The following is a 144,179-nucleotide window of genomic DNA, read 5'->3' on the forward strand; positions in this document are numbered from 1 at the left end:
CTTACAACTAGAATAGGCTATGGGATGATTGTCTTGCATAAGTACAGCTCCTATTCCTAATCCACTAGCATCGGTCACTACTAGAAAGAATGGTCTATTAAAGTCAAGCAACTGTAGAACAGGGGCATGGTTTAATGCATATTTCAGTAAGTCAAAGGATTTCTGTTGATTTTCGGTCCAATGATAAACAATACCTTTCTTCAGAAGTTTGGTTAATGGTAAAGCAAGTAATGAAAAATTATGTACAAACTTCCTATAGAAACTAGCAAGACCAAGGAATGAGCGTAACTCATGCACGTTTTTAGGTACAAGCCAATTCAATATTGCATCAATTTTCTTAGGATCAACTTTAATTCCATCAGATGATACAATATGACCTAAATACCCAATTTCTGTTTTAAAGAATTCACTCTTTTCAGGATTTGCATACAGTTGATTTTCTTTCAATAACTGAAAAACCAATGACAAATGCTCATAATGTTCTTTCTCATTTTAACTAAACACCAAAATATCATCAAAGAAAACAATTACACAATACTGATATTTTAGAAATATACGGTTCATCATTCTACTAAAGGTAGCAGGTGCATTAGTCAATCCAAATGGCATGAGTAAAAATTCATAATGACCAAACTGTGTTCTAAATGCAGTCTTGAATATGTCAGAATTATCTAGTCTCACCTGATGATAACCAGACTTAAGGTCAATTTTACTAAATATAGCAGATCCTTGCAGTTTGTCCATAAGGTCATCAACTCTAGGAATGGGATACCTATTCTTTACAATGATTTTATTTAAAGCTCGATAGTCAATGCACATACGATAGGTATTATTCTTTTTCTTGACTAACAGAACAGGTGCACCGAATGGAGAACTGCTAGGTCTAATCAATCCTCTATTCAGTAATTCCTCAACTTGACTCTGGATTTCTTTTTGCTCTATCTGGTTATGCCTATATGGTGCTTTGCAAGGTGGTCGTGTGCCAGGGATCAAGTCTATCTTATGGTCTTCTGGACGTGAAGGAGGTAAACCCGGTGGTAGGTCTTCTGCAAAACAGTCCTTAAAATATGCAAGAAATTCTTTATGCCTAGGATACATATGATTTTCCTTTACTTGCAATTCATTTACCCAAATGAGATAAGATTTACTACTCTTGCGTAATGCACGTTTAGCTTGAGTATGCGAAAGCAGTGGAAAGACATTAGATGCATGCATACCATATAATATAATAGATTTTCCTTGAAAATTAATATTCATTGTGTGTGTGGAATAATCTATATCTGGGTTATGCTGGTGACGCCAAGGCATACCTAAAATAATGTCACTCGACTGTAATGGAATAACTAAGAAATTTCTTCTTTCTGTGTATTGACCAATTTGAATCTCTAAGTCTTGCACTTCCTGTGTACCATTATACCTAGTGCCTAAAAATGCAGCTTTTATGCGATAATGCGTAGGTATAGTCTGTAATTTCAATTTTTTTACTAATTTTGCTGAAATAAAATCATGAGTACTACCGTCATCATGCAAAATAGTCTTTTCCTTTCCATGCACAAAACATTTCATAGTCAATAAAGAATGTGGAGTAGGCATACCTGGTAAAGTATCGGAAGTAGTAGTAGTGTCATCCTCATCTTCAGTGAAATCAGGCATATCTTCATGTTCGTCTTCGTCCATGGCTCCAAGGTAGTTGATATGAGCTGGTGGCTTCTTTGAATGACAATTTGCTGCTAGATGTCCAGGCTGGTGGCATTTATAGCATACTATTGGCTTGGTTTTGGTTACATTGTTTGCAATGGCGGGAAGTCTAGGTACATTTGGATTTGGCTGTGGAATAGGCTTAGGGTTTTGATTGACATTGGATGGTAATGCAGGTGGTTTTACCCAATTCTTGCGGAAATATGATGAAGAGAAAGGACCTGGATTAAATCTTCTAAAATTGGAATTGAATTGTTTAGATCCATAATTACCATTGGCTTGGAATTGTTGTGGTCGTCTGTCTCTATCTCGTAGCTTATCTTCAGTGTCGTGAGCTAGTGAAATAGCATCTTCAAGAGTAGCACGCTTGAACATGTTAAACTCAGCGTAGTAATGTCCAAGAAGTCCAAACATATACTTGCGCTTATGTATCCTCTCTGGTACGTCTTCAAGCATGCGTAGCTAGAGGAGTGCATTCCAAAAACGCTCTGTATATTGAGGTATAGGCTCATGATCCCGTTGCTGGAGAATATCCCATTGCTTAATAGATTTCTCATGAAATTGCGGTGGAAGGAAATTCTGCATGAACTTCTTCTTGAAATCTTCCCAAGTAGCAGGACATTCTATGCTCTTGCGTACTACAGTCCACCAAAGTGATACTCTATCTACTAACTGATTAGTAACACACTTGATTTTATCTTTTTCTGCATAGGTTTCCTTATGGAAATAGTCATCAAACTGACTATTGAATGCTAGAACAGTTTTTCCTTCTCGTATGCCATTGAAAGTACGGAATTTGAAACTTCGTTTACTTATCTTTGATTCCTTGCGAATGGTTTGAGCTTCAAGAGTGGCGTCGATGGTACGTCGAATCAGATCTTCAGCTTGAGGTTCTTCTTTGTTGGTAGACACTCTTTGTAATTTTGCCAGTTGCGCTTGCAATGCTTGCCTAGCCCTTCGTTCTTCTTCCAATTGCATCATGATTAAGTCCAGCTTTTGCTCCATCGTAGGCTCAGGTAGGTCGTCTTCAGCCATAAGATCATCCATATGTGGTTCCGTCATCCTGTAAAACTCAAAAAGACCTTTCTCACTCAAAATCAGATTAGCGCGATGACCGTAGCTCAAGTTCGGAAATACAAGGCTTATGTGTTTTTGGGTATAGCTTTCTCAATCTTCAGAAAATCTGCGATTTATTCTTCTTCGTATGATGAAAATGCTTCAGCAAACCTGCGTATGGGTAGAGTACCTTTCAACGAACAACTTTGCAGTTCGGAGTTTCTGCGCAGGAACAACCCATCTAGGAGTTTTGAGCACAAGTCAGTTCTGACTCCAGTTGACTAGTCTGACTTGCAGAGTTGTAGACTTATGTGACTTGCAGAGTTGCAGACTTGCAGAACTTAGTCGACTTAAGGAACTTGCAGAACTTGATCAGAGATTACTTGCAGAACTTGACTTCTGTGGTGTGTGGCCTGGAGTAATTGTGACTTGCTTGGCTTGAGTAGACTAAGCTTAGTTGTTTAAGCTTAGAGGGGGGCTTATAGAAGAAAAACGGCGCAGATTCGTGGGGGGAGGGGGGCCGTTTTGATCCGTCGCGAAAAACACAGAGATATTCTGAGACCTCGCGGATCGATTTTGTGAATCTATTAAGCCTCTAACTAAGCTTATTGACTTTTAACCTTAAGCTTTGAAGCTTAGTGAGAGAGGAGTTACTCTGTTTATCCACGCTTTGATGAAGGAGATGAAGGAGTGGTCCTCCATCTGTATAGCCCGGCCCTTCGCGATCTAATGACAGAAACACGGGTTCTTGATCGCCAGAAGTTTGCTTGTATCGACAATTCGCGACGAGATTGACCATAGAGCCCGATCGTTCCAGGAGCTCCGCCTTTGCACGAGATAGGTAGCGATTGGAAGCTCTTGATCTCAGCTCGGCTCTGATACCACTAGTGCACAGATCGGTTACTGTATGCTCACGTAGTGAATCCCGGAAGGTCCCCGAGAACAATGAACTCTACTTTTTGCACAAGTTACAAGGTAAAAAGCTTGAACGACAAGAGCAAGAGACCAATTGGGTGCAATCTCCCCCCATGCCTTGTGTGAGCGCTTCACAAAGCATGTATTTTATGTATATTTCTTCTTTATGCTCAATAATAGCCCAATTTACAAAAATATGACAAGCTTTTAGCTTTTGAGTTTGCTTTTACAAAAATAGGAATAAAGCTAATGGACGGTGCCCATAGAGTCTGGCACGCCCAATACAATGTCCAAATAGAAATAACATAACCGTGCGCATGGGCACATACAAAATAATAATAAATAATCGATGCCTCAATAGACATGACAAAATATAGGCGTGGCGCCTATCAAAATATAATCCATAGATTGAATACTCGCTACACTCCAATGCTTTCCTCCGCCACTGCTGCTATCTCTACACATCAACTGAAGCATTCACAATCGTTAGTAAAATAATACAATTAAACCGACAAAAGTGAATACCTAGCAGTCTTCAGCTACATAAATAAATCAACTGGTTAGAAATAAATCCTAACCTTAATTTATTACGAGTGCGCACTCTAAACTCAAAAATGTTTATTAATTTAATATGCATTTTGCGGAATCACCCGCTATGGAATCACCCATGTACATACTAAATTAATGAAATGCCCGAAAAGGACAGGCGTCCCCATCAACTTCTCGCACAAAGAATCCACTTTGTGTATGAGCCCCGGTCATCAAAGTTTACGGAATCCACCGTAAAACCTCACAGAATCCACCATGGCACGGAATCCACCGTGGAATATGCCTCCTGGCATCACCCCCCCCCTCTGATTGCAGTGCCCCCCCTTACCGTTGGCAGCAGGCAACCCCCCCCCCTTCTCTTCCTCCTTGACATCAGTCCCCAGCCCCTCCTCCCTCGTCATCATCACGTTTTCCCCCTTCATGGTCGTCAGCCTATCGCAATGGCCCCTGTGATCAGCGCTGAGAGAGAGAGAGAGAGAGAGAGAGAGAGAGAGAGAGAGAGAGCGAGAGAAGGAGAAGAAGGAGAGAGAAGAAGAAGAAGAAAAGAAGAAGAAGAGGGAGGGGAAGAAGGAGAGAGAAGAAGAAGAAGAAAAGAAGAAGAAGAGCGAGGGAAAGAAGGAGAAGAAGGAGAGAGAAGAAGAAGAAGAAACAAAGAAGAAGAGGGAGAGAGAGAAAGAGAAGAAGAAGGAGAAGAAGGAGAGGGAGAGAGAGAAGAAGAAGAGGAGAAGAAGAAGAAGAAGAAGAGGAAGGGAGAGAAAGAAGGAGAAGAAGAGGGAGAGAGAGGAGAAAGGAGGAGAGAAAGAGAGATGAAGATCTGAAGGATGGAGTGAAGAAGAAGGTCCATAATCTCTTGATCACCTTCCCAAATCCGCAAAAGATCTCGTCATGAAGAGAAGAAGCTTGAAAGTCATGAGAGATGCGGAAGCTATGAGAGCTGACAGAAGCTCAAGCGGGAATTAACACCCCAGTCCCATGGCACTAAACCAGGTTCTTTTATAAAATTATGAGAGAATACTAGTCATTAATAATTATTATTTTTTCTTGGGAAAGGTTATTGTAAGAAGGTAAAAGTAGGATTTACACAATAAGCTTTTTGCATTGAAAGGAAACCTTGGACTATGATGAATGACCTTTACATGGTACACGTATGAGAATAGAAAATATAGGACCTTGCATGCATAAAATGATAGATTTTGCATGGTTTTTCGCACACATAAAATAATGGATTTTACTCATAAGGAATGATGAATGGAAGTGAGGTTTTGCTACATGAAATAGTAGCTTTCATCTTAGAGGTTTAGTCGCATGATAATTAACAAAAGGTAATAGGTTCCATGTTGAAATTTGCATGCATTGTGATGTATAGAGTTGCATGATGAAACTATATTTAAGCCACATCGTATATATTGAAAAGCAAGAAAAGATAGGGTCACGTTGGAGGTTGCATTGTAATGCATCCTATTACATAGAGGTTCTCTAAAGGCTTAATGTTTGCCATCAAACTTGGATCTTGTTTGCAATATCATTAAAAAACATAGGAATGATATAGGTAAAATTGGTTATATAGATTTATGTCGGGAATTTAAACAAAATATGGCTTTTAAAATTCATACATAGAATAGGGGTCATGATACCCTTAGGACCCTACATGATATGAAAAGGGGGGAATGCATATATCAACGAATGTGTTAATGCTTTAAGTGCTCCATGTGGAAGAGTGTTGAATCTAACAAGAAAATTCTTCTTAGTACCGCACTAAGAGAGATGGAAGGCACGCATGCATCCAGACTATATCCTAAAGGCCTAGGTGAAAAGTCTTGCGTTGCCAAGTGTGTTAACTTTACTTGGTTAGAGAGAGATGAGTAAAGAACTGGAAGAATAAAAGGCTCTTGGATGGGTTGCGAACAAGGCTTGTCCGTTGCCTTGGTTGACAGTCAATGCTTTGAGTTAGGACTAAGTTACCACAAGGAACGCCCAAGGGGAAGAGAGCTTCAAAAGAAGTTAAGGGGTCAAGTATAATTGCCTGTGAATTGTTTTATCGATCTTGTTGTAGACTATCCCAAATGGATACGTTCTTAGCTTAATAGAAGCTGGTGACCTAACTCTAAATGCATTGTTGACCCAAGTTATGCTTGGTTGTTTGAAAAGGGTATCTCCAACAAAATATCGACTGGTTGTGTTGGTAAGAGGAGAGAATCTTAGTAAGGATAGGTGGATCATAAGCAAGGTGATTGCTTGATGTGGTTTTTTATGCTAATCCAAGTTGTTTGTGATTGATAATTTCATGGCGGGGTCTGTCATGATGACAAATTGCCATGGGAAAAAAGGATGTTTTCTTAAGAGATGACATTTAGGCTAGTTGCCTTGATTGTGCTTAATTCTTAAAAGGATTAATTAAGAAGGACTAGCAGTGATGCCCTATACCAAGGGGGCAACATTATTCTCCGCATGGTATACGTTAGGAGACACAACGCTAAGGGTGCCCCAGGGGACATAGGCTGTAAATCTCTTTCACTACCTAACCCCCTGTATGACTCAGGATGGGATCCTGAGGCTCTGGATACTAGTTACAGGGAAGAATCTTAGTAGGATAAACCTTCGGGTTTTTATTTTCGGGATACGGAAGGATTATTTCTACGAAGGCAGAAATGGACACTTAATTCTCCTGTATGGGCGGGAGACAAACATTAATCTGAAGATAAGTTAAGGAAGTGTTTATTTTATCTTATCTTAGTGTCTGTGCCCTAAATTACGTAAATGAACTTGTGATTAACGGGTTAATTAAGGAGGCTCATTTTGTGTGTCAAACATAAATGTAGTAGGTAATTAGATAACTAAAACAACCCCCGAGGGAAGCGTGGTGGATGTGACCATCGGGTCCATCCTACGGCAGGGTGGTCTCGCTTAGCCGAGAGCTTTCCTCAAAGGAAATGTTAACGAGAAATGTTAGGAAAGTCAGAGGATGACCTTAGACAATGTTGGTTAGACGAGCGATGCATCCCTCTCGTTTCCCATTCTCTTTGAACCATGTGTGATATGAGTGTGCTTTGGTCCATTTGTATCTGCGTAAAGTGGATCAGTTGTAGACCGAATGCTAGAAGGCTACTAGAAAATGTCGACTACGAGGAACCCGAACTTCAAGTCGATCCTAGTGGGAATGGCCGAATAAGTTCCGTTTGCGAGGCAGACTCGAGAGACCCTAGTTGGCAAACCCCGTGTCATTCCTTGGGAGTGCTGGGCGACGTCTTCTAGATTGATCTCTTGATGGATTGCTAAGACGTGTCCCGCAATTGGAGGGGTGGGCACGTTACAGTTGGTATCAGAGCGAACCAACGAGATTCAAGGATTATAAGGAAACTTAATGGAGAAAATTAAAGGGAATAAGGGGATAGTTAGGGGAAGGTGAGTGGAATAGAGCAGTGTTTTCTGTTGAAAACATTTCTTTACTCACTGATGGATGCTGGGTTGCAGAGTCACGAAGCATGGAGCAAGTTCTTGGTGTTCAAGGTCATGTTCATGACTGCAATGCACGCTTCCAATTATCGTCAAAGGCTTGGCATGATGGATATTATGGACCGTATTTATATTCCTTTGCCTTTGTATGCGGAGTGGAGATGGAGGGGAGACTCGGGAATATACTACATAGCAGCCCACTGACTCGCGTACCTTCAGACCAACTTGAAGAGAATCAAGTGAATGGAGGATTTAAAGATCACGAAGTTATTCATCCTTGTTGAAGCTCACGTAAATGCAACTTTTCATGTTAGCAGTCGGCAAGTCAAGCAGAACAAGTATGTCTGTGAAGAGGTGACCCGGGTGATCTCTACCGACATGATCAAAGTGTTAGGGCACTATGAGAAGAACGGGTATCAAAGGAAGGGATAACCCAAGCTTCCTATGACTTACCGTTTTGTGAAAAGCCATGACCCCACTCCATATTATTATTCCATCCTTGTAGCCGATTGTAACACGATCCTATTTTCCCCAAACTGATGTATCAATCAGCTTGTCCTACTTATCCAAAATAAATGTACTCAAAAGGATATGCCCTCATGAATAAATAAGACTTTTTACAATTGTCTATCTTGATTGTAAATGTTAGCTAAGGTGTTAAGTGATTAAAATCACTTGACTCAAAGCTGTGCTAGTCGTATTAACGTAATATGGGAAACACGTGATAAGATGTTAACATAAAGAATCATATTTCCCAGATGCAACCCCAAGCGCACATTCCAAGTCTGATTCGTGCACTAAGTCCAGCTGTGGTTCAGGAGAAGAAGTTCCTTCTCAAACAAATTAAGCCACCCGAGTTTGATGGCAAGGGAAGGACTGTTCAAGCTGATGCCAAGATTTGGATTGAGTCCATGGAGGACTATTTTGAGGCAGCAGAGAACTGCACCTGCTAACCAAGCCATGCTTGCCAAACTTAAGCTTACAGGCGAAGCAAGACTTTGGTGGAAGCAATGGTGCAGAGACCAAGCGATCTCGGAGGGGACAGTCACTTGGGATAAGCTTAAGGAAGTTGTGTGAGGGAGATATTTTCCACCTGCCTACCGCACACAAAAGATGAATGAATTCTATGAGTTGAAGCGGCTAGGATTATCCCTTGAAGCATATTATTCGAAGTTTGTTTCACTCCTAAAGTATTCACCCCCAATGGATATGACACAACAGGTGTCAAAATTCTGTGTTGGGTTGAATCCACCCATAAACACTCGATTGGAATCAATGCACCCAACGGACTTGCAAGACGCATTACTCCGAGTGAATCCAATCATCCAAGAACATAAATCGGGCAATTGTAGCAAAGATGACTATGGATATCAGGATAAGAGATGCCATATGTGCGGAGAGATAGGGCACATCTCTAGGAGATGTCCCTACTGTCAATGCTTCCATTGTAATGAGCTAGGACATGTCCAAGGAGACTTCCCTGATCTAAGTCCATAAGACATTCGGCCTCCAAGAAAACGAAGCTACACAGGTGTAGTCTATGGATATATAGACGAATCAGATGAAGACAAAGATCTAGAGCCCACTAAACCTTAGTAGGAGGACTCAATTTCCTAGAAGCCTAATCGACATGTAGCACAATTGAGAATAGGTGATCCAATTTTGCTTATGAAGAGACATATCATCTGCACTAGCATCATCTGAATTTCATCAAGCTCATAAAAGAAAACGAAAGGTCATATCCATTGGAAATCACAGAGAGAAGGAAGTAGAGAATAGGAGATAAAAGAAAATAAAAAGAATAGGCACCAGATTCAAATGCATCTCAAGAATTTTGGAAATGAAGTTCTCTTCAAGACATGTACATGCATCAGGAATCAATTATAAAACCTTTAGTCAAGTCTACCAAAGCCTTTACATAAGATAAAGATAAAGCTCAATGATTCAAAATCTACATGTCTTACATATAAATTATATTGTGCATCCAAGAGAAAGAGTCCAAAAAATCCAAATGTCAGTAGGTTTAGATGATTTCTTGTTAGGAGAAGCCCAAGAACTTCTCCTAGGAGCACTACGTATTGATGAAATCTCAAAAGGTCAACAAAATCCTTATATGGGACTCCAAATACACTTTATCCTTGTGTATTGATGGTTATTACGACAATCATAAGATGATCCTTTGATGGCTAAACTCCAAGAATAATGATTCTTGGATTGTCTAAACAATATATACTACTACTTGGAAGTAATCTCCAAGCATTAGATCTCTTGGTGCACCCTATTATATCCAAAAACTTGCAACAAATAATAGCTTCAACTCTACTGCTCAGACATCAAATCTGATGATTCAGTTGGCTCCATGAGGGTGGTAAAACCTTAGGACACCTTCAAATTCTCATGGATCGCTCCTTCTCCCCTCTTCTCATCCGAAGTGTTGTTTGCTGCTTGAAAATTGCAATTGCATGTGGTGCGAACTCAGGAACCCTTTTGTTTTAATGAGATAGAACCAATGTCACAAGGGTTTTAGTCAAAAGGTGGTATCCACCGAGGATCAAAGAAAAAAGAAAGTATAGAATAGGAGATAGAAGAGAAGAAAAAGAATAGGTATGAGATTCAAATGAATCCAAAGAATGTTAAAAATCAAATTCTCTTCAAGACATGTGCATATATCATAAATCAATTATAAAACCTTCTGCCAAGTCTGCCAAAGCCTTAACACAAGATAAAGACAAAGCTCAATGATTGAGACTCTGCATGTATTACATGTAAATTCTATATACATCCAAGAAAAAGAGTCCAAGCAAACCAAATGTCTTTATGTTTAGATGATTTCTTGGTACGAGAAGCCCAAGTACTTCTCTCAGGAGCACTATGTATTGATGGAACTTGAGAATGTAAACAAAATACTTATATGTGACTCCAAATACACTTCAACCCTGTGTATTCTTCATTATTACAACAACCCCATCAGCTGATTGTTTGATGGTTGAACTCCAAGAAAAATGGTTCTTAGATTATCTAAACAATGTCTACCACTACTTGGAAGCAATCTCCAAGCATTAGATCTCTTGGACCACCCTGTTATACCAAAAAACTTGCACCAAATACTAACTTCTATTGTGCTGCTCAGACGACAAGTCAGATGCTTCTGTTGGCACCAAAAGGGGATAAAACCCTAGGACACCTAATCAAAATTTTGGTAGATCGCTGTAACATCCCCCATGCCTTGCCCATACGAGCCCCCCTTCAAATTTTTAAAATTTTTAAAAATTTTTAACTCTCCCTCTCTCTCAACCATCTGCATGGTAGGGGGAGTGAGAGAGAGGGTGAGTAAAGGAGAGAAGAGGTATGCAACCCCCAGGTGGGAGGAGTGGTGGCCGTTAACGGCCATCTCCCCCCACCCCCCTTACCACCTCGCTCCCCCATTATAAAGGGGACAATGCCTCTCTCCTCCCTCGTGTGGACAGCCCCCCCTCCTTCTCCTCCTCCTTAACATCAGTCCACAGCCCCTCCTCCCTCGTCATCATCACGTTTTCCCCCTTCGTGGTCGTCAGCCTATCGCAGTGGCCCCTATGATCAGCGTTGAGAGAGAGAGAGAGAGAGAGAGAGAGAGAGAGAGAGAGAGAGAGAGAGAGAGAGAGAGAGAGAGAGAGAGAGAGAGAGAGAGAGAGAGAGAGAGAGAGAAGAGGGAGAGGAAGAAAAGGAGAAGAAGGAGAGAGAAGAAGAAGAAGAAGAGGGAGGGGAAGAAGGAGAAGAAGGAGAGAGAAGAAGAAGAAGAAACAAAGAAGAAGAGGGAGAGAGAGAGAAAGAGAAGAAGAAGGAGAAGAAGGAGAGGGAGAGAGAGAGAAAGAGAAGAAGAAGGAGAAGAAGGAGAGGGAGAGAGAGAAGAAGAAGAGGAGAAGAAGAAGAAGAAGAAGAGGAAGGGAGAGAAAGAAGGAGAAGAAGAGGGAGAGAGAGGAGAAAGGAGGAGAGAAAGAGAGATGAAGATCTGAAGGATGGAGTGTAGAAGAAGGTCCATAATCTCTTGATCACCTTCCCAAATCCACGAAAGATCTCGTCATGAAGAGAAGAAGCTTGAAAGTCATGAGAGATGCGGAAGCTATGAGAGCTGACAGAAGCTCAAGCGGGAATTAACACCCCAGTCCCATGGCACTAAACCAGGTTCTTTTATAAAATTATGAGAGAATACTAGTCATTAATAATTATTATTTTTTCTTGGGAAAGGTTATTGTAAGAAGGTAAAAGTAGGATTTACACAATAAGCTTTTTGCATTGAAAGGAAACCTTGGACTATGATGAATGACCTTTACATGGTACACGTATGAGAATAGAAAATATAGGACCTTGCATGCATAAAATGATAGATTTTGCATGGTTTTTCGCACACATAAAATAATGGATTTTACTCATAAGGAATGATGAATGGAAGTGAGGTTTTGCTACATGAAATAGTAGCTTTCATCTTAGAGGTTTAGTCGCATGATAATTAACAAAAGGTAATAGGTTCCATGTTGAAATTTGCATGCATTGTGATGTATAGAGTTGCATGATGAAACTATATTTAAGCCACATCGTATATATTGAAAAGCAAGAAAAGATAGGGTCACGTTGGAGGTTGCATTGTAATGCATCCTATTACATAGAGGTTCTCTAAAGGCTTAATGTTTGCCATCAAACTTGGATCTTGTTTGCAATATCATTAAAAAACATAGGAATGATATAGGTAAAATTGGTTATATAGATTTATGTCGGGAATTTAAACAAAATATGGCTTTTAGAATTCATACATAGAATAGGGGTCATGATACCCTTAGGACCCTACATGATATGGAAAGGGGGGAATGCATATATCAAGGAATGTGTTAATGCTTTAAGTGCTCCATGTGGAAGAGTGTTGAATCTAACAAGAAAATTCTTCTTAGTACCGCACTAAGAGAGATGGAAGCCACGCATGCATCCAGACTATATCCTAAAGGCCTAGGTGAAAATTCTTGCGTTGCCAAGTGTATTAACTTTACTTGGTTAGAGAGAGATGAGTAAAGAACTGGAAGAATAAAAGGCTCTTGGATGGGTTGCGAATAAGGCTTGTCCGTTGCCTTGGTTGACAGTCAATGCTTTGAGTTAGGACTAAGTTACCACAAGGAACGCCCAAGGGGAAGAGAGCTTCAAAAGAAGTTAAGGGGTCAAGTATAATTGCCTGTGAATTGTTTTATCGATCTTGTTGTAGACTATCCCAAATGGATACGTTCTTAGCTTAATAGAAGCTGGTGACCTAACTCTAAATGCATTGTTGACCCAAGTTATGCTTGGTTGTTTGAAAAGGGTATCTCCAACAAAATATCGACTGGTTGTGTTGGTAAGAGGAGAGAATCTTAGTAAGGATAGGTGGATCATAAGCAAGGTGATTGCTTGATGTGGTTTTTGATGCTAATCCAAGTTGTTTGTGATTGATAATTTCATGGCGGGGTCTGTCATGATGACAAATTGCCATGGGGAAAAATGATGTCTTCTTAAGAGATGACATTTAGGCTAGTTGCCTTGATTGTGCTTAATTCTTAAAAGGATTAATTAAAGAAGGACTAGCAGTGATGCCCTATACCAAGGGGGCAACATTATTCTCCGCACGGTATACGTTAGGAGACACAATGCTAAGGGTGCCCCAGGGGACATAGGCTGTAAATCCCTTTCACTACCTAACCCCCTGTATGACTCAGGATGGGATCCTGAGGCTCTGGATACTAGTTATAGGGAAGAATCTTGGTAGGATAAACCTTCGGGTTTTTATTTTCGGGATACGGAAGGATTATTTCTACGAAGGCAGAAATGGACACTTAATTCTCCTGTATGGGTGGGAGACAAACATTAATCTGAAGATAAGTTAAGGAAGTGTTTATTTTATCTTATCTTAGTGTCTGTGCCCTAAATTACGTAAATGAACTTGTGATTAACGGGTTAATTAAGGAGGCTCATTTTGTGTGTCAAACATAAATGTAGTAGGTAATTAGATAACTAAAACAACCCCCGAGGGAAGCGTGGTGGATGTGACCATCGGGTCCATCCTACGGCAGGGTGGTCTCGCTTAGCCGAGAGCTTTCCTCAAAGGAAATGTTAACGAGAAATGTTAGGAAAGTCAAAGGATGACCTTAGACAATGTTGGTTAGACGAGCGATGCATCCCTCTCGTTTCCCATTCTCTTTGAACCATGTGTGATATGAGTTTGCTTTGGTCCAGTTGTATCTGTGTAAAGTGGATCAGTTGTAGACCAGATGCTAGAAGGCTGCTAGAAAATCTTGACTACTAGGAACCCGAACTTCAAGTCGATCCTAGTGGGAATGGCCGAATAAGTTTTGTTGCGAGGCAGACTCGAGAGACCCTAGTTGGCAAACCCCGTGTCATTCCTTGGGAATGCTGGGCGACGTCTTCTAGATTGATCTCTTGATGGATTGCTAAGACGTGTCCCGCAATTGGAGGGGTGGGCACGTTACAGTTGGTATCAGAGCGAACCAACGAGATTCAAGGATTATAAGGAAACTTAATGGAGAAAAATAAAGGGAATAAGGGGATAGTTAGGGGAAGGTGAGTGTAATAGAGCAGTGTTTTCTATTGCAAACATTTCTTTACTCACTAATGGATGCTGGGTTGCAGAGTCACGAAGCATGGAGCAAGTTCTTGGTGTTCAAGGTCATGTTCATGACTGCAATGCACGCTTCCAATTATCGTCAAAGGCTTGGCATGATGGATATTATGGACCGTATTTATATTCCTTTGCCTTTGTATGCGGAGTGGAGATGGAGGGTAGACTCGGGAATATACTACATAGCAGCCCACTAACTCGCGTACCTTCAGACCAACTTGAAGAGAATCAAGTGAATGGAGGATTTAAAGATCACGAAGTTGTTCATCTTTTTTGAAGCTCACATAAATGCAACTTTGCATGTTAGCAGTCGGCAAGTCAAGCAGAACAAGTATGTCTATGAAGAGGTGACCCGGGTGATCTCTACAGACATGATCAAAGTGTTCGGGCACTATGAGAAGAACGGGTATCAAAGAAAGGGATAACCCAAGCTTCCTATGACTTACCGTTTTGTGAAAAGCCATGACTCCACTCGATATTATTATTCCATCCTTTTAGCCGATTGTAACACAATCCTATTTTCCCCAAACTGATGTATCAATCAGCTTGTCCTACTTATCCAAAATAAATGTACTCAAAAGGTTATGCCCTCATGAATAAATAAGACTTTTTACAATTGTCTATCTTGATTGTAAATGTTAGCTAAGGTGTTAAGTGATTAAAATCACTTGACTCAAAGCTGTGCTAGTCGTATTAACGTAATATGGGAAACACGTGATAAGATGTTAACATAAAGAATCGTATTGCCCAGACGCAACCCCAAGCGCACATTCCAAGTCTGATTCGTGCACTAAGTCCAGCTGTGGTTCAGGAGAAGAAGTTCCTTCTCAAACAAATTAAGCCACCCGAGTTTGATGGCAAGGGAAGGACTGTTCAAGCTGATGCCAAGATTTGGATTGAGTTCATGGAGGACTATTTTGAGGCAGCAGAGAACTGCACCTGCTAACCAAGCCATGCTTGCCAAACTTAAGCTTACAGGCGAAGCAAGACTTTGGTGGAAGCAATGGTGCAGAGACCAAGCGATCTCGGAGGGGACAGTCACTTGGGATAAGCTTAAGGAAGTTGTGTGAGGGAGATATCTGCCACCTGCCTACCGCACACAAAAGATGAATGAATTCTATGAGTTGAAGCGGCTAGGATTATCCCTTGAAGCATATTATTCGAAGTTTGTTTCACTCCTAAAGTATTCACCCCCAATGGATATGACACAACAGGTGTCAAAATTCTGTGTTGGGTTGAATCCACCCATAAACACTCGATTGGAATCAATGCACCCAACGGACTTGCAAGACGCATTACTCCGAGTGAATCCAATCATCCAAGAACATAAATCGGGCAATTGTAGCAAAGATGACTATGGATATCAGGATAAGAGATGCCATATGTGCGGAGAGATAGGGCACATCTGTAGGAGATGTCCCTACTGTCAATGCTTCCATTGTAATGAGCTAGGACATGTCCAAGGAGACTTCCCTAATCTAAGTCCATAAGACATTCAGCCTCCAAGAAAACGAAGCTACACAGGTGTAGTCTATGGATATATAGACGAATCAGATGAAGACAAAGATCTAGAGCCCACTAAACCTTAGTAGGAGGACTCAATTTCCTAGAAGCCTAATCGACATGTAGCACAATTGAGAATAGGTGATCCAATTTTGCTTATGAAGAGACATATCATCTGCACTAGCATCATCTGAATTTCATCAAGTCCTGGAGTCTTCTTCATGTGATCTGTTTTTCCATGAATTGTGCCCTATCAAGAACATGATTTTTTAAAAAAAAATCGTGCCTAATCATTCATTCAATTTGCAATTTTAAGTGCATGCTTTGCAATCAGTTGAGCAATGCTTCATGAAAAGAATGCATTGAGAAATTTGTGCCTAGCCTAACTACATGTGCTCCTGCATATTATGCAATTGCAAACACAAAAGAAACACACAACACAAAATAAACTCATAATGATGCTAACTTAAGAGTCCAAAATCTTAGTAGAAGACTCTGCCTTTCAGGTTTGCAATGGTAGACGCGCAGCGTCACGACAGCCAGATGTGCAAAACCTAGACCAAACTTCTAAATAATATCTTCAATGGACTTTGTTTGACATAGTAATAAATATTGTTGAATCTAAATACCAAGACATGAGTGTATGTGTTCAAGATCCACCATGTCAAATGCATAAGAAAAAACCTTCTTTACTTGTTGAAGGAAGTTGAGATTGTTAGAAATAAGTATGATATCATCCACATATAGAGCAAGATCAATAAAACTATCATTGTAGTGCTTGACATATAAGTATGGATCTAAAGAACAAGAGATAAAACCTTTTTTTGTCAGGAATAGATCAAAATCTTTTGATACCAAGCTCATGAAGATTTTTTGAGACCATAAAGTGCCCAATGAAGTCTGCAAGTAAGATACTCCTTATGTTTGACTACAAATCCCTCTAGTTCCTCCATATATATCTCTTTCTTTAAATCCCAATTAAGAAAAGTAGTTCCCACATCCATTTGGTGAACCTCCAAATCAAACTCAACAACAACAACTAATGAGACCCAGATATTGGTAATACGAACAATAAGTGAGAAAAATTCTTGATAATCAACTCCTACAATTTGTGAGAAACCTTTGCCTTTCTTTGAATTTGTCAAGTGTTCGATTTGCTTTTGTTTTAGTCTTATAAACCCACTCTCATTTAATAGCAATATGTCTAAGTGGTAATTGAGTTAGAACCCATGTACCTTTAGAGAGAAGACATTCACAGCTTCCATGGCTTCCTCCCAAGTAGGAAGCAATGCAAAGCATAGTAAGGAGCACAATGAAGATGATTTATGTACATAGGTTGCTCCGTACTAATAGTTAGGAAACGTGGCTTATGCTGCTTTATATACTTATAGCAATATAGCCAAAATTTTTCCTTCTCTTTCTATTTTCACATCCTCATTGAACATTTTACTATCTCAAATTCTATTATTTTTTGTTTTTTAAAATGAAATATGGCTTAAGCTTTTGTATAAGATGCCCAATTAGTAAGAAAGTGCCAAAAAGAAAAAACCTTGGGCGTATTGTAGCCATAGGTTTCTAACTTGTTTCCTTTTTCGCACTAGGTGCACTTATTTTTCCATGAAAATACATGTAAAAATTGTAAAGGTATTGCAATAAAGGAACCATTTAAATTTTTGTGACAATTACATACGTAGTGCATGTATATATGTGTTATCACTTGCACGTATTTTTCAACAAATACATGCAAATTAGGACATGGCTCTGGAGATGTGGATATTAGCACAATAATAGATGCACCCTTGATCTTTTGTTCAAAAATGCATCAATGCACCTATCTGCATGCCTAATCCCTTATAGTATTAGAAGAAGATTACGATATGTGATCTTTGAATTTTAATAAAGGGGATGTGAAATATATAATTCACCATGATAAAGTCAATGTGGTTCTATCTATTATAACTCCATGTGTGGTGAAACTAAAGATCAAAGGATTCCAAACTTAGTGTCAAGGGAAGAGGATGTGAAGGTGAGGCATCCTCTAGATCATGCTTAACATAGTCATATCAAGGGCATGCACAATTCATGTCAACACTGAGTACATCCTTTAACCCCTAGTAAACCATATAATTTGCTTGTCTTAGTGAGTGACATAATGATTCATAGCAAATTAAACATCCATTTGAAGTTCCATAATTTGCTCATTGGGATCATAAGCCATAGTTATGCTACGTCAATGGTGAGTGGAAAGTCCATTGTGGAATCTATTGGATATGCTTGTTTTCTCATTTTTCTAGATTGACACTCAACAATGTGAATCAACAATTTATTTCAAAGAAATACAGAGTAAACAATGCATTTCCCTTGCTAGATGGTGGAGTGTAGAGTAAAGATGTTCCTCCATAGACCCAACTCATTATTAGTTTGTTTTCGGAATCTAGCTTGGCCTCTTTCATTATGTTTTGATGCCATTGATTCAAAATTAAACATAGTGTGTCTAGATTATTGTCTTTTATTTGTTTTGGAGCAACAAGGATGTAGCTATTACATAAACATACAAAATGAAAAACCACTTCCCTTGAAGAGTACTCTTTGAAATTGCTATCATGCAACATGATGACTCTTTGTAGGTTTGTTTACATAGATTGTGGACTATGATGGCAATTAAGAGTAGTCCCTCCACTATACATGTAGGTGTGTACCAAAACATGAGTGCCAAGGTGGTGATGCATCCTCTAACGCTTCATGCAAAAAAAAAAAAAACGTTGAAAAAACCAATTTCAAGTATTAAGGCAGAGTTGATGAGGATCCATGAAATCTTTGAGAAGTAGTCATCGTCTATTCAACTACCTTCCTTAAAGAAGTGGATTTCCATGTTGTTTTATTTGGAAATATATTGAATGGAGTCGTAGATCATAGTATGTAAGGTTGTATGACAATGGAAATAAAGAATCCCATGATGCTCGTCTCTTGCTAGAGGATTTAGAAAGCTGAGGTTGATGATGACTCTTAATTTGATTCTTGTTTGAGTTTTATGGATTGGATATTGATGAAGGTGATGATGCAATACACATGTCAATTACTGAAGAATGCAAGAAAACGTGTGGAGTCTTTCCCCCTTACTAGTTGTGAGCATGATTTAACGTGATTCCTTGAGATCAACCTCATGATTATTCATTGAAAGCTATGAGATTAAGGCACTTTGAGAAAAAGCTCACCTAGAGTGAGTAAATGTCACCTTGATTTTCGATTTGTTCATATAGAAGTGCACGAGTTTAACCTTGAGGTCCCCTACTTCATCCTGAGGTCATGAATTCGCATAGTATGGCTCCATAATTTCTTTCAAAGATCCTCAATGCTCATCCAATATCCTTCACATTTTGCTTGAGATCCAATTTTTTGCCCAAATATGCAATTTGAGTTCTTTACATAGCTTTGTAGCCCAACCATTGATCTAATGTCTTGATACTTTTCATTACTCGACCTGTTATTTATGGTATTATTTTGTTATATTTTCCATGTCATGGGTATATATTTCAAAAAAATTAGAGAACGATGTATTGTTTAAGCACATACGCATCAGTAGTTGTTTTATTGGTGTTATATTTTGAGCTTTGATCAATGTGCATTACGTTCTCAATCCTGGGAGGTGCCATTCATAGAACTATTGAGTGTTATGTAAAATTTCCACTGTCTCTAAGATGCTCAGCCATACTAAGTCTAGATGGTTATGCACCTCTTTCTCACCCAAGAACTCACCTTGAAAGGGAATGATGCAAGATTCATGATTACATTTCTCTAGCATCAAACAAGCAGAGGTGAGGGCTAATTTGTGTGTGACAACCCATATCCTTTAAGCTTCATGTATCTTTACATTAGTCATAATTCACCAGTGTTCTTAGATGAGGTCCGATTGTTATGCATACCACATTCTATAAAAGGCACAACCAGTTTTAATGTTCTCCTTGATCTAACTACCTCATCCCTTCTTGTATGTGTGTCATGTCTACTTCATAAAGAACATAAGTACCATTTCTTATCTTATGTACTTCTAAACCGGTGTACTTCTGAACCACTTGCCAACGCAAAAGAGACGACGTCCTTAGGCAGCAAACGTACACCATTTACCTCTCGAGCAGGAGGTTTGGGTTTGGTGTTTATGGCTAATTAGGGCTGCGAATAAGAGGGATTGATATTGTAATTAATAGTTTTTGCTAGAAACAAACGAGGTGTGAGCTGAGGATTTGTGAGATCTTCCGAATGGAACGCAATGGTTATGGACGGTATACCCCCAAGGGATTATTGGATGCATGGCTTTCCGATACATGCAGTTATGGATGCAATGGAATAATTAGACTCCCACCTCTTGCATACGTACATAGTTGAGATTACCGTTTCCCCTTTACTTTGAGACTACCGATACCTCTTTAGTCGCTAATGCTTTCTCCATGGAATTTGTTGACATACCCATTGACAAGCTATGTGAGGAGGCCCCAAGCGTGGCAAGAACGACAAAGCGCAGCACAACCGATCCTGATCTCCCATCAGCACGCACTACGGTTGAATTAGGGGAAAAACCAATGGACAAATTATGAAATGTGGATGGACATCATGAAAGGATATTACATCGTTACGGACAGAAGAAAGATATTTACAAAGCCTCTGGATGATCCCCGACATCGTCCTGACTTGGTGGGCCGTCATGGCTCTGAAACACCTCCTGTGGGCCGTCCCGACTTGGTGGGCCGTCAACTGGAGAGCTACAATGCAACGAGACTACTCAATCCACAAAGCCCAATCCAAGACTTCGACCTTACGGATGGACACATCACTCTCATAGGTCACCATGGTATTGACAATCGTCGCAATCACCTGCTGGGCGGACGTGCAATGGATCATCGCCAGCAGGCCGCATAATAATGTGCTGGTGCTTAAAATAACGCATTTGATGGTCCTCATCTTTCTAACCCCGAATGTTATCAGCTTGGCAGTACAGTTGCAGCTTCTCACTCGACGATGTGCTCATACATATAGGTACCGTGCTGCTCCTTCTTGGACTAGTAACTGCTGGCGGACGACATGCTATGATACTTTATTTCGCCTTGAACATTGATTCGCTCACAAGATTCCATGATAATTTTGTCTTAATCACGTCATTTATCGCCGGCAAGATCCCATGATAATCTCGCCTGCAATGGATCATCGCCAGCAGGCCGCATAATAATGTGCTGGTGCTTAAAATAACGCATTTGATGGTCCTCATCTTTCTAACCCCGAATGTTATCAGCTTGGCAGTACAGTTGCAGCTTCTCACTCGACGATGTGCTCATACATATAGGTACCGTGCTGCTCCTTCTTGGACTAGTAACTGCTGGCGGACGACATGCTATGATACTTTATTTCGCCTTAAACATTGATTCGCTCACAAGATTCCATGATAATTTTGTCTTAATCACGTCATTTATCGCCGGCAAGATCCCATGATAATCTCGCCTGCCGCTCTAGAAACGTCTAGAACTCACCCAGCCGTCCCAGCTTCGCATACATACATCCAATGTCATGACGCGGAGCTTGAAACGATGTCGGGGATCATCCAGAGGCTTTGTAAATATCTTTCTTCTGTCCGTAACGATGTAATATCCTTTCATGATGTCCATACACGTTTCATAATTTGTCCATTGGTTTTTCCCCTAATTCAACCGTAGTGCGTGCTGATGGGAGATCAGGATCGGTTGTGCTGCGCTTTGTCGTTCTTGCCACGCTTGGGGCCTCCTCACATAGCTTGTCAATGGGTATGTCAACAAATTCCATGGAGAAAGCATTAGCGACTAAAGAGGTATCGGTAGTCTCAAAGTAAAGGGGAAACGGTAATCTCAACTATGTACGTATGCAAGAGGTGGGAGTCTAATTATTGCATTGCATCCATAACTGCATGTATCGGAAAGCCATGCATCCAATAATCCCTTGGGGATATACCGTCCATAACCATTGCGTTCCATTCGGAAGATCTCACAAATCCTCAGCTCACACCTCGTTTGTTTCTAGCAAAAACTATTAATTACAATATCAATCACTCTTATTCGCAGCCCTAAGCCATAAACACCAAACCCAAACCTCCTGCTCGAGAGGTAAATGGTGTACGTTTGCTGCCTAAGGACGTCGTCTCTTTTGCGTTGGCAAGTGGTTCAGAAGTACACCGGTTTAGAAGTACATAAGATAAGAAATGGTACTTATGTTCTTTATGAAGTAGACATGGCACACATACAAGAAGGGATGAGGTAGTTAGATCAAGGAGTTTCTTCTTTGTGTCATGCATCGACTTATTTGGCACCTTCCATGTCATCTTCTTTGGTCGTGGTCACTTTCTGCGTGCTTCTCGATCACCTTCGATTTTCTCGTCGGCGTTTTCTTCGGCTCTTTGGGGCATGTTGTCAATTCCCCCCCCCCCCCCTTTGCACTACAAGTTGACGCTCCCTTTAGCTCTCTATGGCTCTACACCACCTTCATCTACATCTCAATTTTGAAGCTTCCTTATCGTTTTCTCCAACCTCACCAGTTTGTGTTGTCGCAACTTCATCACTGACACTTTGTCGTCGTAGCAGCTTGCTAATCTTCTTCTCGTTGTCCTCCACTTCTTTGTTCATCTTCAAACTCCTACACCTTCATCAAGCCGATCACGACGAAGACATTGTTGCTTCACTTTGTTCCCCTCCTCGATTCCTTCTTTCTCCCTCTCATCCTTTTATAATCAGTGCCATCCTGAAAGCTCGTGGCTTCAGAAAAAAAAACTTCAGAAAGCTTTAGATGTCATTGTCAATGATGACACTTTTCTTTCTCTTAGCATGAAAGCATTGTTCATTGATGTCAATGATAATGTCAATGTTAATGTTATTGAGACATTCCTGCTCTGAACAGGCTGTTTCGTTTCTTCTTCTTGTTTATCTGAGAAAGGTTTGTCTGTTCTTGTTTGAGTGATGAGGATCATTTTTCGTGTAATCATGTCCATGTTCGTCCAAGGTTCACCTATGGGTATAAGACACTCTTCCATTTCATGAAGTAGAACAACAAGATTGCACTGGTAATCCATAACCTCAGAAAGACCGGTCTCTCTCTTCATATCTCATTTGATACCAAGAGAGGCCATTGTCCAAGGTATGTATAATACCAATAAGTTTTGTCAAAACTAAACATATCTTTTTACAATGTGGCAAGTTGATTATATTATATCGATGCTCACATTATCCCTTTGGTCAAAACCAGCCTTCTTTCAAGATGTCTTCTATCTATAAGCAAGATGAGTACTAGGTAGAGGGACAATGATCACAACTTAGCTAGTCTCCACCATCTTGGATTTAGTAATAATCCACGTGGATAACTTTTAGCTTTCATGGACTGCTAAATAATGATTCAACTTTTCTTATGAAGAGTCATATCATCAGCATTGGCAACATCCGAATTATAACCTTTTCCTCAAGTCCTCGAGTCTTCAAAATGGAAACCTTCATATAAACCATTTTTCCATGCATTGTGCCATATGAAGAACATGCCTTGGAAAAGAACTTCATGCCCAATCACTTATGCAGATTGCAAATTAGAATCCATTCCACAAAAAAAATTATGAATGCATTGAAGAAATTGTGCCTAGCCTAACTACATAAAGAGACACACACCAGAAAATAAATTCCTAATGAGGATGACTAATGTGATCAATTTCATGGCAAAAAACTCGGCCCTCAGATTTGTAGTACTGGTGTACACGTAGCGTCATGTCAATGTTCATTTAATCCACTAGGTGGCCTTAAATACCATAAAAATTATAGTATTTCCAAGGCTCATAATGATGTTTCTTTCCTATTAAAAGATATGCAATGTATCCAAGTGGTATTGCAACCTATCTTGGTATGTGAGATAAGACAAATATTATGCATATAATAGTGAAGATACCAATACTCTCCCAAGGCCATATCCATCTTTCCCTAATCTATTTACTTGGACATCTCATTAACATATAGCTAAAGGAAAGTAGATCAAAGTGAGCAACAATATTCAATCAAATAATGCTTATTCTCTTTGAAATCCCTTCTTCAACTCAGACTTATTCAATTACCAACTCATGCTGTTCCAAAACCCACTACTACACCTTAAGAAGGATCCCAAGATCCTCTAATCTTTGCACAAGTCTATGACATAGCACTAGATCCATCTCACATGTACTATACCCTCCTCAATGATAGATTGTGTTTGGGGTTAAAGGCCACATGTCCCTAGCAATCTACATTGACTTGTACTTATCACCCAAACATTTGTACATTGCAAGTGGTAGCTACATATTCAAGTTACTTTGTTTTGTATTCTTTACATGCCAATAGAATTAAGGGAAGGCATGTCACACATTGTGACTATTGAAGTTCCCACATACCATCTTAGGCTCTCTTGCTTTTGCTCATGCTTCTAGTCCTACTTTTTCTTTCAAGTGGTATCAAATGGGGCATTCCAAGAGCTTCTTTAACATTACATTCAACCCGAGAAGAAGAGCTTGCTTGAAACTTTCATGGTTGCCCCAACCCTATATGCCCAAGCTTTTGAGTGGTCTTTCCTTTACTTCAACTTAATCTAGGTTCAATCTAGAGGATCCATGGAGCATCTGATGCCAGGAGGCATATTCCACGGTGGATTCCGTGAGGTTTTACGGTGGATTCCGTAAACTTAGATGACCGGGGCTCATACACAAAGAGGATTCTTTGTGCGAGAAGTTGATGGGGACGCCTGTCCTTTTCGGGCGTTTCATTAATTTAGTGTGTACATGGGTGATTCCATAGCGGGTGATTCCGCAAAATGCATATTAAATTAATAAACGTTTATGAGTTTAGAGTGCGCACTCGTAATAAATTAAGGTTAGGATTTATTTCTAACCATTTGATTTATTTATGTAGCTGAAGACTGCTAGGTATTCACTTTTGTCGGTTTAATTGTATTATTTTACTAACGATTGTGAATGCTTCAGTTGATGTGTAGAGATAGCAGCAGTGGCGGAGGAAAGCATTGGAGTCTAGCGGGTTTTCGACTTTTGGACTATATTTTGATAGGCGCCACGCCTATATTTTATTATGTCTATAGAGACATTGATTATTGATTATTATTTTGTATGCGCTTATGCGCCCGGATATGTTATTTCTATTTGGACATTGAGATTGGGCGTGCCAGACTCTATGGGCACCGTCCACTAGCTTTATTTTTCTATTTTTGTAGAAAGCAAACTCAAAAGCTAAAAAGCTTATCATATTTTTGTAATTGGGCTATTATTGAGCATGAAGATTGGAAATATACATAAAATACATGCTTTGTGAAGCGCTCACACAAGGCATGGGGGAGATTGAACCCAATTTGTCTCTTGCCTCTTGTCGTGCATGCTTTTACATGGTTTTTTGTGCAAAAAGGTAGAGTACTTTGTTCTTGGGGACCTTCCGGGATTCACCATGTGAGCTGTCTGTGACCGATCTGCGCACCAATGGTATCAGAGCGGAGCAGAGATCAAGAGCTTCCAATCGCTACCAATCTCGGGCGAAGGCGGAGCTCCAGGAACAAACGGGCTCTACAGTCAATCTCATCGCGAACCGTCGATAGAGGCAGACTTCTGGCGATCAAGAACCCCTATTTCCACTGTCAGATCGCGAAGGACCAAGCTCTGCAGGCGGAGGACCACGCAATCATCTCCATCAACAAGTCGTTGAAAAACAGTGAGCAAACTCTTAATCCTCTTCACTAAAAGCTTAATTACAAAGCTTTAAAAGCTTAAAGGAAGCTTAAGCTTCTCCAAATCACCTCGAAGTATCAGAAGACCCCCCCCGAAATTGTCGCGCGGCCAAAAAAAGGCCCCTCCCCCCACGAAAAATTACGTCGCCTGCTAGTCCTTCATTGAAGCTTATTAAGCTTAAGCTTAATCACTTAAGCTTAAACCACTGCAAGTCATACAGGGCAGATAAGTTCACAAACTCCGGGTCTCGCACTTCTGAAGTTAAGTTCCGCAAGTCGACGGTAATCAAGTTCTGCAAGTTCTGCAAGTCGGCCTAAGTTCAGCAAGTCAACAACTCTGCAAGTCTGCTAAGTCTGCAACTCTGCAAGTCAGACTAAATCAGAACTGACTAGTGCTTAAAACTCATAGAAGACTTGTTCGTATGCAAAAACTCTGAACTGGAAAGTTGTTCGCAGCAAGCTGTTCTACCTATCTACAAGTTTGTTGAAGTACTTTCAGCAAACGGAGATAGAAATATTGCAGAATTTCTGCAAATTGAAGAAGAAATACCCAAAAATACATAGCCTTGTAACCCCAAATTTGAGCTACGCTCATCCCGCTAACTGATTTTGAGTGAGAAAGGTTTGTTGAGTTTTACAGGATGACTACCCCACATATGGATGATCCTATGGCTGAAGATGACCTACCCGAGCCTACCATGGAACAAAAGCTGGATCTAATCATGCTACAATTGGAAGAAGAGCGAAGAGCTAGGCAAGCCTTGCAAGCGCAATTGACAAAGCTACAAAGAGCGTCCACTGATAAAGAAGAACCACAAGCTGAAGATTTGATTCGCCGTACCATCGACGCCACTCTTGAAGCACAAACCATTCGCAAGGAATCCAAGATAAGTAAACGAAGTTTCAAGTTTCGCACTTTCAATGGCATAAGAGAAGGAAAGACTGTTTTATCATTCATTAGCCAGTTTGATGACTATTTCCATGAGGAAACTTATCCCGAAAAAGATAAAATCAAGTGTGTTACTAATCATCTGATAGACAGAGCATCACTTTGGTGGACTGTAGTCCGCAAGAGCATAGAATGTCCTGCTACATGGGAAGATTTCAAGAAGAAGTTCATGCAAAATTTCCTTCCACCGCAATTCCATGAGAAGGCTATCAAGCAATGGGATTTACTTCAACAGCGAGATCATGAGCCTATTCCACAGTATATAGAGCGTTTTTGGAATGCACTCCTACAGCTACGCATGCTTGAAGACGTACCAGAGACGACACATAAGCAGAAGTATATGTGTGGACTTCTTGGACATTACTACGCTGAAGTGAACATGTTCAAGCCTGCTACCCTTGAAGACGCCATCTCCTTAGCTCATGACACTGAAGATAAGTTACGCGGAAGAGATCGACGACCACAGCAATTCCAAGCAACCGGTAATTATGAATCTAAACAATTCAATTCCAATTTTAGAAGGTTTAATCCAGGTCGTTTCTCATCACCATCTTTCCGCAAGAATTGGCCTAAACCACCTGCATTACCATCCGCTGTCAATCCAAATCCTAAGCCTATTCCACAAGCAAATCCAAATGTACCCAGACTCCCAGCCATTGCAAATAATGTGACCAAAGCCAAGCCAATAGTATGCTACAAGTGTCACCAGCTAGGGCATCTCGCAGCAAATTGTCATTCAAAGAAGCCATCAGCACATATCAACTACCTTGGAGCTATGGACGAAGACGAGCATGAGGATATGCCGGATTTCACTGAAGAAGAGGATGATATCACTACTACTTCCGACACTTTACCAGGTATGCCTACTCCACATTCATTGTTGACTATGAAATGTATGGTGCATGGAAAAGAAAGAACTATATTGCATGATGACGGTAGTACCCATGACTTTATTTCAGCAAAATTGGTAAAGGAATTAAAATTGCATACTGTACCTACGCATTATCACATAAAAGCTGCATTTTTGGGCACTAGGTACAATGGCACACAAGAAGTACAAGATTTAGAAATTCAAATTGGTCCATATATTGAAAGAAGAAATTTCTTAGTTGTCCCATTACAGTTAAGTGACATTATTCTAGGAATGCCATGGAGACACCAGCATAATCCAAATATAGATTATTCTACGCACACAATGAATATTAATTTTCAAGGAAAATCTATTACATTATTTGGTATGCATGCATCTCATATTTTTCCACTGCTTTCGCATACTCAAGCAAAACGTGCACTACGCAAGAATACTAAATCATATCTCATTTGGGTGAATGAATTGCACGCAAAGGAAAATCATCTGCACCCTAGGCATAAGGAATTTCTTGCATATTTTAAGGACTGTTTTGTAGAAGACCTACCACCAGGTTTACCACCATCACGTCCAGAAGACCATAAGATTGATCTAATTCCTGGCACACAACCACCTTGCAAAGCACCATATAGGCACAATCAAATAGAGCAAAAAGAAATCCAGAGTCAAGTTGAAGAATTACTAAATAGAGGCCTAATTCGACCTAGCAGTTCTCCATTCGGTGCACCTGTGCTCTTAGTCAAGAAAAAGAATAATACCTATCGTATGTGTATTGACTACCGAGTATTAAATAAGATCACTTTAAAGAATAGGTATCCTATACCTAGAGTTGATGACCTTATGGACAAACTGCAAGGATCTTCTATATTTAGTAAAATTGACCTTAAGTCTGGATATCATCAGGTGAGGTTAGATAGATCCGACATATTTAAAACTGCATTCAGGAAACAGTTTGGCCATTACGAATTCTTAGTCATGCCATTCGGATTAACTAATGCACCTGCTACTTTCAGTAGAATGATGAACCGTATCTTTCTGAAATATCAATATTGTGTGATTGTTTTCTTTGATGATATTTTAGTGTTCAGTCAAAGTGAAAAAGAGCATTATGAGCATTTATCATTAGTTTTTCAATTACTGAAAGAAAATCAATTGTTTGCAAATCCTGAAAAGAGTGAATTCTTTAAGACAGAAATAGAATATCTAGGTCATATTGTATCAAAAGAAGGAATTAAAGTTGATCCTAAGAAAATTGATGCAATATTGCATTGGTCTGTTCCTAAAAATGTACATGAATTACGCTCATTCCTTGGTCTTGCTAGTTTCTATAGGAAGTTTGTACGTAATTTCTCATTACTTGCTTTACCCTTAACAAAACTTCTTAAGAAAGGAATTGTTTATCAATGGACTGAAACTCAGCAAAAATCCTTTGACTTACTGAAACGTGCATTAACCAATGCCCCTGTTCTACAATTGCCTGACTTTAACAGACCATTCTTTCTAGTTGTGATCGATGCTAGCGGATCAGGAATAGGAGCCGTACTAATGCAAGACAATCATCCAATAGCATATTCTAGTTCTAAGCTGAAACCCTCTGAGCTCAAATATTCCACTTATGACAAAGAACTATTAGCAGTTGTACAAGCATTAAAACAATGGAAGCATTATTTAATGGGTTCAGAATTCATGATAAAGACTGACTAGCAAAGCATTTGGTGCGCAGATCGGACGCAGATAGCTCACGTGGTGAATCCCGGAAGGTCCCCAAGCACAAAGTACTCTACCTTTTTGCACAAAAACCCATGTAAAAGCATGCACGACAAGAGGCAAGAGACAAATTGGGTTCAATCTGCCCCATGCCTTGTGTGAGCCCTTCACAAAGCATGTATTTAATGTATATTTCCAATATTCATGCTCAATAATAGCCCAATTACAAAAATATGACAAGCTTTTAGCTTTTGAGTTTGCTTTCTACAAAAATAGGAAAATAAAGCTAATGGACGGTGCCCATAGAGTCTGGCACGCCCAATCTCAATGTCCAAATAGAAATAACATATCCGGGCGCATAAGCGCATACAAAATAATAATAGATAATCGATGTCTCAATAGACATAACAAAATATAGGCATGGCGCCTATCAAAATCTAGTCCAAGAGTCGAAAATCCGCTAGACTCCAATGCTTTCCTCCGCCACTGCTGCTATCTCTACACATCAACTGAAGCATTCACAATCGTTAGTAAAATAATACAATTAAACCGACAAAAGTGAATACCTAGCAGTCTTCAGCTACATAAATAAATCAACTGGTTAGAAATAAATCCTAACCTTAATTTATTACGAGTGCGCACTCTAAACTCATAAACGTTTATTAATTTAATATGCATTTTGCGGAATCACCCGCTATGGAATCACCCATGTACACACTAAATTAATGAAATGCCCGAAAAGGACAGGCGTCCCCATCAACTTCTCGCACAAAGAATCCTCTTTGCGTATGAGCCCCGGTCATCTAAGTTTACGGAATCCACCGTAAAACCTCACGGAATCCACCGTGGAATATGCCTCCTGGCATCATACCCCCGGGGTGGGATAGCAATTGACCTCAATTGCTATTAGCTCAATGTGGAGCTAACAGAGTGGGGAAAGCATTTAAGTCTCTAGCGTGCATCCATTGTGCTTCCTCTACAGGATGGTTCTTGAATTTTATTAGATATCTAGAATACATTCGGCCAGTTCTAGTGGTCATGTAGTCAGTGTCTATGATGGCTTCGGGTTCAAGTATTTCAGTCTCTTCTTCTAGTAAAGGTGGGTTTTCATAAACAGGGTGGATAGGTAATTGGCCTCTAAATGGTCTCAATAAACTAATATGAAATGTATTATGAATTTTCCAATGATATGGCAATTCTAACTTGAATGCATTATCATTAATCTTATGAATGATTGTAAATGATCCGTAGAATCTAGGAGCTAATTTGACAACTGGATATCTATCTACACTTTGCAGTCTACGCTTTTCTATTCTAAGCCAAACATAATCATCAACTTTGAAATTCATGGCTTGTCTTTTCTTGTTGGCTTGTTTGGTATATGATTGTTGGGCTTTAGCAATCATATCCTTTACTTCATAAAAAATAGTGTTATGCATAACAGCAAGATCATCAGCAGTCTCTATTCTATTAGACAAAGATGCAACAGGTGTAGATAATCTATATCCATAAATAACTTCAAAAGGTGCTTTCTTTGTAGATGTGTGCGGTGTATTGTTATATGCAAACTGTAATAAATGCAAATGAGTATCCCATGTCTGAGGTTTAGAGATAGTGTATGCACGTAAAAGATCTAGAATGGTACTATTTGTGGCTTCTGTTTGTCCATTTGTGTCTGGATGAAATGCAGATGAGAAATCAATCTTTGTGCCTAGATTTGCAAACAGTGTAATCCAAAAATTATTATAAAATCTAGAATCTCTATCGGAAATAATCACTTTTGGCAATCCATGGTTAATAAAAACAGTTTTAAAAAATAACTATGCTGCTTGTGATGCTGTTAAAGTTTTCTTACATGCAATGAAATATGCTTGCTTACTAAATCTATCTACAATTGTCCAAATCATGTCATGGTTAGATTTAGTATTTGGTAAACCAGTAATGAAATCCATAGAAATATGTTCCCAAGGTTTAGATGGGATAGACAAAGGCATTAATAATCCATACTGTTTACCATGATGTCTCTTTATTCTTTGACAAATCAAACATTCAGAAACGAAATTAGATACATCTGCATCCATATGCGGCCAATAAAAATCTTCAGTTAACATGCGTAATGTAGAGATGATACCTCTATGACCTTGATATGGAGGACAATGAATTTCATTCAAAACAAAAGATCGGAATGGAATAGTAACACACAGTCTCTTTTCAAAAAACATGAATCCATCATTATATGACAATGAAATCAACAGGAATGAAATTATTTTGAACTAATTTTTGCCAATCAGAATGAAAAGTAATATCCTGGTGATATGTGTCTTTCATAGCAATCAAAGAATCAAAAGATATGATAGAAATGTTATGAATTGTAGGTCTTCTACTCAATGCATCGGCAACTACATTTTCTTTTCCAGGTTGGTATTGAATGATAGGATGGAAACTTTGAATGAATGAAGCCCATTTGATATGACGGTCAGAAATTTGGGGTTGGCTAAGTAGATGTCTAATGCTTTGCTGGTCGGTCTTTATCATGAATTCTGAACCCATTAAATAATGCTTCCATTGTTTTAATGCTTGTACAACTGCTAAGAGTTCCTTGTCATAAGTGGAATATTTAAGCTCAGAGGGTTTCAACTTAGAACTAGAATATGCTATTGGATGGTTGTCTTGCATTAATACAGCTCCTATTCCTGATCCGCTAGCATCGGTCACAACTAGAAAGAATGGTCTATTAAAGTCAGGCAATTGTAAAACAGGGGCATTAGTTAATGCACGTTTAAGTAAGTCAAAGGATTTCTGCTGATTTTCAGTCCATTGGTAAACAATGCCTTTCTTAAGAAGTTTGGTCAATGGTAAAGCAAGTAATGAGAAATTACGTACAAACTTCCTATAGAAACTAGCAAGACCAAGGAATGAGCGTAATTCATGTATATTTTTAGGAACAGGCCAATGCAATATTGCATCAATTTTCTTAGGATCAACTTTTATTCCTTCTTTTGATACAATATGACCTAGATATTCTATTTCTGTCTTAAAGAATTCACTCTTGTGAGGATTTGCAAACAATTGATTTTCTTTCAGTAATTGAAAAACTAATGATAAATGCTCATAATGCTCTTTTTCACTTTGACTGAACACTAAAATATCATCAAAGAAAACAATCACACAATACTGATATTTCAGAAAAATACGGTTCATCATTCTACTGAAAGTAGCAGGTGCATTAGTTAATCCGAATGGCATGACTAAGAATTCGTAATGGCCAAATTGTGTCCTCAATGCAGTCTTAAATATGTCGGATCTATCTAGCCTCACTTGATGATATCCAGACTTAAGGTTAATTTTACTAAATATAGAAGATCCTTGCAGTTTGTCCATAAGGTCATCAACTCTAGGTATAGGATACCTATTCTTTACAGTGATCTTATTTAATGCTCGGTAGTCAATACACATCCGATAAGTATTATTCTTTTTCTTGACTAAGAGCACAGGTGCACCGAATGGAGAACTGCTAGGTCAAATTAAGCCTCTATTTAGTAATTCTTCAACTTGATTCTGGATTTCTTTTTGCTCTATTTGATTGTGCCTATATGGGGCTTTGCAAGGTGGTTGTGTGCCAGGTATTAGATCAATCTTATGGTCTTCTGGACGTGATGGAGGTAAACCTGGTGGTAGGTCTTCTGCAAAACAGTCCTTAAAATATGCAAGAAATTCCTTATGCCTAGGGTGCATATGATTTTCCTTTGCATGCAATTTATTCACCCAAATGAGATATGATTTAGTATTCTTGCGTAGTGCACATTTTGCTTGAGTATGCGAAAGCAGTGGAAAAATATGAGATGCATGCATACCAAATAGTGTAATAGATTTTCCTTGAAAATTAATATTCATTGTGTGTGTAGAATAATCTATATTGGGATTATGTTGGTGTCTCCATGGCATTCCTAGAATAATGTCGCTTGACTGTAATGGGACAACTAAGAAATTTCTTCTTTCAATATATGGACCAATTTGAATTTCTAAATCTTGAACTTCCTGTGTGCCATTGTACCTAGTGCCTAAAAATGTAGCTTTTATGCGATAATGCGTAGGTATAGTATGCAATTTTAATTCCTTTACCAATTTTGCTGAAATAAAGTCATGGGTACAACCGTCATCATGCAATATAGTTCTTTCTTTTCCATGCACCATACATTTCATAGTCAACAATGAATGTGAAGTAGGCATACCTGGTAAAGTGTTGGAAGTAGTAGTAATATCATCTTCTTCTTCAGTGAAATCTGGCATATCCTCATGCTCTTCTTCATCCATAGCTCCAAGGTAGTTGATATGTGCTGGTGGCTTCTTTGAATGACAATTTGCTGCGAGATGCCCTGGCTGGTGACACTTGTAGCATACGATGGGCTTGGCTTTGGTCACATTATTTGCAATGGCTGGGAGTCTGGGTACATTTGGATTTGCTTGTGGAATAGGCTTAGGATTTGGATTGGCAGTGGATGGTAATACAGGTGGTTTAGGCCAATTCTTGCGGAAAGATGGTGATGAGAAACGACCTGGATTAAACCTTCTGAAATTGGAATTGAATTGTTTAGATCCATAATTACCGTTGGCTTGGAATTGCTGTGGTCGTCGATCTCTTCCGCGTAACTTATCTTCAGTGTCGTGAGCTAAGGATATGGCGTCTTCAAGGGTAGCAGGCTTGAACATGTTCACTTCAGCGTAGTAATGTCCAAGAAGTCCAGACATGTACTTCCGCTTATGTGTCATCTCTGGTACATCTTCAAGCATGCGTAGTTGTAGGAGTGCATTCCAAAAACGCTCTGTGTACTGTGGAATAGGCTCACGATCCCGTTGTTGAAGTAAATCCCATTGCTTGATAGCCTTCTCATGAAATTGCGGTGGAAGGAAATTCTGCATGAACTTCTTCTTGAAATCTTCCCATGTAGCATGACATTCTATACTCTTGCGGACTACAGTCCACCAAAGTGATGCTCTGTCTATCAGATGATTAGTAACACACTTGATTTTATCTTTTTCGGGATAAGTTTCCTCATGGAAATAGTCATCAAACTGGCTAATGAATGATAAGACAGTCTTTCCTTCTCTTATGCCATTGAAAGTGCGAAACTTGAAACTTCGTTTACTTATCTTGGATTCCTTGCGAATGGTTTGTGCTTCAAGAGTGGCGTCGATGGTACGGCGAATCAAATCTTCTGCTTGAGGTTCTTCTTTATCGGTGGATGCTCCTTGTAGCTTTGTCAATTGCGCTTGCAAGGCTTGCCTAGCTCTTCGCTCTTCTTCCAATTGCAGCATGATAAGATCCAGCTTTTGTTCCATGGTAGGCTCGGGTAGGTCGTCTTCAGTCATAGGATCATCCATATGTGGGGTAGTCATCCTGTAAAACTCAACAAACCTTTCTCACTCAAAATCAGTTAGCGGGATGAGCGTAGCTCAAATTTGGGATTACAAGGCTATGTATTCTTGGATATTTCTTCTTCAATTTTCAGAAATTCTGCAATATTTCTGTCTCCTTTGCTGAAAGTACTTCAACGAACTTGTAGATAGGTAGAACAGCTTGCTGCGAACAACTTTCCAGTTCAGAGTTTTTGCATACGAACAAGTCTTCTATGAGTTTTAAGCACTAGTCAGTTCTGATTTAGTCTGACTTGCAGAGTTGCAGACTTAGCAGACTTGCAGAGTTGTTGACTTGCTGGACTTAGGCCGACTTGCAGAACTTGCAGAACTTGATTAGAGTCGACTTGCGGAACTTGACTTCAGAAGTGTGAGACCCAGAGTTTGCGAACTTGTCAGATCTGTGTAACTTGCAGAGAGTTGTGTGACTTAGCTTAGTTTGACTTGGTAATTAAGCTTAGTAGCTTAATGGTGGACTAGCAGGCCGCCGTTTTTTTTCGTGAGGGGGGGGGCCATTTTTTCTCCTTGCGGAAATTTCGGGCCACTCTCCTGAGACGTCGAGGTGATTTTGAAGAAGCTTAAGCTTCTTTTAAGCTTTTTAAGCTTTGTAATTAAGCTTTGAGTAAAGAAGATTAAGAGCTTTCTCACTAGTTTTCAACGACTTGTTGATGGAGATGTTTGCGTGGTCCTCCGCCTGCAGAGCCTGGTCCTTCGCGATCTGACAGTGGAAACAGGGGTTCTTGATCGCCAGAAGTCTGCCGGTATCGACGGTTCGCGATGAGATTGACTGTAGAGCCCGTTTGTCCCTGGAGCTCCGCCTTTGCCCGAGATTGGTAGCGATTGGAAGCTCTTGATCTCTGCTCCGCTCTGATACCACTGGTGCGCAGATCGGACGCAGATAGCTCACGTGGTGAATCCCGGAAGGTCCCCAAGAACAAAGTACTCTACCTTTTTGCACAAAAACCCATGTAAAAGCATGCACGACAAGAGGCAAGAGACAAATTGGGTTCAATCTCCCCCATGCCTTGTGTGAGCACTTCACAAAGCATGTATTTAATGTATATTTTCAATCTTCATGCTCAATAATAGCCCAATTACAAAAATATGACAAGCTTTTAGCTTTTGAGTTTGCTTTCTACAAAAATAGGAAAATAAAGCTAATGGACGGTGCCCATAGAGTCTGGCACGCCCAATCTCAATGTCCAAATAGAAATAACATATCCGGGCGCATAAGCGCATACAAAATAATAATAGATAATCGATGTCTCAATAGACATAACAAAATATAGGCATGGCGCCTATCAAAATCTAGTCCAAGAGTCGAAAATCCGCTAGACTCCAATGCTTTCCTCCGCCACTGCTGCTATCTCTACACATCAACTGAAGCATTCACAATCGTTAGTAAAATAATACAATTAAACCGACAAAAGTGAATACCTAGCAGTCTTCAGCTACATAAATAAATCAACTGGTTAGAAATAAATCCTAACCTTAATTTATTACGAGTGCGCACTCTAAACTCATAAACGTTTATTAATTTAATATGCATTTTGCGGAATCACCCGCTATGGAATCACCCATGTACACACTAAATTAATGAAATGCCCGAAAAGGACAGGCGTCCCCATCAACTTCTCGCACAAAGAATCCTCTTTGCGTATGAGCCCCGGTCATCTAAGTTTACGGAATCCACCGTAAAACCTCACGGAATCCACCGTGGAATATGCCTCCTGGCATCATACCCCCGGGGTGGGATAGCAATTGACCTCAATTGCTATTAGCTCAATGTGGAGCTAACAGAGTGGGGAAAGCATTTAAGTCTCTAGCGTGCATCCATTGTGCTTCCTCTACAGGATGGTTCTTGAATTTTATTAGATATCTAGAATACATTCGGCCAGTTCTAGTGGTCATGTAGTCAGTGTCTATGATGGCTTCGGGTTCAAGTATTTCAGTCTCTTCTTCTAGTAAAGGTGGGTTTTCATAAACAGGGTGGATAGGTAATTGGCCTCTAAATGGTCTCAATAAACTAATATGAAATGTATTATGAATTTTCCAATGATATGGCAATTCTAACTTGAATGCATTATCATTAATCTTATGAATGATTGTAAATGATCCGTAGAATCTAGGAGCTAATTTGACAACTGGATATCTATCTACACTTTGCAGTCTACGCTTTTCTATTCTAAGCCAAACATAATCATCAACTTTGAAATTCATGGCTTGTCTTTTCTTGTTGGCTTGTTTGGTATATGATTGTTGGGCTTTAGCAATCATATCCTTTACTTCATAAAAAATAGTGTTATGCATAACAGCAAGATCATCAGCAGTCTCTATTCTATTAGACAAAGATGCAACAGGTGTAGATAATCTATATCCATAAATAACTTCAAAAGGTGCTTTCTTTGTAGATGTGTGCGGTGTATTGTTATATGCAAACTGTAATAAATGCAAATGAGTATCCCATGTCTGAGGTTTAGAGATAGTGTATGCACGTAAAAGATCTAGAATGGTACTATTTGTGGCTTCTGTTTGTCCATTTGTGTCTGGATGAAATGCAGATGAGAAATCAATCTTTGTGCCTAGATTTGCAAACAGTGTAATCCAAAAATTATTATAAAATCTAGAATCTCTATCGGAAATAATCACTTTTGGCAATCCATGGTTAATAAAAACAGTTTTAAAAAATAACTATGCTGCTTGTGATGCTGTTAAAGTTTTCTTACATGCAATGAAATATGCTTGCTTACTAAATCTATCTACAATTGTCCAAATCATGTCATGGTTAGATTTAGTATTTGGTAAACCAGTAATGAAATCCATAGAAATATGTTCCCAAGGTTTAGATGGGATAGACAAAGGCATTAATAATCCATACTGTTTACCATGATGTCTCTTTATTCTTTGACAAATCAAACATTCAGAAACGAAATTAGATACATCTGCATCCATATGCGGCCAATAAAAATCTTCAGTTAACATGCGTAATGTAGAGATGATACCTCTATGACCTTGATATGGAGGACAATGAATTTCATTCAAAACAAAAGATCGGAATGGAATAGTAACACACAGTCTCTTTTCAAAAAACATGAATCCATCATTATATGACAATGAAATCAACAGGAATGAAATTATTTTGAACTAATTTTTGCCAATCAGAATGAAAAGTAATATCCTGGTGATATGTGTCTTTCATAGCAATCAAAGAATCAAAAGATATGATAGAAATGTTATGAATTGTAGGTCTTCTACTCAATGCATCGGCAACTACATTTTCTTTTCCAGGTTGGTATTGAATGATAGGATGGAAACTTTGAATGAATGAAGCCCATTTGATATGACGGTCAGAAATTTGGGGTTGGCTAAGTAGATGTCTAATGCTTTGCTGGTCGGTCTTTATCATGAATTCTGAACCCATTAAATAATGCTTCCATTGTTTTAATGCTTGTACAACTGCTAAGAGTTCCTTGTCATAAGTGGAATATTTAAGCTCAGAGGGTTTCAACTTAGAACTAGAATATGCTATTGGATGGTTGTCTTGCATTAATACAGCTCCTATTCCTGATCCGCTAGCATCGGTCACAACTAGAAAGAATGGTCTATTAAAGTCAGGCAATTGTAAAACAGGGGCATTAGTTAATGCACGTTTAAGTAAGTCAAAGGATTTCTGCTGATTTTCAGTCCATTGGTAAACAATGCCTTTCTTAAGAAGTTTGGTCAATGGTAAAGCAAGTAATGAGAAATTACGTACAAACTTCCTATAGAAACTAGCAAGACCAAGGAATGAGCGTAATTCATGTATATTTTTAGGAACAGGCCAATGCAATATTGCATCAATTTTCTTAGGATCAACTTTTATTCCTTCTTTTGATACAATATGACCTAGATATTCTATTTCTGTCTTAAAGAATTCACTCTTGTGAGGATTTGCAAACAATTGATTTTCTTTCAGTAATTGAAAAACTAATGATAAATGCTCATAATGCTCTTTTTCACTTTGACTGAACACTAAAATATCATCAAAGAAAACAATCACACAATACTGATATTTCAGAAAAATACGGTTCATCATTCTACTGAAAGTAGCAGGTGCATTAGTTAATCCGAATGGCATGACTAAGAATTCGTAATGGCCAAATTGTGTCCTCAATGCAGTCTTAAATATGTCGGATCTATCTAGCCTCACTTGATGATATCCAGACTTAAGGTTAATTTTACTAAATATAGAAGATCCTTGCAGTTTGTCCATAAGGTCATCAACTCTAGGTATAGGATACCTATTCTTTACAGTGATCTTATTTAATGCTCGGTAGTCAATACACATCCGATAAGTATTATTCTTTTTCTTGACTAAGAGCACAGGTGCACCGAATGGAGAACTGCTAGGTCAAATTAAGCCTCTATTTAGTAATTCTTCAACTTGATTCTGGATTTCTTTTTGCTCTATTTGATTGTGCCTATATGGGGCTTTGCAAGGTGGTTGTGTGCCAGGTATTAGATCAATCTTATGGTCTTCTGGACGTGATGGAGGTAAACCTGGTGGTAGGTCTTCTGCAAAACAGTCCTTAAAATATGCAAGAAATTCCTTATGCCTAGGGTGCATATGATTTTCCTTTGCATGCAATTTATTCACCCAAATGAGATATGATTTAGTATTCTTGCGTAGTGCACATTTTGCTTGAGTATGCGAAAGCAGTGGAAAAATATGAGATGCATGCATACCAAATAGTGTAATAGATTTTCCTTGAAAATTAATATTCATTGTGTGTGTAGAATAATCTATATTGGGATTATGTTGGTGTCTCCATGGCATTCCTAGAATAATGTCGCTTGACTGTAATGGGACAACTAAGAAATTTCTTCTTTCAATATATGGACCAATTTGAATTTCTAAATCTTGAACTTCCTGTGTGCCATTGTACCTAGTGCCTAAAAATGTAGCTTTTATGCGATAATGCGTAGGTATAGTATGCAATTTTAATTCCTTTACCAATTTTGCTGAAATAAAGTCATGGGTACAACCGTCATCATGCAATATAGTTCTTTCTTTTCCATGCACCATACATTTCATAGTCAACAATGAATGTGAAGTAGGCATACCTGGTAAAGTGTTGGAAGTAGTAGTAATATCATCTTCTTCTTCAGTGAAATCTGGCATATCCTCATGCTCTTCTTCATCCATAGCTCCAAGGTAGTTGATATGTGCTGGTGGCTTCTTTGAATGACAATTTGCTGCGAGATGCCCTGGCTGGTGACACTTGTAGCATACGATGGGCTTGGCTTTGGTCACATTATTTGCAATGGCTGGGAGTCTGGGTACATTTGGATTTGCTTGTGGAATAGGCTTAGGATTTGGATTGGCAGTGGATGGTAATACAGGTGGTTTAGGCCAATTCTTGCGGAAAGATGGTGATGAGAAACGACCTGGATTAAACCTTCTGAAATTGGAATTGAATTGTTTAGATCCATAATTACCGTTGGCTTGGAATTGCTGTGGTCGTCGATCTCTTCCGCGTAACTTATCTTCAGTGTCGTGAGCTAAGGATATGGCGTCTTCAAGGGTAGCAGGCTTGAACATGTTCACTTCAGCGTAGTAATGTCCAAGAAGTCCAGACATGTACTTCCGCTTATGTGTCATCTCTGGTACATCTTCAAGCATGCGTAGTTGTAGGAGTGCATTCCAAAAACGCTCTGTGTACTGTGGAATAGGCTCACGATCCCGTTGTTGAAGTAAATCCCATTGCTTGATAGCCTTCTCATGAAATTGCGGTGGAAGGAAATTCTGCATGAACTTCTTCTTGAAATCTTCCCATGTAGCATGACATTCTATACTCTTGCGGACTACAGTCCACCAAAGTGATGCTCTGTCTATCAGATGATTAGTAACACACTTGATTTTATCTTTTTCGGGATAAGTTTCCTCATGGAAATAGTCATCAAACTGGCTAATGAATGATAAGACAGTCTTTCCTTCTCTTATGCCATTGAAAGTGCGAAACTTGAAACTTCGTTTACTTATCTTGGATTCCTTGCGAATGGTTTGTGCTTCAAGAGTGGCGTCGATGGTACGGCGAATCAAATCTTCTGCTTGAGGTTCTTCTTTATCGGTGGATGCTCCTTGTAGCTTTGTCAATTGCGCTTGCAAGGCTTGCCTAGCTCTTCGCTCTTCTTCCAATTGCAGCATGATAAGATCCAGCTTTTGTTCCATGGTAGGCTCGGGTAGGTCGTCTTCAGTCATAGGATCATCCATATGTGGGGTAGTCATCCTGTAAAACTCAACAAACCTTTCTCACTCAAAATCAGTTAGCGGGATGAGCGTAGCTCAAATTTGGGATTACAAGGCTATGTATTCTTGGATATTTCTTCTTCAATTTTCAGAAATTCTGCAATATTTCTGTCTCCTTTGCTGAAAGTACTTCAACGAACTTGTAGATAGGTAGAACAGCTTGCTGCGAACAACTTTCCAGTTCAGAGTTTTTGCATACGAACAAGTCTTCTATGAGTTTTAAGCACTAGTCAGTTCTGATTTAGTCTGACTTGCAGAGTTGCAGACTTAGCAGACTTGCAGAGTTGTTGACTTGCTGGACTTAGGCCGACTTGCAGAACTTGCAGAACTTGATTAGAGTCGACTTGCGGAACTTGACTTCAGAAGTGTGAGACCCAGAGTTTGCGAACTTGTCAGATCTGTGTAACTTGCAGAGAGTTGTGTGACTTAGCTTAGTTTGACTTGGTAATTAAGCTTAGTAGCTTAATGGTGGACTAGCAGGCCGCCGTTTTTTTTCGTGAGGGGGGGGGCCATTTTTTCTCCTTGCGGAAATTTCGGGCCACTCTCCTGAGACGTCGAGGTGATTTTGAAGAAGCTTAAGCTTCTTTTAAGCTTTTTAAGCTTTGTAATTAAGCTTTGAGTAAAGAAGATTAAGAGCTTTCTCACTAGTTTTCAACGACTTGTTGATGGAGATGTTTGCGTGGTCCTCCGCCTGCAGAGCCTGGTCCTTCGCGATCTGACAGTGGAAACAGGGGTTCTTGATCGCCAGAAGTCTGCCGGTATCGACGGTTCGCGATGAGATTGACTGTAGAGCCCGTTTGTCCCTGGAGCTCCGCCTTTGCCCGAGATTGGTAGCGATTGGAAGCTCTTGATCTCTGCTCCGCTCTGATACCACTGGTGCGCAGATCGGACGCAGATAGCTCACGTGGTGAATCCCGGAAGGTCCCCAAGAACAAAGTACTCTACCTTTTTGCACAAAAACCCATGTAAAAGCATGCACGACAAGAGGCAAGAGACAAATTGGGTTCAATCTCCCCCATGCCTTGTGTGAGCACTTCACAAAGCATGTATTTAATGTATATTTTCAATCTTCATGCTCAATAATAGCCCAATTACAAAAATATGACAAGCTTTTAGCTTTTGAGTTTGCTTTCTACAAAAATAGGAAAATAAAGCTAATGGACGGTGCCCATAGAGTCTGGCACGCCCAATCTCAATGTCCAAATAGAAATAACATATCCGGGCGCATAAGCGCATACAAAATAATAATAGATAATCGATGTCTCAATAGACATAACAAAATATAGGCATGGCGCCTATCAAAATCTAGTCCAAGAGTCGAAAATCCGCTAGACTCCAATGCTTTCCTCCGCCACTGCTGCTATCTCTACACATCAACTGAAGCATTCACAATCGTTAGTAAAATAATACAATTAAACCGACAAAAGTGAATACCTAGCAGTCTTCAGCTACATAAATAAATCAACTGGTTAGAAATAAATCCTAACCTTAATTTATTACGAGTGCGCACTCTAAACTCATAAACGTTTATTAATTTAATATGCATTTTGCGGAATCACCCGCTATGGAATCACCCATGTACACACTAAATTAATGAAATGCCCGAAAAGGACAGGCGTCCCCATCAACTTCTCGCACAAAGAATCCTCTTTGCGTATGAGCCCCGGTCATCTAAGTTTACGGAATCCACCGTAAAACCTCACGGAATCCACCGTGGAATATGCCTCCTGGCATCATACCCCCGGGGTGGGATAGCAATTGACCTCAATTGCTATTAGCTCAATGTGGAGCTAACAGAGTGGGGAAAGCATTTAAGTCTCTAGCGTGCATCCATTGTGCTTCCTCTACAGGATGGTTCTTGAATTTTATTAGATATCTAGAATACATTCGGCCAGTTCTAGTGGTCATGTAGTCAGTGTCTATGATGGCTTCGGGTTCAAGTATTTCAGTCTCTTCTTCTAGTAAAGGTGGGTTTTCATAAACAGGGTGGATAGGTAATTGGCCTCTAAATGGTCTCAATAAACTAATATGAAATGTATTATGAATTTTCCAATGATATGGCAATTCTAACTTGAATGCATTATCATTAATCTTATGAATGATTGTAAATGATCCGTAGAATCTAGGAGCTAATTTGACAACTGGATATCTATCTACACTTTGCAGTCTACGCTTTTCTATTCTAAGCCAAACATAATCATCAACTTTGAAATTCATGGCTTGTCTTTTCTTGTTGGCTTGTTTGGTATATGATTGTTGGGCTTTAGCAATCATATCCTTTACTTCATAAAAAATAGTGTTATGCATAACAGCAAGATCATCAGCAGTCTCTATTCTATTAGACAAAGATGCAACAGGTGTAGATAATCTATATCCATAAATAACTTCAAAAGGTGCTTTCTTTGTAGATGTGTGCGGTGTATTGTTATATGCAAACTGTAATAAATGCAAATGAGTATCCCATGTCTGAGGTTTAGAGATAGTGTATGCACGTAAAAGATCTAGAATGGTACTATTTGTGGCTTCTGTTTGTCCATTTGTGTCTGGATGAAATGCAGATGAGAAATCAATCTTTGTGCCTAGATTTGCAAACAGTGTAATCCAAAAATTATTATAAAATCTAGAATCTCTATCGGAAATAATCACTTTTGGCAATCCATGGTTAATAAAAACAGTTTTAAAAAATAACTATGCTGCTTGTGATGCTGTTAAAGTTTTCTTACATGCAATGAAATATGCTTGCTTACTAAATCTATCTACAATTGTCCAAATCATGTCATGGTTAGATTTAGTATTTGGTAAACCAGTAATGAAATCCATAGAAATATGTTCCCAAGGTTTAGATGGGATAGACAAAGGCATTAATAATCCATACTGTTTACCATGATGTCTCTTTATTCTTTGACAAATCAAACATTCAGAAACGAAATTAGATACATCTGCATCCATATGCGGCCAATAAAAATCTTCAGTTAACATGCGTAATGTAGAGATGATACCTCTATGACCTTGATATGGAGGACAATGAATTTCATTCAAAACAAAAGATCGGAATGGAATAGTAACACACAGTCTCTTTTCAAAAAACATGAATCCATCATTATATGACAATGAAATCAACAGGAATGAAATTATTTTGAACTAATTTTTGCCAATCAGAATGAAAAGTAATATCCTGGTGATATGTGTCTTTCATAGCAATCAAAGAATCAAAAGATATGATAGAAATGTTATGAATTGTAGGTCTTCTACTCAATGCATCGGCAACTACATTTTCTTTTCCAGGTTGGTATTGAATGATAGGATGGAAACTTTGAATGAATGAAGCCCATTTGATATGACGGTCAGAAATTTGGGGTTGGCTAAGTAGATGTCTAATGCTTTGCTGGTCGGTCTTTATCATGAATTCTGAACCCATTAAATAATGCTTCCATTGTTTTAATGCTTGTACAACTGCTAAGAGTTCCTTGTCATAAGTGGAATATTTAAGCTCAGAGGGTTTCAACTTAGAACTAGAATATGCTATTGGATGGTTGTCTTGCATTAATACAGCTCCTATTCCTGATCCGCTAGCATCGGTCACAACTAGAAAGAATGGTCTATTAAAGTCAGGCAATTGTAAAACAGGGGCATTAGTTAATGCACGTTTAAGTAAGTCAAAGGATTTCTGCTGATTTTCAGTCCATTGGTAAACAATGCCTTTCTTAAGAAGTTTGGTCAATGGTAAAGCAAGTAATGAGAAATTACGTACAAACTTCCTATAGAAACTAGCAAGACCAAGGAATGAGCGTAATTCATGTATATTTTTAGGAACAGGCCAATGCAATATTGCATCAATTTTCTTAGGATCAACTTTTATTCCTTCTTTTGATACAATATGACCTAGATATTCTATTTCTGTCTTAAAGAATTCACTCTTGTGAGGATTTGCAAACAATTGATTTTCTTTCAGTAATTGAAAAACTAATGATAAATGCTCATAATGCTCTTTTTCACTTTGACTGAACACTAAAATATCATCAAAGAAAACAATCACACAATACTGATATTTCAGAAAAATACGGTTCATCATTCTACTGAAAGTAGCAGGTGCATTAGTTAATCCGAATGGCATGACTAAGAATTCGTAATGGCCAAATTGTGTCCTCAATGCAGTCTTAAATATGTCGGATCTATCTAGCCTCACTTGATGATATCCAGACTTAAGGTTAATTTTACTAAATATAGAAGATCCTTGCAGTTTGTCCATAAGGTCATCAACTCTAGGTATAGGATACCTATTCTTTACAGTGATCTTATTTAATGCTCGGTAGTCAATACACATCCGATAAGTATTATTCTTTTTCTTGACTAAGAGCACAGGTGCACCGAATGGAGAACTGCTAGGTCAAATTAAGCCTCTATTTAGTAATTCTTCAACTTGATTCTGGATTTCTTTTTGCTCTATTTGATTGTGCCTATATGGGGCTTTGCAAGGTGGTTGTGTGCCAGGTATTAGATCAATCTTATGGTCTTCTAGACGTGATGGAGGTAAACCTGGTGGTAGGTCTTCTGCAAAACAGTCCTTAAAATATGCAAGAAATTCCTTATGCCTAGGGTGCATATGATTTTCCTTTGCATGCAATTTATTCACCCAAATGAGATATGATTTAGTATTCTTGCGTAGTGCACATTTTGCTTGAGTATGCGAAAGCAGTGGAAAAATATGAGATGCATGCATACCAAATAGTGTAATAGATTTTCCTTGAAAATTAATATTCATTGTGTGTGTAGAATAATCTATATTGGGATTATGTTGGTGTCTCCATGGCATTCCTAGAATAATGTCGCTTGACTGTAATGGGACAACTAAGAAATTTCTTCTTTCAATATATGGACCAATTTGAATTTCTAAATCTTGAACTTCCTGTGTGCCATTGTACCTAGTGCCTAAAAATGTAGCTTTTATGCGATAATGCGTAGGTATAGTATGCAATTTTAATTCCTTTACCAATTTTGCTGAAATAAAGTCATGGGTACAACCGTCATCATGCAATATAGTTCTTTCTTTTCCATGCACCATACATTTCATAGTCAACAATGAATGTGAAGTAGGCATACCTGGTAAAGTGTTGGAAGTAGTAGTAATATCATCTTCTTCTTCAGTGAAATCTGGCATATCCTCATGCTCTTCTTCATCCATAGCTCCAAGGTAGTTGATATGTGCTGGTGGCTTCTTTGAATGACAATTTGCTGCGAGATGCCCTGGCTGGTGACACTTGTAGCATACGATGGGCTTGGCTTTGGTCACATTATTTGCAATGGCTGGGAGTCTGGGTACATTTGGATTTGCTTGTGGAATAGGCTTAGGATTTGGATTGGCAGTGGATGGTAATACAGGTGGTTTAGGCCAATTCTTGCGGAAAGATGGTGATGAGAAACGACCTGGATTAAACCTTCTGAAATTGGAATTGAATTGTTTAGATCCATAATTACCGTTGGCTTGGAATTGCTGTGGTCGTCGATCTCTTCCGCGTAACTTATCTTCAGTGTCGTGAGCTAAGGATATGGCGTCTTCAAGGGTAGCAGGCTTGAACATGTTCACTTCAGCGTAGTAATGTCCAAGAAGTCCAGACATGTACTTCCGCTTATGTGTCATCTCTGGTACATCTTCAAGCATGCGTAGTTGTAGGAGTGCATTCCAAAAACGCTCTGTGTACTGTGGAATAGGCTCACGATCCCGTTGTTGAAGTAAATCCCATTGCTTGATAGCCTTCTCATGAAATTGCGGTGGAAGGAAATTCTGCATGAACTTCTTCTTGAAATCTTCCCATGTAGCATGACATTCTATACTCTTGCGGACTACAGTCCACCAAAGTGATGCTCTGTCTATCAGATGATTAGTAACACACTTGATTTTATCTTTTTCGGGATAAGTTTCCTCATGGAAATAGTCATCAAACTGGCTAATGAATGATAAGACAGTCTTTCCTTCTCTTATGCCATTGAAAGTGCGAAACTTGAAACTTCGTTTACTTATCTTGGATTCCTTGCGAATGGTTTGTGCTTCAAGAGTGGCATCGATGGTACGGCGAATCAAATCTTCTGCTTGAGGTTCTTCTTTATCGGTGGATGCTCCTTGTAGCTTTGTCAATTGCGCTTGCAAGGCTTGCCTAGCTCTTCGCTCTTCTTCCAATTGCAGCATGATAAGATCCAGCTTTTGTTCCATGGTAGGCTCGGGTAGGTCGTCTTCAGTCATAGGATCATCCATATGTGGGGTAGTCATCCTGTAAAACTCAACAAACCTTTCTCACTCAAAATCAGTTAGCGGGATGAGCGTAGCTCAAATTTGGGATTACAAGGCTATGTATTCTTGGATATTTCTTCTTCAATTTTCAGAAATTCTGCAATATTTCTGTCTCCTTTGCTGAAAGTACTTCAACGAACTTGTAGATAGGTAGAACAGCTTGCTGCGAACAACTTTCCAGTTCAGAGTTTTTGCATACGAACAAGTCTTCTATGAGTTTTAAGCACTAGTCAGTTCTGATTTAGTCTGACTTGCAGAGTTGCAGACTTAGCAGACTTGCAGAGTTGTTGACTTGCTGGACTTAGGCCGACTTGCAGAACTTGCAGAACTTGATTAGAGTCGACTTGCGGAACTTGACTTCAGAAGTGCGAGACCCAGAGTTTGCGAACTTGTCAGATCTGTGTAACTTGCAGAGAGTTGTGTGACTTAGCTTAGTTTGACTTGGTAATTAAGCTTAGTAGCTTAATGGTGGACTAGCAGGCCGCCGTTTTTTTTCGTGAGGGGGGGGGCCATTTTTTCTCCTTGCGGAAATTTCGGGCCACTCTCCTGAGACGTCGAGGTGATTTTGAAGAAGCTTAAGCTTCTTTTAAGCTTTTTAAGCTTTGTAATTAAGCTTTGAGTAAAGAAGATTAAGAGCTTTCTCACTAGTTTTCAACGACTTGTTGATGGAGATGTTTGCGTGGTCCTCCGCCTGCAGAGCCTGGTCCTTCGCGATCTGACAGTGGAAACAGGGGTTCTTGATCGCCAGAAGTCTGCCGGTATCGACGGTTCGCGATGAGATTGACTGTAGAGCCCGTTTGTCCCTGGAGCTCCGCCTTTGCCCGAGATTGGTAGCGATTGGAAGCTCTTGATCTCTGCTCCGCTCTGATACCACTGGTGCGCAGATCGGACGCAGATAGCTCACGTGGTGAATCCCGGAAGGTCCCCAAGAACAAAGTACTCTACCTTTTTGCACAAAAACCCATGTAAAAGCATGCACGACAAGAGGCAAGAGACAAATTGGGTTCAATCTCCCCCATGCCTTGTGTGAGCACTTCACAAAGCATGTATTTAATGTATATTTTCAATCTTCATGCTCAATAATAGCCCAATTACAAAAATATGACAAGCTTTTAGCTTTTGAGTTTGCTTTCTACAAAAATAGGAAAATAAAGCTAATGGACGGTGCCCATAGAGTCTGGCACGCCCAATCTCAATGTCTAAATAGAAATAACATATCCGGGCGCATAAGCGCATACAAAATAATAATAGATAATCGATGTCTCAATAGACATAACAAAATATAGGCGTGGCGCCTATCAAAATCTAGTCCAAGAGTCGAAAATCCGCTAGACTCCAATGCTTTCCTCCGCCACTGCTACTATCTCTACACATCAACTGAAGCATTCACAATCGTTAGTAAAATAATACAATTAAACCGACAAAAGTGAATACCTAGCAGTCTTCAGCTACATAAATAAATCAACTGGTTAGAAATAAATCCTAACCTTAATTTATTACGAGTGCGCACTCTAAACTCATAAACGTTTATTAATTTAATATGCATTTTGCAGAATCACCCGCTATGGAATCACCCATGTACACACTAAATTAATGAAACGCCCGAAAAGGACAGGCGTCCCCATCAACTTCTCGCACAAAGAATCCTCTTTGCGTATGAGCCCCGGTCATCTAAGTTTATGGAATCCACCGTAAAACCTCACGGAATCCACCGTGGAATATGCCTCCTGGCATCAGCATTAGACATCTACTTAGCCAACCCCAAATTTCTGACCGTCATATCAAATGGGCTTCCTTCATTCAAAGTTTTCATCCTATCATTCAATACCAACCTGGAAAAGAAAATGTAGTTGCTGATGCATTGAGTAGAAGACCTGGAATTCATAATATTTCTATCATATCTTTTGATTCTTTGATTGCTATGAAAAACACATATCACCAGGATATTACTTTTCATTCTGATTGGCAAAAATTAGTTCAAAATAATTTCATTCCTGTTGATTCATTGTCATATAATGATGGATTTATGTTTTTTGAAAAGAGACTGTGTGTTACTATTCCATTCCGATCTTTTGTTTTGAATGAAATTCATTGTCCCCCATATCAAGGTCATAGAGGTATCATTTCTACATTACGCATGTTAACTGAAGATTTTTATTGGCCGCATATGGATGTAGATGTATCTAATTTTGTTTCTGAATGTTCGATTTGTCAACGAATAAAGAGACATCATGGTAAACAGTATGGATTATTAATGCCTTTGTCTATTCCATCTAAACCTTGGGAACATATATCTATGGATTTCATTACTGGTTTACCAAATACTAAATCTAACCATGACATGATTTGGACAATTGTAGATATATTTAGTAAGCAAGCATATTTCATTGCATGTAAGAAAACTTTAACAGCATCACAAGCAGCACAATTATTTTTGAAAACTGTTTTTACTAACCATGGATTGCCAAAAGTGATTATTTCAGATCGTGATTCTAGATTTTGTAATAATTTTTGGATAACACTGTTTGCAAATCTAGGCACAAAGATTGATTTCTCATCTGCATTTCATCCAGAAACAAATGGACAAACAGAAGCCACAAATAGTACCATTCTAGATCTTTTACGTGCATACACTATCTCTAAACCTCAGACATGGGATACTCATTTGCATTTATTACAGTTTGCATATAACAATACACCGCACACATCTACAAACAAGCACCTTTTGAAGTTATTTATGGATATAGATTATCTACACCTGTTGCATCTTTGTCTAATAGAATAGAGAGTGCTGATGATATTGCTACTATGCATAATAGTATTTTTGATGAGGTTAAGGATATGATTGCTAAAGCCCAACAATCATATACCAAACAAGCCAACAAGAAAAAACAAGCTATGAATTTCAAAGTTGATGATTATGTTTGGCTTAGAATAGAAAAGCGTAGACTGCAAAGTGTAGATAGACATCCAGTTGTTAAATTAGCTCCTAGATTCTATGGACCATTTTTGTCGGTTTAATTGTATTATTTTACTAACGATTGTGAATGCTTCAGTTGATGTGTAGAGATAGCAGCAGTTGGTAGAGGAAAGCATTGGAGTCTAGCGGGTTTTCAACTTTTGGACTATATTTTGATAGGCGCCACGCCTATATTTTGTTATGTCTATAGAGACATTGATTATTGATTATTATTTTGTATGCGCTTATGCGCCCGGATATGTTATTTCTATTTGGACATTGAGATTGGGCGTGCTAGACTCTATGGGCACCGTCCACTAGCTTTATTTTTCTATTTTTGTAGAAAGCAAACTCAAAAGCTAAAAAAGCTTATCATATTTTTGTAATTGGGCTATTATTGAGCATGAAGATTGGAAATATACATAAAATACATGCTTTGTGAAGCACTCACACAAGGCATGGGGGAGATTGAACCCAATTTGTCTCTTGCCTCTTGTAATGCATGCTTTTACATGGTTTTTTGTGCAAAAAGGTAGAGTACTTTGTTCTTGGGGACCTTCCGAGATTCACCACGTGAGCTATCTGCGACCGATCTGCGCACCAGCATCTTTAAGTGGCCAACATAGTAGCAAAACTCCTAGCCCAACAAGAATAACTCATGCTATTTACGCATGTCGATTCCATCCCATGTCTTGCCTCTTCTATATCACTTGGTGCTGATCACTCCTTATCTAGTGGTTATGCAAATCTTTAGTAACCATTTAGGAATTGTTCTAACATTTGCAAGGTAGTCTTGAGTGCTATTTGGATCCCTTGAGATTAGACATTCACTATAAATATAGGGTATGTTCGATATATACTACTTGCATAGTATGTATTTGAATGCTTATGGCTTATGTAATGCTTATGGGGCAAGTTTACAAAATGTGGATATTGGTTTGATGCTTGGGAAGCCTTCTTAGACTGACTAGAGCTCAAATAGGTCATCGTTTGAAGGTTTCTTGCTGTAGCTAAGTTTGGATAGCAAGCATTTACAGTGAATGTTTATGTATGAAAATCGTACATGCTATTTGAGTATCGTAAATGGTCATGTTGATGATTGACATTGATGTATATGCTTCAATATCCTTATGTTGAGGTCTACATATTCTATTTGAGCTTAGGTGGTTGCATTTGGGCAGTGGCTATTTACTTCGATGTTTTCCACTTGTGGGCTTGAAGACATATTGAAAGTATATGCTCTCAAATGTATACATGTTGATATATTTTGGCCACCTAGATGCTATGAACTCTATGCCTTGAGCTTCCTTTGCTACTTTGGATACTCTGGATCTACTCAAATTATGAGTAATTTGCATTTTATTTGCAAATGGTGGTCCATTTGAGTCAGTGGGAGACTCTCTTACGATTTCTTGCTTTATGTATATACTCTCATTGCAGAGGTTTATGATTGTGGATTAATTTGCCTTTGACACCTTGGATGTTTTGACACTCACTACAACAAAAAGGCTCCATAGACGCGCTTGTAGACGTAATATTCGAATTGTGTTTAAAAATGTCGGGCGCATTTATTACCGTGCCTACTAGCGCGTCTAAAATTTCGCGTCTACAACCACGCTTATAGTGAAATCTACAAGCGCATATAGATGAGAAAATATACACAAATATAGACTCGCCTATTGACGTGCTCTATAAATATATAATCATATTTATAAAAAAGTAGATGATATTATTCTTGGTACTTATGAATATACGCCTCAACCAAGTGATCACGCTCATGATAATACCCTTGTAACTGAAGGACCTATCTTCTTTAAGGAATGGCAAATTGTTTATGATGAGTGGGTAAGATGTGACAATGCAACTTGTTCATATATTCTTTCTAGTCTTTAAAAATCTCTTATGCTTGTTGTATGTAATCTTTCAACCTTACAAGCTATATGGGAGTATTTGATAGAAAATTTTAAGAATAAATATAGTACAAAAATACTTTATCTTTGTAGTTAGCTCACTGAGTTACAATACAATATCATAACTTCTATGACAACACATATTGCTTGCTGGTGCTAGTGATGCCATTCCACGAAAGAAATTGGTAACATAGCTTCTTGATACTATGCTATAATAATATTTTTACCATATTATCTAACAAAGATGGGATCAATTTTGATCAAGCTTGTATATCTTTGATTGAATATTCACAACGACATGAACAACGACACACAAATCAAGAAACAGTTATGACTTCACAAGAGGATACACAGTCAGAACCAAGAGACCAAGCTTTACTTGCTCGAAGGAATCCCTTTCCATGATTTACATGTAGGAGTTGTAGTGGTCGTAACTTCTCTTGTCTCAGGTTTCCTAATAGATATTATTCTTATTGTAATAGAAATAGTCATACTATAGATGATTGCTAGGCAAAACAATGTGATGAAAAACATATTATTACAAATAAACAACCATTTTTATTTAGAGATTATTGTCCTTGTGACTACTACAAAAAGAGTGATCATCCAACCCATCTATGTTTCAAGAGTCATTTTGATTCAGATCGTAATAGACCATATATTGCTACAGAATATGGCATCATTGCTTTGTTGACTCTGATATTTCTAAGCTTGTCGATCTTTATTGGCATGACCTTGTTCAAGGTATGGAATTCAAAGTTCATCCTCACATGGGTATTTGTAAATATTCTACACTTCAAAAGAATTTTCACAAACCCTTTTCCATTTCTACCACAACTCATTCTAGAGATTTTCTTGATCTTATTCACATTGATGTTTGTGGATCTTTTTCTCCATCGAAATCTCAATATCAGTATCTCATGACTTTTATTGATGACTTCTTAAGATACACCATTTTTTTCCTCTTGTAATGCAAATAAGAAGCTTTATTATCTTTTAAGAAATATTAAAAAGCTGTAGAACTTCATACTGGTCCTAGCATAAGAAAACTCCACAGTGATAATGATGGAGAATACATTTCAAATGATTTTGATGATTATTGTAATAATCACTATATTCATTATGAAGATATGGTTTCCTACTCTCCTCAACAAAATGGTATTGCCAAACATAAAAGCATGACTATCCTCAATGCCATGCGATGTATGCTCATTCATTCTCACTTATCTCGATGTTTCTAGACTGAAGCAATCTTAACAACAATATTTGTGCAAAATCATCTTCATACGATTGCTTTTTGTAAAATACCAATCACTACTTGGACATGTGAGACTCCTTCTGTTTCATATTTCTGAACTTTTGGATGTATTGCTTATATTTATGTACCCAAAGAGACTCCCAGAAAACTTGATCCTCGCAATTTGAAACTTATTTTCATTGGATATTAATTTTTTTCTAAAGGGATACATGTTTTATGATCCATCCTCCAAGAAGGTAATCATAAGTCGGGATGCTATTTGTAATGAATAACTTATGGATAGCACATGGTCTCAAGAGGATGCTACAAGGACCTGGTCACTAGAGGACGTTGATGATACAAAGTCATTACTCATTGCTTTTCCTTTTCTATACAATGATGAACCTCCTTCATGGGATAATATTGACTCTTCAATCTCCAAGCATTAGATCTCTTGGACCACCCTATTATACCCAAAAAACTCACACCAAACACTTAGATGCTACTATGTTGCTCGCACGACAAGACTAATGCTTTTGTTGGCTCCAAAAGGGGATAAAACCCTAGGACACCTGATCAATTATCTCATCGATCTCTCTTTCTCCCCTCTTCCCGTCCAAAGTGTTGTTTGCTACCAGAAAACTGCGATCGTGTGCAATGCAAATTTGGGAGCTCTTCTTTTTTTTAATGAGATATTTCAAAACTTGCTGAAAAGAAACTTGCTTTTTGCTTGTCACCCTATTCTAGAAGTTTTCTACACCTTTTTAGGATATTTACAAGAAACAATATCCCAAATATAAAAAAGGGCTAAAATTATCCAAGAATTTCATATTTTTGAGCCATCCATACTATGGACACTAACACTAATGACTAATATGACATTGACTCTCTCAGTTAATACGAAAGCCAGATGATTATGCACTCTAGGGTTTTTCTTACCCTGTCCCATAGCAGCACGACATGTATATTGAATGCTAAATATAAAATCTATATCTACACAATATTTGCAAGTTCTAACTTGGAAGGAGAGGTATCTATAGTAGCTATAGTAGGATCTTTCTTCTTGGCCTATTTTATAGCCCATTTAGGATAATCCTTAATGAAATGATATTTTGCCTTGTAGTACCTGCAAAACATTAGACTCTCTTTTTTCTTCTCATCCTTATTAGCCTTCTTTTATTGAAAAACATTTTTTGATTTCCACTTACTAGTAGAAAATAAAGTTTTTCCTTCACCTTTCTAACTAGCTAGAAAAGCTTGGTCTACAACACATATAATGGACTTGTTTTACCAAGACTATTATTTTCAAAGAAAACTAGAAACCAAGTCATCAAATGAAAAAGCATTCTTATGACCTTTTATTATCAAATGATGACTAGATGAAAAAAAAAATAAGAACCAAGAACTCCATTGAGAATGGTTTTCACAAGTGAACTATCTGGCAAAATCTCATTTGGCACAATAAATTGCTCCCTGAGATCTTTGTTTTTTGTTACAAAACTATCCATGGAGTTATCTTCATCCATATGCTTGCTATCTAACTACTTATATAGGTAACAATATGGGCCTCATTTTTTCCTTGATACAAACATGCAAGTGTATCCCAAGCATTATTAGCTATCTTACGTGACTAAATATGTGGGATCATGGTATGAATAACAATAATGAAATCATTAAAGTATGACCCTCTATATATTCGCCATTCTAACAAATCTGCTCAGGTATAGGTGTGGTAGTGCTCTAGTGTTAAATGGAGCAAAACTAGAACGTGTAGCATCCTCAATAGCATATGTCTCTATTATATGCATTTATAGCTTTAAAAACACCACTAGGACATCTTTCAATTGCATGTAGGATCTTCCAAAGACCATTTCTAATCAATACAAGATGTATCATATAAGCCTATATTGGATAGTCCATCCAACTTGTCCTCAATAGCCAACATGTAGAATATATCATTCTTGCCAGCCATAACCATTGATTGTACTTGATGCAAAAGTTATCTCTATATATAAAACTATGCTCAAAACTAGCATTTACTATATAGCATAGGACAAAGGAGATTGTGAGGACTCTTATCTATAGAATAGATTAATCTCAAAACTTTCACATAGAAGGACTAACAACTATTATTTTCACAATAGATTGATGTCCAATTCTTTTTACAAAAGGACAAAGTAGCTCAAGGAATACTAAAAATAGTGCAAAAAGAGGCCAAACTAAACTCCTTTTCTTTTTTGACAATGCTAAGATTTTACAGATATTTCCCAGTATTTGTGAATCTGCAAACACTTCTCAAATCTCATCCCAACATAATGAGATCTAGTAAATGGTGTTGATGACTTTGTGTAAGAGAATGAAGCCCATTCTAATATCAAATGTTCTATTCCATGATGAATATTGAGGTCTAAAAATATACAAATTTTAAGAGAATAGCAAAAGGTATTATAAAGCTTAATGGGGGTTCAATTATCAGGCGAATAGATAGAAATTATGAGCGATGGATATGGAGAAAAAGACAACGGGAGTAGGAAAAACATGTGCACTAGGATGGCCTCAAAAGGACATTGAAAGTGGGCAAAAGATACTGGCTATATATAAAGAAGGGAAATGTAGAATCATTTTTAGTTTTTGTTAATGAGAATGGGTTAAAGAAGGAGGAAATCATGGAGGTTGAAGCTTGTGGAATATTAGTGATGGTGAGGGAGAAATTAGTATCCTCTTTTCCTTCTACTTGTGCTAGACCAAAGGTCTTGGCCCTCCTCTCCCTCTTTCTCTCTACTACTCCCTCTCTCTCTCTCTCTCTCTCTCTCTCTCTCTCTCTCTCTCTCTCTCTCTCATGCTCTCATGTAGATGAGTTGTAGTTGATCTCCCTCTCTTATATTGTTTCTCTTGATGATGGTAGTGCAACCTATTGTCTCCTTGTCCATCATCTTTTTCTTTATTATCTTATAATTGTTATGAAATATATACATGCATATATACACATACACACACATGTGCAAGTGCACACATGTGCATACACACACACGCACACACATTTCCATCCTTTATTCCCTCCTTAACCCTTCGTTAGTGTGGGTTTCATATCAAAGGCCTACTGCCTTTTAAATATTTCAAAACTTGTTTAGCTGCGATCCAATGTTTAAGACATGGAGAACTAAGATGTTGTCCAATAAAATTTATGGAAAAAAGAATGTTAGGGCCAGAATTTAAGCCAACAAATTGAAGACATCCAACAAGATAAGCAAAAGGTTGATATAATGCTAATTTCCCATCATTCTACAGAAAGTGAGAGTTTTTGGTAGAGCTTACATGACAAGAAGTACTAGCGGGATGTGCAAAACCCAAACCAAACTTCTGAATAATATCTTCAATGAACTTTGTTTGACATAGTAATAAAACATCCTTCTCTCGATATCGTTGAATCTAAATACCAAGACATGAGTGTCTGTCTCCAAGATCCACCATGTCAAATGCAAAAGATAAAACCTTATTTACTTGTTGAAGGAAGTTGAGATTGTTAGAAACAAGTATGGTATCATCCACATATAGAGCAAGATTAACAAAACTATCATCCACATATAGAGCAAGATCTCAAGCAAAATGTCAAGGATTTTGGATGAGCATTGAGGACCTTTGATAGAAATTATGGAGCCATACTATGCAAATTCATGCCCTCAGGATGAAGTAGGGCACCTCAAGGTTAAACTTGTGCACTTCTATATGAAAGAATCGAAAATCAAGGTGACATTTACTCACTCTAGGTGAAAATTTCTTCACTCTCAATGTAGCATAATCTATAACTTCACGAGAGCTTTGGTTAGTGAGTGAATCTAAGTGGAGCTATTAAATTTATTCAAAATCAAAAGCTACTTTGAAATTCTAATAACTACAATGTAAACTTTCTTATTCAAATGTTACTAAGCTATGCTTATTCTCAGTGCATCCTTCTTGCAATCATCTATCATTTAAAAAGCCACTATATTGCATGGAAAATAAATATCAAAAGTAGTCTTTAGGCTTCCCAAAAATTTTTAATTAAAGAATTTATCTAATTACATGTTGCACTAAAAGTGGATCTATTGATTGATATGGAAATAATAAATGAAACTTTGCATGGAACCCCTTCTTTGCAGTCCTAGATAAGGCTCAACAAGTAAGAATCATATAGAAGAACAAGCATGATATTAAGGGTCAGAGTCATTGAGCATCTCAAGATCACCAATCTTGTTTAGTGTCATATTTGGGGGTTATCATCTTGATCAATTGAGGATCAATCTACTACCATCTCAATGGGGCTAATATGAACAACTTGTACCAAGAATAACCACACATGTCATAACACATAAGAATCCACACTTTGTAATGTAAAATCCATCCATATCAAGAGACTTTGAGCACCAAGCTTTGCTCGAATCTCCTTCATCTCATAGCTTTCAATGAATAATCACAAGGTTGGTCTCAAGGAATCACGTTGTCAAGTGTTTTTCTGAAAACTGAAAAGCCCTAGTCAAACTATAGTTAGGTTTGATCTTTGCTAGCTTAGTTGTTTGCATGACAGTTTTTTTTTGTTATTTTGTAATTAGATTTCTTGTGTTTGTCTAGCTTAGGATTGGTTTCTGTCATTTTGTTTGATTTGTGTGAAACTTGATAGCCTTGGTCGAGCTTGGTATTTTTTTGAACAGGATGAAGCTTGTGTTTGTCAATAGCTACTGAACATTGAGGAGCTAGGTATGTTTTCTAGTCGAGACTTTTGCACGTCATGGGGATAATGGGTTCACGAGCACTTGACGTTGTACTTGTTGATGCACTACACTCGAGGGTCGTCTCCTGTTCTTATCAAATACTTCCATGCCATGGATTGGGATTATGCACGTTTTGCACCATCATTGATCACTTGCACGGCATGAGGTCCGCTCCAACTATATGCAGTAAATTTTAGATGCACACGCACATGAGAGAGCACTTGTCATTGAACACGCACATTTCTTGCACGCACGATATTTGGGATGCTGATCACAAAGTTAGGAACATCTGGTTGAGAGTGTAAGGTGGTTGGGTGAGTTCGAGGGTCGTGAAGGACGCCACCAATTGTGAGAAGTGTTGTTCTTATCTGGTCAACATCTTGAGGACCATCATTTTCTAGAGTGATTGTGAGCTTTTGGATGGGTGGAGCGGAGTATATCATATCTTTTTTATGAGAGTTGAGAGGTGAGGATAAAGAATTTAAAATTAATCAAGAATTTTTGTTTGCATTTTGCATGATGCATGATCACATATAGATAAACTAGGCACAATCTCTTCAATGCATACATTATTTTTGTGTGTAGCATGGATTGATTGATTGCATATCATGGATCCAACATTGCATATTTTTTCAAATCATAAATGATTGGGCATGGAGTTCATTTCCAAAAACTATATTCCTGCTAGGGCACACTACATAAAAAAACAGGTTCATATCCAGAGAATATTTATTTTGAAGACTCAAGGATCAAAGGAAAAGATTGTACGTTTTACATCGTCAGCGAGTATTTCTTAAAGAAAAAGAGGACATATGTGCTGAAAGTATATGCAATTACAAGAACAATAGGCCAAGGAAGGGAATAAGTCGTCCAAGATAAAAGATGGAGAACAAATGATGTGATTTATTAAAATCAGTATTTTTGCCCGATTATGATGGATTTTCGTATTTTTGCCCATGCAAGCTCATCGACCAGATGTGTTCCAATTGTTTTGAGTACCCAAAAAAACTATATTCGGAGTTCAAATGACGAAGTTATGATCCAAACAAGTTGCAAACATGCATAGAGCAGAAAAAACGAAAATAGTGAAAAGCAGTAGAAAAGCAAAAGCCAAAAGCTGAAAGCAAAAAGCCTAATGTGTGTGAGTGTGGATAGAAAACTATATAAGGAGAGGAGAATGAAGAGTTAAGAGCCTTCCCCCTTGATTACAACTATATTTTTTGAGAGAGGAGAGTGAAGGGTCACTTCCTAGAGATAAGTTTTCTTACTTCAGGGAGCTACTTGGAGTACAATACTTGAGTTGAGCTTTAGGGGGAGTGTTGAGAGTAAAGCTCAATGCTATTGACACTGACTCTACTTAGTACTGTTGTAGCTAGTTATTACTAGTCATGTGTGGCATAATGATGAGTCAATCAAACTTAACTCAGGCTAGAGGTGTCTAGTGAGTTAGTGACCTACTTTCATACTCTATACGTGTGACTTAGATTTAGAACCTTTGAGCATTGCAATGAATCAATAATGGAAGAGAGAGTACAATGCTCTCTATTTATGGTGGCAATCTTTCCCTGTCTCTTCCCCTCTCTTTGAACATGATGTACGCATTAGTATAGACTGCATCATTAAATCCCCAAAATGCTTTGTGCCACAATTTTCAACAAACCATGCTTTCTTTATTTGAGTATGATGAAGTGATACACATTTGATGAAAGATGTGGCAACCTACCTCATTCTCATTATACATCGTAACTACTTCAGGACATCAAACTATAGCTTACAAACTTGTCATGTGCAACCTACATTACCTATACTCCAAACATTACTTGCAAGAAACATTGGTTTTACAAAGACTTGCCAACAAGAAAAAACCCAATCTTTGTACAATATACATAGAGTGATGAACCATGGGCTGCAAACTTATCTAACCATACATGATCCTTAGGCCACATTTTTGAGTTCTTTGTAACGAACATACTTCTTGTCCATCCAAATCCATTTTTTGTTAGCCATTGCAAAATCTTAAATTATGTAAATACTCGATGACAGTATACATGATGCTGCTTAGCTGGGCTCAATGTCTTACAGTGCTCTTGAGATGTGGGTATTAGCATGATAATAGACACACCCTCAATATTTTTAGTTCAAATGCATCAATGAAAGATATATATCACCATGATAAAGCTAATGTGGTTCTATCTATTAGATCGCATTGTCTGGTGAAACTAAAGCAAGAAATGCTGAATAAACCAAAGGATTCCAACTTTGATGTCGTTTTGTCCCACAATCAGAATGAGTTTCATCAATTGGCTGAGTCATATAAGAGTCACTGATTTATTCCTTTGCTTGAACTGAGTGAACTCATGATAGTTCTCACCTTGCTTTCTCATCAATGATAGTATACAATTGGACATTTGAGCTATGGGCAGTATTTTTGACTCTGGGGATAGTAACTTTCACTTTGTTTACAATTAAAGAACTATAACTAGTGAAGGCACTTCAACGAGGTGGTTGTCTAATAGCAGAGGGAAACAGTGGAGATAGAAGTTTGTCCTTCCGTGATCCCAGTATTTTGAACTTCAGGTGTCAACTCTGATGTCGTTTTGTCCCACAATCAAAATGAGTTTCATCAACAATTGACCGAGTCATATAAGAGTCACTAATTTCTTCCTTTGCTTTAACTGAGTGAACTCATGGTAGTTCTCTCCTTGATTTCTCATCATTAAGAAGCTTCCAACAGAGTGTTTAATTCCAATGGTTTTTAATTGCGTTGACAGTTTGAGCAAGAAAGAAGTCTAGCAATTCAAGCCCATTTGTTTCCTTGTTCTGCATGAACTTCAATAATCTTGCGATCTTCTTCCTCTTCATGCAATCCTAAAGCCCCTGTTGTAGAGTAAAGCTTTCTACAATATGAGTTAGCCCTGCATAAATTTTCGTACTCAAGACATTGTATATTGCGTAGGACGAAAGCATGCAAGAATTCAAACTTCTCCTTTCAGCTACATCATCTTCACCTTCTCGTTCGCATGTCGATCTCGCACACTCGGCATTTGTCACTTTGACAGTTTTCTTCTTTGTGTCATGCATCGACTACTTTGGCACCTTCCACGTCGTCTTCTTTGGTCGCGGTCACTTTTTGCATGCTTCTAGATCACCTTCGATTTTCTCATCGGCGTTTTTTTCAGCTCTTTGGGGCATGTTGTCAATCCCCCCCCCCCCCCCCCCCTTGCACTACAAGTTGACGCTCCCTTTAGCCCTCTATGGCTCTATGCCACCTTCATCTACATCTGAATTTTGAAGCTTCGTTGTCATTTTCTCCAACCTCACCAATTTGTGTTGTCGCAACTTCATCACTGACACTTTGTCGTCGTAGCAGCTCACTAATCTTCTTCTCGTTGTCCTCCACTTCTTTGTTCATCTTCAGACTCCTATACCTTCATCAAGTCGATCACGACGAAGACATTGTTGCTTCACTTTGTTCCCCTCCTCGTTTCCTTCTTTCTCCCTCTTGTCCTTTTATAATCAGTGCCATCCTGAAAGCTCGTGGCTTCAGAAAAAAAAACTTTAGAAAGCTTTAGATATCATTGTCAATGATGACACTTTTCTTTCTCTTAGCACGAAAGCATTGTTCATTGACGTCAATGATAATGTCAATGATAACGTTATTGAGACATTCCTGCTCTGAACAGGCTGTTTCTTTTCTTCTTCTTGTTTATCGAAGAAAGGTTTGTCTGTTCTTGTTTGAGTGATGAGGATCATTTTTCACAATATATGTAACTGATACAATGTTGCTAGCACCTCCTCTCTTAGTCAAGGTGGTGAAGTGGTTTCAACGGCAAAGTATGTGTAATTATGTCCATGTTCCTCCAAGGTTCATCTATGGGTATAAGACACTCTTCCATTTCATGAAGTAGAACAACAAGATTGCACTGGTAATCCATAACCTCAGAAAGACCGGTCTCTCTCTTCATATCTCATTTGATACCAAGAGAGGCCATTGTCCAAGGTATGTATAATACCAATAAGTTTTGTCAAAACTAAATATATCTTTTTACAATGTGGCAAGTTGATTATATTATATCGATGCTCACATTATCCCTTTGGTCAAAACTAGTCTTCTTTCAAGGTGTCTTGTATCTATAAGCAGGTTGAGTACTAGGTAGAGGGACAATGATCACATCTTAGCTAGTCTCCACCATCTCGGATTTAGCAATAATCCACGTGGATAACTTTTAGCTTTCATGGACTGCTAAATATTGATTCAACTTTTCTTATGAAGTGTCATATCATCTGCACTGGCAAACATAAGATGAAATGTAAATACTTAAAACCTTCGCATCCGCCTTTGAGATATCCGCACCTCATAGTCCCCAAAATGTGATGATCGACATTGCTCCATTTGGATTCATCACTCCTACCTCTATTCTAAGTTGAAATTCCACACTCCACCTTGCTTCATACTTCAACCCATATTGGCCATGTGCAAAAATTGGCATAGATATAGCACAAAATCCTTTTTATAGCCCTCTTCTTTTTTTGTACTGCTCTAGATTTAACAAGGCCTTGTTATTAGGAATGATTTTCGTGACCTTTTCTTGTGCCTATAGTGGTCTATAAACCTTAAATGCATGGGATTAGGAAAATTTTCATACAAGAGTAGAGAAATCACAACTTGGAGCTTAGTAGGGTCCAGGTCAAAGAAGTTCTTAAAGCTATCTCTATGGCAAGATTATACTATGCTTTGCATGAAGCTCATGAGTTCCTTTCCCTTATGGTCTTGGAAGACTTCACTTGTGCTAGTCAATGTGTAGTACATGTGTGAGTTAAGATCTTCCTACTTGGCTTCAATTGGCCTTCTTTCATGTGGCTGGGTTTGTGATGGTGGAGAGGTGCTATGATCACTCCCACCAAAATAGATTGCTAGACATCTCCTACCATGATCATTTGCTTTACACTTGCATCGATGGCTACTTCTACTCTACCGGGATTACTCACATGATGAACACATGATGCAACTCTTGCTAGCAATTGTGAAGCCGTTTGCCCTACTACTGAGAAGGCAAAGGAGTGGTCATAAAGTCATATAACTAAGCTACGAAAGGGAGACGCCCCAAAAATGCACATAGACATATGTTATAGACATAATGTATATGCATATGTCCCAAATACATATAGGTTATACACATGGCCAATGCATATATTATAACCCATGTATAGGCTATGCATTTTCCCATGCATAGCCTTACACATAAGCAATGCATACCCTAACCACATTCTCAAAAGAGTCCCTAAAATATCCTAATGATGCCAAGCAATGGCTTAGATGGACAGCCTTACCCACTGGATCAATGCAATAACAAATTAGAAACAATGGATACCAAAAATCTAACCAAGCATAAAAAAATATAGGCACACATACCTTTTATTTTTTCCTAACTTTGCTACTTCTTTCTCCTACCCTCTTCTCCACTATAGAGCCTATGATACACACTCTTGACAAGAGAGATTACACCTTAAAAATAGCATATGCATGTCTACAAAGTAGTTGCATTGACTCTCATCTCTAAAATGTGTTAGGAAGGAACCCTAGAGCTTTCAAAATTGTGTGAAATGCTTCGTTCACTATGCAAAAGACAACCATTTCCATATAAATCCTAGTGACAATAAGCTCGTTTCTTAGACCATCAATAAAGAAACAAAGATTCATAGCACTAAAGTAAGAAGACTCCATACCTTTGAGATGGAAGAAATTGACTATTTCTTGTTCTTTGGGTGCTCCACGAATCAACAACTTGAAGGCCTTTTCCTCTCTCTCTCTCTCTCTCTCTCTCTCTCTCCCCTCCTTTATGTGTGTATATGAGTTTCTTTACTTCTCTTTATTTATTTAACCTCTAGTGACTAGGAATAAAAAGACAATAATAGCATGCTTGTGGGTTTTTAAAAACTGGTCACAAATATATGCATATGTAATCCATTGAACAAAAAACATTTCTAGAACAAATAGAATGGTATGTAAACGAGTTAAACAATTATTTACATGAGCTTTTAAATGTGTTGGTATTCCTAGCCTAATCCAAAATGGCCGTATACCTTACACCCTAAACCCTTAACCCTTGATCCTAAACCATAAATCCTAAATCATGAATATTGTAATAACCTAAACCCTCTTCTCGATACACTAAACCCTAAAGACACTCACATGTTACATTGATAAGCAATGTATACACTTTGTGATGGACAGTCCATCAGAGGACATGAGAACACTAAATCTTAAACCCTAAGCACCAAAATATATACCCCAAAATCAAAATCCTAAACGAAGTCCTAAACCCTAAAAACCAAATCATAAATCATAAATCCTAAAGCCTCTTCTCTAAATATCTAATGGGTACATAGTAAATGCATAGAGACTACATGACCAAAACTAGAATTTTGCATGAAGAGACCTCTTAGTATGATAATATAGACATCCATAAGTAGTTGAAAAAAATAAGGTTAGATGTTTTGATATATAATGATATGTAAATCACTCATACTTATTGAGACATATTTTCTATTTTCTACTACATTTTGAATTTTTCCATATCCATAAAATTTTTAAGCACAATAATTTTCACACTTAATAAAATATTTTATATGTGACCAAACCTCCAATCAATACCTTGATACAAAAAAAAAGACATACTAAGGTTCTCAAAAGTGATGGATTTTTTTAAATTACCGAAGCCACTTTTGTGGCTATTTTTCCTACTTTTGATCGTGACATTACTAGTTAGATAGTATCAATCTAGCTAGGAAACTCATTTAGCAAGTTTCTCATACATCACTAAAGTTGAAAAAATATATCTTGCACAAAAATGTTGTGGAAAGCTTGTCATTTTGATGTAAAGATTCTTGATTCTAACATTGATACTACAATAAGACATGGTTTGTTGACAATACCCATAAAATAAAATCTCATAATATTTGAAATCCCAAAAAGAAATAAATAGAATCCATGGTCATATGTAAGGTATGAAAGTACAAGAAATCTTGAAGAATTGCATGTGTTTATCAACTTAGGGAGATGATAGCAAACTTTGAACCTATAAAAAATTAAAACAGGTGAGTAGATACACAAAGTGTATTGGCTCATAAATTTCACCAAAGATTGTTAGGTAAAAGGATACTTACGTGAACTCCACATATTGAATGTGATTGATTCACCTATTGAAGTGTGCGCAAAAGGTCTTTGTGATCTTGCATAAAGCAATCATGTGCATATATTTGCTTATCACATGCTATACATTTCTACATACTGCATTCGCTATGCCATTTCTTCTCAACAATATTGCAAGAATCTTCTTGATTTTTCTTTTCTTCCCTCCTTTTTTGTGCACATACAACACATTTATTACTACTCCCCTCACACTTTACAAGCACATGATTATGCATTAGCAAAATATTCCCATTTCCATTCTTTTTTTCATTCATCGTGCCATTGTGAGTTACAACTCTTGCTATCTACTATGTTGTGCCATACATATTGTCAACCAAGCTTTCTAGTAAGCTCACAACGAATTGGTGCAAAACTATTGGATGCTAGTGCTTATGAATGGTGTGTTGAGAATCGAGCTCAGCGGCATTGACACACACTTTACTTAGTATAATTGTAGCTAGTTGTTTCTTGTCATGTGTGGCATAATAATGAGTCAATCAGACTCAACTGAGGTTAGAGGTGTCTAGTCAATTTGTGACCTACTTTCATAAACTATATGTTTGACTTAGATTTAGAACCTTTGAGTGTTATAGTGAATGAATAATGGAAGAGAAACTACACTACTCTCTGTTCATGGCTCTAATCTTTGTCCTTGTCTCTTCGCCTCTCTTTGAATATGTTTTCAGATCAAGGTTTTGTAGAAATTGGAGTGTGAAGCTAGAAGCTAGATTTAACCCTCAATATGTGAAAGAAATATACTGAAGCATTAATAGCCACAGACTTAGTCTACAAGGGATGTACTTGAAAGCTCTCTCCTCTAGAGTTGTTAGAGCCTATCAAGGCTTCAGGAGGGGTTTTGTTAGTATGTATTCGAGCTCCCTAAGTAACCATTAGAGCTAAACATTGGCACCAGACACTACAATATTGTTCACACTAGGTGTGCCTATTTTTTTAAGCTTCAAAAATTGATGAAAAGCAAGTATTTCATGCCTATTGACATTTGATACACTCTAGTAAACATGTCAAAGGTAGCATTGATCACTCTCTAGGCATTGGCATCTATGTTGGGAGCTCCACATTGAGTTGTTATGCTCACACATTGAATGTATGTTGCAGAGAGGGTGCTTCCATACACATAGAGCCAACATATACATGATTGCACTCAAGTGGTAGAAGCGATGGATGCCTTTGGTGTGCCAATTGGACTGACGAGAATTGGTGTGCAGCCATGGATGAAGAATATGCAACATTGCGTAAAAATGACACTTGGCATTTGGTTAAATTGCTTGAATGCAGAACACCCATTGGCTGTAAATGGGTTTACAAAGTGAAATACAAAGAAGATGGATCTCTAGAGAGATACAAAGCATGGTTGATCACTAAAGGTTATGCATAGGAGTAACGTCTTGATTATGAGGAGACTTTCAGTTTGGTTTCAAAAATGGAAACCATGAGAATGATCACTACTTTGGTAGCATTTATTAAGGGATGGGAGCTTTGGCAGATGGATATGAAATTGCATTTCTGAATGGAGATTTAATTTAGGAAGTGTATATGGAACAACCCAAGGGTTATGTACACCTTGATTACATGAAATATGTGTATGCTAAAAAAGACACTTTATGGGTTAAAACATGCACCAAGAGCATGAAATGCTCGCATCAACTCTAATTTACAATAACATGGATTTTAGATAGGAAATGCAAATCATAGTTCATTCACTAAGAAAACAAAGATTGGTGATGTATTCTTAGTTACTGATGTAGATGAGTTGATCATTACTAGAGATGATGACCATGGTATTGTTGAAATTAAGTCCATGTTACACACATAGAGTTTAAAGTAAAAGAATTGGGAGAGCTAAAATATTTTCCTAGCAATGAGGTAGCGACCACATCTCAAGGAATTCGACTACTAGAGAAATAATATGCACAGAATATGCTAATCAAGTATGGAATGAGTAATTGTAAGCCCATGGAAATACCGCTAGATTAGAATGCAAAGCATGGAGCTGATGTTGACAGTGAGATAGAGAATGTTACAATGTACAGGCACATGGTGGGCAATCTGATCTATCTTATCACGTTGTTTTGATCTTAGTTATTCAGTAGGTTAGATTAGTCAATTTATGTAAAAGCCATGCTAGCCTCACTTGGATGCATTTAGGAGGCTAATGCAGTATGTGAAGTGTACTTCTGATCATGGGTTGTTTTATGAGTTTGGAAAGCCACTTGAGTTGATACGATATACAAATGCTATTGGGTTGTCTGTGCATATGACAAACGATCAACCAGTGGGCTTATGATTTCAATCTTGGAAGTAGTATGGTCAATTAGAGTAGTAAAAATAAGCCTACACTTGCTATCTGTAGCATAGAGAGAGAGTGTAGAGGTGCAACCTTAGCTACATGTAAAGCAGTTTGTCTATTGAATCTATTCCATGACTTGGATATACAAATGGACAAGAAAGTCACATTGCATTGTGACAACATGAGTAGTGTGTTGGGAGCAACCTAATTCACCATGAAAAATCAAAGCACATAGAATTCCATTGTCACTTCACCAAGGAAATGGTACTTGCTGGAAGGATATATCTACTTTATGTGAAGGATGAAGACTATGTAGCTAGCATCTTTACCAAATCACTTCCTAGAGATAAGTTTTTTACTTCAGGGAGCTACTTGGAGTAGAACACTTGAGTTGAGCTTGAGGGGGAGTGTTGAGAGTAAAGCTCAATGCTATTGACACTGACTCTACTTAGTACAGTTGTAGCTAGTTGTTACTAGTCATGTGTGGCATAATGATGAGTCAATCAAACTTAACTGAGGCTAGAGGTGTCTAGTGAGTTAGTGACCTACTTTAATACTCTATATGTGTGACTTAGATTTAGAACCTTTGAGCATTGCAATGAATCAATAATGGAAGAGAGAGTACAATGCTCTCTATTTATGGTGGCAATCTTTGCCTGTCACTTCCCCTCTCTTTGAACATGATGTACGCGTTAGTATAGACTGCATCATTAAATAGTGCGCAGATCGGATGCTGTACGCTCGCGTAGTGAATGCCGGAAGGTCCCCAAGAACAATAGAACTCTACTTTTTGCACAAATTACAAGGTAAAAAGCATGAACGACAAGATCCAGACACCAATTGGGTGCAATCTCCCCCCATGCCTTGTGTGAGCGCTCCACAAAGCATGTATTTTATGTATTATTCATCTTCAAGCTCAAATAATAGCCCAAATTACAAAATGGCAAGCTTTTAGCTTTTGAGTTTGCTTTAACACAAAATAGGAATAAAGCTAATGGACGGTGCCCAAAGAGTCTGGCACGCCCAATACAATGTCCAAATAGAAATAACATAATCGTGCGCCCATGCGCATACAAAATAATAATAAATATCCGATGCCTTAATAAATAGGCATGACAAAATATAGGCACCATGCCTAAGGCATGCACCCATCAAAATATAATCCATAAATTGAATACTCGCTATCCTCCAATGCTTTCCTCCGCCACTGCTGCTATCTCTACACATCAATTGAAGCATTCACAATTGTTAGTAAAATAATATAATTAAACCGACAAAAGTGAATACCTAGCAGTCTTCAGCTACATAAATAAATCAAATGGTTAGAAATAAATCCTAACCTTAATTTATTACGAGTGCGCACTCTAAACTCATAAACGTTTATTAATTTAATATGCATTTTGCGGAATCACCCGCTATGGAATCACCCATGTACACACTAAATTAATGAAACGCCCGAAAAGGATAGGTGTCCCCATCAACTTCTCGCACAAAGAATCCACTTTGTGTATGAGCCCCGATCATCAAAGTTTACGGAATCCACCGTGAAATATGCCTCCTGGCATCATACCCCCGGGGTGGGATAGCAATTGACCTCAATTGCTCTTAGCTCACTGCGGAGCTAACAAAGTGGGGAAAGCATTTAAGTGTCTAGCGTGCATCCATTGTGCTTCCTCTACAGGATGGTTCTTAAATTTAACTAGATATCTAGAATATCTTCGGTCAGTTCTAGTGGTCATAAAGTCAGTGTCTATGATAGCTTTTCGTTCAAGTATTTCAGTTTCTTCCTCTAATAAAGGTGGGTTTTCATAAACAGGGTGTACAAGTAGTTGGTCTCTAAATGGTCTTAGTAAACTAATGTGAAATGTGTTGTGAATTTTCCAATGAGGTGGTAATTCTAACTTGAATGCATTGTCATTAATTTTGTGAATGATCCTAAATGGTCCATAGAATCTAGGGGCTAATTTCACAACTGGGTGTCCATCTACACTTTGTAGTTTACGTTTTTCTATTCTCAATCAAACATAGTCATCAACTTTGAAATTCATTGCTTGTCTTTTCTTGTTGGCTTGTTTGGTATATGATTGCTGGGCTTTGGCAATCATATCTTTAACCTCATCAAAAATAGTATTTTTCATACTAGCAATATCATCAGCACTCTGAGTTCTATTTGACAAAGATGTTACAGGTGTAGATAATCTATAACCATAAATCACTTCAAATGGTGCTTTCTTTGTAGATGTGTGTGGTGTATTGTTATATGCAAACTGTAATAAATGCAAATGTGTGTCCCATGTCTGAGGTTTAGAAATAGTATATGCACGTAAGAGATCTAGAATAGTGCTATTAGTGGCTTCTGTTTGTCCATTAGTTTCAGGATGAAATGCAGATGAGAAATCAATCTTTGTGCCTAGGTTAGCAAACAGAGTAATCCAAAAGTTGTTACAACATCTAGAATCACGATCTGAAATAATAACTTTTGGCAATCCATGGTTAGTAAAAACAGTTTTCAAAAACAATTGTGCTGCTTGTGATGCTTTTAAAGTTTTCTTACATGGTATGAAATATGCTTGTTTACTAAATCTATCTACGACTGTCCAAATCATATCATGGTTAGATTTAGTATTAGGTAAGCCAGTAATAAAATCCATAGAAATTTGTTCCCATGGTTTAGATGGAATAGACAAAGGCATAAGTAATCCATACTGTTTACCATGATGTCTCTTAACTCTTTGACAGATCAAACATTCAGAAACAAAGTTAGATACATCAGTGGCCATATGCGGCCAATAAAAATCTTCAGTTAATGTACGTAAAGTAGATATGATACCTCTATGACCTTGATATGGGGGACAATGAATCTCATTCAAAACAAAAGATCGAAATGGAATTGTAACACACAATCTCTTTTCATAAAATATAAATCCATCATTATATGACAATGAATCAATAGGAATCAAGTTATTTTGAACTAATTTATTCCAATCAGCATGAAAAGTAATATCCTGATGATAAGTATATTTCATAGCAATCAAAGAATCAAAAGATATAATAGAAATATTATGAATGGCAGGTCTTCTACTTAATGCATCAGCCACTACATTTTCTTTACCGGGTTGATATTGAATGATAGGATGAAAACTTTGAATAAAGGATACCCATTTGATATGTCAGTCAGAGATTTGGGGTTGGCTAAGTAAATGTCTAATACTTTGCTAAGCAGTCTTAATCATGAATTCTGAACCCATTAAGTAGTGTTTTCACTGTCTTAATGCTTGTACAACTGCTAATAGTTCTTTGTCATATGTGGAACATTTCAGTTCATAGGGTTTTAGCTTACAACTAGAATAGGCTATAGGATGATTGTCTTGCATAAGTACAGCTCCTATTCCTGATCCACTAGCATCGGTCACTACTAGGAAGAATGGTCTATTAAAATCAGGCAACTGTAGGACAGGGGCATGGGTTAATGCATGTTTCAATAAATCAAAGGATTTCTATTGATTTTCGGACCAATGATAGACAATTCCTTTCTTGAGAAGTTTAGTCAGAGGTAAAGCAAGTAATGAAAAATTACGTACAAACTTCCTATAGAAACTAGCAAGACCAAGGAATGAGTGTAACTCATGCACATTTTTAGGTATAGGCCAATTCAATATTGCATCTATTTTCTTAGGATCAACTTTAATTCCATCAGATGATACAATATGACCTAAATACTCAATTTCTGTTTTAAAGGATTCACTCTTTTCAGGATTTGCATACAGTTGATTATCTTTTAATAACTGGAAAACCAATGACAAATGCTCATAATGTTCTTTCTCATTTTGACTAAACACCAAAATATCATCAAAGAAGACAATTACACAATACTAATATTTAAGAAATATACGGTTCATCATTCTACTAAACGTAGCAGGTGCATTAGTCAATCCAAATGACATCACTAAGAATTCGTAATGACCAAACTATGTTCTAAATGCAGTCTTGAATATGTCAGACTTATCTAGTCTCACCTGATGATGACCAGACTTAAGGTCTATTTTACTAAATATAGCAAATCCTTGTAGTTTGTCCATAAGGTCATCAACTCTAGGAATGGGATACCTATTCTTTACAGTGAACTTATTTAAAGCTCGATAGTCAATGCACATACGATAGGTATTATTCTTTTTCTTGACTAACAAAACAGGTGCACCAAATGGAGAACTACTAGGTCTAATCAATCCTCTATTTAGTAATTCCTCAACATGACTCTGAATTTCTTTTTGCTCTATCTGGTTATGCCTATATGGTGCTTTGCAAGGTGGTTGTGTGCCAGGAATCAAATCTATCTTATGGTCTTCTGGACGTGAAGGAGGTAAACCAGGTGGTAGGTCTTCGGCAAAACAATCTTTAAAATGTGCAAGAAATTCTTTATGCCTAGGGTGCATATGATTTTCTTTTACTTGCAGTTCATTCACCCAAATGAGATAAGATTTACTACTCTTGCGTAATGCACATTTAGCTTGAGTATGCGAAAGCAGTGGAAAAACATTAGATGCATGCATACCATATAATGTAATATGTTTTTCTTGAAAATTAATATTCATTGAATGTGTGGAATAGTCTATATCTGGGTTATGCTGGTGATGCCAAGGCATACCTAAAATAATGTCACTCGACTGTAATGGAACAACTAGAAATTTTCTTCTTTCAGTGTATTGACCAATTTGAATCTCTAAGTCATGCACTTCCTATGTACCATTATACCTAGTGCCTAAGAATGCTGCTTTAATACGATAATGCGTAGGTAGAGTCTGTAATTTCAATTCTTTTACTAATTTTGCTGAAATAAAATCGTGAGTGCTACCGTCATCATGCAAAATAATATTTTCCTTTCCATGCACCAAACATTTCATAGTCAATAAAGAATTTGGAGTTGGCATACCTGGTAAAGTATCCGAAGGAGTAGTAGTGTCATCCTCATCTTCTGTGAAATCGGGCATATCTTCATGTTTGTCTTTGTCCATTGCTCCAAGGTAGTTGATATGGGCAGGTGGCTTCTTTGAATGGCAATTTGCTGTTAGATGTCCAGGCTGGTGGCATTTATAGCATACTATTGGCTTGGCTTTGGTTACATTGTTTGCAATAGTAGGAAGTCTAGGGACATTAGGATTTGGCTGTGGAATAGGCTTGGAATTTTGATGGACATTAGATGGTAAAGCAGGTGGTTTTGCCCAATTTTTACAGAAAGATGATGAAGAGAAACGACCTGGATTAAATCTTCTAAAATTGGAATTGAATTGTTTAGATCCATAGTTACCATTGGCTTGGAATTGCTGTGGACGTTTGTCTCTACCTCGTAGCTTGTCTTCAGTGTCGTGAGCTAGTGAAATGGTGTCTTCAAGAGTAGCAGGCTTGAACATGTTAACTTCAGTGTAGTAATGCCCAAGGAGTCCAGACATATACTTGCGCTTGTGTGTCGCTTCAGGTACGTCTTCAAGCATGTGTAGCTGGAGTAGTGCATTCCAAAAATGCTCTATATACTGAGGAATAGGCTCACGATCCCGTTGCTGAAGAAGATCCCATTGCTTAATGGCTTTCTCATGAAATTGTGGAGGAAGGAAATTCTACATGAACTTCTTCTTGAAATTCTCCCAGGTAGCGGGACAATCTATACTCTTGCGTACAACAATCCACCAAAGAGATGCTCTGTCCACTAAATGATTAGTGACACACTTGATTTTATCTTTTTCTGCATAGGTTTCCTCATGGAAATAGTCGTCAAACTGACTCATGAATGCTAGAACAGTTTTTCCTTCTCGTATGCCATTGAAAGTACGGAATTTGAAACTTCTTTTACTTATCTTTGATTCCTTGCGGATGGTTTGAGCTTCGAGAGTCGCGTCGATGGTACGTCGAATAAGATCTTCAAATTGAGGTTCTTCTTTGTCGGTAGATGATCTTTGTAAATTTGCCAGTTGAACTTGCAATGCTTGCCTAGCCCTTCGTTCTTCATCCAATTGCATCATAATTAAATCCAGCTTTTGCTCCATTGTAGGTTCAGGTAGGTCGCCTTCAGCCATAAGATCATCCATATGTGGTTCCGTCATCCTGCAAAACTCAAAAGACCTTTCTCACTCAAAATCAAGTTAGCGGGATGAGCGTAGCTCAAGTTCGGGAATACAAGGCTTATGTATTTTTGGGTATGGCTTTTACAATCTTCGAAAAATCTGTGTTTTATCCTTCTTCGTATGCTGAAAATACTTTAGCAAACCTGGGTATGGGTAGAGTACCTTCCAATGAACAACTTTGCAGTTCGGAGTTTCTGCGCAGGAACAGCTCTTCTATGAGTTTTAGACAGAAGTCAGTTTTGACTCCTGTGGACTTGTCTGACTTGCAGAGTACCAGACTAATGTGACTTGCAGAGTTTTAGACTTGCAGAACTTGCTTGCTTTGTCGGACTTGCAGAACTTTGACTTGTTAGAACTTGTTGAACTTGACTGGTTGTGTGTGACTTGAAGTTTGGGATGACTTGACTGATTGGGAGGATTTATGACTTATAGCTTAGATAACTAAGCTTGATAGTAACAGTCGACGATTTTTGAGGGGGGGCAGTTTTTTTCTCCGCCGAAATTCACGCTGAAACATATCGAGTTACCAGACGTCGAAATTTTGTGGCTTATAAGCTTTATTATTAAGCTTAATACTCATGAAAGCTTTTAAGCTTTTGAAAGTATGGAGCTTATCTCTGTGTAACCACGACTTGATGAAGGAGATGTAGGAGTGGTCCTCCACCTCTACAGACCGGTCCTTCGCGATCCGATGATGGAAATAGGGGTTCTTGATCGCCAGAAATCTGCTTGTATCGACGGTTCACGACGAGATTGACTGCAGAGCCCGATCGTTCCAAGAGCTCCGCCTTCGCACGAGATGGGTAGCGAATGGAAGCTCTTGATCTCAGCTTCGCTTTGATACCACTAGTGCGCAGATCGGATGCTATACGCTCGCATAGTGGATGTCGGAAGGTCCCCAAGAACAGTAGAACTCTAATTTTTGCACAAATTACAAGGTAAAAAGCATGAACGACAAAAGCCAGAGACCAATTGGGTGCAATCTCCCCCCATGCCTTGTGTGAGCCCTCCACAAAGCATGTATTTTATATATTATTCATCTTTAAGCTCAAATAATAGCCCAAATTACAAAATAACAAGCTTTTAGCTTTTGAGTTTGCTTTAACACAAAAGAGGAATAAAGCTAATGGACGGTGCCCAAAGAGTCTGGCATGCCCAATACAATGTCCAAATAGAAATAACATAATCGTGCGCCCATGCGCATACAAAATAATAATAAATATCCGACGCCTTAATAAATAGGCGTGACAAAATATAGGTGCCATGCCTAAGGTATGCGCCCATCAAAATATAATCCATAAATCGAATACTCGCTATCCTCCAATGCTTTCCTCCGCCACTGCTGCTATCTCTACACATCAACTGAAGCATTCACAATCGTTAGTAAAATAATACAATTAAATCGAAAAAAGTGAATACCTAGCAGTCTTCAGCTACATAAATAAATCAACTGGTTAGAAATAAATCCTAACCTTAATTTATTACGAGTGCGCACTCTAAACTCATAAACGTTTATTAATTTAATATGCATTTTGCAGAATCACCCGCTATGGAATCACCCATGTACACACTAAATTAATGAAACGCCCGAAAAGGACAGGCATTCCCATCAACTTCTCGCACAAAGAATCCACTTTGTGTATGAGCCCCGGTCATCAAAGTTTACGGAATCCACCGTAAAACCTCATGGAATCCACCGTGGCACGGAATCCACCGTGAAATATGCCTCCTAGCATCATTAAATCCTCAAAATGCTTTGTGCCACAATTTCCAACAAACCATGCTTTATTTATTTGAGCATGATGAAGTGATACACATTTGATGAAAGATGTGGCAACCTACCTCATTCTCATTATACATTGTAACTACTTCAGGACATCAAACTATAGCTTACAAACTTGTCATGTGCAACCTACATTATCCATACTCCAAACATTACTTGCAAGAAACATTGGTTCTACATAGACTTGCCAACAAGCAAAAACCCAATCTTTGTACAATATACATAGCATGATGAACCATGGGCTGCAAACTTATCTAACCATACATGATCCTTAGGTGACATTTTTCAATTCTTTATAATGAACATACTTCTTGTCCCTCCAAATCCATTGTTTGTTAGCCATTGCAAAATCTTAAATTATGTAGATACTCTATGACAGTATACATGATGCTGCTTAGCTAGGCTCAATGTCTTATAGTGCTCTTGAGATGTGGATATTAGCATGATAATAGACACACCCTCAATATTTTTAGTTCAAATGCATCAATGAAAGATATATATCACCATGATAAAGCCAATGTGGTTCTATCTATTAGATCGCATTGTGTGGTGAAACTAAAGAAAGAAATGCTGAATAAACCAAAGGATTCCAACTTTGATGTCATTTTGTCCCACAATCAGAATGAGTTTCATCAACGGTTGGCCGAGTCATATAAGAGTCACTGATTTCTTCCTTTTCTTTAACTGAGTGAACTCATGATAGTTCTCCCCTTGCTTTCTCATCAATGACAGTATACAATTGCACATTTGAGCTATGGGCAGTGTTTTTGACTCTGGGGATAGTAACTTTCAGTTTCTTTACAATTAAAGGACTATAATTAGTGATGGCACTTGAACGAGGTGGTTGTGTAATAGCAGAGGGAAACAATGGAGATAGAAGTTTGTCCTTCCGTGATCCCAGTATTTCAAAATTTAGGTGTCAACTCTGATGTCGTTTTGTCCCACAATCAGAATGACTTTTATCAGCAATTGGCCGAGTCATATAAGAGTCACTAATTTCTTCCTTTGCTTTAACTGAGTGAACTCATGTAGTTCTCTCCTTGCTTTCTCATCATTAAGAAGCTTCCAGTGGAGTGTTTAATTCCAATGGTTTTTAATTGCGTTGACAGTTTGAGCAAGAAAGAAGTCTAGCAGTTCAAGCCCATTTGTTTCCTTGTTCTGCATGAACTTCAATAATCTTGTAATCTTCTTCCTCTTCATGCGATCCTAATGCCCCTGTTGTAGAGTAAAGCTTTCTACAATATGAGTTAGCCCTGCATAAATTTTCGTACTCAAGACATTGTATATTGCGCAGGAATAAAGCATGCAAGAATTCAAACTTCTCCCTTCAGCTACATCATATTCACCTTCTCGTTCGCATGTCGATGTCGCACACTCGGTCTTTGTCGCTTTCACTGTTTTCTTCTTTGTGTCATGCATCGACTACTTTGGCACCTTCCACGTCGTCTTCTTTGGTCGCGGTCACTTTCTGCGTGCTTCTCGATCACCTTCGATTTTCTCGTCGGCATTTTTTTCGTCTCTTTGGGGCATGTTGTCAATGCCCCCCCCCCCCCCCCTTGCACTACAAGTTGATGCTCCCTTTAGCTCTCTATGGCTCTACGCCACCTTCATCTACATCTCAATTTTGAAGCTTCGTTGTTGTTTTGTCCAACCTCACCAATTTGTGTTGTCGCAACTTCATCACTAATACTTTGTCGTCGCAATAGCTCGCTAATCTTCTTCTCGTTTTCCTCCACTTCTTTCTTCATCTTCAGATTCCTACACCTTCATCAAGCCGATGACGACGAAGACATTGTTGCTTCACTTTGTTCCCCTCCTCGTTTCCTTCTTTCTCCCTCTTGTCCTTTTATAATCAGTGCCATCCTGAAAGCTCGTGGCCTCAGAAAAAAACTTCAGAAAGCTTTAGATATCATTGTCAATGATGACACTTTTCTTTCTCTTAGCACGAAAGCATTGTTCATTGACGTCAATGATAATGTCAATGATAACGTTATTGAGACATTCCTACTCTGAACAGGTTGTTTCTTTTCTTCTTCATGTTTATTTGAGAAAGGTTTGTCTGTTCTTGTTTGAGTGCTGAGGATCATTTTTCACAACATATGTAACTGATACAATGTTGCTAACACCTCCTCTCTTAGTCAAGGTGGTGAAGTGGTTTCAACGGCAAAGTGTCTGTAATTATGTCCATGTTTGTGCAAGGTTCATCTATGGGTATAAGACACTCTTCCATTTCATGAAGTAGAATAACAAGATTGCACTCGTAATCCATAACCTCAGAAAGACCGGTCTCTCTCTTCATATCTCATTTGATACCAAGAGAGGCCATTGTCCAAGGTATGTATAATACCAATAAGTTTTGTCAAAACTAAATATATCTTTTTACAATGTGGCAAGTTGATTATATTATATCGATGCTCACATTATCCCTTTGGTCAAAACCAATCTTCTTTCAAGATGTCTTGTATCTATAAGCAGGATGAGTACTAGGTAGAGGGACAATGATCACATCTTAGCTAGTCTCCACCATCTCGAATTTAGCAATAATCCACGTGGATAACTTTTAGCTTTCATGGACTGCTAAATATTGATTCAACTTTTCTTATGAAGAGTCATATCATCTGCACTGGCAACATCCGAATTACAACCTTTTCCTCAAGTCCTCGAGTCTTCAAAACGGAAACCTTCATATGAACCATTTTCCCATGCATTGTGCCCTATGAAAAACATGCCTTGGAAAAGAACTTCATGCCCAATCAGGTGTACACGTAGCATCACGACAATGTGCATTTAATCCACTGGGTGGCCTTAAATACCATAAAAATTATAGTATTTCCAAGACTCATAATGATGTTTCTTTCCTAATAAAAGATATGCAATGTATCCAAGTGGTGTTGCAACCTCTCTAGCTATGTGAGATAAGAAAAATATTATGCATACAATAGTGAAGATACCAATACTCCCCCAAGGCCATATCCATCTTTCCCTAATCTATTTACTTAGACATCTCATTAACATATAGCTAAAGGAAATTAGATCAAAGTGAGCAACAATATTCAATCAAATAATGCTTATTCTCTTTGAAATCCCTTCTGTAACTCAGACTTATTCAGTTACCAACTCATGGTGTTCCAAAATCCACTACTACACCTTAAAAAGGACCACAGGATCCTCTAATCTTTGCACAAGTCTATGATATAGCACTAGATCCATCTCACATGTACTCTACCCTCCTCAATGATAGATTGTGTTGGGCGTTAAAGGCCACATGTCCCTAGCCATCTACATTGACTTGTACTTACCACCCAAACATTTGTACATTGCAAGTGGTAGCTACATATTCAAGTTACTTTGTTTTGTATTCTTTACATGCCAATAGAATTAAGGGAAGGCATGTCACACATTGTGACTATTGAAGTTCCCACATACCATCTTAGTCTCTCTTGCTTTTGCTCATGCTTCTAGTCCTACTTTTTCTTTCAAGTGGTATCAAATGGGGCATTCAAGAGCTTCTTTAACATTACATTCAACCCGATAAGAAGAGCTTTCTTGAAACTTTCATGGTTGTCCCAACCCTATACGCCCAAGCTTTTGAGTGGTCTTTCATTTACTTCAACTTAATCCAGGTTCAATCTAGAGGATCCATGGAGCATCTTTAAGTGGCCAACATAGTAGCAATAACTCCTAGTCCAACAGGAATAACTCATGCTATTTACGCATGTCGATTCCATCCCATGTCTTGCCTCTTCTATATCAATTGGTGCTGATCACTCCTTATCTAGTGGTTATGCAAATCTTTAGTAACCATTTAAGAATTGTTCTAACATTTGCAAGGTAGTCTTGAGTGCTATTTGGATCCCTTGAGATTAGACATTCACTGTAAATATAGGGTATGTTCGATATGGAGGGAGGGAGACATTAAACATAATAGGAAAATGAGAGAGGGAGAGGGAGAGGGACTCCCACTGCAGCAATACATGGGATGACTCTAGAGGAGAGGTATACTGGTAGGAAACCAGATATTTCTCATTTGAAAATGCTTATGGCTTATGTAATGCTTATGGGGAAACTTTATAAAATGTGGATATTGGTTTGATGCTTGGGAGCCTTCTTAGACTGATTAGAGCTCAAATAGGTCATCATTTGAAGGGTTTCTTGCTGTAGCTACGTTTGGATAGCAAGCATTTACAGTGAATGTTTATGTCTGAAACTCGTACATGCTATTTGAGTATCGTACATGGTCATGTTGATGATTGACATTGATGTATATGCTTCAACATCCTTATGTTGAGATCTACATATTCTACTTGAGCTTAGGTGGTTGCATTTGGGTAGTGGCTATTTGCTTCGGGGTTTTCCACTTGTCGGCTTGAAGACATATTATATATACATGATGATATATTTTGGCCACCTATATGCTATGAACTCTATGCCTTGAGCTTCCTTTGCTACTTTGGATACTATGGATCTACTCAAATTAGGAGTAATTTGCATTTTATTTGCAAATGGTGGTTCATTTGAGTCAGTGGGAGACTCTCTTACGATTTGTTGAAATTGCTTTATGTATATACTCTCATTGCAAAGGTTTATGATTGTGGATTAATTTGCCTTTGACACCTTGGATGTTTTGACACTCACTACAACAAAGAGGCTCCATACAGGCGCTTGTAGACGCAATATTTTAATTGTGTTTAAAAAATTTGGGTACGTTTATTACCGTGTCTACTAGCGCGTCTAAAATTTCGCATCTACAACCGCACTTATAGTGAAAACTACAAGCGCATATAGAGGCAAAAATAGACCCAAATATAGACTTGCCCTTTGACACGCTCTGTAAATATATAATCATATTTATAAAAAAGTAGATATATTCATATTCTGCGTCTATAGAGGCGTGTAATTGCACGTCTAAAAATGCGTGTTGTCCAATTTTTTGACAATTATAGACACACATTTTTCCTACAATTTAGACGTGTGGATAGACGCGCAAAACAGAGTTCCCCCCATCAAATTATATGCTTAGGGAAAACAAAGAAAGATTATTATACTGAAAACAAAAGAATGTGGAGAGCCAAAGTCCATATATTGATAATAATACATGATGAGCGTACTGTGCTAAAATATTTGTACATATTTTGAAGATTTTTGTACTGAAAACAAAACAATGTAGAACAGAAAATTTCATATATAAAGATGAAACGTTTTTACATGACGAGTTCTAGTACTTGTGACCTCAAGCATGGTCATGGTCGCAAGCACTAGCTGAAAGTAATACATATCAAAAATGAAAACTACAAGGCCAAGGGGAGGCATGCATGCACGAGGCTCCTCTACATCTACTCAAAAGAGGCATCATCATCGCTACCACCACTGCTGTCGGTGCCGGTGCCGGTGCCGCCACCGCTACTGCTTGTCCCCCCTTCGCTATCCTTGACTGCATTAGGATTTTCCTACACAAAGGATTAAGGTATATAAATACCATTACAAATAATAAATTAGAGTTACCTATACTTTTCATGTAAAAAATAAAACATACCTCTTCTCGCTGTGGAATCCTCATTGCATGATTCTATTGCTCCTCCGTGATCATTCCCTCCTCGTAGAAATGTTGCCAAGTGGATGCCCAATTATGACCTTGATGGTAGCCTATCTCTCTAGCTGGAGTAGGCATCCTACCAACGATATGATACTAGAAAACAATTTTAACATACAATGTATTAGAACACACTACATAATGAATTGAAAAAAATTACAATTTTTATTTTTTTTTGAACAAATAATACTTACAAACTCAGCCTCCCATGACTCCCTGCCACCCGATCCATAATGCGACGATCCCGTGGTTGCCATCTGGATACGTCGTGCCTCTGCATGCTGGCGACTTGTCCTTCTCTCTATGCTCTCTTCTTGGCCTCTTTCCACTCCATGAGGTGGCAATTGGGTGGTTGGCCATATCTAGGATGCCTGTGCTCTTGTCTCTCCAGTGACTCCTTGGCGCACGTCATAAGGTGAGACCTCTTGTTATGAAGCATGTCTCTCACCTTTGACCGTCCCCAATCATCTAATAATCGTGAATTCTAGGGATTAGGATACCTTATATATACTGTCCTTCTAGCACCTCTTGCCACAAACCACTTTTTTTGTGCTTGAAGGGAATCATATAATCTTTGTATGTGGCATGCACTACACTCCTCAAGTAGACTATCACTTCCCTCCCCTGAGGGTTATGCAAGATACCACCACCATCTGTGATAGAGTAGTGCATTTGTGGAGGCTCACCTCTCTCATTTCCCCTCCCTTGATGGGCACTACCCTCTACCTCACTCGATGCACGTGCTTCTGTAGATGCACATGCTTCGGTCGATCCATGTACTTTAGCTGATCCCTGTGCATCAACTGATTTGTTTGTATGCATAGTGCATGGAGCACCTATTAGTAGAGGTGTACCAAGGTTTGGTGTTTGTGTGGCAATGCTAGGCAAAGATGTGATAGGTATCCCAGACATGACACTAAAAACCTCCTCTGCAGTGGGAGGGCGACCAAGATAACTAGTCATCTCCCCCATGAATTGCTCCTTGTTTGGTAAACCTCGAAAAAAAATACTAACACCTCTAGAAAAATCCGTTAAGGTGTTGATTGCTCCTGATTTTCTTTCAATTTTGTTAGCAGGACATGGTGATGTGACAATCCCACCTCTACCCTTCGTGTAGAGATTAAGCTAAGCTAAAATACTTTCGATCGAACGCCAATTGAAACCGTGACAAATTAGCTACAATCTAATCGACATCCATCATGCCTCTATATGTCTATTGTGTCTCTCAAAATAGAGATCAACGTGTGAATCGATAAGCGCTCATCTTAATAAATGTAATATATCAAATTCACTCCTATTAAGGTTAAAGGAATTTTTTATTTCTCCTATCCTCCTGTCCGTGGCGGTCGAGCTCAAAAACCACTATCTCCCCCCCGTTTTTAAACGCTTAAGCCCCCTTCCCATGGACGGACCCCCCCTGAAAAGAACTAAGGCTTGAAAATCCTTATTACCTCCCCCCCCCCCCCTTGCTTAAATTTATAAGCCCCTTCTTGTGTTTTTTTGAAACCCCGTGTTTCACCCCCCCTCGTGCCCTTTTCTTTTTACACACCTTTTACCCCCTCGTGTTAAAAATTTCCCCCTCTCACCCCCGTGTTTGACCTTTAAAAAGCCCCTTTTATACTCGTGCTTAAACCCCGTTCCCATTCCCTTGGAACCATTATCACCTTTTTCCCCCGTGCCATAAGCCCTTTCACCCTTCACCTTTCCCCTTGGTTTGGAACTTACCCGCGTGTCCAAAAATCCCTTCAAGATCCCCCTTCCCATACCCCTTTCACTCCCGTGCCCAAAGATCTCCCAAGGTCCCTTCATATATGTTTGTGAAACCACACTCACACACACCCTTTTCACCGTGAATATACCCTATAGACCCTTTTCTTTAGGCCTTGTAAGCCTTTCCCTCTCAAATGAATTAAGGCCTTAAACGTCTTACTACCCCCTTCTCGTGGTTAATCCCTTAATGATTCCTTGCCTCGATAAAGAGAAGAAGAATATTGAAGCGATGGTGGAATTCTGAAAATAAGTGTAAAGCTCCTTCCACGTCGAAGGACTACAGCTGTGATGCCGCCTAAGAAAGTTCAAGGAGTAGTTGCGGGAGGGTCATCTCCCGGTATCCATGTGGATATCTCACCCCAAAACCAGGTTTTTCCTTCTTAATTTTATATCGGTTTTAATTCAATCATGCAAGATGAATTGTTAGGGATAAGATATATATTTTGTCCTAGTTATTTACGATAAAGGAATTTAGTTTAATTAAAACATGCAAAATAAATAAAGTATAAACATAGTTTTCCTTCAAAAAGTATTATGCATTGAAACGAATTATGAGCAAGATTATTTACCCACTAAAGTAGTATACTTCGGTTCAGTTTAGAAGGTATAATTTTGCATCTTGCACTATTAACCCCTATTCTTTTTACAACGAATCATCATAGAAGGTGAAATTCATGAAAGGTTTCTTACGTTGCTTAAACTCTAGGAAGTTATCATTGCTAACTATATATCTTAGCAAGGAAAAGATTGTTTATTTGGCATGAGTTTTGTTCGCAAGGAAAAAGGAAGATTAATTGCATTTACCTAGCCTCAAAGCAATAAAGTTTAGGACTGAAAAAGCAATTGTCACATAGATAACAAATCATGCCGAGGTTATTTCGATATTACCTTCTAAAAGTTAACCAAATTAATATAAACTTAGTAATACCTATGTTGCGAAATATGCATTGGGAAAGATTTAAAAATCCAAGAAACGTTTATACCTTAAATACTTGCCCGCCTTCCATGATTGTAGGGTCAATAAATCGTAAACGTAAAAGAACTAGGGTTTGTCCCTGAGGTTCTTAAAGAAAATAATAAAAGGAGACCCTTGGTATGACAAACGTCAGCTTAAAGAAACTGAAACGGATTTTTTCATCGCATGTTACGATGCAGGACTTGCACAGCAAGTACGAAGTCATATGGTCTTGTGATTGATTCACAAGAAGAAAGGTTAAATACCCTCAACAAGGATGGTGGATCCTTACGCAAGTTATCTTGCAAAAGGATGTATTCTTTGATATCCTTCTAAGTAAGGAAGGTTAAAAACCGGAAATGAAAGTATCCAATGATCTTTAGGGTTGACCAAGTTGGGTTAATAGGGTACACCCTAACCCAAAATATAAAGCATCTTGCCAAGTTCCAAGGTACCCTGGATCGAGGACTAGATGCATTCAAAAGGAAAGATTCCTTCCTTAGTAGTTTGCCAACAACAAGATCGATGAATGGAAATGTTTGTGCTTGCTAGAGATTTTAGAGCACTGTTTGATTTAGGAATTACAAATTAAATGAATTTCTATACTTCAAAATAAAGGCCTGAAGGGAGAGGCAGCTTCAGTTACCCCCGACTGCCTGCCTAACCCTAACCAAGGGGGTTTTTGACCGCGCCGAGAACGTGGACCGAACCCGCCGCGAGAGGTCTCTCCGCTGAGCACTACTTGGAGCAGGAGGATGCTTGGGTGTCGGGGGGCTCTGGCTGTAAATCCCTTGCCTTCTGGGTCCTACACAAGAGGCTAACGTGACTTGGGATTGGATCTCGAGGCCCGCATACTAGTCTACGGGCAAAAGCTTGGAATAGTGATCCCTGTGGATTGTTAGATAGCCTTCGGGTGGATTATGGACAAGCCTACGGGGGGGATCTCCTTGTATTTCAAAGATAAATATGATGATATGTTAATAAAGAGCTTGTTTGCCTATTGTTTTCTATGTCACGTGATAAGATTACGTGAAGGAACCAGTGCTTAACGGATTAATTAAAGAAGCTTGTTGTTACATGTCTAACTAATGTGTTAGATAATTACTCAACTTAAACAAACCAAGGAAAGTGTGGAGGATGGGCCATGGGTCCGTCCTACAGTTGGGTGGTTCCGGTTGGCCGAGAACTTTTCTCAAATCTCGAAGAACAGCAGGATGATCATCAAAGGATACGAATAAAGCATTGACCTAGAGTTGTGTCTTACCCGATTTATGCTGTTTTAGGGGAACGGAATGGGACTATGCCTTATGGCAGATAGGTTGAGCTTTGTATCCCTCTCATTTCCCATTCTCCTTGAAGCGGGTGCATCGTGCATCCGCTTCGGACCTGGTGTTTCTGCATAAAGTAGTTCGCTTGGGTCCGACGCTAAAAGGAGACCCTTGGTATGACAAACGTCAGCTTAAAGAAACTGAAACAGATTGTTTCATCGCATGTTACAATGCAGGACTTGCACAGCAAGTACGAAGTCATATGGTCTTGTGATTGATTCACAAGAAGAAAGGTTAAATACCCTCAACAAGGATGGTGGATCCTTATGCAAGTTATCTTACAAAAGGATGTATTCTTTGATATCCTTCTAATTAAGGAAGATTAGAAACTGGAAACGAAAGTATCCAATGAACTTTAGGGTTGACCAAGTTGGGTTAATAGGGTACGCCCTAACCCAGAATATAAAGGATCTTGCCAAGTTGCAAGGTACCTCGGATCGAGTACTAGATGCATTCAAAAGGAAAGATTCCTTCCTTAGCAGTTTGCCAACAACAAGATCGATTAATGGAAATGTTTGTGCTTGCTAGAGATTTTAGAGCACTGTTTGATTTAGGAATTACAAATTAAATGAATTTCTATACTTCAGGTTAAAGGCTTGAAGGGAGAGGCAGCTTCAGTTACCCCCGACTGCCTGCCTGACCCTAACCAAGGGGGTTGTTGACTGCGCCGGGAACGTGGATCAAACCCGCCACGAGAGGTCTCTCCATTGAGCACTACTTGGAGCAAGAGGACGCTTGGGTGCCAGGGGGGGCTCTGGCCGTATATCCCTGGCCTTCCGGGTCTTGCACAAGAGGCTAACGTGACTCGGGATTGGATCTCGAGACCCGCATACTAGTCTACGGACGGAAGCTTGGAATAGTGATCCCTGTGGATTGCTAGATAGCCTTCGGGCAGATTATGGACAAGCCTACGGGCGGATCTCCTTATATTTCAAAGATAAATATTATGATATGTTAATAAAGAACTTGTTTGCCTATTGTTTTCTATGTCACGTGATAAGATTACGTGAAGGAACCAGTGCTTAACGGATTAATTAAAGAAGCTGGTTGTTTCATGTCTAACTAATGTGTTAGATAATTACTCAACTAAAACAAACCGAGGAAAGTGCGGAGGATGGGCCATGGGTCCGTCCTAAGGTTGGGTGGTCCCGCTTGGCGGAGAACTTTTCTCAAATCTTGAAGAACAGCAGGATGATCGTCAAAGGATACAAACAAAGTGTTGACCTAGAGTTGTGTCTTACCTGATTTACACTATTTTAGGGGAACGGAATGGGACTATGCCTTATGGCAGAGAGGTTGAGCTTTGCATCCCTCTCGTTTCCCATTCTCCTTGAACCAAGTGCAGCGTGAATCCACTTCGGACCTGGAGTTTCTACGTAACGTAGTTCGCTTGGGTCCGACGCTAGTTACTATTAGGAAAAGACCAATCAAGAAAACCCTAATTCCGGTCGATCATAAGTGGGAACGGCCAAAATACTTCTATTATGTGGCAGACGCAAAAAGCCCTAGATCGCAAACCGCGAAACATTCCATGGGAGTGCCGAGCGGAGCTTTCTAGACATCCTTTTGGATGGACTACTAAGACGTGTCCTGGATGATACTAGTGGACACGTTACAGTTGGTATCAGAGCCGATCAATAACGGAATTGTTTTTATGAAATCTCAAAGAAATGAAGTAAAGTAATTGTTGCTATCCAAACATTTCCTTACCTTCAATGTTGTCTTGCAAAATTATGAAGCATGGAACAAGTTTCTGGTATTTCGAGTCATGTTTATGAGTGCAATGCATTCTCCGCTTTATCGACAAAGGGTTGAGATGATGAACATCCTAGAGAAGATTTATAATCCATCACCTTTGTACATGGAACGAAGATAGACAGGTGCTTCAGGAATCTACTATATAGCCGCCCACTGGTTTGCTTATCTACAGACCAACCTAAAGAGGATCAAAGGGTTGGAAGACCTGAAAGTCGTGAAGCTGTTCGTTTTTGTGGAAGCTCACGTAAATTCGACTTTACATATTCGAGGTCGGAGGGTTGAGATGAACTCATATGTATATGAGAAAGTAACTCGTGTGATCCCCGCCGACAGGATTAAAGACTTCTTTTTATCAATGTCCATGTAAATATTAATAAAGACTTCATTTTATCAATGTCTGGATGTGCATAAGAGTTGATAAAAAGTTAAGTAGCTACATTGTTTACGAGATAGCTCAATTAAAGATAAGCTAACGTCGATTATCGTATAATAACGTTAAGAAAACCTTTATTCAGGCACAACCCCAGGTACAAGTTCCTAATTCCCCTCCTACATCAAGTACTGCTGTGATCCAGGAGAAGAAGTTCCTTCTCAAGCAGATTAAGCCACCCAAGTTTAACGGGAGAGGCAGATTCGTTCAGGCTGATGCTAAAATTTGGATTGAATGCATGGAGGATTACTTCAAAGAAGCCGGTACTGCACCTGCCAATCAGGCTATGCTCGCTAAGTTAAAACTCACCGGCGAAGCCAGACTTTGGTGGAAGTAATGGTGCAGGGATCAAGGGACCGCAGAGGGATCCGTTACTTGGGAGAAGCTGAAGAAAGCCGTGCAGGGAAGATACTTACCACCTGCATATCGCACGCAGAAAATGAACGAGTTCTACGAGCTAAAACAGCTAGGACTCACTCTTGACGCGTAGTACTCTAAATTCGTCTCACTTTTAAAGTATGCGCTACAGATGGACATGACACAGCAGGTGTCCAAATTTTGTGTGGGTTTAAATCCACCAGTAAATACTCGTCTCGAATCTATGCATCCATCAGATCTTCAAGATGCACTCATTCGAGCGGCGCCTATAATTCAGGAGGTACAAGCTAGACCAAGGACTAACAAACTTGGTCTTATAATGACCCGAACAGAGGAGCATTCAGACCTAAAATGAAGAGAGTTCAAGGTCATAATCAGGGACAAAGAAAGAAAGCAAGGATGAATAACGTCAACAACTTTGTTCCTACTCAAAGTAATGGCCAAAACCTCCGTTGTTTCCACTGCAACGAACCTGGTCACTTCAAGAGGTGATGTCCCAAGCTCGGTGGAGAACATCGCCAAGCGCCTTTCCAAGGAACCGGCCATGGTCAAGGAGCCGCTACGCGAGGAAGAGGAAGAACCACTTGCATTGCCAATAGGCAACTGTGCGAAGGAGGGGAAGAAGAAGATCCGACCATGGAAGCAGAATTCGAAAGAGCGATAGTCCGTGCCACTTTACAGAAGAAAGGGCCGAATCGCTAGTTCTCGGTGATTCAGACACCCTCGGACTATCAAGGTAAAGGTTTCAAAACCTTGATTGATTGTGGCAGTAACATTCCTTTAGATCACCAGCATGTGTAAAAAGATTAGGAATAGCCACAGTAGAAGCATCTACCGTGCTTGCGGAATTTGCAAATGGTCGTGAGGTAACTTCTACCAGGCAAACTGCTAAGGTGGAATTCTTTCTGGGAGGAAAGAAGACTTTGGTTAAATTTAGAGTCATGAATTTAGGTATCCATGAGTGTCTACTTGGAATGGATTGGCTTAAGCCCAACAACGCAGACATTCACTGTGGAAAGGGTCAAGTTTCCTTTCGAACCTCTGAAAGGGAATTATTCACAACTCAAGGTGAGGCATGAGTGCCAAGAATCCAATTGGCCAAAGTATCTCGGATCATAAAAGGAGCCAGAAAAGGATTACCTGTTTACTTGATCAAACTCAACAAGTTAGATCAAAAGCAAGAGTCTCATGAAGGACCTTCTTGGCTAAGGGAATACGCGGATGTATTCCCTGAAGAGTTGACCGAACTTCCGTCTCAAAGAGAAGTAGATCATGAGATTAGGTTAGTACCTGGAGTTGCGCCAATTGCAAAGAGACCTTATAGAATTTCCATACCAGAAGCAATTGAGTTGAAGGAAAAACTCAAGCAACTCTTAGATTAGGGCTACATCTGGCCTAGCAGTTCACCGTTGGGAGCTCCAGTACTATTCCAGAAAACGAAAGATGGGACACTTCGACTATGTATTGATTACCGAGGGTTGAATCAATCAACAATCAAGAACAAGTATCCTATTCCTAGAATAGATGAGCTTCTTGATCGTCTTTAGGGTGCAAAGATCTTCTCCAAGATTGATCTCAGGTCAGGTTACTATCAGATAAGGATAAAGGAAGAAGATAACCCAAAGACGGCCTTCAATACAAGATATGGGCACTTTGAGTTCCTAGTTATGTCATTCGAGCTTACAAATGCACCTGCTACCATCAACAGATTAATGCATGATATCTTTAGGACATATCTTGATGATTTCGTGCTTGTCTTCTTCGATGACACTTTAGTCTATTCTAAACAGGAAGAAGATCATGAACCTCAACTTCAGATTGTCCTTGAGATAATGAGGTCACATAAGTTGTATGCAAAAATGAAGAAGTGTGCATTCATCAAGCGTCAGATTAAATATATGGGATTCATAGTATCATTAGAATGAATATCAGTGGACCCAGCCAAGGTCAGAGATGTGCTTGAATGGCCAACACTAATATCTATCAAAGAAATACACAGCTTTCTTGGATTGAAAGGATGGTATAGGGTCTTCATCAAAAACTATGCTTTGATTGCAGCACCTCTGACGGATTTACTAAAGAAGCAGACTTCCATTACATGGTCAACTCCCAAACAAAATAGCTTCCATAGATTGAAGCAAAGTTTGGTATCAACACCTATTCTAAAACTTCCAGACCTCAATAAGGAGTTTGAGGTAGTAACTCATGCTAGCATTCTTGCCTTGGGGTGTGTACTTATGCAGGAAGGTCATCCAGTAGCATACTCTTAAACGAAACTGAAGAACCATGAAAAGAATTATGCTACGCATGATCTGGAATTACTAGCTGTCATCCATGCTCTAAAGCTTTGGAAACACTACTAGTTGGGTAACAAGTTTACTCTAGTAATTGACCATAAGAGCCTCAAATGGATCTTTACCTAGAACGAGCTCAACATGAGGCAACGTCGGTGGATTGAAGTGTTGGAGGAATATGACTTTGAAATCAAGTACCGACCAGGGAAAGAGAATGTAGTTGCCGATGCACTTCGTCGCAAGGCATTCCTAAATTCCCTAATCTTGCAGAATCCATCAACGGCGAGATCTCTAGCTACAAAAGTATCTATGCCAAACAACCCTATACTTGAGTTAGCTAGAGAGGAAGCATGCCATGATTTGGCCTACCAAACAATGCTAAAGGAGATCTCTACCAAGGAGCAGAATCAAAAGTTGCAAGCTAAGTATCAGGAATTTTCCATTGATAATGGACTTGTCTACTACAGAACAAGGCTATGTATACTAGCAAGCCAGTCACTTAAGCAGAAGATAATGTGGGAAGCTCATGATTCCCCTTTCGCAGGACATCCTGGCTATGCTAAGACTCTTAATGCAGTTAGGAAGAGCTACCATTGGGAGAGGCTCAAATGTGACGTTCTCAAATATGTCACTGAGTGTTTGTCTTGCCAATGTATCAAAGCCGAACATGTCATGATGCCAGGGAAACTGAAACCACTTGACATCCCCCAAATGAAATGGGAATTCATCAGTATGGATTTTGTTGTAGGCTTACCCCAAATCCAGGGAGGATACAACTTCATCATGGTTGTAGTTGACCTGCTTACTAAAGTTGCACACCTTATTCTAGTAAATACAAACTATAAAGCCTCTGACATTGCAAGATTGTTTATCAAGGAGATATTCAAGCTACATGGTTTACCCAGAAGAATCATTAGTGACCGTGATTCTCTCTTCACATCACACTTCTGGAGAGCTATGAAGCTATTGGGACTCCACTCTGTTTTAGCACCGCCTATCATCCCCAAACGGATGGCCAAACAGAGCGAGTAAATCAAGTCATCGAGGATATGCTTAGGGCATACTGCTGTTGAGAGCCGAAGAGGTGGATTCAATACTTGCCATTGGTTGAATTTGCCTACATTGCTTCTTACCAGCAAAGCATTCAGATGACCCCTTTCCAAGCATTGTATGGTCATGACTGTTGAAGTCCCCTAAACTTTTCTGATCCAACCCTAAGGGTTGAAGCGTCAAGGCAGATGTTGGAAGAGATGGATGATCAAATAAAGACAATAAGACAAGACATACAAGCAGCCAAGGATAGACAGAAGGCATACGCGGATTTGAAGCGTCAAGAAAGAGTCTTCGAAGAAGGAGACATGATCTTCATTCACGTACGCCCTAATAAGAGTTCTCTATCCGTAAGAGATTGCAAGAAGCTAAGTCCAAGGTATTGTGGGCCATACAAAATCCTCAAGTGCCTAGGACCTAATGCTTATAAACTGCAACTCCCTGAGAACCTAAAAGTTCATAATGTATTCCATATCAGTCTATTGAAAAAGTATGTACCTAATCCCAACCATGTACTTAATGACCAACAAGTTGTAATGCCTAGTCAAGGAGTCCTTGAACTAAGGCCTGACAGGATCTTAGATCTTAGGGAGAGATAGTTAAGATCCAGAACCTTGAGAGAATGCCTCATCCAATGGAAAGATTATCCCAAAGAGTATGCCACTTGGATAGATGAAGGCACTCTCAACCATCAATATCCCCAGTTTATCTCGAGATGAGGACATCTCCATTCCTCTAAGGGGGAGAGAATGTAATATATCAAATTCGCTCCGATTAAGGTTAAAGGGGAATTCTTTTTCTCCTATCCTCCTATCCGCGACGGTCGAGCTTGAAGGGGGGAAGGGAATAGAAGAGCCAGCAAGCTCCTCGCTAAAGCTTGCTCGGCTTCATGGCCATGCGAATGGACATGTTTGAGGGGGAGGATTCCCTCCCCTCCCCTATATAACTAGGGAGGGCCGCAGGCTACTCAGAGGAAGGTGAGAACGTCTGTGGAAGGGTTGCCGTGAGGCAACGTTGCCAAGCTTCTGTGAGGGGGAAGGCTGAAGGGGAGGTGACCGTAGAAGCTGCCATACTACCGGCGAACTGACAAAGAGGAGGAGAGGGAGCCGTCGTGGAGTCGCCGCTAGGCTGAGTGCGCCACCACCTGCAACGCCGCTGCTGCCACTCCCGCCATCATCTGCCGCCTCCATCGTCTCTCCCGACATGGCCCTTCGAGCCACAGAAGCTTCTTGAAGCTTCTAAGGGGGGGCTCCTCTAAGCCCCCCTTCCCGTGGAGCCACTAAACCCCCCCATCCCGTGCTTAAGCCACCTTAGCCCCCACTCCCCGTGGCCTCAAAAACCACTAAACCCCCCCCCCCCCCCCCCCCCCCCCCGGTTTTAAACCCTTAAGCCCCCTTCCCATGGATGGACCCCCCCTAAAAAGAACTAAGGCTTGAAAAGCCTTATTACCTTTCCCTCCCCCCCTCCCCCGGTGCTTAAAATTATAAGCCCCTTCTTGTGTTTTTTTGAAACCCTGTGTTTCACCCCCCCGTGCCCTTTTCTTTTTACACACCTTTTACCCCCTCGTGTTAAAAATTTTCCCCTCTCACCCTCATGTTTGACCTTTAAAAAGCCCCTTTTATACCTATGCTTAAACCCCGTTCCCATTCCCTTGGAACCATTATCACCTTTTTCCCCCGTGCCATAAGCCCTTTCACCCTTCACCTTTCCCCTTGGTTTGGAACTTACCCCTGTGTCCAAAAATCCCTTCAAGATCCCCCTTCCCATACCCCTTTCATTGCCGTGCCCAAAGATCTCCCAAGGTCCCTTTAGATATATTTGTGAAACCACACTCACACACACCCTTTTCACTGTGAATATACCCTATAGACCCTTTTCTTTAGGCCTTGTAAGCCTTTCCCTCTCAAATGAATTAAGGCCTTAAACGTCTTACTACCCCCTTCTCATGGTTAATCCCTTAACGATTCCTTGCCTCGATAAAGAGAAGAAGAGTATTGAAGCGACAGTGGAATTCCGAAAAGAAGTTTAAAGCTGCTTCCACCTCGAAGGACTACAGCTGTGATGCCGCCTAAGAAAGTCCAAGGAGTAGCTGCGGGAGGGTCATCTCCCGATATCCATGTGGATATCTCACCCCAAAACTAGGTTTTTCCTTCTTAATTTTATATCGGTTTTAATTCAATCATGCAAGATGAATTGTTAGGGATAAGATATATATTTTTTCCTAGTTATTTACGATAAAGGAATTTAGTTTAATTAAAACATGCAAAATAAATAAAGTATAAACATAGTTTTCCTTCAAAAAGTATTATGCATTGAAACGAATTATGAGCAAGATTATTTACCCACTAAAGTAGTATACTTCGGTTAAGTTTAGAAGGTATAATTCTGCATCTTGCACCATTAACCCCTATTCTTTTGACAACTAATCATCATAGAAGGTGAAATTCATGAAAGGTTTCTTACGTTGCTTAAACTCTAGGAAGTTATCATTGCTAACTATATATCTTAGCAAGGAAAAGATTGTTTATTTGGCATGAGTTTTGTTCGCAAGGAAAAAGGAAGATTAATTGAATTTACCTAATCTCAAAGCAATAAAGTTTAGGACTGAAAAATCAATTGTCACATAGATAACAAATCGTGCCGAGGTGATCTCGATATTACCTTCTAAAAGTTAACCGAATTAATATAAACTTAGAAATACCTATGTTGCGAAATATGCATTGGGAATGATTTAAAAATCCAAGAAACATTTATACCTTAAATACTTGCCCACCTTCCCTGATTGTAGGGTCAATAAATTGTAAATGTAAAAGAACTAGGGTTTGTCCCTGAGGTTCTTAAAGAAAATAATAAAAGGAGACCCTTGGTCTGATAATTGTCAGCTTAAAGAAACTGAAACGGATTGTTTCATCGCATGTTACGATATAGGACTTGCACAGCAAGTACGAAGTCATACAGTCTTGTGATTGATTCATTAATCGATCTTGTTGTTGGCAAACTGCTAAGGAAGGAATCTTTCCTTTTGAATGCATCTAGTACTCGATCCGAGGATCCGTTATATTCTGGGTTAGGGCGTACCCTATTAACCCAACTTGGTCAACCCTAAAGCTCATTGGATACTTTTGTTTCTGGTTTTTAACCTTCCTTACTTAGAAGGATATCAAAGAATACATCCTTTTGCAAGATAACTTGTGTCAGGATCCGCCATCCTTGTTGAGGGTATTTAACCTTTCTTCTTGTGCTAGAGATTTTAGAGCACTATTTGATTTAGGAATTACAAATTAAATAAATATCTATACTTCAATTTGAAGGCCTGAGAGGCAGCTTGAGTTACCCCCGACTGCCTGCTTGACCCTAACCAAGGGGGTTGTTGACCGCGCTGGGAACGTGGACCGAACCCGCCGCGAGAGGTCTCTCCGTTGAGCACTACTTGGAGCAGGAGGATGCTTGGGTGCCAAGGGGGGCTCTGGCTGTAAATCCATCGCCTTTCGGGTCCTGCACAAGAGGCTAACGTGACTTGGGATTGGATCTCGAGGCTCGCATACTAGTCTATGGGTGGAAGCTTGGAATAGTGATTCCTGTGGATTGCTGGATAGCCTTCGGGTGGATTATGGACAAGCCTACGGGGGGATCTCCTTGTATTTCAAAGATAAATATGATGATATGTTAATAAAGAACTTGTCTACTATTGTTTTCTATGTCACGTGATAAGATTACGTGAAGGAACCAGTGCTTAACGGATTAATTAAAGAAGCTGGTTGTTACATGTCTAACTAATGTGTTAGATAATTACTCAACTAAAACTAACCGAGGAAAGTGTGGAGGATGGGCCATGGGTCCGTCCTACAGTTGGATGGTCCCGGTTGGCCGAGAACTTTTCTCAAATCTCGAAGAACAGCAGGATGATTGTCAAAGGATACGAACAAAGCGTTGACCTAGAGTTGTGTCTTACCCGATTTACGCTATTTTAGGGGAACGAAATGGGACTATGCCTTATGGCAGAGAGGTTGAGCTTTGCATCCCTCTCATTTCCCATTCTCCTTGAACCAGGTGCAGCGTGAATCCGCTTCGGACCTGGCGTTTCTGCGTAAAGTAGTTCGCTTGGGTCCGACGCTAGTTGCTGTTAGGAAATGACCAATTAGGAAAACCCTAATTCTGGTCGATCCTAAGTGGGAATGGCCAGAATACTTCTGCTACGTGGCAGACACGAAAAGCCCTAGATCGCAAACCCCGTAACATTCGATGGGAGTGCCGAGCGGAGCTTTCTAGACATCCTTTCCGATGGACTGATAAGACGTGTCCTAGATGATACTAGTGGACACATTACAATAAACTAGAGGAATAATGTTGACTAGCAACCAACTAGCTACAATTATAGAGCTAAACAATAGTCCACAGCCTACACTTCAAATAAGCTTAATATCAACTCATTGTGACATGCCCTTTATGGAGATTACCCATTAACTGAAAACATCCATCTTACATGCTAATGAGGCTAGATCACATCTCAAAAATGCAAGCATACACATTAAACCTTTTGCTCAATTGAGAACTATCCAAGACTCTCATCACCTTGAAGATTGTGCCATGGTATCAAAGGAGAATCATTTAGGTGCTCATTACATAACCGCACACACAAGGGAGAGTCATTTACCATACTCATCTCCTTACATAGGTTCCTCCAACCAACATTCAGTGAAGGTGAAATAACAACTCACCTCAACTCTTATGGGCTAGGATGTGGAGAATGGAAGCACAAACTTTCTAGTGGCTTCGTCAAGCCTCTGGAATAGTGTTTAATTTTAAAATGTCATGATCTATATATAATAAGAGGGGTTGGTCAAAGGCAACATGAAAAGGTGGAATGTCCTTAAGATGTCATAAAGACCTAACAAGAAATATATTATCAACTTACAAATGAAAAGGTAGATCTAACATAAATGGGTGGTCATAGTTAAAGCTATATATAGCTCACCCTATCTAGACTAGGTCTCAAATATATATATGTAGATTGTGATCAATATGAAATGGTCTTTGGGAGTGTACATGGTGTGTCTCTTCTCTCTCTTGCATCTCTACATATCTTCTCTCTCTATATCTCAACATGGTATCAGAGCTATCACGATGGACTACAACCAATTCCTTCAAGAAGAAAATCAGGAAGTATATCTATATAGTATCTCTTCAATTCTTGATTCATGTTCTTTTCATGCGTAAATTTGATGTATTGTGTATGTGATGAGCATCTTATGTTATGAATTTTAAGCATAAAAGAACTTCACTCGATCATCATTTAGATTGTAGATATGTTGAATTCTAGATATGCCTTGCTTGGACACCCTAAAAGTTTCTATTTGAAAAACTCTTAAGAAAATGCATTTCTCAAGAAAACCTGTTTTTGTGATGTGTTAGGACTCACAAGCTTTCTTCCTAGCGAATCTTGCTTCATTTGAAGTTCTATGTCAAAACTTATGCCACTTTAGATAAACTAGACTTGAAATAGGAAAACGAACAAGAAAATAGCTTTTCTGTAGACTTCTATGACAAAATTTTCGTCATGATTACTCACTCTTGAGTTTCTTGGCCAAAAAGTAAAGGGATAATGTTTTGATCATTGTTCATCGTTCTCGTCTATGTTGGGACGATTTATTCTCATATACATTTTATCTATTTTGGGTTGCTTTATTCTTCCCCACATTTCATCTATCTTGGCTCTTTTTCCTTTGGAGTATACCTTTTGAAATAAGTGTCTTTTTTTATAGCATAGCTTTTACATATAACTTTTTGTGTTGCACTTTCATCACCATTTCGTATATGGCGTGCAGATTCTGTGATCTCATATTGTACGTATTCTCTCATCCAACTATGTCATATTCTATAATTGTCAACGGATTTCCTTCTCGACAACTTTCCGTCCCTCAGTTTCAAGGACAAGGATTCCTTGGATGGACAATAAATATACTGCTAATTCTTGAAGGCGATGACTTGCATGATATTGTTCTTCGTAATTATCAATGTACGCCTCAACGAATTGATCAAGTTCATGATAATACGCTTGTAACTGAAGGACCTATCTTTAAAGAATGGAAAACTCTTTATAATGAGTGGGTAATATGTGACAATGCAACTTGTTGATATATTCTTTCTAATCTTTTAGAATCTCTTATGCTTGATGTATGTAATCTTTCAACCTCACAAGCTATATGCGAGTATTTGATAGAAAATTTTAAGAAGAAATCTATTACAAAAATACTTTATCTTCATAGTCAGCTCACTGACTTACAATACAATATCGAAACTTCTATGATAACACATATCAAATCATTCAAGAGCATTACCAATCAGCTTGCTGCTCTGCTCTGGTGATGCCATTTCACGAAAGTAATTGGTAACACAACTTCTTGACACTGTAAAGGATCCTGTTTATGATAATATTGTTACCATATTGTCTTACAAAGATGGGATTAATTTTCATCAAGCTTGTATATCTTTCATTGAATATTCACAACAACATGAATGACAATATAGAAATCAAGAAACAGTTATGATCTCACAAGAGGATACACAATCAGAACTAATCAACCAAGCTTTACTTGCTCGAAGGTGTCCCTTTCCATGATTTACACGTAGGAGTCATCATGGTGGTAACTTCTCTCATCTCAAGTTTCCTAATAGGCATTATTCAAATCAACATATTTTGATCTATTCCTGACAAAACAAGGTTTTATCTCTTGTTCTTTGGATCCATACTTATATGTCAAGCACTACAATGATAGTTTTATTGATCTTGCTCTATATGTGGATGATACCATACTTGTTTCTAACAATCTCAACTTCCTTCAACGAGTAACGAAGGTTTTTCCTTCTGCATTTGACATGGTGGATCTTGGAGACATACACTCATGTCTTGGTATTTAGATTCAAAAATATCAAGAGAAGTGTGTTTTATTACTATGTCAAACAAAGTCCATTGAAGATATTATTCAAAAGTTTGGTCTAAGTTTTGCACATCCGGCTGTCGTGACACTGCGTGTCTACCATTGCAAACCTGAAGGCAAAGTTTTCTGCCAAGATTTTGGACTCTTAAGTTAGCATCATTATGAGTTTATTTTCTGTTGTGTGTTTCTTTTGTGTTTGCATTTGCATGATATGCATGAGCACATGTAGTTAGGCTAGGCACAAATTTCTCAATGCATTCATACATTTTTGCATGAAGCATTTCTCAACTGATTGCAAAGCATGCACTTAAAATTGCAAATTGCATGAATGATTGGGAACGAAGTTTTTTTTTTTAAAGCATGTTCTTGATAGGGCACAATTCATGGAAAAAAAGATCACATGAAGAAGACTCGAGGACTTGATGAAATTCAGATGATGCTAGTGCAAATGATATGTCTCTTCATTAGAAAAATTGGATCACCTATTCTCAATTGTGCTACATGCCGATTAAGCTTCTAGGAATTTGAGTCCTCCTAATAATGTTTAGTGGGCTTTAGATCTTTGTCTTCATCTGATTCATCTATATATCCATAGTCTGCACCTGTGTAGCTTTGTTTTCTTGGAGACTCAATGTCTTATGGACTTAGATCAGGGCAGTCTGCTTAGACATGTCCTAGCTCATTACAATGGAAGCATTGACGGTAGGGACATCTCCTACGGATGTGCCCTATCTCTCCGCACGTATGGCATCTCTTATCCTGATCTCCATAGTCATCTTTGCTACAATTTCCCAATTTATGTTCTTGGCCGATTGGATTCGCTCGGAGTAATGCGTCTTGAAAGTCCCTTGGGCGCATTGATTCCAATCGAGTGTTTATGGGTGGATTCAACCCAACACAGAATTTTTAACACCTCATAGAATATTCTTTCTATTCTTTAAGAATCTCTTATGCTTGATGTATGGAATCTTTCAACCTCAGGAGCTATATGGGAGTATTTGATAGAAAATTTTAAGAAGAAATCTATTACAAAAATACTTTATCTTCGTAGTCAACTCACTGAGTTACAATACAATATCAAAACTTCTATGACAACACTTATCGAATCATTCAAGAACATTATCAATCAGCTTCCTTGTTGTGCTGGTGATGCCATTCCACAAAAGCAATTGGTAACATAGCTTCTTGACACTATAAAGGATCCTGCTTATAATAATATTGTTACCATATTATCTAACAAAGATGGGATCAATTTTGATCAAGCTTGTATATCTTTGATTGAATATTAACAATGACATGAACAACGACACAGAACCAAGAAATAGTTATGATCTCACAAGAGGATACACAATCAGAACCAAGAGACCAAGCTTTACTTGCTCGAAAGTGTCCCTTTCCATGATTTACATGTAGGAATTGTAGTGGTGGTAACTTCTCTTGTCTCAAGTTTCCTAATAGACTTCATTCTTGTAATATTTCAGATATTATATTTGTTTTTCTCCAGCAGCGGGTCGTGCTGGAAGGAGGGAAGGCGATAGAGGAGCCAGCAAGCCCCTCGCTAGAGCTTGCTCGGCTCCACTGGCATGCTGATTGACACATAGGAGGGGGAGGATTCCCTCCCCTCCCCTATAAATCGAGGGAGTAGGCCGTGAGAGAGGAGGACGAAGCCATCGCCCTGTTCGTGTTGCTGCCGAGGGAGGAGGAAGGACCGCTGCCGAACGTTGCGCTGCCGCCCTGCAAATCTATAGAAGGACAGAGGGATAGCCACTTCGTTTTCGCTTGCAGCGTTTCACCCCCGTGTGGATGGCGTAGGAAGATCCCCCCCCCCCACGTGGCTCCTTACCGACCCCCACAGAAGCTTCTAAGGGGGAGGGCTCCTTAAGTCCCCCTTCCTATACCCTTCCCTTAGAATCCTTTCACCCCCTTCCCGGTTTTATCCCCTTAGAATCCTTTCACCCCCCCCCCCCCCCCCTTTGTCTTAAACCCTTAGCCCTTCCCGTGGGGCCATTAAACCCCACTTCCCTTGGCCTCATAGACCCTTTTCCCTCCCTCGTGCCTAAATTTGTAAAGTCCCTTATTGTGTTTTCTTTGAAACCCGTATTGCACCCCCCTCATATTCCTTTTTTTTAAACACACCCCCCTAAGCCCCTTACCCCCGTGTCCCCTTTTCCCTACATACCCTTTCCCTCCCCTGTGCTATAAGCCTTCACCCTTCACCTTTCCCTTTCACCCTGGTTTAAATCCCTAAAGCCTTTACTACTCCGTGTCGTAAAACCTCTCTAAAAATCCTCCCCGTGGTCTTTCCCCATGAAATGCCTTAGGGTCCAATAAGCCCTTTCATATTGCAAGCCTCTTAATCCTTCCTTGTGGGCTTCCAGAAGCCCTCTCCAAGTGGGTTTATACCCCCACCCGAGATTTAAGCACCCCTTCCCTCGCAAGTGCCACGGCCTTTTCTTTTAGGCTTTATAAACCTTTCCCTCTCCGAAGAAGTTAAGACCTTAAAGGTCTTGTTACCCCTTCCTCGTGGTTAATCCCGTAACAGCTCCTTGCTTCGAAAGAAAGAAGAAGAGTATTGGAGCGGCCGTGGAATTTTGAAAGGGAGTGTAAAGTTGCCTTCACGTTCGAAGGATTACAACTACGATGCCGCCTAAGAAAGTCCAAGGAGTAGCTGCGGGAGGGTCATCTCCCGGTATCCATGTGGACATCTCACCCCAAAACTAGGTTTTTCCTTCTTGGTTTTATATCGGTTTTAATTTAATCATGCAAGATGAATTGTTAGGAATAAGATATATTTTGTCCTAGTTATTTACGATGAAGGAATTTAGTTTAGTTGAACATACAAAATGGATAAAGTATAAAACATAGTTTTCCTTCAAATAGCCTTATGCACTGAAACGAATTATGAGCAAGATTATTTACCCACTAAAGTAGTTAAATTTTGAAGGAATATAAACTGCATCTTGCACCATTAACCCCTATTCTTTTTTGCAACGAATCATCATAGAAGGTGAAATTTATGAAAGGTTTCTTACGTTGCTTAAACTCTAGGAAGTTATCATAGCTAACTGCATATCTTAGCATGGAAAAGATTATTATTTGGCATGAGTTTCGTTCGTAAGGAAAAAGGAAGATTAATTGAATTTACCTGGCCTCAAAGCAATAAAGTTTAGGACTGAAAAATCAATTGTCACAAAGATAACAAATTGTGCCGAGGTGATCTCAATATTACCTTCTAAAAGTTAACCGCATTAATGTAAACTTAGAAATACCTATGCTGCGAAATATGCAATGGGAATGATTTAAAATCCAAGAAACGTTTATACCTTAAATACTTGCCTACCTTCCCTGATTGTAGGGTCAATAAATCGTAAATGTAAAAGAACTAGGGTTTGTCCCTGAGGTTCTTAAAAAGAGACCCTAGGTCTGACAAACGTCAGGTTAAAGAAACTAAAATGGATTGTTTCATTGTATATTACGACGCAGGACTTGCGCGGCAAGTACGAAGTCATATGGTCTTGTGATTGATTCACAAGAAGAAAGGTTAAATACCCTCAACAAGGATGGCGGATCCTTACACAAGTTATCTTGCAAAAGGATGTATTCTTTGATATCCTTCTAAATAAGGAAGGTTAAAAACCAGAAACTAAAGTATCCAATGAACTTTAGGGTTGACCAAGTTGGGTTAATAGGGTACGCCCTAACCCACAATATAAGGGATCTTGCCAAGTTGCAAGACACCCTGGAACGAGCACTGATGCATTCAAAAGGAAAGGATCATTCCTTAGCAGTTTGCCAATAACAAGATCGGTTAATGGAAATGTTTGTGCTTGCTAGAGATTTTAGAGCACTGTTTAATTTATGAATTACAAATTAAATAAATATCTATACTTCAGGTTGAAGGCCTAAAGGGAGAGGCAGCTTCAGTTACCCCCGACTGCCTGCCTGACCCTAACCAAGGGGGTTGTTGACTGCACCATGAATGTGGACCGAACCCGCCGCAAGGGGTCTCTCCGTTGAGCTCTACTTGGAGCAAGAGGATGCTTGGGTGCCCAGGGGGCTCTGGCCGTAAATCCCTCGCCTTTCGGGTCCTGCACAAGAGGCTAACATGACTCGGGATTGTATCTCGAGGCCCGCATACTAGTCTACAGGCCAAAACGTGGAATAGTGATCCCTGTGGATTGCCGGATAGCCTTCGGGCGGATTATAGACAAGCCTACAGGCGGAACTCCTCGTATTTCAAAGATAAATATGATGATATGTTAATAAAGAACTTGTTTGATATTGTTTTTCTATGTCACGTGATAAGATTACGTGAAGGAACAAGTGCTTAATGGTTTAATTAAAGAAGCTGATTGTTACATGTTCAACTAACGTGTTATATAATTACCTAACTAAAACAAACCGAGGAAAGTGCGGAGGATGGACCATGGGTCCGTCCTACGGTTGGGTGGTCCCGGTTAGCCAGGAACTTTTCTCAAATCTCGAAGAACAGTGGGATGATCGTTAAATGATACGAATAAGAAAGCGATGACCTAGAGTTATGTCTTACCCGATTTACGTTGTTTTAGGGGAACGGAATGGAACTATGCCTTATGCAAAGAGGTTGAGCTTTGCATCCCTCTCGTTTCCCATTCTCTTTGAACCAAGTGCAGCGTGACTCCACTTCAGACCTGGCATTTTTGCGTAAAGTAGTTCGCTTGGGTTCGACGCTAGTTGCTGTTAGGTAATGACCAATCAGGAAAACCCTAATTTCGGTCGATCCTAAGTGGGAACGGCTAGAATACTTTCGCTACGTGGCAGACGCGGGAAGCCTTAGATCGCAAATCCTGTAACATTCTATGGGAGTGCCGGGCGGAGCTTTCTAGACATCCTTCCCAATGGAGTGCTAAGACGTGTCCTGGATGATGCTAGTGGACACGTTACAGTTGGTATCAGAGCGGACTAACAACATAATTGTTTTTATGAGATCTCAATAAAATGAAGTAAAGAAATTGTTGATGTCTTAACATTTCCTTACCTTCAATGCTGTCTTGCAGAATTACGAAGCGTGGAACAAGTTTTTGGTATTTCGAGTCATGTTTATGACTGCAATGCATTCTCCGCTTTATAGACAAAGAATTGGGATGATGAACATCCTGGAGCAGATCTATAATCCATCACCTTTGTACATAGAACGAAGATGGACGGGTGCTTTAGGAATCTACTATATAGCCGCCCACCGGTTTGCTTATCTACAGACCAACCTAAAAAGGATCAAGTGGTTGGAAGATTTGAAAGTCGTGAAGCTGTTCTTTTTGTGGAAGCTCATGTAAATTCGACTTTACATATTCAAGGTCGGAGGGTTGAGATGAACTCATATGTATATGAGGAAGTAACTCGTGTGATCCCCGCCGACAGGATTAAAGTGTTGGGCCGCCATGAGAAGTATGAATTCCAATGGAAAGGATATCCTAAACTTCCAATGACTTACCGATTCCTGAAGTTCCATGACCCAAAACCCTACTATTGCACAGTTCCTGTAGATAAATGCAATACAACGTTGTTCTCCCCAAACTAAATGTAACAATTGACTTATCATCACATGGAACGTTGTATTCGAAAGGGCTATGTCCATGTAAATACAAATAAAGACTTCTTTTTATCAATGTCTGGCTGTGCATAAGAGTTGATAAAAAGTTAAGTAGCTACATTGTTTACGAGATAATTGAATTAAAGATAAGCTAACGTTGATTATCATATAATAATGTTAAGAAAACCTTTATTCAAGCACAAACCCAGGTACAGGTTCCTAATTCTCCTCCTACATCAAGTACTACTGTGATCCAGGAGAAGAAGTTCCTTCTCAAGCAGATTAAGCCACCCGAGTTTGACGAGAGAGGCAGATTCGTTCAGGCTGATGCTGAAATATGGACTGAATCCATGGAGGATTACTTCGAAGCAGCCGGTACTGCACCCGCCCATCAGGCTATGCTCGCCAAATTAAAACTCACAGTGAAGCCAAACTTTGGTGGAAGCAATGGTGCAGGGATCAAGGGATCGCAAAGGGATCCGTTACTTGGGACAAGCTGAAGAAAGCCTTGCAGGGAAGATACTTACCACCTGCATATTGCATGCAGAAAATGAACGAGTTCTATGAGCTAAAACAACTAGGACTCACTCTTGACGCATACTACTCTAAATTCGTCTCTCTTAAAGTATGCGCCACAGATGGACATGACACAGCAGGTGTCCAAGTTTTGTGCGGGTTTAAATCCACCAGTAAATGTTGAGATATCGAGCTCCACTCGTGATATGCCAGGGTGACCGTTGTGCATTTATGTCATCGACTTGTCAGTTGCAGATGTAGTTGGTACACCGCCCATGAATAATAGCTAGAGGACAGCTATCCTTATCTACTCTAGTTCGTGGCTCAGTTAGTATGCCACCTTAGTTAGTTGAGTTTGGTTTGAGACCCATATATAGGGTTCTTCTATTTCTTTTGTATGTGAGTTATTTTGGCTTACACAACTAAGAAGAGGAAAACCGTACTTCAGCCTCCAGCCTTGTGTGTATTCCCCCATTGTGCAAGCAAGAAAGCTACAAGTGAGACTCCTTCCTTCTCTCCCACAGTCTTGACATGGTATCAGAGTCTTGTTCGTGGTAAGGAGCTCAAGAAAGCAAGCCAAGTTCGCAGTGTTCTGGTAAGAGGACCAGTGTTGCTTTCATTTTTCTGTTTTGGGAGCAAGTCTCTGCAGGTAGCATAGCCGGGAAGTGCAAGAGTGCATTGTCTTAGGTTGAGACGCCCTTCGCGGTGAAGCAAGAGGCCATTTCAGGGCTTGTTTTGGAGGCAGAAGTTTTCTGCACGCACTCAGAAAAAGGCCCAGTTTTATGTTGTGCGACCACTGTTTTACAGGTCGGTGAAAAGTTATTGTAGAAATTGCATCGTATGCTTGTGTGCAGAGACATTGGGAGTTACACGCCTGTTGATGCAAAATTGTCACTAGGAAGTGATTGTGTGGTCAAATACCACTTTCGTTAGTTTTGCAAATTAGCCCTTGTGAGGCTGAAGCTGTGTTCTTTGCAGTGACAGAATTTTTTGCAATGTTCTGTAATGGCGTCTGATTCTCTCTCATAGATTGTCACTGAAAATCTTGACAAGCTCAACTTCCAAGCATGGAAGTTTAGAATGACGAATTTCCTTATGGGAAAAGGATACTGGGAATTTGTTGCAGGAAATGAAGAAGAACCAGTTCTTCCTGATGTTCCCAATCAACAGCAAATGCAGGCATTTAAAGCATGGCATGAGAGAGCCAGAAAAGTTATGTACTGGCTGTCTATCAGCATTTCAGACTCTATAATTGTGCATATTCAAGATGCAAGTACACCAAAGGAGGCATGGGATACTTTGTCAAAAATGTATAGCACAAATATGCAAGCCAGGAAAATGCAGCTCAAGCAAGAGTTGCATAATGTGCAGAGAGAAAATATGAGCATCAATGACTACCACATGAAGGTGAAGAAGATTGCATATGCACTTGCTTCCATTGGGTCATCAGTGGAAGATGATGATTTAGTTTCTGTGACCTTGAATGGTCTAGGAAAGGATTATGCACAGTTCCGAACATCCATTTCCGTCCGTGAAAGATTTCCTGATTTTGAGGAGTTGATTGCTCTTCTAATTTCTAAGGAGCAGAGAAATGGTGGTGCATGTTCTTCAAGAGGAACTTCAAAAGAAGCTGTCTTCTACTCAAATGCTGGAAGAGGTAGAGGCAGAGGTAGAGGAGGCCGATCTGGAGGCTGTGGTAGAAATCAGAATATGTAGCAAACTCAAGAAAACCAATCCTATGGAGGAGGACGTGGTAACTCTAGAGGCAGGGGGAGCCAAAGAGGTCGTGGTGGATGGCAAAGAGGCCAAAATGAAAACAATAATGTTGAATACTACTACTGTGGTAAAATGGGTCATATGGCTAAAGACTGCTATAAAAAAGCAGAATGACATCATGAATGGAAAACTACAACAAGGAAATTATGCATCTTCTAGTAGATAGGGTGATGATAGAAATGAGCATTTTTTTATGGTGCAGCACATGAACAATTCTGTGACAAGTGCAGAAGAAAGCAATGATGTATGGTATGTTGACTCAGGTGCATCAAACCACATGACAGGTCATGCAGAATGGATGGAGGATGCAAGGAAAATGGAAAAACCAGGATTTGTGGAGACTGGTGATGATACTGCACATCCTATTGTGCAGATTGGAAAAATTCCTTTGTCTATGCAGGATGGGAAAAAGAAATACATGTCCGATGTATTTCATGTCCCGAATATCACCAAGAATCTGGTTTTTGTTGGTCAAATGGTTGAGCAGGGCTTGCAGGTCAGATTTAATCCTCATGGATGCTTTGTTGAGGATATGAAAAATAAAGATCGCTTGATAGCAAAAGGAAAGAACAGGGGCAGAATGTTTACGTTGGATGCAGACATGCTTGAATTGAGTGCAGTAATGTTTGTAGATGAGACCTGTGTAGTTGCAGATATTGATATCTGGCATAAACGCATTGGTCATGTTAATGTACATCGACTTAAATCAATGCAGGCCCAAAATATTATTGCAGGATTGCCTAAATTCAAGGTTGCAGAAATGCATAAGGTATGTGAAGCCTGTCAATTTGGAAAACAGGCAAGGAAACCATTTCCTAGACATGTTCAAGAGAGTAAGAAACCATTGGAATTAATCCACTCTTATGTGTGGACTACTAAAGCTGCATCTCTTGGAGGCTATCATTATTTTGTCACTTTTATTGATGATTATAGCAGAAAAGTTTGGGTGTATTTTATGAAAAAGAAAAGTGAAGTTTTTGGGCATTTCAAAACTCTTAAAGCTATGGTTGAAAAAGAAACAGGCCTGCAAATAAAATTCCTAATGTCAGATGGAGGGGGAGAATACCTCTCAAATGAGTTTGCAAGGTTTCTACAGGAGCATGGCATAAAGCAGCAATATTCATATAGTCATACCCCACAACAAAATGGAATTGCAGAAAGGAAAAACAGGCATATTGGAGAGGTATCTCATGCCATGCTCAATGAAAAAGACTTGCCAGATTTTTATTGGGCTGAGGCAGTTGCTACAACAGTCTACATAATGAACAGGACTCCCACTGCAGCAATACATGGGATGACTCCAGAGGAGAGGTATACTCGTAGGAAACCAAATATTTCTCATTTGAAGATTTTTGGTTGCATTGTCTATGTTCATGTGCCAGATGAGTTGAGATCCAAGTTGGATCTAAAAGCAGAGAAGTGCATATTTATTGGTTACTCTGTGCAACAGAAAGGGTATAGATGCTATAACCCTTCTACTCGTAAGTTTACAGTGAGCAGAGATGTTTTTTTTTATGAGATGAGTAGCTGGTATAAACCAGTAAATGTGATTGATGATGTAGATGCACAAAATGGTAATGCTGCACAGAATTCACAGCAACAATCACAAAATATTAGTGGACCTGGAGCGCCCTCTAGTAGTGGTTCACATTCTTCGCCATGGACATGCAGATTGAGATCAGGAGAATCTTCTCAAAGCAATGCAGATAGTGGTATGCAGGTATCATGAAAAGGAAAAGAGAAGGTTAATGTGAATGTAGGTCACTCTTATGTGGATGGTGAATCCAGTGGCTCAGAATATTGCATTGATGATGAGTTGGGTATTCCTTCTATTGTTACACCTGGAGTAAGGAAGACCAGGGATGTTTTGAGAGCACCTGGGAGTGAACCTACTTTGCGCAGGTCTACCAGAGCTAGGTATCCTGTGGATAGGCTGAAATATGATGGATTTACAGCCATTCATTATGCATATATGGTCAAAGTGATACAAGAACCAGAACCCACTTCTTTTGAGCAAGCCATGGGAAAAGAAAAATGGGAGAAAGCCATGGATGAAGAAATGGATGCCTTGGAAGAAAATGCTACATGGGAATTAGTACCTTTGCCTAAAGGTAAGAATGCAATTGGCTATAAGTGGGTTTATAAGGTGAAGCACAATGCAGATGGTTCTGTGAACAGATACAAGGCAAGATTAGTAGTCAAGGAGTATGCACAAACATATGGCATTGATTATGAAGAAACATTCAGTTCGGTTGCAAGGATGGCAACCGTAAGAGTAGTCATTGCTATGGCTGCATCAAAGGGATGGTCTTTACATCAGATGGATGTAAAGAATACCTTCTTGCATGGTGATTTGCAAGAAGAGGTCTATATGGATCAGCCACCAGGTTATGTGCATGCTGTTCATCCTGAGTTTGTTTGCAGGTTGAAGAAAGCCTTGTATGGCTTGAAGCAAGCACCTAGAGCATGGTCTGACAAGATAGGACAGTATCTTGTCACTATTGACTTTCAGATTTCCAAAGCATATTTTTCACTTTATGTGAGAAAAACAGAGAAATGTATTATGCTACTTATCATTTATGTTGATGATTTGATCATGGCAGGCGACAGTGATGAAGATATCCTTCATGTGAAAATGCTATTGAAGCATAAGTTTGAGATGAAGGATTTGGGAGAGCTGCGTTATTTCTTGGGCATTGAGGTGATTAGATCACCAAGTGGGATAGGGCTCTTGCAGAGGCAGTATGGATAGTACATGCTATCCAAATATGGGATGACAGGCTGTAAGCCTATTTCAGTTCCTTTGGAGCAGAATGTGAAGCTGAGCGCAGATGCAGGTGAGCTTCTCGAAGACCCTACTATGTACAGACGCATAGTAGGAAGTTTGATTTATATGACTATTACCAGGCCAGATTTGAGCTATGCTGTTGGATTGGTAAGTCAGTTTATGTAGGCTCCAAGGAAACCGCATTTGGATGCGGCTAGACGCATACTCAGGTATGTGAAATCCACATTGCAGTATGGACTATTTTATGAGACTGGGTTCAGATACAGTTGCATGGATACACTGATGCTGATTGGGCTAGTAGTATTTCTGATAGACGATCTACCAGTGGATATGTGTTCTCTTTTGGGAGTGCTGCAGTCACTTGGAGCAGCAAGAAACAGCTTACAGTTGCCTTGTTGAGCACAGAGGCTGAGTACAGGGGTGCAGCAATGGCTACATGTGAGGTAGCTTGGTTGCATAAGCTACTTTATGATATGCATCAGCCTACAGATGGGCCAGTTGTCAGTTATTGTGACAACATGAGCAGTATACACTTGGTAAATAACCCAGTCTATCATGCTAGAACAAAGGACATTGAGGTGCATTATCACTATGTGCGGGAGAGGGTTTTACTAGGTCTTATTAATCTAGTTTATGTCAGCACAGAGGATCAGGTAGCTAACATATTTATGAAGGCATTGGGCGCAGAGAAGCTGCGCAAGTTTAGAGACCTGCTTGGTGTGCAAGAATTGGAATTGAGTTCGAGGGGGAGTGTTGAGATATCGAGTTCCACTCGTGATATGCCAGGGTGACCGTTGTGCATTTATGTCACCAACTTGTCAGTTGCAGATGCGGTTGGTACACCACCCATGAATAATAGCTAGATGACAGCTATCCTTATCTACTCTAGTTCGTGGCTCAGTTAGTATGCCACCTTAGTTAGTTGATTTTGGTTTGAGACCCATATATAGGGTTCTTCTATTTCTTTTGTATGTGAGTTCTTGTGGCTTATACAACTAAGAAGAGGAAAACTGTTTTTCAGCCTCCACCCTTGTGTGTATTCCCCCATTGTACAAGCAAGAAAGCTACAAGTGAGACTCCTTCCTTCTCTCCCACAATCTTGACAGTAAATACCCGTCTCGAATCTATGCGTCCATCAGATCTTAAGGATGCACTCATTCGAGTGGCACCTATAATTCAGGAGGTACAAGCTAGACCAAGGGGTAACAAAACTTGGTCTTACAATGACCCGAATGAAGAACATTCAGACCTCAAATGAAGAGAGTTCAAGGTCATAATCAGGGACAAAAAAAGAAAGCAAGGACGAATAACGTCAACAACTTTGCTCCTACTCAAAGTAATGGCCGAAACCTCCATTGTTTCCACTGCAACGAATCCGGTCACTTCAAGAGGCAATGTCCCAAGCTCGGCGGAGGACATCGCCAAGCGCCTTTCCAAGGAACAGGCTGTGGTCAAGGAGCAACTACCTAAGGAAGAGGAAGAACCACCTGCATTGCCAATAGGCAAATGCGCGAAGGAGGGGAAGAAGAAGATCCGATCATGGAAGCAAAGTTCGAAAGAGCGATAGTCCACGCCACTTTACACAAGAAAGGGCTGAATCGCCAGTTCTCAGTGACTCAGACACGGTCGGACTATCAAGGTAAAGGGTTCAAAACCTTGATTGATTGTGGCAGTACACATTCCTTTATCTCACCAGCATGTGCAAAAAGATTAGGAATAGCCATAGTAGAAGCACCTACCCTGCTTGTGGAATTCGCAAATGGTCGTGAAGTAACTTGTACTAGGCAAATTGCTAAGGTGGAATTCTTTCTGGGAGGAAAGAAGATTTCGGTTAAATTAAGAGTCATGAATTTAGGTATCCATGAGTGTCTACTCAGAATGGATTGGCTTAAGCCCAACGATGCCCACATTCATTGTGGAAAGGGTCAAGTTTCCTTTCGAAACTCTGAAAGGGAATTAGTCACAACTCAAGGTGAGGCAGGAGTGCCAAGAATCCAATTGGCCAAAGTATCTCGGATCATAAAAGGAGTCAGAAAAGGATTACATGTTTACTTGATCAAACTCAACAAATTAGATCAAAAGCAAGAGTCTCATGAAGAACCTTCTTGGCTAAAGGAATACGCAGCGTATGCCCTGAAGAGTTGACTGAACTTCCGCCTCAAAGAGAAGTGGATCATGAGATTAGGTTAGCACCTGGAGTTGCACCATTTGCAAAGAGACCTTATAGAATGTCCATACCAGAAGCAATTGAGTTGAACGAACAACTCAAGCAACTACTAGATCAGGGCTACATCTGGCCTAGCAGTTCACCGTGGGGAGCTCCAGTACTATTCCACAAAAAGAAAGATGGGACACTTCAACTATGTATTGATTACCAAGGGTTGAATCAATCAACAATCAAGAACAAGTATCCCATTCCTAGAATAGATGAGCTTCTTGATCGTCTTCAGGGTGCGAAGATCTTCTCCAAGATTGATCTCAGGTCAGGTTACTATCAGATAAGGATCAAGGAAGAAGATATCCCAAAGACGGCCTTCAATACAAGATATGGGCAATTTGAGTTCCTGGTTATGTCATTCAGGCTTACGAATGCACCTGCCACCTTCAATAGATTAATGCAGGACATCTTTAGGCCATATCTTGATGATTTCGTGCTTGTCTTCTTCTATGACACCTTAATCTATTCTAAACAGGAAGAAGATCATCAACCTCAACTTCGGATTGTCCTCGATACAATGAGGTCACATAAGCTATATGCAAAAATGAAGAAGTGTGCATTCTTCAAGCGTCAGATTGAATATTTGGGATTCATAGTATCATCAGAAGGAATATCAGTAGACCCAACCAAGGTCAGAGATATGCTTGAGTGGCCAACACTAGTATCTGTCAAAGAAATACGTAGCTTTCTTGGATTGAGAGGATGGTATAGGGTCTTCATCAAAAACTATGCTTTGATTGCAGCACCTCTGACGGATTTACTAAAGAAGCAGACTTCCCTTACATGGTCAACTCCCGAACAAGATAGCTTCCATAGATTGAAGCAAAGTTTGGTATCAACACCTATTCTAAAACTTCCAGACCTCAATAAGGAGTTCGAGGTAGTAATTGATGCTAGCATTCTTGCCTTGGGGTGTGTACTTATACAGGAAGGTCATCCAATAGCATACTCTTCAAGGAAACTGAAGAACCATGAAAAGAATTATGCTACGCATGATTTGGAATTACTAGCTGTCATCCATGCTCTAAAGCTCTGGAGACACTACCTGTTGGGTAACAAGTTTACTCCAGTAACCGACCATAAGAGCCTCAAATGGATCTTTACCCAGAACGAGCTCAACATGAGGCAACGTCGGTGGATTGAAGTGTTGGAGGAATATGACTTTGAAATCAAGTACCAACCAAGGAAAGAGAATGTAGTTGCCGATGCACTTAGTCTCAAGGCATTCCTAAATTCCCTAATCTTGCAGAATCCATCAACGGCGAGATCTCTAGCTACAAAAGTATATATGCTAAACAACCCTATACTTGAGTTAGCTAGAGAGGAAGCATGCCATGATTTGGCCTACCAAACAATGCTAAAGGAGAACTCTACCAAGGAGCATAATCAAAAGTTGCAAGCTAAGTATCATGAATTTTCCATTGATAATGGACTTGTCTATTACAAAACAAGGCTGTGTATACCAGCAAGCTAGTCATTTAAGCAGAAGATAATGTGGGAAGCTCATGATTCCCCTTTCGCAGGACATCCTGGCTATGCTAAGACTCTTAATGTAGTTCGGAAGAGCTACCATTGGGAGAGGCTCAAAGGTGACGTTCTCAAATATGTCACTGAGTGTTTGTCTTGCCAGCATATCAAAGCCGAACATGTCATGATGCCAGGGAAACTGCAACCGCTTGACATCCCCCAAATGAAATGGGAATTCATCAGTATGGATTTTGTTGTAGGCTTACCCCAAGTCCAAGGAGGATACAACTCCATCATGGTTGTGGTTGACATGCTTACCAAGGTTGCACACCTTATTCCAGTAAAGACAAACTATAAAGCCTCCGACATTGCAAGGTTGCACCGCCTATCATCCCCAAACAGATGGCCAAACAGAGCGAGTAAATCAAGTCATCAAGGATATGCTTAGGGCATACTGCTATCGAGAGCCGAAGAGGTGGATTCAATACTTGCCATTGGTCGAATTTGCCTACAATGCTTCTTACCAGCAAAGCATTCAGATGACCCCTTTCCAAGCATTGTATGGTCAACTATCGAAGTCCCCTAAATTTTTCCGATCCAACCTTAAGAGTTGAAGCTTCAAGACAGATGTTGGAAGACATGGATGATCAAATAAAGTCAATAAGACAGGACATCCAAGCGGCCAAGGATAGACAGAAGGCATACGTGGATTTGAAGCGTCAAGAAAGAGTCTTTGAAGAAGGAAACATGGTCTTCATTCGCGTACGCCCTAAGAAGAGTTCTCTATCTCTAGGAGATTGCAAGAAGCTAAGTCCAAGGTATTGTGGGCCGTACAAAATCCTCAAATGCCTAGGACCCAATGCTTTTAGATTGCAACTCCCTAAGAACCTAAAGGTTCACAATGTATTCCATATCAGCCTATTGAAAAAATATATACCCAACCCTAACAATGTACTTGATGACCAACAAATTGTAATGCCTAGTCAAGGAGTCCTTGAACTAAGGCCTGATAGGATCTTAGATGTTAGGGAGAGACAATTAAGATCCAGAACCTTGAGAGAATGCCTCGTCCAGTGGAAAGATTATCCCATTGAGGATGCCGCTTGGATAGAAGAAGACAGTCTCAACCATCAATATCCCCAGTTTATCTCGATCCCTCTAAGGGGGAGAGAATGTAATATTTCAGATATTATATTTGTTTTTCTCCAGCAGTGGGTCATGCTGGAAGGAGGGAAGGCGATAGAGGAGCCAGTATCTATTGTTTCCCATCGTTCAGGATCTTTTTTGTTGCACATCCAATATTTATCCCAACAATTAAAATACACCTCTGCATCTGTAGCATTTTGACGACTACAAACTGGTGCCCAATATTGTATACGTACCTTGTTGAAGTTTTTGGAATGTCTATTTGTATCGACCTCAGTTTGTGCAACACCAAGCCATATTGGATATATTGGATCTGAAGGTCTAACAAGCACAAAGTCATCTTTCTTAACATCAAGCATTGGTTCAAATGCATGTTTGGGTCTTTTGCCCAGAGGACCACAATAGTGATCATTCAACTCTTCCAATCTAATGAAGTCATCTGCATTATCTACATCTATATTGGTTACATCACTTTGTGTTCTTGGCCAAAAATCTATGAAAAATAAATCTTCTTGGACATTTGGAGTTTGAAGAGCGTAGATCATATGTTTCCAATAATCAATCACTGGTGTTATAAACTTTGTGAACTCTGCTTCAGGTCCTTGTACATTTGACCATCTTTCCCAATACTTCAAATAATCTTTAACTCCACGTACTACTTCTTGATGATCCTTAACGTACTCAAACATGGGCAACAACATTGGAACACCGTTTGGAGGAGTAGGCTTTCCTGCAAGGTCTCTCTTCCATAATTCAATGCCACCTTCTCTTGGTAACCAGTTTGGGGACTTTGGATGCATCTTGTATTGCATGACAGGTGTATCTCCTTGCATATAAAACCAAAATTGAAGAGGTTTTGAGTGACCAACAAGTGTATCTTTGGAATCACACAAGTATCCCTCAATGTATCTCTTAAAGTCAGGCACATGTGTCAATAAGAAAGGTGTAGGACTAGTCATCTGGCATGATTGAAAATGTTGCATAAGATGAGGAAAAGTGAAGGTCATGCTCGTCCTTAGCTTCTCTGAAAATTTGTTGAACATTGCATCAATGTTTTCATGTGTATGACCCACCATGAGAAACCCAAGCTGGATCATCTTGAATGTTCCTTGTGCAACAACCAATGATAGATATGCAAAGAGATAGCGATTTTTGTTTTCTGACCCACAATTATCAAGTTGTATAAGTAAGTTCTCTGGCAATCATTTGAAATGATGATAGTCATCGTGTGGTGTATTATCTTCCATGCATGATTTATTTTGTGCAACACCTTGATGGTGGTCTAGTGCTTTTTTCGAGTTGAGGGCATTTAGTAGCACAGAGGTTGATCTTGGCATTCCATCTACTTGTAGATCACCATTTTCATGCCTATGTAGTCGCTCCAAGTTCCTAAAGCACAATGACAATGAGGCAATTGTGAAGTAAGGATCATGAGGCCATAGATCGAGTGAGAAATGTCCATATCTACCTTCTCCATGTCCATGTGTAATCATGCCTGTTAAAGAAACAGGTAGTTGAGTAGATCTTTCAGTCTCTTTTGATCGAAGCCTTAACCTAGGGATAGCTGTCTTTTGCTGGTCCATTTTATCATGTATGATGCACAAGTTTTTATCTAGATCTAATGCTGAGGCCAAGCGCCAACTGTAGTATATGTTCCGACAACTTTGTTGTTGTAGCATGTGACATTGACGCTTCTTTAGAAGCACATTTCGCTCTTGAAGACACTTTGTTGCTGCAAGTTGCTCTTTGATCTCTGAGCAAATACTACATTTGGAGAACTCACTTGTCTTTGCTAAGGTTACATGCTTGAACTCTGTGTTCCAAATACGATTGAAGGTGGACAAGGACATTTTCTTACATCCAATACCACTCAATGTTGTATTTACTTCTGCCCATATATCTACCTGCTTATAAACATCTGGGATGACCAATTGTGTCTCCCTTGATCCATCTTGCATTCTTCTACTCTTGTGTGGCATTTGCTCTGCATTCTTCTTAACAAAGTCTCTAAGGATGGCTCTTCCCATCTCTGTGCGATCCCAAGCTACTCTTATTACCCCCTTGTTTCCATGCATTGCCCTCCTCACGCCATGCTCAAATTGTGTTTTGTACCTATAAAAAGATTTCTTTGGGATTCCATGAATCTCATACCATGCCCTTCCACATACCACTTGTCCATTGAAGATAAAGCTGTACTTCCTTGTTCCCAAGTAATCAATCCTGCATGATGATTCAAACTTGTCATAAACATAGTTTGTGCGGTCTTCAAATTGCAATCCCCAAAAGTATTTACGTAATTGTTGCATTGCTTCTCTATCAGCAAACTGACAACACTTTTCTTGGCAACAATCAATCATGGAAACCTGTGAAATGGAGTCCATAGAAGTCCTCAAGTTTGCACCTTTAGGGGCAATAATTCGAGGCTTTCTATTGACCATACAATTTGATCTCTTCTGAACAAAAATTGATTTTTTTGCAGAAACATAATCTTCATTGGTATCTTCCATGTTTTTTGCACAAGCATTTGTAGAGACAAATTGCATGTATGATTGTTGTTGTAGCAGTGATGTTACATCATCAAAGGTGACTTGTTTAATAGGCCATCTTTCCAAAGTGACACAGTGGAGATTGTCATCTATGTATGTTCCTGTGGTTTGATCAAGGGCTTTATCTACCACCACACCAACATCCTCTTCTCCTAGCAATCCAAATTTTATCACATCATATGGAAAAGCCAATAATATAACCCCTGTCCCAACACACACAGCGTTGCCTTCTGTCCATAGCATCACTCTACATTCTCTCCAACTTTCACGAATGCTAAGCACAACAATATCCTCAGAAGGTAGGACATGGTCTGATTCGTAATCATCTCCTCTATCATGAATTGTTATTGAGTTTGAAACAACCACCACATCTTTCTTTTCCCATTTTTTAAAACCACCTACAGCTTCATGAACCTTCATTGCATCAATTGTTGGGAATGGCAAATACGCTGCTACATTTAAACATTTATCAATAGCCATTGAAATATATCCATCTTCAAGTGTTTCTCCATGGCATGTCTCATTTGGATGTATTGCATGCACTCTACCAAGTGCAACAATCTCATGATCAACTAGCAAATTCACAATTTTTCCAAAATAAAATTCATTATTCATGATACCTGTACAAGTGAGAAAATGGAGATTTTATCATTTGTATGTTGTCACCTCTCAGAAAGAAGAAAATAGTGATGAAATTGCTAAATACAATGAAGTATCAAATTTCATTGAAACAAAAAAAGTACTTAAACATTAGATAGAATGAGTCCAACTTCCATAATAGAAAGTATTAATGGAAACATCGTACAGAAAGAAGGGGATAGATTTGACCATATGGCCAAAAACAAACTTTCTCATGAACTGTGCTGCCCTAAAGTAAATAAGAAAAGTTTCTTCTATTATTTTTAGTTGCCTTGATTTTACTTTATTTTAGCAGCTACTCTTTGAGTAAGCAAAAACTTCATTGTGTGTTCTCATTGGGAAAAGATATAGCAAATGTTCAAAACTTATACTATATCTATTCAACACGAGAACAATGATTAAAATTATTTATAATGTGTATAGGAAAAGCTTTAGCCACGTGGTCAAAAATCTATTGTATGTATTCCATACCATAGCAAATATAAAAATTATTTGTGATCCCCATAGGGGAAAAAATAGTCAAATGATTGAAATTTTTGTTGTATGTATTTCACATGACAAAAAGGATAAAAGCTCATTGTGGTCTCCATAGAAAAATATTTAGCCAAATGGTCAAAATTCAAGCCAAATACATATAACAAGGATAAAAGTTCATTGTGATCTTTATGGAAAAGGATTTAGCCAGATGGTCAAAACCTCTATTGCAACTATTTTACACAAGACTTAGGATTAAAATTATTTGTGATATCCACAAGAAAAGATTTAGCCATATGGTCAACACATGTATTTAACCTAGATGATAGCAAGAATAATAATTTTTTGTGATGTCCATAGAACAAGATTTAGCCAAATGTTCAAAGCCTTTATTGTATGTCAACAAGAATAAATAATTTATGTGATCTCCATTGGAAAATATTTGATCAAATGATCAAAACCTTTATTTCATGTATTCCACATGACAACAAGGATAAAGATATTTTTGAGAAACTTTGACCTTGTGCTTAAATGTTGAAACCACAATGACCTCTAAAGAATATAAGATTTCATTCACTATGACACAAAGTTATAAATATTGAGAAAATTTTAGCATCAATTAGAAGCTATTTGAGAAGGAGAGATAATTTTTATCATGGTTAAATATTTATAAATCTTATACTACCTACTTGTTGATAATAGTAAAATGTATCATATTACATTTTATTTTTAAGTTATACTATTTTAGTCTAAATCATGTTATAAATTAATAAATATAATTTAAATATATTAAATCATATTTTGTAAGATTATGTATATTAAATGTATCTAATATGTAATGTGTAATATCATTGAGGATTTTGAACCCACCTTAGTGATAGTTTGAGAGTAGAAACTCTAGTAGGGTAGGATAGAGAGTATCTAGGAAAAATCTCTAGCTGTGGAAATAGGGGCAATATCACAATGGTGGGTTCTTAAGGAGGGGCGAGGGGAAAAGAGCTGGTCTAGGAGAAATGCCCCTAGTAAGAGTTTGAGGGCAATGTCTTCCTCAGTGGAGGTTTGGGAGCGATGCCCCTAGTTGGGGTTTCAAGATAGCACTCGTTGTAGGGATTTGGGGGCAAAGCTCCCAATGGGGGATTTAAGCGGTAGGGCCCTCGGTGGGGGTATGCGGAAAACACCCCTAGTAGGGGATTGAGGGTAGTGTCCTTGATGGGGGTTTGGGGGCAACGCCCCTAGCGGGGGTCTGAGGATAGTGCCCCTGGTGTGGGGGTTTGGAGGCAACACCCCTAGCGGGGGTCCGAGGGTAGTGCCCCTGGTGTGGGGGTTTGGGGGCAATGTCCCCAACGGGGGGTCCAAGGGGCAGCGCCCCCTTGCGGGGGTTCGGGGGCAGTGCCCCCGGTGGGGGTTTGGGGGCAACGCCCCCAATAGGGGGTCGGGGGGGCAGCGCCCCCCTGTGGGGGTCTGGGGGCAACGCCCCCAGCGGGGGTTCGGGGGCAGCACCCCCGGTGGGGGTTTGGGGGCAACGCCCCCAACGGGGGGTCCGGGGGGCAGCGCCCCCCTGTGGGGGTCTGGGGGCAACGCCCCGAGCGGGGGTTCGAGGGCAGTGCCCCCGGTGGGGGTTTGGGGGCAACGCCCCCAACGGCAGGGTCCGGGGGCTTGAAATCTTTAATAAAATTAAAAAATAGACACAAAAATAAGATCTAAATCTACTCGTATTCCGTAACAAGTTATGGTTATTCGAATAGCGTGATACATTAAATGATTCGTTTCATGAGTCGGTCTTTACAACTAATCATGACGTTTTTCAAAATGAGTTTCTCTTCCCCTCCCTCTCTCTTTCACGTAACTCTCTAACCTGAGCGTTTTCTCTGTTGTGTTTTCACAGTTGCAGGTTTCGCATCTCTGATCCTCTGCATTTTTATCTTAGCTCCTGTCGCCCCTCTCTTACTACAGGTGTTGCAGCCCGAATCTTTGGCGGTTCTATCCCCCTCCTCTTCTTTGACTACTCTCCACTGTTTCATTTTCTCAAACTGAAACAGATTGTGCAGTGCAATTTCTGGTTTGAATCAAGGTATTTCTTTGACTACTCTCCACTGTTTCATTTTCTAAAACTGAAACAGATTGTGCAGTTCCATTTCTGGTTTGAATCAAGATATTTCTTTGACTACTCTTCACTGTTTCATGTTCTCAAACTGAAACAGATTGTGCAGTGCAATTTCTGGTTTGAAGCAGGGTATTATGACCAAAACTACGTGCATCTTCAAATCAAAAATCTTGCTCCAAGGCTTCAGTAATTCAACAAGCTAGTGAGTGATCGCTAGTCCACACCGTGCCTGCTCCTACTTCACGGGTGATTTCTGTTACGTTGGCACACATTACTGACCTACTAATTACAACAGGTTTTCAACTTTTCCCTACTTCATTTCTGATTTTGAGTTAAACTACATTGATTATGACCATTTCAGTCCTTACAATTACTACAAATCACACTACTACTCTTTTGTATGATTAGTATTGAATAATATTAAGATCAAACACCAAAAGCATTTTCTAAATAAGAATCATGTATGAAAACTAAATGCAATATGTATTTATGTATATGTATTTCTGTAGCAATGAGATTAGGCACTCACTCTTGAGAATTCAATGTCTTCTTCTTCTTCTCGATTGCTTGATTGATCTCCTGGAGTGCTTGTGTTTTTTGTTGTCCAACCACTACCTTGCAAGTGATAGCTTCACTCTATATCAATATTGAAAACATGACTTCTTGCACTGTTGAAAATACTCTTTTTGTTGTGAATATGAAGTATATGATTTGTGTAATGTTGAAAAAAGTCTCTTAGATGTGAATATGGAATAAATGGTTTGTGCAATGATTTTATCAATGATGAGTGCTTTCAAAATACTAGCCTTTCTTTCTATTCTATGATGCTATATACCTCAAGATTTTTCCTCAAGGCTAAACCTAGCCTTATATTTGTTGTATCATTCTGTAATATTAGAGCATTTTATCAAGTTCTTATACATTGTATTATACTTTACTATATAGAACTTTCCATTATACTGTATTTTCATAGTAAAAGCATTACCATCATATTTTATGGTTACACTTTTTATAATTTTGCAATAAGCATATGGCTATACAATACTTACAAATACTCAATATGATTTTGCCATAGGATGTAATTTGATTTTCTAACAACACATATCATAATCTTTCATCAATTTATAGATTAGACCATACGGTCAAAAAATTTCTTGCAATATAAGAAGTACTTTTTGTTATTTTATTCAATACAATCTGAGATTTGGCCATGAGGTCAAATATTTTCTTATAATATAAGAAGTAATTTATGTTCTTTTTTCCAATATACTATGAGATTTTACCATGTGGCCAAATCTTCTCCTTAAGCTATCTCTTGGCCAAAATAAGGACTCCTGTAGTATCACAATATCTTGCAACCAATCAAGCACTTTGTTCATTTTACTACAAGAATGACATTTTACCATTTGGTCAAATGCTTTCTTATATTATCAACCCTTGCTTACTTCCAAAAGGAAAGGCTAGTTTCTACTTAGAATTCCTTACTTTCTATAATTTGGCCATGTGGTAAAATCTTGTCTTGCAACAAACGAACCACTTTTTTGGAATTTGATCCTAAAAATTTAAGACTAAATCTATGGTGGGTTCAATCACACAAATTTTGGGTATGCTAGATTTGGTTGTATGGAAAAATGTTCTAAGAAAAACATCTTCTATATTATCTCCAAAAAAGGAAGACCATGTTCTACTTGGAACTCCTTGATTACCTACTATATTTATAGGAAGTCTCGCCATGTGGTCAAAACTTGTTGTGCAACAAACAAACCACTTTGTTTCCATTAACCATTTCTTTCATTTCAATTTTTCATTACTTCCTATAAATATCATATCATTTTGCCACAAATTAGCCACTTTTTCCATTCCACTACAAAATAAAAATTGGCCATATGGTCAAATCTTTCATTTTGTTATCAATGCTAGCATCCAAGAATCCCCCATTCTTGTTTTGTTCAGCCATATGATCAAATCTAATCTCACAAATCTTGCAAACCATGAGACTACTTTTTCATTCCATTATAAAACAATATTTGGGTATATAGTCAAATCCAATTTCACAGCATGTTACAACAAATGAATCACTTTCTTCATATGGTTATGAAACTAGATTTGGCCATATGGTTAAAACTAGTTTATAGAAATTGTCTTGTCTTGTAGGTTTTTCCATGAGGTCAAATCTCCACCTTTCAAGTGTTTTTCACTTTATCTTATATTGATATCTATGGGATTTGCTACATAGCTATATTTGTTTATATGTGAATCTCATATCAAAATAAACTGCATCCTCCCTTTAACTAGCCTTCAAGAACCCTATGGTAAAAAACCATGGAAAAGTTTCTAATCTGATAGATAAGTCTTATGACTAAATAGGATTTGACCACATGGCTAAAACCAATGACAATGTTTCTACAATATAGCTCATTTCAAGGGAAACTTACATGTGCAGTAATTAAAATGTTAACTTTGGGCCAAATGGAATTGTGAGATTGCTACATAACCACATTGATATATAGGTGGATCTCATATTGGACTAAATCTCATTCTTTGATTAAATAGGATTTGACCACATGGCCAAAAATCTTAGCAAAGTTCCTAGAGTATGATCCTTGCATAGGAAACTTACATGGAGAAGGAATCCAATATTAACTTAGGGACAAAATCATCCATGACATTTTTTACATAACCACAATGATTTTTCACTATATCTCATACCACACTCACACTCAACATTTCATTATCACTTGACCATTTGGTTAAGCCCATGGTCAAGTCTCACTATTAATAGAATTTGATCTTCTCACCGAAGTCCATGGCAAAGTTTTTGCTATATGATTCTTGCAAGAGAAACATAATTAATGCTAACTTAGGACCAGGATAATCCATGAGATTTGATACATAAGCACACATATTTATGGTTGGATCTCATACCACACTTAATCTCAAATTTCAATATTTCATTTTATGGAAGAGTCCCTTTAGAGTACATTTGTCTTGTATTTCGTAAAATCTTGTGTTGTTGTGTTTTCAATTTTCAACTTAGAAATCTTATACATTTATTTGGGTTTTGTGAATTTTGAATATTTTTTAATCCACTTTTGTCTAACAACTTTTTCTCTTTGTAGAACTATTCAATGGCAAAGAAAGATAGCACATCCAAAAAGGAGACCCAAACCATTGATGGAGTTAGTGGTGGTTTTGTGTATCCATGGTATGTGGATGTTTATGATAGTCAAGGAAAAAGAGCTGACAATGTTCTCTTATTCACTTTGAAGAGTGATATTGCATTTTTTCAACAATATGGTATCATAGAGAAGATAACAGATGGATGTGCTGGGAAAGAGGGAATACCATGTAATCTTGTTAAGATCAAGGGAAAAAATGTAGTATACAAACTTGATCCTTTGTCATTTCACTTTGCCAGTATTAAAGAGGATGAAGAATACTCTTTGAAAACAATGTGAAAGAAGTAGAGGGTGAGGAAAAGATAAAGAAGAGTAAGAAAGGAGTAAAAGAGTTAGAAAAGAGAAGGAATAGAGGAAGGGCAAGGAAGGAGAATAAGTGCCTTCTATTCCTTTTACCCCAAGTCAAAGTCCTCCAAGGGTTCTTGTGGTTGCAAAACCACACTCACCCTTAAACTTTTTTTCCAAAGAGATGGTGGAATTCCAGAAGAAAGAAAAAAAGGCTATCTCACATTCGAACTACGATGCCGCCTAAGAAAGTCCAAGGTGTAGCTGCGGGAGGGTCATCTCCCGGTATCCATGTGGATATCTCACCCCAAAACCAGGTTTTTCTTCTTGGCTTTAATTCGGTTTTAAGTCGATCATGCAAAGAGAAATTGTTAAGGATAGGATATATTTGTTCGAGTTATTTGTAACGAAGGAGTTTAGCTTATGAATGATAATGTATAGAACTTAGTTTCCTTCAAATTGCATCAAGCTTTATAAATTACGAGAAAGATTATCCATTTACTTTAGTAGTATATTTTAGTTAAATCCTAAAGGTATAGAAATTATATATTGCACCATTAGTCTTATTCCTTTCGCAACGAATCATTGTAAATGATTAAATTCATGAAAGGTTTCTTTCGTTGCTCAAATTACTAGGAAGTTATCATTGCTAATTGCACATCGTAGCAAGGGAAATATTTGTTATTTGGCATGAGTTCATCTGCAAGGAAAAATGAAGTTTAAATTGAACTGTATTGACTGAAAAGTAAATTGTCACCAGGATAGCAAAACCGTGTCAACACGATTAATATTACCTTCCAAGAGTTAACTAAACCAATCTAAACATAGAAATATTCATACCCTAAGCACTTGACTACTTTCCTTATTGTAGGGTCAATAAATTCGTAAAGATAAAAGAATTAGGGTTTGTCCCTAAGGTTCTTAAAAAAAGAAACCCTAGGCCCGTCATACGTCAGCTTAAAAGATCTAAAACGGATTATTCCATCGCAGGACTTGCGCAACAAGTAAGAAATCATTTAGTCTTGTGATTGATTCACAAGGAGAAAGGGTAAAAACCCTCATGAAGGATGGCAGATCCCTACGCAAGTTATCTTGCAAAAGGACGTATTTTTGGATATCCTTCTAAATAAGGAAAGTTGTAAACCTGAAAATAGCATATCTAAGGAACTTTAGGGTTGACCAAGTTGGGTTAATAAGGTACGCCCTACCCGGGAATGTAAATGATCTTGCCAATTTACAAGAAACCTTGGGAACGAGTGCTGATACACTCAAAAGGAAAGAACACTTCCTTAGCAGTTTGCCAAACATCACAGTGGATTAATGGAAATGTTTGTGCTTGCTAGAGATTTTAGGGCTCTGTTTGAATTATGAACTACAAATTAAATGAGTACCTATACTTCAGGTTAAAGGCCTGAAGGAAGAGGCAGTTTCAGTTACCCCCGACTACCTGCCTAACCCTAACCAAGGGGGTTGTTCATCGCGCCGGGAACGTGGACCGAACTCGGCGCGAGAGGTCTCTCTGTTGAGCTCTACTTGGAGTAGGAGGACGCTTGGGTGCCGGGGGGGCTTTGGCCGTAAATCCCTCGCCTTCCGGGTCCTGCACAAGAGGCTAACGTGACTCGGGATTGGATCTCGAGGCCCGCATACTAGTTTACGGGCGGAAGCTTGGAATAGTGATTCCTGAGGATCACTGGATAGCCTTCAGGCGGATTATGGACAAGCCTACGAGCTGAACTCCTTGTATTTCAAAGATAAAATGATGAAATGTTTAAAAAAAGAACTTGCTTGATATTGTTTTTCTATGTCACGTTATAAGATTACGTGAAGGAACTAGTGCTTAACAGGATTAATTAAAGAATCTGATTGTTATATGTCAAATTAATGTGTTAGATAATTACATAACTAAAACAAACCGAGGAAAGTGCGGAGGATGGGCCATGGGTCCGTCCTACGGTTGGGTGGTCCCGCTTAGCCGGGAACTTTTCTCAAAAATCTCGAAGAACAGCAGATGATCATCATCATCAAAACGAATAACGAGAACGATGACCTAGAGTTACGTCTTACCTGATTTATGCTGTTTTAGGGGAACGAAATGGGACTATGCCTTATGGCAGAGAGGTTGAGCTTTGCATCCCTCTCATTTTCCATTCTCCTTGAACCAAGTGCAGCATGAATTCGCTTCGGACCTGGCGTTTTGCGTAAAGTAGTTCGCTCGGGTCTGACGCTAGTTGCTGTTAGCTAATGACCAATCAGGAAAACCCTAATTCCGGTCGATCCTAAGTGGGAACGGCCAGGATACTTCCGCTATGAGGCAGACGCGGGAAGACCTAGATCGCAAAACCCGTAACATTCCATGGGAGTGCCGGCAGAGTTTTCTAGACATCCTTTCCGATGGACTGCTGTGTCCTGGGTGATACTAACGGACACGTTACATCATGGCGGCCCAACACTTTAATCCTGTTGGTGACGGGGATCACACGAGTTACTTCCTCATATACATATGAGTTCATCTAAACCCTCCGACCTCGAATATGTAAAGTTGAATTTACGTGAGCTTCCACAAAAAGAATAGCTTCACGACTTTCAAGTCTTCCAACCACTTGATCCTTTTTAGGTTGGTCTGTAGATAAGAGAACCAGTGGGTGGCTATATAGTAGATTCCTGAAGCACCCGTCCATCTTCCTTCTATGTACAAAGATGATGGATTACAGATTTGCTCCAGGATGTGCATCATCCCAATTCTTTGTCTATAAAGCAGAGAATGCATTGCAGTCATAAACATGACTCGAAATACCAAAAACTTGTTCCATGCTTCGTAATTCAGCAAGACAGCATTGAAGGTAAGGAAATGTTTGGACAACAATAACTTCTTTACTTCATTTTATTGAGATCTCATAAAAACAATTCCGTTGTTAGTCCGCTCTGATACCAACTGTAACATGTCCACTAGCATCGTCTAGGACACGTCTTAGCAGTCCATCGGGAAGGATGTCTAGAAAGCTCCGTTCGGCACTCCCATGGAATGTTACGAGATTTGCGATCTAGGGCTTCCCGCATCTGCCACGTAGCAGAAGTATTCTGGCCGTTCCCACTTACGATCAACCGGAATTAGGGTTTTCCTGATTGGTCATTATCTAACAGTAACTAGCGTCGGACCCAAGCGAACTACTTTACGCAGAAATGCCAAGTCCGAAGTGGAGTCACGCTGCACTTGGTTCAAAGAGAATGGGAAACGAGAGGGATGCAAAGCTCAACCTCTCTGCCGTAAGGCATAGTACCATTTTGTTCCCCTACAATGGTGTAAATCGGGTAAGACATAACTCTAGTTCATCGCTTTCTTGTTCGTGTCATTTGACGATCATCCCACTATTCTTCGAGATTTGAGAAAAGTTCCCGGCTAACCGGGACCACCCAACCGTAGGACGGACCCATGGTCCATCCTCCGCACTTTCCTTGGTTTGTTTTAGTTAGGTAATTATCTAACACATTAGTTGAACATGTAACAATCAGCTTCTTTAATTAAACTGTTAAGGACTTGTTCCCTCACGTAATCTTATCACGGGAAATGGAAAAAAAATATCAAACAAGTTCTTTATTAACAGATCATCATATTTATCTTTGAAATACAAGCAGTTCCGCTTGTAGGCTTGTCCATAATCCGCCCGAAGGATATCCAGCAATCCACAGGGATCACTATTCCAAGTTTCAGCCTGTAGACTAGTATGCCGGCCTCGAGATCCAATCCCAAGTCATGTTAGCCTCTTTTGTAGGACCCAGAAGGCAAGGGATTTATGGCCAGAGCCCCCCCTGGCACCCAAGCGTCCTCTTGCTCCAAGTAGAGCTCAACGGAGAGACCTCTCGCGGCGGGTTCGGTTCACATTCCTAGCGCGGTCAACAACCCCCTTGGTTAGGGTCAGGCAGGCAGTCGGGGGTAACTGAAGCTGCCTCTCCCTTCAGGCCTTCAACCTGAAGTATAGATATTTATTTAATTTGTAATTCATAAATTAAACAGTGCTCTAAAATCTCTAGCAAGCACAAACATTTCCATTAACTGATCTTGTTATTGGCAAACTGCTAAGGAATGATCCTTTCCTTTTGAATGCATCAGTGCTCGTTCCAGGGTGTCTTGCAACTTGGCAAGATCCCTTATATTCTGGGTTAGGGCATGCCCTATTAACCCATCTTGGTCAACCCTAAAGTTCATTGGATACTTTAGTTTTCGGTTTTTAACCTTCCTTATTTAGAAGGATATCAAAGAATACATCCTTTTGCAAGATAACTTGCGTAAGGATCCGCCATCCTTGTTGAGGGTATTTAACCTTTCTTATTGTGAATCAATCACAAGACCATATGACTTCGTACTTGCCGCGCAAGTCCTGCATCGTAATATACGATGAAACAATCCGTTTTAGTTTCTTTAACCTGACCTAGGGTCTCTTTTTAAGAACCTCAGGGACAAACCCTAGTTCTTTTACATTTACGATTTATTGACCCTACAATTAGGGAAGTAGGCAAGTATTTAAGTATAAACGTTTCTTGGATTTTAAATCATTCCCATTGCATATTTCGCAGCATAGGTATTTCTAAGTTTACATTAAATCGGTTAACTTTTAGAAGATAATATTGAGATCACCTCGGCACGATTTGTTATCTTTGTGACAATTGATTTTTCAGTCCTAAACTTTATTGCTTTGAGGTTAGCTAAATTCAATTAATCTTCATTTTTTCTTGCGAACGAAACTCATGCCAAATAATAATCTTTTCCTTGCTAAGATATGCAGTTAGCAATCTTAACTTCCTAGAGTTTAAGCAACGTAAGAAACCTTTCATGAATTTCACCTTCTATGATGATTCATTGCAAAAAAGAATAGGGGTTAATGGTGCAAGATGCAGTTCTTATTCCTTCAAAATTTAACTACTTTAGTGGGTAAATACTCTTGCTCATAATTCGTTTCAGTGCATAAGGCTGTTTGAAGGAAAACTATGTTTTATACTTTATCCATTTGCATGTTCAACTAAACTAAATTCCTTCATCGTAAGTAACTAGGACAAAATATATCTTATCCCTAACAATTCATCTTGCATGATTAAATTAAAACCTATATAAAACCAGGAAGGAAAAACCTGGTTTTAGGGTGAGATATTCACATGGATACCGGGAGATGACCCTCCCGCAGCTACTCCTTGGACTTTCTTAGGCGGCATCACAGTTGTAATCCTTCGAACATGAAGGCAGCTTTATACTCCTTTTCAAAATTCCACCGCCGCTTCAATACTCTTCTTCTTTCTTTTCGAAGCAAGGAGTCGTTACGGGATTAACTACGAGGAAGGGGTAACAAGACCTAAGGTACTAACTTCTTCAGAGAGGGAAAGGTTTATAAAGCCTAAAAGAAAAGGCCGTGGAACTTGCGAGGGAATGGGTGCTTAAATCTCAGGTGGGGGTATAAACCCACTTGGAGAGGGCTTGTGGAAGTCCACAAGGAAGGATTAAGAGGCTTATAGGACCCTAAGGCATTTCATGGGGAAAGACCACGGGGAGGATTTCTACAGAGGTTTTAGGACACGGAGTAGTAAAGGCTTTAGGGATTTAAACTAGGGTGAACGGGAAAGGTGAAGGGTGAAGGCTTATAGCACGGGGGAGGGAAAAGGGTATGTACGGAAAAGGGGACACGAGGATAAGGGGCTTAGGGGTGTGTGTTAAAATAAAGGAATATGAGGGGGGTGCAACACGGGTTTCAAAGAAAACACAAGAAGGGACTTTACAAATTTAGGCATGAGGGAGGGAAAAGGGTTTATGAGGCCAAGGGAAGTGGGGCTTAATGGCCCCACGGGAAGGGCTAAGGGTTTAAGACAAGGGGGGGAGTGGTGAAAGGATTCTAAGGGGATAAAACCGGGAAGGGGGTGAAAGGATTCTAAGGGAAGGGTATAGGAAGGGGGACTTAAGGAGCCCCCCCTTAGAAGCTTCAAGAAGCTTCTTGAAGCTTCTGTGGGGGTCGGTCAGGAGCCACGTGGGGGGGGAGAGGGGGGAAATCTTCCGACAGCATCCACAGGGGGGTGAAAGTCTGCAACTGATGACGAAAAGGCTTTCCCTTCCTCCTTCTACAGATTTGAAAGGCGGCAGCGCATCGTTTGGCAGCGGTCCTTCGTCCTCCCTCGGCAGCAACACAAACAAGGCGATGGCTTCGTCCTGCTCTCTCACGGCCTACTCCCTCATTTATATAGGGGAGGAGAGGGAATCCTCCCCCTCCTATGTGTCAATCAGCATGCCAGTGGAGCCGAGCAAGCTCTAGCGAGGAGCTTGCTGGCTCCTCTATCGCCTTTCCTCCTTCCAGCACGACCCGCTATCGAAGGGTTTCGAAAGCAAAGTCGCAACCACAGAGAACTTTGAATAATTTCAGGATAGAAGATCAAACAGGTAAATAATCAAGATGAGAAAATGATCCCAAGACACTGTTTCAAGAAGAAGAAACTTGAGCAGCCTCTGAATTGTCAGAGATAGTCATCAATTATGGCTAATAAATCAGATTTCTAGCACTCTTTATCAGGAACAAACATAATTTCTGCTGAGGAATATGGATGATCAAAGGAAAGCTTAGAATCTGCCTTGAAATCTCATGTTTTCTCATCAATCATGATACACATGCATAAAAGCAGAAATAACAATCGGTGAGCTGGAAATTTGGACAGCACGACTTCTTTCTTCAAGTTAGTTTGATGGTATGGTTCAAGGACTAATGGTACTTAAATCAAGACAAAACTGATGGCTCTTCATGAGGCATTGACATGCCATATTCTGAATTAGAAGAAAGCTTTGCAACATTTGGATGAGGGCTTTTCGATTCAAAAGCTTTTCAAGCCATATCTATTAACACCGTATGAGAGAACATAATTCCCAAGCTCAAGTTTCAGTTGTAATTACTGTTGTTATTCTCCCAAGGATGACTGTTTTTCTTCTCTTCTATGGACAGGTTGTTCTTCTTCTTCACACATATCTCCTCATGAGCTACAATAGAGTTGATTCATGTTTCATCCCTCCATACCCAAATCTTTCTGCTTTGGTAACGTGCCAAAAGGTAGTCTTCTTTGATTACACGAGTTTACACTGCACATAAATGTAAAAATCGAGTTAAGCTAGAGAAGAAGCAGATTTCTATTCATCTCCTCCAAAGCTTCACAAATGCCCTGCCTCCTCTTGTCAAAGGATTTTCAGTCACCCCCTCTGTTCCCTTGTTTCTTTCCAAAGGTCAGGAATCAAGAAATCGTAGGTCTTTAGCAAGCAGTCAAATGTTGCCTATGCATATCATTCCCTGAAAACCAAATCAGTGTGTATATGCAACATCTCGATAACAGCTGTTGTCAATTGTCAAGATCCCTCCCTGCTTCTTCACATCACAGACCCTGCAAAGGTTGGATCTGCTACAATAAACCTGCTCGTGTTAGACACTCCAAGAACACGCACTCTGGGGTGCTATTTGGCTCTACTCTTCGGCCGAAACACAAAAATCGATATGCTAACAGAAAGCCTCAAATATGGATGGCTGAGGGGGTAGGTACTGTCTGCATCTGGGTGCTTTCGATCCCCCTGTTCTTGACAACACCTAAATATATGACATTTATTGCACCAATTTTTTGGCAAAACTGTATACAATTGACACCTTATTACTAAATTTTTACATGAATTTAATGCAGATGCGGTGTTCGTTGTTGTTGTCTTTGGAAGCCATGTCCTTGCAGTCTGGCCAGGGAATGTAGGTACAAAATTTAATCTTTTGGCCTATCTACAATCACAGGAAACTCTTATATCTCATTTGCGAGGCATAGGCTTTGGAGACCTAGAATTAGAGACTGTAGGACTTTACAAAATGGAGTCCTTTGAGCTTATGCAATCCACATCCTTAGAGCCACTAGAAATCATGTCATTCATGGAAGATTATGCAGTTCTCTTTGAGCTTAATGAGCCTAGGTTACAACAAAGGAGAATTGTGTCAAAGTCCTCAATAGAAAATTGAGATGGCACTAAAGGTACAAGAGCATTAAACAAAGATGATCCATCATTGTGGATTCCCACTCATAAGATGTCTGACCATTCCCTTAGCTTCTAAGGATATGAGTAACGGCAAGAGAACCTTGAAGAAACTAGAGAGAACTTACTAAAACTCGACAATTATTTTTAATAGATTTTGTATTGTTGTTAGGGCAATGTTTAGGTTATGGTCAAGGTCATGGAGGAGATCGAGGTGGTAAATATGATAGTGGTAGTTATGCATATTAAAAGGGGGATTAGGGTGCTCAAGTCATTCTTCTTATGTTGTGGGAGATGTTCTTTTGTGGACCAAAGGTGGATGGGAGATCCTTCTTGTGTTTTATGTAACATGGAGTTTGAAGAATAAGTGTGGGAGTCATAGGCATAAGAGCATTAGAGAGAGAGAGAGATTCTGATACCCATTTCCTTACAATCTCTAATCATCTACTTGAGCGAATTGGAACACCTATGGTTTCCTAAAAGAAGAGAGCAACGTTTGCAACCATATCCGTTTCCCTCTTTGGAGCCCCAAGAGGCAATGCTATGTCTATTGCAGATTCAAACATCTGCTACACAATGAATCACGTCTTGCATGTTTTAATGCAGAACTATTTAGCGGTATAAACTGATATGCCTTTATCACTTCAAGACCTTGTGTTGTCTATTTGAAAGAATTAAATGGGGCCGAAGATCAAGAATGATAGAAAGAGAGAGTTATCTGATCGTTATTAGGAGAAAAGGGTGGTTAGTATGTGTTAGTTAGGTGGTTTGATGGACCCCTTTCGCTTTTGCAAGAATGGCACCTTCTAAGGGTGGTTAGTATGTGGTTCGGAGAAAGGGAGAAAAGAAAAAAAAATCGTTATGGTGTGTGATTCCGGGAGAGACGAAAAGATATGAGAGGGCGCCATTCTTGGTGGAGACCGAATACCTCTCTGTAGCGCACCGAAAGGGCGGCTTGGGAGGGAAAAGAACCACCATGAAGAATCAAACAGAAAAAATGGAGAGGCCTCTGGTGTATGCGACTGTATTCATCCGGGCGTAGCAGGCACTGACGATAATAACATCAATCCTTACCCTTTTCAAAAACCTTCCTCTCCTAACCAAGATCTTGACCACCTCACCTCTTCGAACTCATCCGCCATGCCACAAAAGGGAAGCTCTTGTGGTCAAGGGGGGAGCAGCCCACGCGTGCGCATCATCAGGACGATAGGGACTCAATGCTAATCAATGCTAATCATCGAAATCAGGAGATAGGGCGCCTTCAGAAAACTGCGACCTGGGAAAGGGAGAGGAATCAAGAATTCCAAAGTATAATCGATACCTTGGAATTGATTGGAATGGCAGCTAAGAGAAGCAATAGAAGAAAAATGAAGCCAATGCGTGTCATACCAAGATCATCGCCATATCTCTCCCTATGAGAATTCGGAGCTTCCATATACTTGCCTAATCTGAAGTGGTAGGTGGATGAAGATTGTCTTCTCATTTTATCGCCTGGGCTCGCGCAGGATTTGGCAGACAGATCAGAAAGATATTGCAATAGTCTCCTTGGCCATTGAGAGTCGACGCCTTCTTCAATTCAAAACCATAGCTTAAGTTTCAATTAACTCTTAATTAAGAGTTAACTTAAAACTTAAGAAACAAAAAGGGGCATTCCTATTGTCATAGAGCAAAAGTCGTGCGAGAGTCGGAGAGGGAGAGAAAAAAATTGACGAGCTGACGATTGCAACGACTGGCGGGACACAAGACTCTCTTTGGCTCGACTGCAAGAGGACACGGTCTTCAAGGACGTGACGACGACCCGCGGTTTTACACGTAAGTGTCTTAATTCGTTTATCTAAAGTAAATGATATGGCATGATAATTTCTTTAGTTTAATATTTTTAAAATATGTCTCAAACCTCTTTTCTCATGCTACATGGTTGTTTGTATTTATCTGAATTTGTTTTTATTTATTAAAAAAAAATAATAATCGAAAACGCTAAAAAATGACTTAAAATTGTCATAAATAAATTTTCATAAAATGTCTGATTGAAAATTTATAAGTTCTGATTTTTTTTTCTATAAAGCTTATAAGTCAGATAACTTACTGAATTTTTATCAGAATTTTTAAAGCTAGTTTGCTATATTTAAAAATTCAAAAAGAGTTATATTTAGAGAAAAGGCATAGTTTTCCTTTTAAAAAAATGTGTTATTTACTGATATAAATTATAGATTCCTAGTGAAAGATTGGAAAGATAATTTTTGGCTTATTAGTGCATTTTTGTTGTAAGGGTTAAAGAAAAGAAATAATAATTTAATAATATTTTACTTAAGAAATGCTCGTATAAAGATATGGTGTTTTGGTTTTGAAAGGAGAGATTATACGCGGTGTGAACATTTAGGAAGCATGGGAAGTTACAAATAAAAAGTTTGACAACACTTTTTAATAATTAATAATGTTAGGTTGCAGTTATAAATTTTAGTTTAAATTAAAACAAAATAAAATCAAACAATTTGATGATCGGATGGCATGGGGGAAAAAGCCTCAGCATCCAAATTTAAGATTTATATTTTGTTCATATTAAAAAGAAATCATCTGATGATTGCAAGGAAGAGTGAAGGGCTACTAAGACCTATTTATAAATTAACAGGGAATATGGGAATGTAAAATAAACTATGTATGTGATTTAGTTGGAGTGTGGAAAGTACCTGGTTTAGTCCTGATTTGTATTTAGTGAAGAAAAAGAAGAAAAGGACGTTATATTCACAAAATGAATTAAGTACTTAAAAACTAATAAGCAACGACGAAATTGTGTTACGAAGTGGGGAGACGTTTATCAAGGGATAAAAGTTATGGGTTTTTAGAACGTTAGATTGTTTTGATTTGAATGTTTGTTGTTAATTAAATAAATAAAATGAACTAAATTTTAGTCAGTTGAGAAAAGATAAATATACAAAGGAAATTAAATGGAGATATTTAAAGAGATCCAAAGGGATCTGTTACATGAAACAAACTTCTTAAAGTCAAATATCAAAACTTCCTGGATAAACCGCCACTAGTTGGCAGGAGAAATTTATGAGAAGCCGCTCCTGAAAGATGGAGGGAAACCGTAGTTATCTTACGTTTAGCAATCTAGTGCCTAATACAATTTACTGAAGTGTAGAATATTTGAAGTTGGACTACTGCAAATAAAATGCCATACAATTAATGGAAGACTAAATCAAATTAGCATTGTTAGTAGTACCAATCACCTGTTAGTGCAACAACTCTTAGGAGTTGGCTTGTTGACTTGGGTAAAAGTGGCTTGGTTTTTGGCCAGCCAGTTCTCTTCATCTCAGGTGCCAAAATCTGTTTTTGTGTGTACAAATCTGGCAATGTGGATATAGGGCTTTGATGCCAGTTACAGCCTTTGCTGTCGATGACAATGCGAGCCGGATTTGGACCTGATGCTACGTCAGTTGGGTGAATCAACGGCTACACATACTCCTTTTCTATTTGGACTTCTGCTTCATGTTATGCAGGTCCTGGGGTTCATCGACTTTTTCGTGATAGGCACTGCAGTAGCGAGAATGTCACTGAAATTTTGATGAGCTCTGCCTGAGACCTACAGTCCCTGACAAAATTGCCAACCCTCCAAATGCACAAGCAGCAATTGTAGAGTTTGGAACATGCTCCCCATGTATAGCTATCAATATCACAGGAATTGTTTTCAGAATGAGAAAAGCTGCCTACGCAAGTGAGAGCTTTTGCAGCTGAATTCTCTTCTCCGCCGCCTTCTTGTATCTGTTATCGACTGTCATTCTGTAAGGATGATCGAAGCCATCCGTTCCAGAGGGCCTCGAAGACGAAGCCCCTTGCTCGAGGCCGCATTCCTCTTTCTCTCTTGTAATTTTCTGTTACGATATCGGGTCATATAGCATGCTCGCAGAGACGTCTAGGCAGGCAGGCCGACGTCCTTTCCCATCTCCTTTTCCGTTCCCTCCTCCAACGCATACCCAAAAAGACCAGTGCCCTCTCTGCTTTTTCCTGAAAATCCTCCCGTATGGATCCCATGTTTTTTGTATTTCTTCCTCTTTTCCCTCAGATTAGCGTGATCCTTTCCCCTAAAGCGCGGCTCCCCTGTCCCAGAAAAAGCCCCTATCCACATATCTTTAGAAGGTGAGGAAGACATCATTTCCAGAATTCCCTCTGAAGTTCAACCAAACAAGTATAGTGATCTACTGTGAGTGTAATGCCGTAATTATTTGTCGTCAACTTGAAAATATATCGGCCCTCACATGTCAAATTCGCATGACTGCATGCACCCAACAAGCATGTGAACATGACAATATCCCTTTTCTTGCATACACTTGAAGAGATCTATGGCTAGGTTACCATCTAAATTTGTGCCACATCCTTTTATCATTGCATTAAAAGATGCAACATCTTGGACTGGCAGACTGTCAAAAATGTTTAACGCCTCGGAAAGGGAACCACATTTGGCATACGTGTCAACCAAAGTGTTGCCAATAAAAATGTCATTTTCAAGATGTTTCATTACAATTTCCATATGGACTTCCTGTTTATCAACAGCAACCATGTTGCCACAAGCTTTTAAAGCACAGACAAGTGTGATACTATCCAAAGAGATATCCTCCTCATGCATTTGTTTGAATAGTTGTAATGTCTTCTCTCCTTGACCCTGTTCAACATAGACTGAAAGCAACCCTTCATGCTCGCTACTATACTCATACACAGAGAATAAATGCAATCACAACAACTAAGTATGCACAAAGTATCAAATTGCACACACAACTTTCGGGTGGTTTTCACACCTCGAATGCGCAGCAATACGACATCCACCCCCTCTAATCCTGCGCATCCTCCGGATGGGCCAACTACCCATGATCGTTATCATCAAGATCCACAAACAAATCAATCTCTTCGTTACGTATTTCCGGTAGATCAACAAGATTATCAGCCATATCATCTGTCTCTTTCATTGGAGTTTCTTGTCGTTGCTCTTCTCTTGAAAATTCTTCCAATGCATAATCCTCATCATCTCTTTTCTTAAAAATCTTGATTCTTTTTCCAGCAATAGGCACTCTAAGCACTGTCCCATCCAATTCAATCAGCTCATATGTTGCATTATCAAAGACATGTCTGACTATATACGGCCCAAACCATCTTTTCACCATCTTCTGAAGTGCAGTATGCTGATTTTCAAGGCTGCTATCAAAGACCAAAACGCAATCTCCCTCTTCTATTGCTCTAGGCCGCAAGCGATGCCTACTATCAAACCTGTCCTTATTCCTTAGTCTAGCAACCTTCAACCTATCAATAGCTAGCTGAATATCCTCAGGTCTCCTCTCCAACTGTCGAATCCGAAGAGCTGAGAGCTCTTCTCTCGTCAAATCCTCCTGCCAAGGTAGAACTGACCAAGTCAAAGCACAAGTCTCAATCGGCATAACAGGTTTCTGACCATACATCAACTCTGCAGGCATATATCCTGTGGTAACACTATGAGTCATACGATCAGCCCATAAAGCAAATGGTAGAAGTCTTGGCCATTCTCCAATCCGTCCTCTGCATGCTTTGGCTAATGCTTTCACTATCGGCGGATGCCCTCTTTCACTCTTTCCATTTCCCTCTGGATTATATGCTGTGGTTAGAGCCAACTTGATTCCTAGCTGAGAGAAAAACTCCCTAGCTTCATCTGCATCCAATTCACCACGATCCGCAGTGATCTTACCCACACAACCATACCTGCAGAAAATTTCCTCCAATAAGAACTTACACACTGCATTAGTAGTCTTTGTTCTCAAAGATCTGCCCTCAACATGATTGGTAAGATCCTCTCTAGCCAAAACAATGTATCTCATCTGTCATAGACCCATAGGCATGGTAACCAAATCAACTACCCACTTATAATGAATGCATAGTGGATAGGTCGGATGAAGCTCATCTCGATGACGCACTACTGAATACATCTGGCAGTCTCTGCAAGTCTCAACAAAGTGAGAAACATCTCTATACATGCCTTTCCACCAATATTTCTCCTTGATTTTCTCATAAGTAGCCCACACTCCTCTATGACCAGCCCAAGGACTCTCATGAAACTCCCTCATCACCTGTAACTGTGTCTCTCTATCGCAGACAACCCGCAAAGGTAATCCGCCTCTTTTCTTCGGATGCTTCCAAAGAAATCCGTCCTTAAGAAAATATCCATAGGCTTTCCTTCTGATCTTCTTAAACTCTTCATCTGTCCATTCATCTCTTTTGCTTAGTGTACTAAGGTACCTGCCAATCTGCAACCAATCTCCAACATAGAGTTCTTCTGTGAAAGCCACAATATCATAAACATGACAAACATGATCAACCATAGTGGCTGAAATTTCTGCATCATCCTCTTCTGCAAGTAGAGTCTCCTCATCATCATATCTGGCTCTAGACAACATATCTGCCACTGGATTATCCTTCCCTGCTATGTGTTTAAATTCCGGATTTAATGACTTGATGTATGCAATCCATCTCAACATAGCTATATCCGGAGTAGAGCAACTCGTGATCATACCAATCAATGGCAAGCAATCTGTCTCTACCACAACTGAAGCTCCAATAAAGTACTTCTTGTCACATTTGAGAGCCGTGACAATCCCCAATAACTCCCTCTTGATTTGCGGATATCTCCTCTGTCTCTCGTTTAGGACTTTCGCCCCAAACCAAATAGCATACCTATTTCCATCTGCATCATCTTGACCCACAGCCCAACCTATGCCAATTGGACTAGTGTCAACTGTCAATACAATAGGCCTATCACAATTATAATCCGCTTTTCTGAGAGTAGGAGCATTCTGCAATAACTTCTTCAATTTCCGCATGGCTCTAGTGTGACTCTCATCCCAATAAAATTTCTGCCCCTTTCGAAGCAGCTGATACAAACAATCTGCTATGTGTGCAAAATGAGGTATCCAAATCATATAAAACACACAAGCACCAATGAATCTCCATACTTCTGAAGTAGTGGAACAATACTCTGCAATCTTGCCTATAGCATTCACCTTATCAGGTGAGGGTTTCCTGCCATAATATCCACACATATTTCCAACAATAACAACCTCATTCACTCCAAAAACAGATTTTTTCCCTGAAAGTGTCAAGTTTACTTCTTCTAACCTGGCCAAAACCTTCTCACATGCTGAAATATGATCAACCACAAAGTATCTGCATCCCTGCTCATTTAGGTTCTCATTCTTCTCTTCTTCTGCACACCCCTTAATGGGCACATCATCCAAGAAAGGCATAGTAAGCTGAGGTATGTAATCACGAAGGACCTTATGCATGGCATTCATCATATGCGCAACAGAATTAGTGGCACCTTGAGGCAAGGTACACATCCTGACAAGCCCAATAGGAGTTCTCATGGTGGTTATGTCCCTGCTTTCTAAAGCCAGCTGAAACTGATCATAACCTAATCACCCAAAGAATAGATGGCACGTCCAGCAAATGCCTCTGCAAACTCATCCACAACTGGACCTATACCAACATTCCTGATAGTAACTCTGTTCACTAGCTGCATGTCCTGAATAAATCGAAGAGTACCATTCTTCTTTGGAACTGTAAACCACCTGTTTGAGTATGGTGCAGATGAAGGCTCAAGGATTCCCATCCTGATTTTCTCATTCAATAAATCAATCAGCTTTGGCAAATGTGCTTTAGGCACTGGAATAGGTCAGAGATTCCATGGAATATGAGGAATAGTAAAAACGACCATAGGAGCAACAATATCAGGATTCACACATCCAATCTCATGTGGGACAAAAGCAAATCCCCTTTCATGACGCTCAAGCATCTCCTGAAAGCATTGCTTCTCCATGGGTAACAAGAAATCACCATTTCCAATTTTCAATTCAGCAAGAGTCTCTGCTGAAAATTTATGACCAATATGCTCCGGATTCCTCAAAATTTGCTGTTTAGCAGCCCTCTCTATTTGCTGATCACTGTCAGGTGGAAGCGGTACAGCAACCGGCTTCACCTTCTTATCCACAGTTTTGTATTTCGTGTCAACCCTGGCTTCATTATGCTCTTATGCATTACATAAACCTTGCTGTAAATCAGCAATTCTGCACTCCAATGGCTGAATATTCTCAGCCCTCTGCTCTATGGACTGCATAGAAACAGCCCCAAACTCTGAATGCTGAAATATTTCAGCAGTAAACTCTGTTGGCTGAAATTTTTCAGCCCTCTGTCTCTCTGAAAGATGATCATAACCAGCTGGAGACTCTGTTTGCTGAATTTCTTCAGCACTCAACACTCTTTGCTGAGTTACCTCAGCCTCTGACTCAATCTGTGACATAAAATCTGCAATTTCATGAAACATGTCTAGGGACTGCACTAATACATTACCATGACAATTCAGCATATCAGTTTTCAGCATATCTCCCATTTCTGTCATCGTATCTGCACAAATCACACTATCATACATCCCATCTATGTGCTCATCATCCTCCAAAATTCCTACATTTTTCAAATTTTTCTCCTTCCTGCATATATACAGCATGGCAGCTCTAGACAACCTAGAAGTCTTCTGATAACTCATTGAACTGTTTGCTGAAATTTCAACATAACCGGAGGAGAAAACATCGCTGCCAGGAGGCGAGAACTCCAATCTCCTCTGCTCTGTACCACCGTCGTCTCGCGAAACGGCGGTACCTAATGAAAACCCGAATCCCTCACAGTGGGTAAGGGTGCATCTCTGAGAGTATCTCTGTTTCTAACATGGTTCACACATACAGTCATAAAGTGAACTGCTCTCATACCATCTTTACTGCGAATCCGTGCATAAGCAGATCCATCATCCATGACCTTTGTCTCCATGCGCATCTCTGTAATGAATGGCTGACCAAGAATTATGGGATAAGAGCATGAATCCTGCACAAAGAAATGAAAATCCTCCTCTACATCACCAATAGAAACCCTGACACTAGGGCAAGCAGCATATAAATCACCTGCAGTATTATTGGCGGCTCTCATACGCCACCCATGCTCTACATCCATAGGCCATCTGTTACTCTCATAAACTCCACGAACTATGAGATTAATCTCTGAACCATGATCAACCAATGCAACATAAGGCACCTGTTTCTCTCCAATCTTTACCATCGTCTCTGTAGTTGCCCTAGCCCAATGGCTCCGCGAAAAGTGACTACGCGGTATCATGACAGGTTCATCAATTTCAGCATAATGCATAGGCTGAACCCTCTTCTCTACCTGCGGAAAAACAGAAGCATTATCAACCATGACCTCATCCTCATCCTCATCCAACTCTCCAATCAAAACTCCCTGTGTATCAGTGGTAGCCAATGCATGTCTTTTCCTCTTCAGGACCTCCTGAAACTGATCCTGAAACTCTCTTTTTGAGATGCCCAAAATCTCAGAAATAGTGAAAGTCACCTCACTGCCAAGTATCTTATCATTAAAGATTTTCTTCATGTCTGTAGATGTCTCAATATCAGACATCAATCTGAATCCTGGCTGCTTTCTCTCTCTAGGCTCTTGCCTCTTTTCTCTCTTTTGAGCATCCTCCATCTGTCGATCTGGCCCTGATCGTGAAGACGGTCCTGCAGTAGGTGGAGAAACAAACTCACCCCCTCTAGTCTTCTTAACTGCACTTGGATTTTCTTCATCCCTCTTACGTTTCTCCTCAACAAGTACATCTGCACCATGAGATTTAGCCAAATAAGCATAAATAGAGTACCTGTCAACAGGCGAGTCCCAACCTGTCTCTGATCTAATGCTAGAGCCTGCACTAGTCAAAACAGTTTGCTGAATTTTCCCCTTGTTTGCAGTCTCCATAGCATAAGTCCATAGTGTGGACTAAGTCTCTGATCCCTTCTCAATCTGTACTCCATATGCAGAAGCATCACCTCTAACTGTCACATAAGAAGTACGCGCAGCCATGTCCTCCACTAACTTCTTCATTCCACCTTTACCAAAGTTGGTAGCAAGTGGAGCTCCTGTCTCAGTCAACCAAATCTTACCATCTTGCCCCCAATATACCAAATTCTGCCTCCTTGCATCCTGGAAAGAGTCACAATCCCTGCAATGCTGATGCTCCGTACTATCACACCAAATACATCTCCGATCTCTCCTAGGAGCACTAGGAGCACTCCTAGGTGCAGTAGGAACACTAGAAGAAGTAATAGGCACAGTTGAAGCAAACTGCTCCTTCAACTTTCCTACTAACTCTGCTTTGACTGACTCAAGTGTCAAATCTGTGATGCCTTTGATTATATCATCAATAGAGGTAGGCACCGATGGAGCGGATGGTTTTGGAGCAGAAGGTGTAGGCATCGGTCGTGGAACAGGAGGAATAGGTGGAGTGGAAATAGTAGGCACTGGCATAGGCCAAGAAACTGGCTGAGGAGGAGAAGAAATAACAGGGATAGAAGTAGGCATAGGAGCTGATAATGGTGTAGGTGTCATGGAACCATTCTGTAGGCGAGTCTTCCATATCCTCCTCTTGGTCAAAGTCGAGACTGCATCCTGAGCATCCTGCCAATCAGTTTTAAGACCCATAGGCTTCGTGCGATCTTCAAGAAGCTCACCCAATTCTTCTTGAAGAGCAGGATTTGCAGCTTGCAAGAAAAACTCAACTTTTTCAACATCCAATGCTCTTTGTTCAATGGCATCAAGCTGACTATACCTCTCTTCGAATTCTCAAATCAACTCCGAAGCAGCAAGACCTTTGTTTGGCATGTAGACCCACTCTCGGAATGACCGCCGAGTAGCCATACCAAAGTCCTCAAGGAAGTATTCTTCTTTCAAGGCCTTCTTAAAATCTTGCCAATGTGTATTTTGAATAAAAAGATCATTCACTTTTGTCCTCAAAGCAGGTGTGACAAGAAGAAGGAAGTACTTACTCATAAGTCCAGCAGGAACTCCAAAAAATCCCATCTTGATCTCATATGTCTTCAAATATGCCGAAACATTACGTCCGTCAAATAGCTTCTTCTCACTCTCAACTGCTTCAATAGCCTTAGTCGCGCTGTTTGCATTCTCCTGCTCCGAATAGAGTTGCCTTTGCAGAGACAACTGCTGTTGATGCAATTGTTGTTGCTGCTGCATATACATTTGTGTTTGCTGATTTTGGAGCTGCATATACATGGACATATTCTGCAAAATCTGTTTTAGATCCTCCGTTGAAGTACTTGACGCAGCAATCATTGATGGAGCTGAAGTAGACGCAGCTGGAGTTGTAGAGGAAGCTGAAATAGAGGCTGAGGTTTCTCCCATCCTGAAATTTGTGCGACGCTTTCACGTCGGGTTCACCAAAGATTTCAAAGGGTTTCGAAAGCAAAGTCACAACCACAGAGGACTTTGAATAATTTCAGGATAGAAGATCAAATAGGTAAATAATCAAGATGAGAAAATGATCCGAAGACACTGTTTCAAGAAGAAGAAACTTGAGCAGCCTCTGAATTGTCAGAGATAGTCATCAATTATGGCTAATAAATTAGATTTCTGGCACTCTTTATCAGGAACAAACATAATTTCTGCTGAGGAATATGGATGATCAAAGGAAAGCTTAGAATCTACCTTGAAATCTCATGTTTTCTCATCAATCATGATACACAGGCATAAAAGCAAAAATAACAATCGGTGAGCTGGAAATTTGGACAGCACGACTTCTTTCTTCAAGTTAGTTTGATGGTATGGTTCAAGGACTAATGGTACTTAAATCAAGACAAAACTGATGGCTCTTCATGAGGCATTGACATGCCATCATCTGAATTAGAAGAAAGCTTTGCAACATTTGGATGAGGGCTTTTCGATTCAAAAGCTTTTCAAGCCATATCTATTAACACCGTATGAGAGAACATAATTCCCAAGCTCAAGTTTCAGTTGTAATTACTGTTGTTATTCTCCCAAGGATGACTGTTTTTCTTCTCTTCTATGGACAGGTTGTTCTTCTTCTTCACACATATCTCCTCATGAGCTACAATAGAGTTGATTCATGTTTCATCCCTCCATACCCAAATCTTTCTGCTTTGGTAACGTGCCAAAAGGTAGTCTTCTTTGATTACACGAGTTTACACTGCACATAAATGTAAAAATCGAGTTAAGCTAGAGAAGAAGCAGATTTCTATTCATCTCCTCCAAAGCTTCACAAATGCCCTGCCTCCTCTTGTCAAAGGATTTTCAGTCACCCCCTCTATTTCCTTGTTTCTTTCCAAAGGTCAGGAATCAAGAAATCATAGGTCTTTAGCAAGCAGTCAAATGTTGCCTATGCATATCATTCCCTAAAAACCAAATCAGTGTGTATATGCAACATCTCGATAACAGCTGTTGTCAATTGTCAAGATCCCTCCCTGCTTCTTCACATCACAGACCCTGCAAAGGTTGGATCTGCTACAATAAACTTGCCCGTGTTAGACACTCCAAGAACACGCACTCTGGGGTGCTATTTGGCTCTACTCTTCGGCCGAAACACAAAAATCGACATGCTAACAGAAAGCCTCAAATATGGATGGCTGAGGGGGTAGGTACTGTCTGCATCTGGGTGCTTTCGATCCCCCTGTTCTCTTCATCTCAGGTGCCAAAATCTGTTTTTGTGTGTACAAATTTGGCAATGTGGATATAGGGCTTTGATGCCAGTTACAGCCTTTGCTATCGATGACAATGTGAGCCGGATTTGGACCTGATGCTACGTCAGTTGGGTGAATCGACGGCTACACATACTCCTTTTCTATTTGGACTTCTGCTTCATGTTATGCAGGTCCTGGGGTTCATCGACTTTTTTGTGATAGGCACTGCAGTAGCGAGAATGTCACTGAATTTTTGATGAGCTCCGCCTGAGACCTACAGTCCCTGACAAAACTGCCAACCCTCCAAATGCACAAGCAGCAATTGTAGAGTTTGGAACATGCTCCCCATGTATAGCTATCAATATCACAGGAATTGTTTTCAGAATGAGAAAAGCTGCCTGCGCAAGTGAGAGCTTTTGCAGCTGAATTCTCTTCTCCGCCGCCTTCTTGTATCTGTTATCGACTGTCATTCTGTAAGGATGATCGAAGCCATCCGTTCCAGAGGGCCTCGAAGACGAAGCCCCTTGCTCGAGGCCGCATTTCTCTTTCTCTCTTGTAATTTTCTGTTACGATATCGGGTCATACAGCATGCTCGCAGAGACGTCTAGGCAGGCAGGCCGACGTCCTTTCCCATCTCCTTTTTCGTTCCCTCCTCCAACGCATACCCAAAAAGACCAGTGCCCTCTCTGCTTTTTACTGAAAATCCTCCCGTATGGATCCCATGTTTTTTTGTATTTCTTCCTCTTTTCCCTCAAATTAGCATGATCCTTTCCCCTAAAGCGCGGCTCCCCTGTCCCAGAAAAAGCCCCTATCCACATATCTTTAGAAGGTGAGGAAGACATCATTTCCAGAATTCCCTTTGAAGTTCAACCAAACAAGTATAGTGATCTACTGTGAGTGTAATGCCGTAATTATTTGTCGTCAACTTGAAAATATATCGGCCCTCACATGCCAAATTCGCATGACTGCATGCACCCAACAAGCATGTGAACATGACAACATCCCTTTTCTTGCATACACTTGAAGAGATCTATGGCTAGGTTACCATCTAAATTTGTGCCACATCCTTTTATCATTGCATTAAAAGA

The sequence above is a fragment of the Lygodium microphyllum genome, chromosome 17 (assembly GCF_053477565.2).
Source record: "Lygodium microphyllum isolate KBCC chromosome 17, Lygodium_microphyllum_v1.1.10, whole genome shotgun sequence".
NCBI lineage: Eukaryota > Viridiplantae > Streptophyta > Polypodiopsida > Schizaeales > Lygodiaceae > Lygodium > Lygodium microphyllum.